At 33.4% G+C, this 110,160-nt stretch overlaps 3 protein-coding genes and 1 long non-coding RNA gene across 6 annotated transcripts in view; 1 reads left to right on the top strand and 3 right to left on the bottom strand.

The window, feature by feature from the left end:
* Positions 1 to 3,504: 3,504 nt before the first annotated feature.
* On the bottom strand, positions 3,505 to 7,443 carry LOC146998934 (uncharacterized). 2 transcript variants are annotated; one of them, XR_015039833.1, is made up of 4 exons: positions 7,394 to 7,443; positions 6,771 to 6,833; positions 5,999 to 6,157; positions 3,505 to 5,541 (listed from the first exon to the last, which is right to left on the bottom strand). XR_015039833.1 is itself a non-coding variant. In XM_085812009.1 (3 exons), exons 2-3 carry the CDS (start codon positions 6,801 to 6,803, stop codon positions 4,939 to 4,941), a joined length of 636 nt encoding a protein of 211 aa, XP_085668135.1. In that variant the 5' UTR covers positions 6,804 to 6,833; positions 7,394 to 7,430; the 3' UTR covers positions 3,505 to 4,938. The 2 variants fall into 2 exon arrangements, 1 of the variants encoding a protein (XP_085668135.1); XM_085812009.1 differs by lacking the exon at positions 5,999 to 6,157 and having other exon boundaries at positions 7,394 to 7,430.
* Positions 7,444 to 14,111: 6,668 nt separating this feature from the next.
* LOC146998933 (uncharacterized) lies at positions 14,112 to 21,290 on the bottom strand. Its single transcript, XR_015039832.1, has 4 exons — positions 21,153 to 21,290; positions 20,233 to 20,405; positions 18,557 to 18,672; positions 14,112 to 15,515 (listed from the first exon to the last, which is right to left on the bottom strand). It is a non-coding gene; the product is annotated as an uncharacterized LOC146998933 (long non-coding RNA).
* Positions 21,291 to 26,732: 5,442 nt separating this feature from the next.
* LOC118192515 (glutamate receptor 4-like) lies at positions 26,733 to 96,643 on the top strand. 2 transcript variants are annotated; one of them, XM_085812006.1, is made up of 15 exons: positions 26,733 to 26,890; positions 33,453 to 33,596; positions 35,935 to 36,174; positions 38,664 to 38,887; positions 50,143 to 50,298; positions 50,730 to 50,891; positions 56,703 to 56,816; positions 60,877 to 60,993; positions 61,686 to 61,865; positions 66,910 to 67,268; positions 70,797 to 70,950; positions 75,848 to 75,916; positions 83,883 to 84,127; positions 90,785 to 90,905; positions 96,291 to 96,643. In XM_085812006.1, exons 1-15 carry the CDS (start codon positions 26,812 to 26,814, stop codon positions 96,423 to 96,425), a joined length of 2,499 nt encoding a protein of 832 aa, XP_085668132.1. In that variant the 5' UTR covers positions 26,733 to 26,811; the 3' UTR covers positions 96,426 to 96,643. The 2 variants fall into 2 exon arrangements, with proteins under 2 accessions (XP_085668132.1, XP_085668133.1); XM_085812007.1 differs by lacking the exon at positions 35,935 to 36,174.
* Positions 96,644 to 105,451: 8,808 nt separating this feature from the next.
* Positions 105,452 to 110,160, bottom strand: part of Pfdn5 (prefoldin 5) — a 14,731-nt gene continuing 10,022 nt past the window's right edge. The window contains exon 5 of the mRNA XM_035363502.2: positions 105,452 to 105,704. Coding sequence (XP_035219393.1) covers positions 105,625 to 105,704 — 80 coding nt within the window. The 3' untranslated portion in view covers positions 105,452 to 105,624. The remainder of the gene's footprint in view (positions 105,705 to 110,160) is intronic.

The raw sequence follows: 110,160 nt of genomic DNA, 5'->3' as shown, positions 1-110,160 counted from the left end.
ATTTTTTTTGTACGGGACTCTTTGAAAATGTCAAACTGCAATTAATTTCATCATTCTTAATGGCCCATGAGAGTCCCAGAATTGGAATGATCTTTTGATTGGAAGTCATGATTCTGCTTCTGAATGGTGCTGCAATCCACTTTTTAAAGTAAAAAAGCCTCGTGAAAACATCAGAATTTGGGATTATTCTTCGAACATGAACATTTCTCTTCGGTTTCGAAACTAGCTATACAGTTGTCGACATAAAAGGATTATCTTGTGAAGCATTATGCAGATGGTGGGAAATCGTTACTCCCAACAGGAATAGACTCAAAGAAATGCCGAACATGGCACGACAGTGTCTGTAGGTAACAACTTCGGTTTGATTTGTATTTTTCCACCATAGAAATTTCAAGAAGTCTCTGTCCCCAGCAGATAAACTGATTTAGGAAGGCTTTCTTAATAGCGGTAGTAACACCAATTGCATGAAAAGTTTTGGAAGAATTTCTATTTAATTCGGCCCCTTTTCAACACAAGAATTCAAAGAATTCCCTTTTTCATCCTTCAACGATGCATCGAATATAGGTCGGATTTTGGTAGTCAGATTGGAGTCCTTGTTTACTTCTTGTTGAAATACAGGGTGATTATAATTAAAGTTGCGATTTCAAAACGTTCTAACTTTAAAACTACTTATCAGAATGACTTGATATTTTACTAGAACAGTCGTGAGGCAATGGAATTTTGTTTGTAGAAGGAAAAAAATAGTTTAAAAATATGCCGATAGATGGCGCTGTCAGGTTTCACATTGCTGTTGGTATGCAAATTACTAAGATGTAACATGCGCATTGCAGACATAGGTACGATAGAAATACAGAGCACTAACGACACACATAATATTTTGCCTGAGTGCTTCACCATGACTCGAAGAAGTATCGTGCTCTTCTCGTGGAATTTTATCAGAATGGTGACCGTGCGTTAACAGCTATCAGGAAGTTCCGGACATTAAACGGCATAAAATCCGGCCCAATGACAACATATGACATGCGGAAAATGATAGATAAATTCGAAGAGACCGGTTCATATGACGTGAAACTAGGTAGAGGACGAAAATCATTTTTAAGCGACGGCTATGAAAAATATGGCCATAGCATTACAAGAACAGACAAACAATGATTCAGGAATCAGTACACGGGGAATTGGCCGAATGTTGGCTATGCCTATCAGCACCGTGAGTAAAGTCCTACGGAACAACTTACTGTTATCCGTATAAGATATCTCACGTGCAGGAGTTGCTACCTGCGGACCTGGAGCAGTGCCTCCTAGATATAAAGCCGTCGAACTGGTCTGTGACGTCACGAGCACTAGGCCGTAGAATATGAAACGGCGGAACTTCCGATAGCGATTTCTCCGTGCATACGAGTATGAATTTGCGTTAAATAATGAACTCTCAGAATAATCCAGAAACTATATTTCCGCAATAAAAAATTTATTTTACTATCGGAATATCTTTGAACATTACAATGCAAGAGCAATAAAACTCATTAAAGATGCATTAAAATTTCATATGTAATGTAATAAGATTTGATACTTAGTCCAGCAAAACTTGATCTTGAATATCGAATTTGGCTTTATAAAACGATTAGTAGATGCTGAATTTTCAAATCATTCAATTAAAAATTAGTTCTGAAAACCAAAATTCCTCAATATCTTAAAAATTTCTGATATGTTGTTTTTATCTCATCTATAGACATAATATCATGTTTTCATAAAATCATATTCCTTGAAAATCAGAATTTAAAATTTCATCAAGGAAAATTTACATTTATTAGTCTTAAATATACTCTCAAATGTGTGGAAATTATAACATATATATATATATATATGATATAATTAAATACTCTGGCTATGTTAAGAAAGGATTGGTGGACAGACTTCTTGATTTTCAAGTAGAGGATCATAAGGCAATTTTCCATACATTAAATAAGATTGCGGGAATTTTGCAACACAATGAGGTGTATTATTACATTATTCAGTAACTTGAGGTAACAATTTTGTCCATGCAATATTAGCCTGATAAGAATTAATTTACAGTTTAATTATATTTGTTTGAGTAACTCGTTCAACTTTACCATTAGTTTGAGGCCCGTTAGTAGTTAATAATTGTTTTTCATTATGATTTCTTAAAAAGTGCTTAAATTTGGAAGAAGAAGCATTTCTATCACTTAAAATTTTCTTTGGTACTTGAATTTGAAAAATTTGTCTTAAACTATTTATGTAACTATCTGTAGTTACACTTTTAGAAGCAAAAAATCCATATTTAATGAGTAGCATGATCAATAATTAAGTGAATATACATTTTAATATAATTATAATAGTTTAAACCACCAACAGTATCAATAGATAATAATTCAAAAGGTTCACATTAAACCAAATCTCTTTTGTTTACTTTTCTTATTAAACTGACATACTTCGCAATGTTTACAAAAAATTTTAGCATCTTGGACAGACAATTCCTGACCAATAATATTGACAAGATTAATATGAGCCTTTTAAAGTAATTTAGTACAAAGAGAGATTGCTATTATGATTTTGTATAATACTTGCTTTTTAATAGTTAACACATCATTAATTTCTTTATACTTAGGATTATATACATTATCTAAATTTTGATGCTCTTTAATTTCTTCTAATGAGAATAAATTAACTTCCAAACTTAAATGTTGACAAATAGGATTTCTAGTTAACATATCAGCTTCAATATTAGTAGAACTATTTTCATATTTTATATCAAAATCATGCATAGATAATTTTAAAGACCATCTAAATAACCTACCTGTAAGATCTTTAATGTTCTTAAGCCAAACTAAAGCAGCGTGATCAGTGTGTACAGTAAAATAATTACTGAGTAAGTATTAATAAAATGTATCTGCATCACCAATACAAAACATTCTAATTCAGTAATTGCATAATTTTGCTCATAAGACCTTAATTTTCTAGAATGAAAACCAACTTGGATGTAGGTTCCCATCCTGGTGCTTCCAACAGCTTCTTCAGATGCATCTACAAACACATAATTACATATGTAAGATATAATAAAATATGATGGCTATGTTGAGAAATAATTGGCGACCTTAAAATTGACTATCCTAAATTTTATTTTCTCCCCCCTCCCCAAGTTCATCTGTTCTCCCAAATTCAAGATCTTTCCAAATTATTCAATTATATTTCCGAATTTCTGGGTTTACGCATCCATATTTCTAACCCTGTGATTAAAACATCATGCGTGTAAATATATACACATAGTACCTACTAAGTTTTCTCATTGTACAAACTTCTAATATATCACATATATATAATAATATACAAAGATTACTTAAAAGTAACATCCAAGCATACAGTTTATATTTTAAATGAAAAAATATTTTGATGTGAAAAACATTAATATAAATCTAAATTAATTGCTGGTATGTAATGGACAACTATTACTGTTACCTATATAAAATAATACAGTACAACAAATGAAGTCTTTAAAATTATTTATTTATATAACATATTTAAATACAATTCCATAATTTTTAATATTTTAATACAGAAACAAGAAATTAAATTACAAAAATAATAAAATTACACATATATTTACTAATGCATGTTTAGAGAGCAATTAAAATTAAAAAAGTGAAATGCACTAAAATTATTTTCAGGCCAAAAAATTATATTGGTACATTTCTAATATATTCTTTGTTTGTTATGCTTACATAGCAGGTGTTTTTAGTTTTCTTTTATCTGAATATTTAGAAAAGCTATCATTTTTGAATTTACAATAATTGTTTAAAAGAGTATTTGTGCATGAGTATATAAGCAGTTGCATAATTTTACGTCACAAATGGTTTTTACAGGAAATAATTTTAATTTCCTTACACATAAGAATTTCTAATGTCATAGTGGATATTAAATTACGTTGGTTACATACTTGGAGGAAACCATTTTCATATTCAGGGCTTATGAGCTTCTGTATGACAATAAAATTATGCAGTATTACATTAATAACATCAGCAGATGGGTACTTTAACCCACCTCTATCACAATTATGAATATGTTTGAAATTGGGAGGAATTATTAGTGGTTTTTCAATAACTAAATTACCTCCACAGTCATCACATTTTAGCCTATTCATAACTGAGTGGCAACAATATCCAGCCAAGTATGCAATTAAAGGTAATTTATGAACCATAGTTTCAAGATCATTATTTGTGACATTAATATGCTTGAAATTATGAAAATATTTTACAATAGATTCATGGGAAATATCATTAATCAAATCAAAAGAGTTAGAAAAGTCATCGATAACAATTGTCCCTTTACTTTTCGATATCATAGTTAGATTTAATACAGAACATGCACGTAGTTTGTTTTCTACTTCAAAAACCTGTCGAAGTGATATATGATAATTTGTTCCAGCCATCCTGTGATATAAACTAAAACGATGTTCCAATTCATCTGTCTGAATTTTACCGGGCAAAAAATACGACATGTTAAGTTCACCTAGACAATACCTACACATTTCTATCATACACGTTGTTGTTAATATAAGAGCAGAAAGTGTCTCTTTTGTCAACCTACCCGTATCACTCTTCATTTCTTTCCATTTCATCAACCAATCAAGAAAATTATTTAAAAATACAAACTTCTTGTCTGATTCATTCCATACTAATGGTTTACAGAAGTCATCACAAGAATGTACCCCCTTGTTTGGTGTTTTAACATTCATTATTGAAAACCACGACGAAAATATTTTAATATATGCAGATGTTTCGTGAAAATTTAACAAATTATGCTTTACTCCTAATTCTTTCAGGCCTTGTGATGTTTGATCGTTGAAAATTTGTAAAGCCAGTTTCACACTTTGACGTTCTAAATTTGTAGGCCACAGAGCTTTACGAGATATTGTATATCCATATTTTAACAAATTACCACTTTAACTTTCATTAAGTCTTTAGTTTCTAACATTTCAATATGATCAAGTATTTCATGAATTTCATTAATATTACTTACTTTTATAGGTAACTCATTATACTTACTACTGATATGAGTCAATAACTTATTTTGAAACGATACAGATAATAAAAGATCTGCAGTAATGTGGACTGCATAAAGCAATTTTACACATCCATCAGTGCATTTTAAATTCAAAAACATCAAGATATTGTCTTTGTGCACAACGTTCCAAAATGTAGAAAATTTATATTGCATACAACAGGTTAAAAGTTCATTAAAGTCTGAAAATGTCCTCGATTTATAATACTCAGCAGCTGATAATTTACTATGAGCAATAGCTTTCATCATGAGGTTTGCTTCTCGTTCCGTTTTTTTCTCATTCGGACTTTTTCTCGAACTACCAGCTTGTGAAGATAAATACGATGGACAGCCATCAAATATGCTAGGAAAAGCGCCTTCTTTTAGTTTTGGTCTCTGCAGTGAAGCTTTAATGATTTTCCCATTTTTTTCATCGAAAGCTGATGTTTCCCAGATGAGGTCATCAGGTTGAAAATGTTTATGGCACACCTATTAAGTAAAAGGAAGACATCATGTAACTAACTTCTTAAAACAACCAACTGTAAAGCAAGATTGAATCACTTTCCTTATAAATAAAAACATTCAAGCTTTGGCAATGCTTTGGGCAGGTTAAATTTTGAATGCATATATGCAAATTAAAATTTTCTTTCAAATATTTAAGGATCAGTTAACACTACATATAAAAAATCTGATCATGACAGCATACGACCTCCTGCCTATTCTATGGCTTATACGGCAACGAGCTTCGAAGTATCATTAGCCCTTGATTGTTTGTAAATTAAATGTAATTTGTTGATTCATCAAATAGAAAACTATACACTGAAACCTATTTATACATGTTGGCGGGAGGTAAAAATTATAGCTTGCAGAAAGTTTCCATAGCAGACTAAGAATATTCTACCAACAATTTATTGAATCTTAATAAATTAATTAGGATTACACCTACCCGAGAAATAAGGAGTTGCTGAGAAGTCCTTCCTAGGTATATTTCTTAGCCACCTCTCTCTAAGAGCATCATTTTTGGCAAAGGAAAATGTATGCACCTTTTCAGTACCTTTATAATTTCCCCGACAACCAGTTACACAGCATTTAAATGGCATAGTTTCTGTAAAAACAGTACAAAAATCAGTTATATAAATACTAAATGTTATAACAATTTAAATTTGCATAATTATACATTGAAATTCGATACACCATAAACCAACGGTGGAGAATTTCAAATGTCATTCAAACATTTGAATAAATGTGTGTGTGTGTGTGCGATTATGGCAAAGCTTCGAGGGCTATCTGCCTAAGGGAAGGGATGCCTTCGTGGAGGACTTTCTAAGGGAAACTGGCTCATATACACGTTACACATGGGGAAAACCACGAAAACGCCCATGCATCCAGCCCGTTCGCGGGATTCGAACCTCGGGCTGAACTACCAGTGTTCAGCGACTTTACCGCTCGGCCGCTGGTGGGCCCATTTGAATAAATGAGACTTCAAGAAATTCGTATCTGAAGAACACTTAAGCTTCTATTAAGATATCGGGAAATTTTCCGTAACCGGCCCTTGGCTATTTTTTGGCCGCCATCTTGGATTTCAAAAACGCGCCAAGAGGCGCGTTTTTGAAATCCAAGATGGCGGCCAAAATTGTTTTCCCTGTCCGAGGGAAATCGGGCAGGGAAAACAACTCTGACCTACCAAACCTGGAAAGAACAAGAAAAAACGAACTTACCGAATTTATGGTGCCATCCTGAAGGCTACTCATCGCTGTTCCTTCAGATATCTATCAGGATACCTGCAAATAATAAGAAAAACAAAATATAATATTTTTTTGCTGAGCACAAATTTAAGAAATATTAAATGAAATTGTTTAAATTACATTAAATACAACTGCTTAGCAGAAATGCAAATTATAAAAAATATATATATATAATATTTTTTTGCTGGGCAAAAGTTTAAGAAATAATAAACGAAATTGCTTAAATTACATTAAATACAACTGCTTAATATTTTCAAATATACGATTTGCAGAAATCAGCTTTACAAAATAGTTTCATGCTTTAAAACTAAAAGAAATATCTATCATAAAATTAATCAAGAAAGCTACTCTTTTATAAATACATAAACTATTTTTATAAATCTAGAAATACTTAAGAACGCTTAAAACATACAGTAAAAGCAAAAAAAAAATTCTCAGTATCGTAAGTAAGGGATAAGTTAAGTAATCGTTTTAAACTACGAATTTACTTTATTCTCGTTAGCATCCTCTGACAATATATGAAATTAAATTTAATTTATATCATAATATATATAAATAATAATATTAAATTGCATTAATAACAAATTAGCACTTACTTTGTACACGAGACATCCTTTCCGCGCGCGATCAATTTGGCGCCCAAAGTTACGGTTACTAGTTACGGTTGCAGTGAACGATGAACTCGGATCGTTAAGTTAATAATTTTGGCAAAATTTATTAAGAAGATCTGCAAGTTCTTGTAAATAGAATTATTGAAATTAGAACTGCTATTTATTGCCATTAAACAAATATAAAATTGTTATATAGTATAATTTTTCTTATATTCCTACTCTTATGTTTATTCACAATCTACATTTGATTATATTTAAGGTCTTGTTTTTACAGTTCAGAATGTATAATTAATAATACTGCTTTCTAATTTGATTAAAATAAAATACAGTAAATTATTTCAAACAGAATGGTATAGGTTATTTCGCTGCAAACAATTATACTAAATATACTTATTTATGTACATTTGAGAATTTAGCGCCGAGCAGTTATTAATCATCCATGATGCTCTTCTGTCTGCCTATTTACAATTCTAAATTACATTTTTGGAAAGAAAAATTAAATTCAAGATTAAAAAAACTTTTTTTTAATGAAAATGTAACTTTTTTAAAAGCTTCATTTATTAGCTAGAATGATTCCAGTTTACTTATCTGTATTATCACAGTGAATCAAATATTATTACTGGCTTATCAAACATTAATAACAGTATAAATAGAGCTTTGGCCCGATTGAATAAACGTAAGACCAGCTAACAAAACTTGTAGCCGCATAATAGGGTTTTAAAAACGATGTTTGAAATTTCAGCTAATTTCTGTAATGCATCCCCGTCATTAACTCCACATGGATTGCCAAATATTTACAAAGGCACCTTCAATTTCGTAGCTTAATAGTAGCTACTTTTGCAGTTATTCCAGCAAGCCCTAGATCAGAAACAACAGCCATTTAATGCACATTGGTCTCAAGTGTCTTTCCAGTGCAGGATTTACGTATAAGCTACACATATAAGCTACTATTATATATAGCTTAGGGCCCCCACTTTCTTCGCCCCCCTAAAATTAAAATATAGTATAACAGACTTATAAAGGGCCCTATATTTCAAACAGCCTAGAGCCTTATCAAGTCTAAATCTAGCTTTGTGTCTTTCTCAGAAAGGAATTCGTGCTAAATAATTCATGTGAATATGGGAACTTCGACAGAGGTTCATCATGCCCCAACCCATTGCTTTACAAAATTTCACTTAATACTCACATGCATGAATGACGTAATGGGCTGGAGCCACTCGGGTTGGAATCATAAACAGTGGCTCAGAGTCATGGGATTATCTTCAGAAATCATGTGAAATCTCGCCTACAAAAATCTTACTCTCCCATCTTGGGTAGTAGTAGGTATAGGCTCAGTAAACAGTTATCCACTTACATATTAAAAATGGCGAAGCGGTGTCACGCAACATGGGACTGAGTAGCAGTGAGTTCATCTGAATCCACAGTCTGCGCTGAGATCTAGAAGACCTCTTTATAAGAAAGGAGGAAAACTGAACTTACATAAGTGCATCCTTATGTAAGTTCAATTTTTGTTTTCATTACTGACTAATTAATTAAGCAAAGGATCAAATAAATCTTCGGCACCTTTATGCAAATTCACTTTACTGGACTTTATCATCTATAAATACAGCTTCTAAATTCTAGATCACAAGGGCTCTGTTAAAAGAATCAAGCAAGCCAACTAGATATCTAGTTTGCCTTGAATCAAGATGGTTTGATAAGGAGTACATCATAACTGGGCCTTTCCTAGGCCATTAGATGCCCGAGTACATTCGAGATTGCCGCCCCCAAATTTAAAACAAAATGCTCAATGATTAATAAAATTTATATTTCATACTCACTAAGTACTTACATATGACACATTGTATAACAAGTACTGACATAATATGACAAGTATTTACAATGAATTTGAAATATTTAGGTATCTAAATATTTCAAATTCTAAATATTTCCGGCCGCCCCTGATTTTAGAAGCCCGCTTACTTTTACGCTCTCCACCTTCACTAGGAACGGCCCTGCATCATAAAGATACTTGCACACCTGTGCAAATCGTTGTTGTTTGATAATCCTTGTTACCTAAAGAAATTGTTAGAAATGCGCCTGCCTTGAAGACGAGCGTCCCTGATGAGTATCATTTTCTAACTTCAGAAAAGCACTCTTCATAAAAGTGCATACTTATGTAAGTTCAATTTTTGTTTTCATTACTGACTAGCAGTGGAATAGCTAGGGTGGGGCAAGGGAGGACATCTATCCCCGGGCGCAGAATTCAGGGGGCGCGAAATTGATGTTACGAAATTTTAGAATGAAATGTTTTCCGTTCTTGACACAGAGAAAGGGGCGCAAAATCTTCGGTTGTCCCCGGGCGCCGAAAACCCCAGCTACGCCTCTTCTGACTAATTAATTAAGCGAAGGATCAAATAAATCTTCGGCACCTTTATGCAAATTCACTTCACTGGACTTTGTATAAATGTACCCTTTGAGAAATGTGTGACGAGCGTTTCCGTAGAAAGATCTTGTTTTTCACTAAAGTGCCGAAAATTAATTCCATCCACTGCATCATTAATTAATTAATCTGCAATGCAAATGAAAACCCCATTCGCATAAAGAGACCTGCCTTAAATTGTCCGTATCCTTACAGAGGTTTCATTTTTCAAAATTACAGATTGATTTTTTGTAAGGTTCACATGCCTTTATGCCAAGGCACCCTTACAAAGAATTTTATTTTTTCGAACAGCGATCGATCTTTATAAAGGTGTATTCACCATTATATCTGGGTGCTATTATGAAGGTGTCTCTAAGAACCACCGCAAAAAAATACCATACATCGCAGATTATCATCGCAATAACTGGGCACATTGCAGATAAAATTAAAGAAAGGCAAGGTGAGCTGCATAATATCCATTGATTCTAGATACTCCTGTTGGAGCCACAATTGCATATATGTTTGTGCATTTTAATTTTGGTATAAGCATATACACAGCTTCCATAACATGCGACCCATCCTCCTATATACCAGGTGTTTCGGTTGATCTTTGCCATTTGACATTCTATATTCTTACCCTGAAGAGACCATGTTCATTGAAACAGGTTCTGATGCAAATGTGCAAACATTAATATTATGATACACATGTGGTTGGGCACCTTTTCCCATACATTCTTACAGTGGCTCCTCCATTGCCGTCAGCTGTTTGATACACGAAGTGAATGTCTGCAAACTCTGAATTCGTAAAACGGTATATACTCTGTGGTTGGAATCAGAAAGCTCTCCAAGTGCCTACCAGGAGCACTGGTACTAAATACAGATTTATCTGTTTTTCCATTTCTGGCCTTGTTGCTCCATATAAATACGGTTTATTTCGTTTGATTTTTATTAAAGATGAGTCAGCCTGTATATATAACAGAAAGATGAATTGTATTTTGCGATGCATATGAGAGGTTATCTTTAAAGTGGGGGAACTTAACAAAGCAAGGTTATTCGTAATTATGTCATAACGAAAAAAAATTGTTTTTTATATTATATAATCCTAACTAATATTATAAATGCGAATGCGAGTTTGTTTATTACCCTTTCACTTTTTAATTACTTAACCGATCACCATGAAATTTTCAAGAAAGATGAGAAAAGGTTATAGGCTATATAATGTAACTTATCAGTTGAAACTTAAACTATACAATAAGTTTTATAGTTAAAATGATTGCCGTTGTATAAACATTAAATGTTAAACGATATACGTGGCTTAAACCACGCAAACATTTTATAGACAAGCCAAGCACCTGTGCGCGCAGACAAACTTTTATATCGTTTAACATTTAATGTTTATACAACGGCAATCATTTTAACTATAAAACTTATTGTATAGTTTAAGTTTCAACTGATAAGTTACATTATATAGCCTATAACCTTTTCTCGCTCTTTTTAACGCATGTTTGCGTGGTTTAAGCCACGCAAACATTTTATAGACAATAAATATTTAATAAACATTTTATTTATAACCTTTTCTAATATACAGGGGCATAGCTAGAGTTTCCAGCGCCTGGGGACAACTGAAGCATTTGCGCCCCATTCTATGTGCCAAAAATGGAAAACATTTCATTCAAAAATTTCGTAGCATCAATAAGGCGCCCCTTGGATGCTGGGCCCAGAGACAGATAGCCTCACCCTAGCTACGCCACTGCTAATATATCAAAAATATTTCTTGAAAATTTCATGATGATCCGTTAAGTAATTAAGGCGTGAAAGCGTAACATTTATAAATTTTTCCTTGTTTAATTTTATTATTTGAAATCCTTCAGGATTTACGGGTTTCGGGTCATCTTTCACAAAAATTTTTCAGTCATTAAGAAAATATACGTAGCAGTTTTACTAGATTTCATGGCGATACACTCCACGTAAATACAAAATATCCGCGGTCTATAGGTATAGAAGAAGGGCAGTATTTACTGAAATTTTACGCAGAGTGTATTTTTAAAATTCACGCGAAGTTGAAACTTATTTAAGGACATTAACGCGAGCGAAGCCGTGGGTAAAAGCTAGTAAAACTATAAAACATGAAGCCACATTAAATTAATTAACTGGAAAACAAGGGGCCAACCAGCGGCCGAGCGGTAACGTCGCCGAACACTGGTAGTTCGGTCCGAGGTTCGAATCCCGCGAACGGGTTGGCTGCATGGGTGTTTTCGTGGTTTTCCCCATGTGTGACGTGTATACGAGCCAGTTTCCCTTAAAAAGTCCTCCACGAAGGCATCCCTCCCTTAATGCAGATAGCCCTCGAGTGCTTTGCCGTAATTTAATAAGCCAAACGAAGTCTGAGAAAAACTAATCATTATTAATAGGAAGAGTTATAGGTATTTTTTCCTCTTTAAAGCGGTCTTTAATGGTATAATCGGAAGCCCGCCCGCCTAGAAATCATGAGGTTAGGAGTTCGAAACTCGGCGAGGGCAACGTATATTTTCCCTGCCTATTGGCGCCTGAAGTAAAATGTGGTAGCCTATAATATGTCACTATCAGGATTTAGCAACTGATCCTTACCTTCCTTGTCGCCCTAGAAGTGGGGGAGAATGCAAGGAATTTTCTCCTTTATTACCGCAATGGAAAATTTGGCTAGGGTATTGCACCTTTTTCATATTCTGGCTAGGCAGAAGAGTACCAGGGGGAGCAGAACAGCCAAGCCACTGATTAAGAGGAGAGGCCTCCGAAGAACCTTAAGTTTTTAAGTATATATTAAAAAAAAATGAAGCTAAAATGTGGTCTGTATTGGGAGAATCAATCCCTAACTCATAATTGGCACTAAAGATATCTTTGGGACGGTGTATGTTTCAGTTGCTCCATGCTAGAGAAGCTTTTTGAAGTTGAAGTGGATTAAAAGCTATCTTCGATCAACAAGGTGCCAAGATTTAATGGCTTGTCAGTCTTTTTGCATTGAACATACGGTAGCTAAACATGTTAATGAATTTTTGACAAAACTATAAACAAACTTTCGTAAGTCAAAATTCACTAAAAACAGTTATAGCTTTTTTATTTTTAGAAAAGTTAACAATATTTTTTAAATCATCAAAAATAGCTGATTAATAAGCATTTTTAAATATAAATTTGTTTTCTAAATGTAATTTTTCCCCTTAATCTTAAGACTTGCTTTTCAAATCAATTCAAATATTTAATTTTAATTAAATAAATGTTAATTTTATATTTGTGTTGACATTTTGTATGGTGATCATTCCGATATAGGGTGACCAAGTGAGATTTCCATCCTGAGCATCGATAATTAAGTCTTGCACTGCAGATAGAATTTTGCATATTTGCCCTATTTCTTACTTTGACAAATGTAATGATTTTACAAAATTACATGTTCTATTTGTACAACTTTTCCATCCTTAGATCAGTCAATATACTAAGCATAAAACCTATTTCAAACATTCTGCGTGTGTGTATTTATGTTTTATTTAAGCTAATAGAAAATATTTAATAATGGAAATTTCCTTCATCCAGAGTCAGTTTACAATCCATAAAAGATAATAAGATTAATACCAGTAATAATGTATAAATAATGTAAATAATGAGTAAAATGCATAATATATTTTAATAAATGAAGCTGGAAATTGCAGATGTGTGAATCTTGAAATAAATACTGATAACCAAAAAAACAGAATAGAAATTTGTGCTTATTTGAAAAGTGAATAATACAGGCAAAGTTAAAATAAAAATAAACATTATCAATGAACAGTAACATTACTTATACTACATTAAGGGGAAGCAAATGTGTATATGTAAATGTGTGCATTAGTGGTATTTATGACTTTACACTGAAATTCTGATTCCCCCATGAGGGGGGGGATCAGAATTTTTTTAATAGGTAAAGAAGCTAATGGGATAAATGAAACTAAGGGAATTATTGATATGTTGTCCTCTATTAAAGACATATGTGTTATTTTGTTCCATTGGCTAATTCATTTTCACATTGGACTTGTAATTGAATTTTAAATTAAGAATGAATCTGTGTGCTTTTTCAGGGAAGGGAAGTTATGCTTTACAAAATTATAAGTATGCAATATTTACAATTAAACAGAAAATGAGAGGTGTATGAAAAAATTACAAGAAAAAAAGGGAATTTTAAATTTTTTGACAGGATGAAATTTAAAATGCTTATCAGTCATGGTTAATAAAACTTAGCTGAATATTAAATATATGTATCAAATTTATTGAGAATAAAAATTGAAGCTAACAGAATGATAATAATAAATTAAAAAATTTATTTACATGCATACAATTTTATGTTAAATATACAGAAAATTTTCATACGAGAATACAAGAATAAAGAATTGTTTTATTAAAGAGTCTTGAAATAACTGTAGCTTTTTCTTTCACTTTTAAATTCAATAACTCTTAAAATTATAGTGATATTTATAAAAGCATAATAAAAATAATTTGATTAAACATTCCTTTTACATATTAGGCCAACTAATATTACATATTACAGCTCATGAAATGTTTCTGGTATGGAAAAAAGGATCCTTCTAAAAAATTTTCTTTACATATATATAACTAAAAATGTATCAGTTCATTTTTTCTATAATTATGTTTTATGAAAATATTCTTAAACTATTGAAAAGAATGAAATTTCCTTCATTTTCAAATGATTATGAGATGGATTTTAATGTAATGCTGATAAAGAAGATATTTTTAACATTAAAACAGAAAAATCTAAAATAGCTAAAACATATACACCTTGGATAAAAATTTGTGAGGAAAAAATTATAAATATTAATGAAAATAAAATTTTCATAGCACATAATTTTAGCATTTTAGTAAAAAATTATAAAAATTGCATCATTATACTTTACATACAGCCACTTTACTGAGATATTTATTTCAATATTAAATATATAAATTTCATGTTTCATTTCCTATTTATCTATTTCACTATCTTCTAATTTGACAAATTTTGTCTCAAATCTCAGATAATGCATTAATTCTAGATTCAGCAGCAATTACTTTCACAAAACATATATGAAATTAACAAGATGCTATTAATTTTGCACGAAGGCTTTCCATATAAAATTAACTTCTCAGATTTTCTACATATATATAGTTCTATATAAAAAGAGCATTTATTTTGGAACATAATGACCAATATGAAGTAATAATACATAATTTATAATTTTAATAGTCACAGCATACTGAGATATTACATTTGGCTCATTGTAGAACCATAGCCTGCATACCCAGCAATGCAATCATTACCATCCAATGATACAATCATTTTGCTTATCATATGATAAGCTTGCTTTAAATTGATTTCATTAAAGGGTACAATAGAATACCTGCCATAGCTTTTCAGTTTATTGCCATATAACTTTATCGCACTAAGCACAGCAACTGAAAAATTGGTCACAAGATTTGTGGCTTAATTGTCTGATTTTCCGAGATTTAGGTATTAAGTTTTTATTTTGACTGACATTCCTCTTTGGAATGTCACTGGGTTTGCTTGATGCAGCTACTTGCCCTGAAGATGGTTAGCTTGGCTGTTCACAGCTTTAATGAAGCTTGCCGCAGGGTGGTGAATTCTACTGCATAACTAAGCAAATAGCTCCTTCACATTTACAAGTCTGCTGCTTCTGCACACCTAATCAGCTGGAAGGGATAAAAATTATAAACATAAATAATTACAAAATCGATTCACAATAAATTTTATATTTTAGTTAATTTATTTATTGAATAAAATAAATGTGAAAGTAATTAGAAAGCAGCACTGAATTAAAATATTAGTAATACTCATAGTGTAACAACGCTGATACTGCAAATGCTAAATTAAACGAGTATTGGGACTTTAAAGCATTAGAAATGAGTGAGTGTTGCATACAAAGGTTAGCATTTTGGATGCATAAATTCATGTCACACATAGAGAAAATTATGAAAACTTCCATGCAGCCAGTCTATTTGGCAGGATACACAAGTAATAAACATGTTTAATAATGAAACATAATAAAAATATTAATAATTAATGAGGGAAAATTTATAGTTTTGTTCTTTTTATTTAAGTTAATATTTCTATTGTGAAAACTATTCACTTTCTCTTTGCCAGTACTAAACATTAATTCTGAATTATAATAAATTTTCCAACTGCTCTGTTATTCATTCACAATAGTAATGGCTTGAGTTAATTTCTTCTGCGTTTATTTCATTTATAACCTCCCAAAGTTTTCAACTACATTTTATCCATTAGTTCTAATCTGAGGTAATGTGCTGCAAATATCAAATGTTAAACTGTCATAATAATAATACTATAGACAACTGAAGTTAACAAGCACATATTGTAAAGCTTCAATCATATGCAGAAGTGATTTATATGCAAGTACAGTCAAAAGTCGTTAATCCGGACTCGTTGGGACTTCGGCGATTCTGGATTATAGATCATCAGTTTAAATCTGGTAAGATGGCATGCAGAAATTACAAAATTAAAAATATGAAACCATAATTTATGAAATAAAGAACAATCATGATCTAAAGCGTATTAAAATTTACAAAAAGAAAAAGCTTAATATTTATTTGTTTACTTTATTAAACATTTATTTCAATGTAAGTTGCTTCGTTTCATGTGATAACACTTTCTCTTTAATTCTATTAAACAGACATAATTTATCGTTTAGTTACAAAGTTCCGCTGTTCAAGTCCTATAATTGCTGTGTTGAGAATACCGACTAATTTGTCAATGGAAATGTTTTCGTTTTCAATAACCTCTGGGTCACTTTCTTCACTATCGAAAGCGAATTATAATGACGAGGAACTTGATTTAAATCATATCAAAGACGGAGTACATAGACATGAAATACTATACTTAGTAAGGAATTATAAGCCAAATAAAATAAAAACATCTGCCCAGAAGATAAGGATAGTGCTGACAGATCAACTTCCAATCCGCGGTGTGAAATTGATAAACAGATTTCGAATTTCAGAACATACTTTCGCTTTGTAGATATAAATTACATATTAGTAAATATATATCGGAAATTCTATTTGACATAATCGAAAGTTCAAGCTTACTTTTATGAAATTGTTCTAAAAGTCTGCAAAAAATAATAAGCAGGATCCAATTCAAAGATTAAGGAGCAACGCAATGTGCAACGTTAACTGAATCAGATAATTTTAGCTTAGCTTATACCTCCGTTACGCATTAAACGCGCATGTGCACAAACATATTCGCAGCCGTAAAGGTCTTACGCGCACTCTTAAACACCTGTGCGCATGCATGAACGCAACGCATGCGCAGAAAGTTTGTAGCTTTGAGGTCCGGATTATAGATCATTCCGGATTATGGGTGTCCGAATTAACGACTTTTGACTGTATATCTTTATCATTTGGCCAATTTGAATTCAACAAAATAATCTAATTTTCATAACTTTCTCAATTTTTATTGTCTGCAGATAATCAAAACCATTTTTAAAGAGGGACTACTGCACATTATTGTTAAGAAATATATCACATCGACATTCTTCAGCTTTATTACTTTTTAACTTTAACAAATTAATATTTAAGTACTAAAAATTAAATATAACACAGTTATAGCTCTGAAGCTATGTGACAGATGCGACGAGCGAAAGCTCTGAAGTCAGATTCCAATCAGTCTGGGTCGTATTTATTTTGCATATAAAACAATACATGTGAATTCTAGTTAAATAGAACCAATGACTAAAAAGCACTTGTTTTAAAAAATACATAATAAAAATGTATTTTTCATATTACATATCAATACATATTAAAATAAAGTCGTAGCTGCCCGGATGGTATAGTGATTAGGGAAGCCTGAGTACAATACTGAGGGACCCGGGTTCGAATAACGAACAAGGCATGGATGTAAATTATCTGTCCCTTCATAGGAGGCAAAGGTGGCCTGCCTATTAGGTGCCTCCATAATAGATCACCATATCTGATTTTAGGAGTGGCCAATGCCGGCATAGGCAAGCATCCACCATTGGAAACAAAAAGTACATGTGCAAGAAATGGAGTTATTCTGATGCTAATGGTTTCATAAAATTAATTATTCTTTTCTGATAACTCGATTCATAATTATAATGTGGGGAAAAAAGAAGAAATATAGAATATCAAATCCCATTTACTTTCCTGAACCAAAGTATGAAAGTAACAGCACAGTGTATAAAAATGTTGAACAACTGCATTGTCTGTTAACACAGTTATAACTGAAGTACTGTTTTGAAGAAGGGTATGGAGTTTTATGGCAATTAGCATATACTTTGATGCTTCTTATTTCATTAAAGCTAATTCTTATATATAGGCATAGTAATGTTTTGTTCATCAGCATTTTATGAATTATTGACAATTTCAAAACAACAAGTATAAATATGCAAAATAAAATAAGGAGCTGTACGACTTAAAGCTCATATAAATTGGAATACCTTATGTTGGAGCATTGCTGAACTCATACTTAAAACAGAATAAAATGATAAATGAAAATCAAAACACTACTATATATGCACTGTATGTTACTTCCTTATTAAAGCAGACAGTCTGGATATATTTAAAAGTTACAAGTTACAAATTTGGTGATTCAATCAGCTTATTTTGTTATGGTGTCTTTATTAAACAATAATCAAATGTCACCTATGGATATTCTAATATATTTTAAGAACATTAGGCTTAAATAAAAAAAACTTTACCTTTCTGGATTTTGGAAAGCCTAACAGATTTCAATTCACAAAATCCATTTCAGTCCCATTTATTGCTATTACAGGCCACACATCGAGCAAAAGCTTTCATTGAAGGGCAGTTCAACCTGAAAAAAGAAATTAAATCACCATTTAAAATTTCATGATCAGGGTAACAATACAAAGGTTTAGCACTTGGCTTATAAATAATCCTGCTCTTTCAGAAAAATTTAATTGCCATGACAATAGATTTAGGTTGGTAACTTATTTCTGTAAAAAAATGTTATGCCCTTTCCAGGAAAAACATGAGCACACATATTTACCATATAACATATTCCTCGAAGTATAACACAATGGCTTCAAATCACATTAATTAGAAAGTTTGATTTTATTTCTACTTTAACCAGGTTGCCTTCATGGCCATATGACATACAATATATTCTTTAAAATAAAGACTAATGTAACAGATTCAAATAACAAATTTAAAAGTTTTGCCCCATAAGTGAAAACATAACTTTGTGAAATAAATCTTGCATCCAATTTAAGGCCATGAGAACTGATGTTTGACAAATACTAAAGAAAGTTTATTTATATTTTTGATGCATTAGACATGAACCTGATTTAATCAAAAAAACTTTAATATGGGGAATAGGTTGGAATAGCTTTAACTTCTTTGATAAGCTGAAGCATGTTTAGAACAAAATGTTTTAATGACAAGTAAATTTCCATCATTTGCAAATCATTATATTATTAGAAAATACATTTTAATGAGATACTAACAACTATGACATTTTATGCATAAAAAGAGTAAAAATTAAGCCAGTTATCATTTGGCTTTGTGGTGTCATCGAAGCTTTGCTTCTTCTCCCAGCATAAATTCTTTGGTGGTACACTACTATACTGTCAACAATATTGTTTTCATATTAGTTCCACAACAGTAAATTAACATGTTCCAGTTCAGAGTTTGAATGCATCTGAAATGTTTTGTGCACAGTTTGAATTTAAGAAAAATCTCTTTCTTTCAGACTTATATTTTCAGCTTAATATTCTAATGATATATTTTTTTTGAAATCATATACTACAGCTATATCCATTTGACTTTGAAGGGAAGATTAATAATTTTTATCTTCTTATATCCTACCCATATATCTTTCTTTCTAAGTAGCTATGTGCAGAGTTAAAAAATGTATAGACATATAAAAATAATAAGGATAGCTTAATTATTTTTATTGAGAAAAATTAAATGTGCATAGCTATATATGTAAGAATACATAATTAAATTAGTCCAAATCATATTTAATGCATCTCCATATCTATTTTAATATTTTCATTTAATATGTATTTAAATGCACTAATCATTTTATCATTAGAATTCTAGTAAAAGTAAGAAAAAAGCTATAATAAATTAAATGCTGTTGTTGTTGGTATCATTTTAACTTTGCCCAGTTTGTCTTCATGGCAATAGCATTATTTATAACATATATAATACCTAAAAAAGGAACATTTTGTTATGTTAATAATAATAATTTGCTGCATTTTTTAACTCCCCAAACCCCATAAACGTTTTGCGAAAATATAAAAAACTTTATTTTCTTTTACCGTAATGTTCGAAAAATAAACCCCATAAACGTTTTGCGAAAATATGAAATAATAATGATTTGCGACTTTCAAACTTTATTTTCTCTTACCGTAATGTTCGAAAAGTAAACAGAAAATTTCCCTTTTCCTCCTTCAGGAAAATTCCCTGTGTGGGTTGCAACAATTATCAGGGTTACCATATTCTGGCGCACGTACGCTCACTTCCGATGTAAACAAATCCGCAATTTCGCCAAGTGCCGGTTATGGAAACATCCCCTGAAATCTGAAGACTTTGTTTGGTAAACTAAACACTATTTATGGAATTTTAAGATGAATTTACTGTATTAATATTTAAATACATTGTATGCAAATACACAGTATAAATTTAGAAACCACATAAAATACATCTTTCAATAGTGATAAGTTAATACATAATTAAACTCACAATAAAACAAACGTTTTTACTAGACTGTTCTTCAAATACTGAACGCTTTGATCACATAACTTTAAAAGTTTGCCATTCTCACTTATACTTACACTCATTATACAATGCACTCACATATTAGCTATACATATTAGCTATTATATTTATTCTACACACTCACATATTAGCGTACATACGTTTGTTAACTGATATACGTAATTATTAATTTAACTAGATTTATTGTATAGGTTTACTTTCAATTACATTTTTAAAAACTGTTAAGCTTTGTATAAATGATTAGGTTAAAAATTCGTAAAACAGTAATGAAATAATAAAAAAAAAACTTTTATAAAAGAAAATACGTAACATTAGATACTGCACACATAAAATTAAAACTTCGGTGATGCACTTAAACAAAATATATTAAGTAAATTCAGAAATAAGATTAATAATAATAATAATGGCTAATCAATATAAACATAATAAGTATACGTGTGTTACTAATAATTAAGCAATTAATACTTAATTTAATTCAACATTAGTAATAGCAAGCGTTTATTTCAATGAACAAAATATAAAGTTACATTTCAATAAATACGAACTTACCAAGTATTTCTTCTCCCCGACAGCACGTGCTAACATTCCAGTCTATGTACACCGCAAAGCAATGGCTTCCCAATTGAGAATCCAAACCTCGAGAACATCACGTGGGCCTACTAACTTTGACGTCACACTTGTTTCTACAACCTGTCCATTGGCTTTATAATCTAGGAGGCACTGCCTGGAGACACGTGAACCTTTGCACTACAATTTCTTGCGCGGATGGAAGTGGATAATGAATGGCCTTGAAACATTCTGTGGTATGACGAAGCTCATTTCCATGTGCAAAGTTCTGTAAATACGCAACATTGCAGGATATGGGCGACCGAGAATATGTTCCCACTACAGCCATTACCTTTTCACTCTGAAAAGGTCACTCTGTGGGGCGGAATAATGGCAACGTTTGTCGTCGGTTCGTTCTTCTTCGAGGAGATCACACCTGCGGATCCCGTTACCTGCAACGTTACTGGCGAAGCGGTATGAAGGACTTTTGCGTAACCATGTCCTTCCGGCACTTCAGCAATGTGTGGGTCAGTGTGGAGATTGCGCAGTATTCATGTTAGATGACGCTCCTCCGCAATATTGCTACTCGTGTGAAGCAGCTGCTGATCGCTCATTTCGGAGATAATAGAATCATAACCTGCCATTTTCCAACAGCGTGGCCGCCACGCTCTCCCGACTTAAGCCCGTATGACTTTTGGCTTTGGGGATATCTGAAGAATGTTGTTTACAGTGGGCGATTCTGGCCGACTTGAAGGCAAGCATCACGCACCACATTCATAGCATCAGTACAGATACCCTCAATCTGTTGTGGAACATGCAGTTTTGCGCTTCTAAGTAGCAGGGGAACAAGCAGGAGAGTTCGAACAACTTATGTGTTAATCATCCGTAAGCTGTTTGTTTCGTGGAGCTTTTCTTGTCATTATAATTGGTTTCTCTGTAAATACGTATTCTTCTCTTTTTACTAATAAGATTGCCGTAAACCCTTGGAGTCTAGGATTTTCTTTTGACTATACATCCGTAACAACAACGTGACAACTGACAGCGACATATAGTTTCACATTTTGGAACTAATTTTTTTACTTTCGCCAAACAAACTTCCATCCCTCAGAATTGTTCTGGTAAAATATCAAGTCATTCTGACCTGTAGTTTTAAAGTTAGAGAGTTTTGTAATTGCAACTTTAATTATAACCCCCTGTAGATAGTGACCAGTTTTACTATTATTTGGAGCTATTTCCACTATACCTTCCTCGTGCCAGCTTTCAATAATGCTATCGTATTCTTCAAAATATCCAATTTTCTGAAATTTTCATGTATTGGCGAAAAGTCTCTTTTCAACTTTATCATTTTTGGTTTCCGAAGAGTTAGGGAGTTGAACAGTAGTTATCTAATTGCTTTATGTAACTTCTGCAGCTGTCTCCGTTCCCTACAACGGGCAAGTAGCTCTCTTGAACTCGCGGGAGACACCTGCTGTACCATAATCCCTATTTGTTCCAGATTTATTTCGGCTGCAAGCTAGCTCGAATGCTTTTTTCAGTGTAGGTTACAGAAGCATTATGCATTTGAAGGGGGTCTTTTGGAGCCTGATTTTCTCTTCCTGAATTCAGATCCCAGGGGTGATTACTACTTGCGCAGTCTGGCCTTATAGTTTTGCAGATACCAGACCTTATTCAACAACTAATTGCCTAATGTTGGAGTCGCAGGAAGGAAGCTTATCGTAATCAGTGTTTGAGTATAGTGTATCGTGACGAGAATCAGAATATCATCACACTTGGTATTGATATGTTTGGACCTGTTGATCGTATTACTTGCGTCTTCCGTGAAAATGGAAATTATTGGAGAAGTTAGAGCTGTGGTAATGGAATAAGAAGATTTCTTCAGAGATACTGGATTATTTGTCATGCCGCATGCACTTAGAAGAGCTTTCGGAGTAGCATAAATGCCTAAAAACTAGAATTTTTCAGTCACTGGGAATTCATACAGAAACTGGAAACGTTTATTTAAGCTCTTTGCCGAAGTTATAAATTTTCAAACAGACGTAGCACAGCCACCGCTGCTAAAATTATGAAGTGGCTGTCCTTACCGATGGCGAACTCATCTACAGAAAATCAAACTCGTTTGAAAATCTGCGTTTTTTTCTTAAGAAGGTGATTAGGGAAAATTTCTGGCAGAATATATAGTATTGCCACTTAGTCTTTTCAGTAAGCCTTTTGCACAAATCCAGTGACATAAATGTATTTTGATCCAGTGAGATAAATGCACAACTACGCCTTGAATAATTCTTTTCTTTATATATATATATTTATTTATATGAAATGTAATTTCTCAACATTCAGAATATAACTGCGAGTATTGTTTTGTGCAGCCGGGGCAACAGGAATGAGACAAATTTTGGAATATAAAGTGGTAGATTTATTTTAGCATCCATCTCACAAGCGTTCTTTTCGTACCTTGAGCAGAAGCCCTATTTATACATATGATTGCGTCACGAGGCTCATCCAATCAGCGATATTAATTGAAATCACGAGGTGACGCTATCTTCTCATCAGGAAGTTCTTAAGGACTTTATGTAATATGACAGATTTATGAGTGTGGCGATTTGGCGGGCGCCAACAAGTTAATATATTTTATACTAAAGAAAGGATTTCGCCAAAATTTAGGAACAGGGATGCAATTTAGGTAGAGAATCGCCAACACATTATTAAGCAATATTATTAGAATTTAATTTAATCAATGGATTTAAAAATATCATTACACACACACACACACACATATATATATATATATATATATACCCATTTATGTCCAGTGGCTAAAATATGGTATGTTTGGAAATTACTGTGTAGGAAATCTTGTAGTACATATAACTTTTAACCAAAGCAATTTTTATGCACCTGAGGATTGTTCTTAATGTTAACAAAAGATGGAACCACTAGATGGACATATAAAATTATTTTAGAACGAGTCTTTTTAGAGGAAACATTCGAGCATCGACAAATGATGGGTAGCCACAGGAAGTAAGTATTTTTTGCAAACTTATTCATAAAACTAAAAAGCATTAAAATGTTTTCCTTAAAATAGAACATAAAAAACTTCTGCAAAGTTATTTTGCATCAATAACAATATCCTTTTTGTGTAATTACGTTTAATTTTTGGCGTCCACTGTAAACAACATTATGGGACACTGGCCATTTGGGAGTGCATTAAGCCTAAAAGTTTTACCGTCTTATAATCTAAACACATTTTTATTCGAAATATGCATGTTTTATGCGACAAAACTTCAAAATCTACTCTCTTATTACTATTATTGTATACAAAATACTTAAATTCTACAATATTTGCTAAAATATATTTGTGTGTACAAAAAATATATTCGTAAAATTGTGAAAAAATTCAAATTTTAATTTTTTTCTTGAAACGCATTTTTCAGATTACGCATATTATTGAAACGAAAATATGATTTATATTATTTTGTACATACAAAAAATTCTAATTGTTATTTACTGGAAAACTTTGATCAACTATTTCAGATACTTAACCTTAAATGAAGCAAAACATCCAATTACGATAGCAATAGACAATTACTTTACTTCCATAAAGCTCATTGAGTTGTCAAATTCTGGATTTGCGGTTGTAGGTAAACTAAGAGAAAACAGGGTTGGAAACTATCCGGTTGAAACCATTAAAAATCTGAGAGAAAAAAGAAAGTGCTATCGATTACCGGAAAGAATGTCATCTGATATAATAATTATACGTTCGGGGAAAGACAAGGGTGTTGTGAGAAGAGTTTCAAACTATACTGGAGTAAATCCATTAGGTTCAACTAAACACTGGTCGGCTTTTGAGAAACAGAAAATGCTAATTATTACATACAACTTGTTTATGGGAGGTACCGGATCGAATGGATGATAATACTTCAAAATAATCGCGTTGGATTCCGTGGAAAGAAATGGAGGTTTCCACTTGCCATGCTTTTTGATTTCCATGATGATTGTTTTAATACCATGTTTTTTTTATTGATGTTAAAGTTTTGAATACAGGTTTATTCAGTTCAAAATTCATGGCTCATCCATCGCATGTTTTGCAAGAAACAGGTCACAATGGATCAACTAGAATCTCGTGGCAGCATTTCACAGAACTATATCAAACAATTTGGAGTGCTTCCCAAACCAGGAAGAACAATCACTTCAACAATCACTTCAAAGATGAGTAAGCGTGCGACAATGAAATTTAATTAGACCAAATTGGCCATACACTTGTAAACACAACTACGTAAGTAAAACACAATTGCAATGTGCTCAGTGTTCAGGTGAGACCACAAAAAAATGTGAAAAATATAACGTTGAACTGCATGATGAACGCTTTCAACAATTTCAGGAAAAATAATCGTTTTTAATTTATTGTTTTTACATTTCCATTATTTATAGCATGTAAAATGAATGATAAAATGTTCTTAAAATTTATTTATATTAACCTTTACTTATTTTTATGATTTGCAACACTGAAAGATTCAATTACTAGTACAGGTGTATTTTGCTTACACGTATGCCCAGTGTCTCATAAACAAGACATTAACTAACTTAGCAAATATGGCAATCGTGATCATTTTGACGTCTAAAGTGTATTTATATCTTACATATTAAGCGATATAAGTTCATTAATATGAATAAAATTGCCAAAAAGAACTTAGGCATAAACGGGATAAGCACCTAAATCTTCACAAGGCAATAATTTACGATAAAATAATGTTATTGCAAGTTCACCCACCTGCCGTTTGGCATTGGTATTTTTAACAACTCTTTTAATTATAAGATATTTTGTTCTATGTCTTTAATTTCTGGGGGGGGGAGGACTAATTCTTAAACTTGTAGATGCCTTTCGTAACTGCTTAGATAAAATTGTTCAAGCTCTTCTAGATATTAAATCATAATATGACGTTTTCGGATTGCAGTTTTTATTTTATTTTACTTATTTATATGTTTATTTTTTTCTATTATTTACGAAATCGTGTGTAGAGAAATTAGGAAACATATTATTATATTTATTTATCTTAGAATATTAAGTATGTTTTTCATTAATTAATAGTATCTCAAAATATTTAATTAATACTATTTCAAAACATATTTGTAACTGTCAATCTAATTTATATCTCAAAGAAGTTAAATATTTCTGTTGTAGCTGTGTGTCGCACTGGCGAGAAAAATTGGGAAACATAAATTCAAATTTAGTGAATAAATTTAAATTCGATGAAAAATTTACTTGAAGTGAATTATAGGTTTGACAGTGGAATTGCAATTTTTTTACGAATTACCATTAATTTTTTACTAATTGTTACTTGCTTTGATGGACTGAAATGGTTTTAAATAAAAATTGAGTAATTTATTCTTTTTTTTTTTTTTTTTTTCCGTCTTTTTCTTTCGCTTTAATTCATTTCGAATCCCCATGTTCTTTTATGCGAACCATTCGAAGTCCGCTGCGCAACAAGTGCTGAGTGATGAATTATTTACGACACAGATTTGTAATCGCTGTAGCTGTTATCTGATGGGAGCGCTCAATGTATTTCTTGCCATTGCAAGCGATCACATTTCTTTTCAGTAAATTGCTTCCAAACGTAATCGCATGGTTAAGTTACTGCAGCAAAACTAGGAAATAATTTTGTAAGAAATGATGTATGTGCATTACTTGAAACTGACATTTATAACTCTCTTACCACTGTTAGTTTCTACCTACAAAGTAAAAATTGGTGAGTAGCTATCTGTTTACTTCAACATCAGCTGTAAGCTGAATGCAGTCCTTAATCAGAAACTTTTACCTCATTAGTGCTTCATATTATGTAAAGTCTTAAGGATAGTTTTTTATTATTTTATGCAATTGTGATATAAATTGTTTCGCACGAAGAGAATTATTTCAATATCTTACGTTAGTAAAAACTGGTAAAATGTAAACAGAAATTTTCATATTTTATGTGTAAAGAAACTTGTATAAGCTTAATGATGAGTTCGTCGACCAAACGATATAATTTCATTACCTAAAGAACTGAAATGAAATAAAAAATTCTGTTTGCGAACCAAATTAAAATAATTTTATTTATTTGTGGAAAACGCAATTATATTTACAAAAGAATATAGAAATCATTCAGCATAATTAATGATAAATAAGACATTTCTAAACGATATATGATGTTTAGTTTAACATAATTTCTGATCACTATATGTCAAGCTTTAAGAACTAAGAAACAGTTCACGTACATCTAGTATTTTAAATTCAATTAACGAATGCCAGTCACTGCAGCATTTATTGGCTATTACAACATTTATTCGTACTAGCTAAGTTTAAATAAATTTTGTTCATGAAATTTAGTTAAGTATATGAATTAAGATTGCTGACACTATTATTTAATTTTATGTAAAGAATTTTATTGGGAATATAAATATATATACAAATTAGTTTTAATTGAAACATCATGCAGAATTTATCAAGTATATACATTTTTTCAGAAAATACTTAAATAAAGCTAATATTAAACTTTAAATGAATAAAAATTGCCCATCTTTATAGAAATAAATTCAAAAGTAATTGTTCTTTCGCCTTTTTGTTTTTATTTTCCTGTTTTCGTCCTGTAACATCATTAATTCAGTTGTTTTATTTTGATATACCAACTCACACAAATTAATATTTGTTTATATATATATATATATATATATAAATAAAAAGAGAATTGCATGTTCTGTTTTAGGCTTCATGTAAATAATTTTTTTTATTTCATTCATTTAAAATAGAAAAGGATTGTAGTTTTAGAGAAATTAAAAAAAATATATCACAAAATATCACGGTGTAGTTTTATCGGTAAAAACGTATGTTTAGTATTTAGATGAAAAATAAAAAACGTGCGCAGAAATAAAAAACGTGTGTGTGAAAAGTCACGCGGTTGATGTGAAACTTCTACCCAATGGATATGAGATTTAAGAGGTTATAAGAAAATGGTGTTATAAAAGTAATTAATGAAAAATCATTTTATACATAATAGAAGACAATAGCTTTTATTTTGCTTCCATACCTTTAGAGTGCAAAAATGCCGCCCAAGCAGGATATTGGTTAGTTAGTGACTGACTGCCGTACCGAAGGGCCCGGGTTCTAATCTCGGGAAAGGCATAGATGTTTGTAAATGTATAGTGTCTATGCGGCATGGGGGCACTCTAAATATGCGGCGAGCCGAACGTCCTGTCGAGAAGTTGGTGGGAAGAGACCTTCGGACCCGTTCCCCCAGAGTCCTCTCCATCAAAATTGGGGGTGGAAATAAGTTGTACTCTGTCACTGTATGGTGCTCAGGGCTCTTGCTAAGGACTGGCGCAATCTGGCACTCCTTACCACGATGAATTTCGTGGACTTGTTCTGATGTTATTGTCAGATAACTGAGATAAGTCACAACAACAAGAAAATGCAAAAATGATATAATAGACTTATAAAACATGATATAAACACTGTAGACTGAATTTTCTCGAGTTTTCTTGAAAGTACAGCATCAGTTGTAATTTATAATTCTATAATGGTATAGTTAGGGGCGCAATTAATTTTGCATTTATTTTATCATGAAAGAGAACGAACGATTAATAGCTGTGCTTCTCGTGTAGCAAAGTTAATATTGCAGCGTGACGTCGCCGCCAAGAATCATAGAAATTTTTCCTAAAGCCTTACCCAAAAGTATAGCACCATCAACTGTGCCTATTCGTAATATTCTGTAGAGAAAACGTAAGGTCTCCTGAACGGAGTTTTTATTTCAGGAGAGTAACGGTTCAAGAAATGTAAATCGCTATGAATATTATTCGCAAATAAGTTCTATGATACTCTGCAGATCAAATTTATAATACCATTTAAATTTTTATAGGTATTCCAGCGGCTCTGATTCTTGAACGTTTAAGTTGAGTGTTACAATTAAAATTTGGAATTTATTTTAAGCTATCTTCATTATTGAGCCAATGATCAAAATGTTGGATTTTTAAAACAGTGAGAGCTTTGGCATGGTTTCTTCAACTTCGGCAGTTCGAAAATGTCATTGATAATCCTTTCTCTTTAGTACAAAGATCAGTGAATTATAGGTTTATAGTTTTTATATGGTTTACGATCGGATTGAAGAGGCATACCTTTCCCAATGAGTGGAGAAAGCTGCTGTCATCCCAAAGACTCGAAGAATCCCTACAACTATCCATCGGATTTACGAGTCGCATTTGCTATATATTTGAAAAATAGTAAATGGCTGTCAATTCTAGAGCGTGAAAATGAAAAACGTAATCTTGCAATGGCAGTATGGTTTCCGAAAAGAAGGTCTACCGGCGGAAAAGAATTGCTACCCATGTCCTGCCTATTCGTAGGACTACCTGCTACAAAGAGGTTTTATCAAAAGAAACCACTTAGTTTCTGTGTTTTTAAATGCAGGAAAAGCTTATGATAAGGCTAGAGATACATCATTTTGACCGATCTTCACGGCAATGGTTTGCTTGGCAAACTACCAATTTTTGCTTAAACTGTTTTGAAGTCATCTGACAATATATTTGGTTTTTACTTAAATACTCGTATATTGTCAGATAACTTCGAACAAGAATAATATATGCCTCAAGGCTAAATTTTCAGTGTTACTCTGTTCAGCTTGTAAATAAATTCTTTTTTAAGGAACTTCCTCCTGCTGTTTCAAGATCTTTATACGCTGATGACCTGCAGAAAAGTTGTCAAGCTGCAGATATGAGCAATGTGAAGATGCAGTTATACATCTTTCAAAACAGAATTTACAAACAGTCAATATGAGTTTATATTTCCATAACAAAAGACTCGTGTGAATGTATTTTTGCAGAAAGTCAAATTTACATCTGAGCTTCACCATCAGGTTTCTTTCATTCCACTTTGTACCTGAAGTTTCTAAGAGTGACGTTCGACCGAAAATTAAAATTTTCTTTCCACATGTTCTATATTTGGAATGAAATATTTCAGAGTACTAATTATTTTAAAACTCCAAGCGAACACCACTTGGTGCGTGTATCGCTGTTCTTTGCTTTGCAATTATATGTTCAAGAATATAAATCGGTAATGGTTAGATAATGGTTCATAATGGTTAGAGATTTATGGATAGGCAATGTGTTCCATTTAACTGGAACTAGATCATGTTCATCATCAGCCCCTACTGATTTGTTCTAAAGCATTCAGGATATTTCATGTCCAAGCAGGACATTTCATGTCCAGTCGTTTTACGAACCATCACTCCAGATAAGGCCTAAGTATATGTCTCTTTTTCACTATTTCAATATGTTATCGCAAGCTGACCATCCTTGTAAAATATCTTTGCTACGTGATAGTTGAGGTCTTCTATTTGAACCACTATCCTGTGTGCCTGCTTTCGCTTTAAGAGTTCGCTCATTGATCGAAGAAAAACCATTGTGAAACATTTATAAATTCTACCATAAATCCAGTTTGTTGATGCTTTCAACCATCTTAACTAAAGTCGTCTAACGGGATTATACGCAAACACCTTTTTCTTGAACACAGACATAAATGCATCAGGTACATTTCCGTCCATTTGTACTGTTTTGGGAAAAGAAAAAACTTAAAAAATAATCTGATTATCTCGAAATTTTGTATACGAGTTCCTTCTTATCAAGAATGCAAATGATTGAATTTTCAAGGCCAACGAGTGTTAACTTGGTCATTGCACGTGTTTCTACTCCGCAACTAACATTGTATAAAAGAGGTAAGAATTACAGACGGTTTACCTTTTCTTGTTGTCGGCGTTGCAGTTCCCTGGAGATACAACTAATAACGCCATTACAATGTTGTCGAACACAATAGATAATTGAATGGCTTTGAACGTGGTCGCATAATAGGGATGCGAGAAGCGGGATGGTTATACCGAGGAATAGACTACCACTTGCACCATACGGGCACGGTTGCGCAAAAGTGCTGGAACCAATGGTTGCTGCAAGGTATTCATCGGCGGAATCAAGCGCACGAATGCGAGGCAAGATCGGATGATTGTGTAACATCCCCAACATTCCCAACAGCACCTTTGTCCACTGTCCAACGTGCTTACTACCTGTGGCACCTTCCTCTATCTCACATAACGCTTGCCTGAGGCGGGGTTGCACTCGCAGTGGCCTAAGACGTTGGCCTTTAACCACATAACATGCATGAAGACTTATGGAAGTGATTTCGTAGCCGATTGAAATTGCATCGTGTTCAGCGGCAAACTTCGCTTCAGTCTTGAAGCAGATGATCTGTGCGTGGAGAACTCAAGGCTAGCTGTCCTAATCGGCTTTTTTCTTCACAGAAGCAAGCAGCCATTATCCCTAGTGTGGTGGTGTAGGGTGTTGTCTTTCACTACAGCATATCGAAACTTAGTCATCCTACATACAACTTTAACAGCGATATACTGATCACATCCTGCGGTCGTTTGCTTTATCCTACATGGCACGCCATCCCAGAGCCATTTTGCAACAAGATAATGTTAGACCCCATACAGCTCGCATATACTGTCTCCGAGCTGCTGATATTCTTTTTTTGGCTAGCAAGGTCACCGGACCTTTCGTCAGTCGAACATATAGGGATATGGTAGGCTGCCAAATTTGAGAGCCTCAATGTCTCAGATCTAGAGTGACAGTTGAGAAATACCTGACAGAATGTATCGCAGGATGAGATTAGGAAGCTTTATCGCTCCTTTCCTCATATACCTTCATTTATAAGCACGCCTCGTGGCCAGGGGGTTCATCTGTTACTGATTTGAACATTCAATGTGCATCTGCTAGCCACTGTGGGACCTGTGATTTGAATTTTTAATTATTTTATTACCTGTGTACGAGCTTTACGCGTATTTAATTTCAATAAAAACAGTCACTTTCTTCGTGGTTTTTATTTATTTATTTCGGCAAAAAAATGTAAATGAGTCGAAGGGGCTTGATCATGTTGAAACACAATTACGTTTGCTCAGTCTTCTCCTCTGAATTGACTGCTGTGTATTATGCATTTTTCTATGTATCTAAAATCATTCAATATATTTTATATCAGATATTTCAATATGTTTTACGCACTGAGGTTTTACTAGATTTCATACCTTATATTCATTTTTCATGTTTCCTTAGTTCCTTTATCACTGCATAAATAAATTATCACCATCGCATCATTTTAATTGCTTTTATCGCTTTATTCTGCCGACGAAATGTACTTAGCGTGTGTTTGGCATACATGACCTTCCAAGTTAGGCTTCAAAATATCCACGAATGCGCAAATCCTGGCAGGATGCCGCCAACCATTTGAATTTTTTATCAAATGCGATCGGCGCTGCAAGAGGAATGTGCCACAATAGTTCAAAAACTAGTCAATGATCCCATACTGAGCACGAATAAAAGAAATAATAGAATTTTAGGATGTTTAAAGGAGGAAAAAATTAAATTGAATAAAAAAATATAGAGATTAAAAATATAGAAAATTGAAAGAATAAAAGTGCACAAGGTGCGCAAGGGTAATTATACACCCCTCCCTTACACAGTTTGAGGAATGCATTTTCTTGCTTGCCGCCTATCATATGGGATTTTTATCTTCTCTCTTACATCTCGACTATATTATGGTGTACTTTGTAGCGATTAGAAGCACAGCTGTGCGAAGCTGCATAAAATCTATACCACCTTTAATTTTTGTATAACGAGTGTATAATGAAGCAACGCTGTGAATAATTCTTGTACCTTCTGTAAGCATATAGAGTGCCACTAGCCTTCAATACCCCTCGAGCTCAGTACTTATTACTAAGTGAATGCAGTTCTAAGGAACAAGGAGATTACGGCCTTATTTATAAATTAAAGTTTGAGAATGGGCGTAACTAGTGATGGCGCCTGAGAAAGTTTGTTCAGTGTAGGTGGTTACATGGCAAAATTTTAAATAAATAGCAGGAGAAAGTAAAATACAAAGTAGAGGCTTAAAGGTAATTAAAAATATCCCTTCACTTGATAGACTACAAAAAACACCAGACAGTAAGAGATCTTTTTCCGTGTGTGTGTTCTTTCAAGAATAAAAATTAAAATGAGGCGTAAGTTTAAACATTAAAATATATATTAGCTTCTTAAATTAATTAAAATTTGTATACATATAACTAAAAGTTGTGTATTGAAAAAAGTTTCTTTTCTTCTTTAAAAGAATTTTTCCGTTACGTTTACAGAAATTAAACGTGAAATAATTTTCACTGAACCCGAAACTTTCCTTCTTTAAATTTAATTGCAAGGATGTTTGACATGCGTATTTGAATTTAAGTTCCTTTTAACTCATGTTTTCAGGCATTGTAAACGGACCTGAAGGTGATATCCGGCAGAATAATGAAAAATTGTGGACATTAGCACAGAATTTTTCCCATCTCATCACCATAGAACCAGTGGTCCAAACAGTTCTTTGGTGGGATCCTTTGCAAGCAACAAGAGCAGGTAAAATTGAACCTCCAGAAAATAAGTAAACAAAACTATATAATTTATATATATATAATCGTTTACCTATTATACCCACTTATACACACCGTTAAATTATACTTAATTCTTTTAAGTAAAGTCCTAAAACGTATATCTGACCGCATACTATTTATTTTTACTAATTTATTTGAATATTCATGTAAAATAACACAAAACTTTGCAAAGTGCATCTATTTTCTATTTATGACGTGAATGTAAACGCAAAATAGTCCAAAATGCACTAAATATTTATATGCATCGTATTCATAGATAAATTAACCTCGAGTAAGGTCAAAAGAAAAAAAGTTATGCTACAACAGAAAGTGCTACAAAAGTCGTGTTGAAGGTTGAAAATAAATCCACAGTGAAGCATAACATATCGAAAAAAGAGAAAGAGACTGTTGCTAGAGAACCGTTTATTTTAAAGATTCACAAATCTACATTTTCACTTTTAAAATAGTTAGTTCCCTTTAGGGACTACACACTGCTGCAAATGTATTAGCTACGTCATAAGTGGGGTAGTATGATCACTTACAAATGGTATTGTTGCGTTCTACGGGTTCGTGGATTTGGAATAATTGATGACAGCACTTTGTGAAGAATTAAAACACAATTTATTCGTCAGCATTATACAATACACGTGTATTCGTCAGTATTACACAAGACACGTTTACAGTCGTCGAAAAACTACAATAAATACCCTGAAACAATCAGGAACACAGCCTTCAGACTATGACATTGAGGAGAGTTACACGGCAAAGCACTAAATTTCAGCTCCCGACTCGATCGATCGCTCTCAAGCTAATCTCTGAACTCAAGACACTACTACTCTACTCAAGATACTCAGAGCCGGATTTAGACTTGATAAGGCCCTAAACTATTTGCGATATGGGGCCCTTTATAATTCTGTTATAATATATTTTAATTTTTTGGGGGGCCTTGAGCTATAGCTCGTGTAGCTTATACGTAAATCCTGCACTGAAGATACTACACGCTCCCCGTACAGACAGAGTATATATAGCTTTAACCTACCTTCGGGAATATTCCCGAAAAAAAACCGCTAAGAATGCGTTCTAGAATGTTCTTGCTCCGTCTACGGCATATCGCCAGTTTTGTCGCCAAATGAGCGACCTCGCTCCAAATCTGGCAACCCTAACTGCGCTTTGTGGAGAAGCTATCTCGCCACAGCTGGGCATTTTTGCAAGACTACGTTACGGCTTTCCGAATATCGTCCACGTTGCCAAAATAATGGATTTTCAGGTATAAATTTACTTTAGGGTAAAGACATAAATTAGTGGGATTAAGTTCAGGTGAACAGAAAATTTAAGAATCATGGAAATGCTCTATGAATTTTAAAATGCAGTGACCGATTGTGCAATCTAATAAAAAGCATATACCAATCTGCATTGCGACTAATCTGCATTCTCATTATTTAGTGATGATAGAGCTTAACTCAGATCTGATTGTCAGTAACAGTTATGAATAAGTGTCACAATCTAGCCTGAAATGCAAATGAAATCAAAGAAATGCAAATACACGTGAGTTATATTTAAAGGATATTATATATAAATTATACAAAATGCATGCATATTTGTAACTTTATGAATAAAAGTCGGAAGATCTGCAGGAAAAGAATTATTTTCGAAGCACCTGCGTTCATAACGCTTGGATGAAATATTTGTATCAATTTCGCCACAGTTCTTATCGCAGCAACATTAACACTATTATGATATTTATTTGTTTTTAACATATGCATTTGTAGGGAGATTTACCATTGATGTAGGGTTTGTAGACACACTAGGTTTTTTTTTTTTTTTTTTTTTTAACAGGAGTTGGGAAAAATAAGCAATTCCTTCGCCGGGACTCGAACTCTGGACCTCTCGAAGACGTGTTGAGTATTAAATATTCCAGTTACACCACGAAGGCATGCTGGAGGGAGAGAGAAAATACCTTATATGTTCATATGCTTCTATTTCGTTCATATGTTTAAAACCGAAAGAAATACTTAAATTTATAGTTTTAATGATAGCTTTCCTCACAGAAATCTACAGTAAAACTATCCAGAAAATTATCTTTTTATGTTTCTGAGGTAGGATCTAATAATTTACTAGATTGGTCCTAATCTGTTATGTTTTGCTCAAGCATTTTGATATTCTTAAAATTCCAGTGAGTCCATTTGCAATCTTAAAATATTACTGACGTCACTCAAAAGTGAAATGACAGAACGTAATCACAAAATTTCAATATATCACGTATTTACGTATTTCCTTTTTTAGGCTCAAAGAAATTTACAACTATTTTTTTTTTCCAACTTCAGTGTGTGCTCTTGTCAAACAAGATGTAAGCTCATTAGTCTTACTGGGCCCACCACAGATCAATCCACTTCTAATATCCTATTCCGATTATATGGGACTTCCTTTAACAACTGAATTCGATACCAAAGATACTATTGGGAAGTTTCATGTGAGTATGTTGCCTGATACTACCCATGCTGTGGCTGACATATTGACTTATTATGGCTGGGAGTCTTTTATCTTCATTTACGATTTACATAACGGTAAGTAAAAATAAATTTGCAATAAAGACTATCTTACATTACTTGAAAGTTCTTGGAAACTGAGATATTATTAATAACAAAAAATAACGGTTTTTTTTTTCATTACAGAAATTTCAACTATTTTAATTATAATTAAAAGTTTAATTAATATAAAATTTTTTGTGCTGATTTCGAATTTGATTATAATATATATGTAATGAAGCAGACTTAGCAATGTTGATGACGCAGAAACAGTTGATGACGTAGATGGAGAAATATGGCATTTCATTCATTGTAACGAAGCAACAGACTCAAAAGTAATGATATTGTAGAAAAATTGATTTCACAGGTACGCAGAAGTATTGATGGCGTATTGTAGAACTATTGCATTTCGTAGATGTTGATCCTATATGAAGCACAGTCTGTGAGCTAAGGCAAGTTAAATATTCCTTTTTATTTCAGTAAACATTTGCAACCACAAACAATTTGGCATTCTTATTCGTGCTTGTTTTCAAAAACGTTTACATTTCTGATAGCTTTGCAATAAGAAGAGAGCAGCAGGCAGCTGGGCCGAATTGTAGAAAGCAAGTGCAGTTGTGTTCAGGGATAAAATCTGAATTCAAAATAAGTTAGTAGCTTTGGTTCTTAATTCATGATTGGATAACCAGAGTCATATGACATGGATTAGTCTCGAAATGACGCAGTACTGTTAAATGTTCATCTAAAGTGTTTTTCCTCGCTAGAGGGCGCTAGAAGTTTTATTAGTGAGAGAAATTAAAACTGTTTTTTTTTTAATTCTTTTTTGTAAATAGTAGATAGTTCGTTTTCAAATCCGTGTGATAGACGGATAAATTGTTTCGTACAGCCATAAGAGAAAAAGAGAGCCTGTACAAGTTAATGTATTTAAATATTAATTTTTTCCTTTTGAATGTTTTATGTAAATAAAATGTGATGTCCAGAAATAGAATTGTGGTTTTTCTGTAAAGAAGATTGCCTGTTGAAACATCACGTCAGATTCAACGATGCATCAGAAAAGGTAAAGGAATTTAGTTCTTGTTTTTTAAATCAGTTACATAAATAAAGCCTGCATACGTCAGTGGATTCTGACAACTTCGATCAACAGTAGTTGATTAATTACGTAATAGTGCAGAAAAATGTTACCATTTTTAGAATAGAAGGGAAATAACAAATTAAGTACTAAGGGCTATTTCTAATTTAAATTATAATTAACTTTTTACACATTTTTTTATATTACATATATCTATTCAATATTGTTTATTAGCATCTGAGTTTTTATTCTTACAAAAGTATTGTTATTTTTTGCATATGATTACCTACTGGCTCAGCGTGCTGGGCTGTCGTTCAGTTTAATTTTAATTTACATATTTGACGCAACGTAGCACACTGATCACCTATGGGTTGATCCACCATCAAGTTTCTAGTTTAACGACTTATCCATGCAAATGACCCACGCAAGGGGCTGACCTTCTACGACCCTCCTATAGGTAACACTATACAAGGTCACTTTCCGTTTAATTTAGTTTTATTAATTTACCGTTTGAAAGTTTTCATTAACATCTGTTGCATTATTTTATTCAATAACAATTTTCAGCTACTTACTCTGTACATAGTACGGAACTGTTAAAGAAAGGGTTGCCTAGGCTGTCATCTTCGTCCATGGAACTATATGAATAGGCTTTATCATTTTAGACATGACAACAACACAGTACGGAATCTTTTTTTTTTTTCCTCCCCATACATTTGCTCCCATACTGAACGAATAACGCTCTAAAATTTTGTAGATGAAAATTTTCTCTACCCCCTCCTTATATGTTCTTTCCCCCTCCTTATTTTCCTCTTTCCCCCTTTCCTTATTTTCCTCTTTTCCCCTTTCCTTATTTTCCTCTTTTCCCTTCTGAGATATAAATTCTAATTTCTTACCTTATTGCTAGAGGTACTGCATATATTTTCTTAAAACACTTTGTTCAAAAGTGAAAATTGTACGTAAAGAGGTTATCACACATGGCTACAGTCCCTGCTAGACAGGACTTTTCTGAGAAACGAAATTCTGGTAGCACTGGTTTAAATGGGAGGGTTCCTAGAAAAAAGAGCTCCGCTGGAAGAGAAGTCCCGCCTAGCTACGAAAAAATGTTGCGGCTACGCGGGATTTTTTTCAAATCTCACCGAAAATGTCTCGGGTCCCGGGTAGAGACAACCAATCAGACGAACGTTCTGCTTCTGAAGGATCACGTGATTCCAATTTGAGCGATAATCGATTACTGTTTGGCTTTCAAGTCTTTGTAGTAAGTGAGAATGGTAACATAGCTACGCGTGTTTCCTGGAATTGTGCGGGTTCTGAGAATTGTCCCTTTCGACATCAAGTCCTGCGTAGCCGAAACATAATGTGATTAGGACGTAAGGATTGAGAAGGGATCTATAATATATCTGAAAACAAGCAATTATATTTTACAAGAATATAAGATTAATAACTGTTTTTGTTGAATCTCTAGGAGCTGATCAGTTGCAGAAAATCCTTCGTTTTATGCCTACTACACCGCAGATAGAAGCTTTCTGGAGAGCAGATAATGCGGATTCTGCTTTTGGATATCTAACAGCTTCGGTACCTTCAAATTCAGGTAGGATTCTTTTGGCTACATCGGAGACACTAGCAGATGAATTGGTTGCTAAATACGTAGCGAGAGGAAGGAATTTTCATTTTATATTAATTCGACCGGTAAGTAAGTATTTTTGTTATAATGACGTTAAGAAATAATTTATTTTCCATAGAATAAAAGTGAAGAACTTTAAAACAGATTTATATAGCCTTTTAAAATTTCCAATAAAGCGGTCCAACCGGTATAGTGGTTAGCGCCGCTAACTGCCATGCCGAAGGGGCCGGTTTCAAATCCTGGTAAAGGCATGGATGTTTGTAAATGTATAATGTCCGTGCGGCATGAAAGCACTCCAAATATGTGGCGAGCCGAGAGGCTGATGGTAGGGGAAGAGGAGTGGGAGACACTCGTCCCCCCCCGACATGCTCTCCATTAAATTGGGTCGGAACTGAACTAACTTCTTACGTTGCTCAAGAATTCAATTATTTGAAAGTTGTTGCTTTTGGCAAGCATATTTCTCCTCCAGTTGAACACCACTACCATACAGTTCTTTTCCTTTTCTGAGTTATAAAATTTCTTGGGTTCAAGTTCGTTTCCAATTTCCATTTCACTCCACTGCCTTGTCACTTTATTCACTGCCTTGTCACTCAAGTTCATTTTTCAAGTTATTCTCTATTTTGTTAATAAAATTCATTGTTCAGCTCTTCAAAACCTAATTTCAGATTTTATTTATTGAGAAATTTTTAATAGTCCTTTTTAATGTCGTTTCACATACATCGACCAAACTTCAAGTTCGTTTCCTTCCAGTTTGAAAAGTTCTCATGAAAGAATAAAAACATCTGAAAAAAAGAAGAAATAAGTAAATCTTCTACAGCTCGTAGTTGGTACTTCATTCTTTTGACTTTAGTTCCATTAAAAGTATCCGAAACATTTCTGTAACTGGTGAATTAAATTTTATTGAAGTTCTTCGTATGTCAGCTTTACATAATAATGCTAATATCTGTTAAATTTTTCTTAAAGCCTTTATTCTAGTTTTAAATCCCTCTGTTTCTTATTTTGCTTCATAGATGGCTGGATCATATTTTTATGATGAGGAATGCTTTTTCTATTATTTGTTTTACCTTATTTAAATAACGTACTTACCTCTTAAGCGTAAACAGATGCTCTTTGAAGAAGAGTTATGTGTGCCAGTCTCTGTCAAAATGTGTAGAAAGTTCCAGTAAACGTAATATCAGAGTAAAAATGATTAAATACTAAATTTTATTTCCTCTACTTTTACTAGTGCATTATATGATGTGCTATAAAAATAAGTGTGAAACTGTACTTTTTCATTTGCTTGATTGCTTCATGCAATGTTAAATCTAAATTAATTTTATATAAGATTATATATAATTTTATATAAGAATCTTTATTATAAGATGTGATGTGGCAAAACGTACAAAGTGGCGAAAATGTTTGTATTTGTAATTTCAATCCCAAATGATTGTTGTTTTGTATTTCATTAAAATTTTTAGTCATGCGAGGTAGCATTGATCCACCTTAACTCTGGATGGTCGGAACTGTATTGTCATGTGAAATGTTTTACCTTGTAGGGTTTATATTTATTTTAACTAACATTTATTTTAAGCTTAAACTATCTTTCCTGTCAATCCTTACTTTCCCCTGGAACTGCCAATGCCAGAATATGTAAATTTGAGTAGAACGCGCAAGCATTCAAATTATCAGCGGAAGTAGTATGATTTAAATAGAAGGAAACGAGTTCGGTGAGAGAGTTATTCTTACTTAGCGAGCGCGGAGGTAGTTATCGAGAATTGAAGAACCCCGCGTTGCGGCCTATGTGCTTGGCGGGAAGTAGTTGCAATTGTTCCAGTGAGCTTCAAGTCTGCTGAATTAGCTGCGGCATTTGTAAAACGCGGTGAGTTAGTTATTTTAGAGAGCCTCGTAGTTAGAAGCTTGTCTTTACTTTCTTTTTCAGGTTATTATTTTTATTTGACTGCCTAGTGGGCACAGTCTGTAAGCGTCAAGAGGACGCCATTGTAATTTATTACGTTGAATAAAAAGGGACTTAAACCCTTTATAAGACTCTGTGGTTTATACAAGCTTTCACAGTCACCTCTAGGTTGCGTGCTAGTTAGAGGCGCGCAACGTTATATTGGCGCCCGAACACTTATCGAACTGAAATGGCCGAAAACTGGATGGAAGCCGCTGGACAACACCAAGAAATGACAACTCAGTTAGAAGGATTTGGATACCTGGTCCAGACTTTGAGAGCATCAATCAAGCCAAACGTCTATTTCGACGGAAAAAATTCGGTGTCCGTATTTTTAGAAGGTATAGAAAACCACTTTCAGCTTTACCCTGTGCCTGAAAGACAAAAAGTTGCCATCGCCACATCAGCACTAAGAGGACAGGCCGCGCTATGGTGGAAAATATAGGCAAATTTCTTCTAGGTGAATTTGGAAGCCCGACGTATACATTTGAAAATTTCAAAAAATCGTTAGTAAAGGCCTTCCCCATAGTGAAAGATCGCGCACGGCTGGAAGCCGAGCTATATAGTTTTTATCAACGGGATACAGCACAATTGACGGACTTTATTTTACGAAAAATCAAGCTAACGGACATGCTGTATGGGAAAAAACCCGATGCGGAGATAATTGAAATAATATTACCAAGATTGTTACCCGCTGTCCAAGACTACTTTGAAATTAGAAACCCAACCACATTGCAGGAACTTTTCGAATTGGCGGTGAAATTTCAAAATCGCAGAATAGCGGAAAGAGCGAGAGGGGAAACATATTCTCAAAGTACCAGAAGGAAGGAGGAAACAAGAAATGGAAATCGCTCATATGGGGGAAAGAACTATCAAGCTAACGCATCGAAACTCGAAGGTCAAGGCCCAAAAAGAAAATTTGAAAATAAGCATCCGCGTACCCAGAAGACACAGATTGAAAGGAAAGCTTTAAACGACTAGAGGGGCCTGTGAAAGGGAGGGTCCAGACCCCGGAAGTTTTAGAAAAACCCTCAAATAGACATCTAAATACAGTCATCGTAAAAAACTCACAGCTACCAATTATACAAGTCCTGGTTGGCGATGTACCAGTAGAAGCCCTCATCGATACAGGAGCAGAAGGAAATTTCATGAGTGAAAAGTTCTTCAAAAAGAATTTTTATAGGATACGACTCTTTAAAACCAGAAATACGGAAATTATAGCGGCGCAAGGAAAAACATGTCACTGCATCGGGAAAGTATCATTAAACTTACAGATAAAAGAGGAAAATCTCAAAGTATTAATTTTTGTGGTGAAAGACCTCCAACACTCTCTTATTTTAGGTATGGACTTTTTAAGGGCCGCGAGTGCCAAATTAAATTTTCAAGATAGTTCCGTGGTGCTGGAGATGGACCAGAGGGTGGTGGAACCGGTGGAGACACCTGAATTGGACCTTAGCCATTTGAATGACCAGGAAAGTAAAGCAATACAGCAAGTGGTGAGTAATTTTTCTCATTTGTTTTCAGAAAAACCGGGAAACTGTCAGATCGTGACTCACAAGATTCAATTAAATGCCGAAAACCCTTGTAGGACTAAACCGTATCGCTATGATAAACAGAAAGACTTAATCATCGAAGAACATATTCAGGAGATGTTAAAGAATAAAATAATAACGCCCATAAATAGTGAGTACGCGAGTCCAGTCGTACTATGTAGGAAAAAGAACGAGTTTCCTCCTTCGGATAAAAGGGCTTGGAGGTTTGCTATCGACTATAGAAAACTAAATAGCATAACTAAATTTCCAGTTTACCCTTTGCCGGTTATAGACGAGATCATTAGACAGATCAAATCGACGAGATATATGTCTACTTTGGACTTAACGTCTGGCTACTATCAAATAGCTATGAGACCCGAAGATATACATAAAACCGCGTTTATAACAAAATCGGGCACTTATGCATTTTTACGCATGCCTTTTGGGTTGTGTGGGGCCCCATCAACATTCCAGAAAGCTATGGACATTGTTCTAAAGCCTGTCCTAGGAAAATTAACTTTAATTTATCTAGATGATATAATTATAACGAGTAGTACGTTGGAACAACACATTAATGACCTCGAACAAGTTTTTAAATTATTAAAAGAGGCCGGTCTTACAATTAACGCCTCAAAATGCAAGTTCGCAACTAAAGAACTTAAATATCTCGGTTATAAAATTTCGCAAAAGGGTATAGAAACGCAAGATTCAAAAATAAAAGCTATTAAGAATTTCCCACCGCCCAACACCGCCAAGAAACTTTCGTCTTTCCTTGGACTATGTTCTTACTATCGATCTTTCATAAAAGATTTCGCTAATATTGTTGAACCACTCTTAGTAATCAAAAGAAAAAAGAGTAAATTTACGTGGACAGCTGAAGCTAACACAGCTTTTGAAAGATTAAAAGAAGCGCTTATTAATGCCCCTGTTTTAAAATTCCCTGAGGGGGACGAAAACCTGGAAATTGCGGCAGATGCATCAGACTATGCGGTGGGTGCGGTTCTTATGCAAAATAACCATCCGCTGGCATTTTTTAGTAAAACATTGAATCAAACACAAAGGAATTATACAGCTACAGAAAGAGAAACATTAGCCGTATTAATGGCTGTACACAAATTTCGAGTTTATTTCGGCAAATCGCCAGTAACAGTCTTTTCGGATCATGCGGCTGTTGGTAGACTTTACTCGGGAAAAAACCTAACGCCCAGGTTAATAAGATGGGCTTTAAAACTCCAAGAATATAATATCACAATAAAATATAAACCGGGTAAGGAAAACAATGTAGCTGACGCACTTTCTCGTATAAAACTGGATGATGAAGGTAATGAACTTAAATGCGCTGTGTTGACTTCAAAAATTTTAGATTCTAGAGATACGGTTATTACTGAACTGAAAGCTGATCCTGAATTTGGAAATATCTATGCTTATTTGAAAGACCCCGAAAGCTTAGAGCATACAGATATCGATGCGATAAGAAATAGAGCAAAAAACTATGAAATAATAGATAATTTATTATTCTATACGAAAACAACAAACGAAAATCTCGAGTACAAACCAGTCATCCCAGCCTCGCTTCGATTAAGCATTTTGAAGGAATTACATGACGCGAAAACAGCGGGTCATTTAGGGGTCAGAAAGACTTTAAAAAGGGTACGCGAGGCGGTATATTTCCCGCAATTATTAACTGCGTATGTCAGGTCCTGCAATCAATGTCAGTTAATAAATGATATTAATTACAGCCCGGCCGGGTACTTAAATAGCATTCGCGCTACATTTCCGAATGAAATTTTAGGCATACATCTCCTTGGTCCCTTCCCCCAGAGCGAGTTAAATAAAAATCGTTTTCTTTTAGTAATAGTAGATCATTTTTCAAAATGGATAGAAATTGTTCCACTTAAACGCGCGTCAGCCAAAACAGTCGCAGATGCATTCTTACACAGATACATTTTAAAATACGGTGCACCGATAAAAGTCATTAGCGATAACGGAAAACAATTCATTAGTCAAATATTTGAAAACATATGCAATGGACTTGGCATACGCCATATCAAAATGGTTCCGTATAGACCACAGGCTAACATAGCAGAAAGAGTTAATAAAAACATTGTAAAAATAATTCGCAGTTACGTTAGCACACATCACAAGCGCTGGGATGGCTACATAAATGAATTAGCTTATGCTTTAAGAACGGCACATCATGATACTACGGGAAAAACTCCAGCAGAATTATTTTTAGGCAGAAAGTTAATTACGCCTTTAGATAAATTATTCTTTGTGCAACAAAGAGAGCAGGAATTTAGACAACAAGACGTGCAAAAGTTGTTTGATCAGGCGCTTAAAACCTCGGATACGGCAAGAAATAGACAGAAGTTATATTATGATAGAAAACGCCGTGAAGCAGATTTTAAAGTTGGGGATAAAGTATTGAAACGGAAATTTTCTTTATCAAGTGCCCCAGACAATTTTACGGCAAAGCTAGCTCCAAAGTTTGAAGGCCCCTATGTAATTCAGGAAATCAAAGGAGTAGTCTTATATGTTAAAAACGAGAGAGGGGAAATCTGTAAAGCAAGTCCCGACCAGGTGAAAAAATACTATAATCCAAATGATTTTGAAATCCTTAAAAGTTTCTTGCAGGACTCAAGTCTAAGCGAAATAGAAGGGCCAGAGACTGCAACAACTATTCCACCACCCAAGAAACAAAGAACTGAAGAGAGACCTAGCACTTCTACAACCCGGACGTCGGTATCAAAAGAAAAAATGATTTTCAAACTCCGGCGTTTAAGAAAAACAAAAATACAGATGAACCGGGTAAAGAAACCGTAGTAAAGACGAAAACACCACCTACAAAAGATGGCAGGAGAAATTACACATCAAGGAGAACGCGCACACGGCCACAGAGTCAGGTGCCAGCAAGGCCGCCGTTCCGGAAACTGAAACGCCAACAGGAGGCACAGAAGTACGAGGAACAGAAGAAATTCAAGAAGGACTCCAGACCGGAGGACGTCAAGACCAGCCGTCCCAGGCAGAAACGCAAAGGCCAACAACCAGACGATTACTCCGCCAAGAGGCCAGCATGTAGAGGACGCAAAAGAAAGAGCAACGGGGACGACACTCGGAGATCAATAAGGAGAAGATTGACATCCATGACACCTCTAACTTGGGATCAATTTTGTCAAAAACGGATGACGGAGTTTCAAGCATCGAAAACTCAAAGATAAGTTAAAACCTTCTATAAATTTTTTTTCTCTTTTGTTCCGAAATGTTATGCATAAGTACGAAGTTCTATGTTTTGACGAAAGTCAATATGTCTCGGTTGAGACTTAGTTTTGTTTTACTTTATTTAGCTAAGGCAAAAGTATTATTTTCTTTAAGTGTAAAAGCTAAAAACAAGCATTTTCTGTTGGTCGAAAGACTAATTCTGTTATGTTAAAGCCAAAATTTGGCCGGAGATAAAAATAACTTCGTATTCTTGTACTAATAAGAATTTTAGTTTCAGTACCGCCAGCTTGGCGAAGAATGAGTAAAGTAAAAATTTATTTTCTCTTATTCATTTTATGGTAAATTGTAAAAAGCATATGTATTAAACTTTTGTAAATGTATGTAAATACTTGCATGTTATGTAAAAGTAGAATTTAGTCTAGAAGCATAAAATTGTAGATGCTAAAAGTGAATGCTTAAAAGCAATGAAGTCAAAATTTAAGTATTAAACTGTAAAGTCATGCTTTAGAGCGAAAGCCTGCATGTTTAAAGATGAATGAGGGGGAAGTTAGAATGAATGTGTTTTGTAGGGTTCTCCCCCTACATTTGAATTTTTAAGAATATTAAAGTAGCTCATTGAGTTGTAGAATGTCGAGTAAGGTGTGTCTATTTGGTCGTTGAATTCTAACAAATCATGGTGGTTAGGGGAAGTGTTGTAAGACTAAAACACGAATATTCCCGTTTGACACCACACACGGTGGAGAGCCAGGGTAAAGTTAAATTAATGCTTGAAAAATTGAATGAATGTGAAGTAAGCAATAACTAAGAAAAACGAATCGTTAAAAACAAAAATTTATTGTGTCAAGAAAGTGTAAATTATAATGTATGTAGAAAGATACTGATACTTATTCCTTCCAGATGCTGGAAGGAAAGACCAAGATTGATTGATGAAGTCCAGGAAAAGTTGCTGTAAGAAGAAAGCTTTGTAACGAATAACAGAATTTTAATATATAATTGTTACATAAGATTTTTTTTGTGTAAACGAGGCTTTCGCCAGTTAGTTCAGAATTAGATAAACTTACAACAGGTCGTTTGTAGGACCTGCTTCCAAGTTTTCCAAATTCTGGCAGCGGCAAATGTAGGGTTTCTATTTATTTTAACTAACATTTATTTTAAGTTTAAACTATTTTTCCTGTCAATCCTTACTTTCCCCTGGAACTGCCAATGCCAGAATATGTAAATTTGAGTAGAACGCGCAAGCATTCAAATTATCAGCGGAAGTAGTATGATTTAAATAGAAGGAAACGAGTTCGGTGAGAGAGTTATTCTTACTTAGCGAGCGCGGAGGTAGTTATCGAGAATTGAAGAACTCCGCGTTGCGGCCTATGTGCTTGGCGGGAAGTAGTTGCAATTGTTCCAGTGAGCTTCAAGTCTGCTGAATTAGCTGCGGCATTTGTAAAACGCGGTGAGTTAGTTATTTTAGAGAGCCTCGTAGTTAGAAGCTTGTCTTTACTTTCTTTTTCAGGTTATTATTTTTATTTGACTGCCTAGTGGGCACAGTCTGTAAGCGTCAAGAGGACGCCATTGTAATTTATTACGTTGAATAAAAAGGGACTTAAACCCTTTATAAGACTCTGTGGTTTATACAAGCTTTCACAGTCACCTCTAGGTTGCGTGCTAGTTAGAGGCGCGCAACGTTATAACCTAAATGAAGAAACCACGAGCTAGATTATAATCTCAATTTTTTCTAGCTTCAATTCTTCTAATCGTTCTTCTTTAACTAGCTGTAACCCGACATGCGTTGCAATGCTACTTAAAAGGCAGTGTTTGTCTTTTAATTCTGTTAATGAAATTTTTTTCATTACACATATTTTGCATATTTCGATTGACTTGTGTCACCTGATACCAAGGTTAAAAATAGTTCGGGCGATTTCACTTTTCCATTCATACAGCACATTCCTGGTGCTTCTTTGAGGGCTCTGCAATGCATGCATAATTTATCCATCTTTTCAACGACAACACTTGGACAAAGACTGTAATCATAATTAGCATCGTAATGGAATCCACTAAGATTTAAATCAGCGTCCAGTGTTCGCTCGGATCGAACAGTGCGTACTCGAACGTTTTCCAGTCTTGCTTCTCGTTGCTCGTCTGTTTCAGACAAATGAGCTTGAGCAGTGCGTAATCGAACGTTTTCCAGTCCTGCTTCCTGTTGCTCGTTTGTTTATGAAGTTCGTGGTGTCTTTTTTCTCTCGTGCTTGAGATGTAGATCGAGCAATCAATTTTCGTTTGGATGACATGATTGATTTTACAACGAAAGTAATGCTTTTTGCCTACTATTATAAATTCACGTTCAAAAAACAAAGAAAATGTGTGTGATGCAATAACGCGCATGTTAATGCATGAAAATTCAATTATTTTACGTTTTGCTGAACGACAACACACTTAATTTTATTTTTAAATATATTAATTTGGGCAGTGGGAATACATCTCTCTGAAATAGCCTAGTTTGTTTAGTAAGTAAAATTAGTAGAGTTTCCTTCAGTTCAACGAACGTATTATTCAAGTTTTTGTTATCTTTGTCAAACTCCTCAACTTCCCCTCCCCCCGCATTTCCTCGCCAAGATGTAAATTTATAGTTAAGTGAAGTTAGTATTTAAACGGGTGAATCTTGGAGCGTGTTTTCGCTAGCCAGTGTAAGTCACGATCTTGACCTCGTTGTTATGCGGAGTTACTGATACGCCTTTTGGCCATTTAGATAATTATCACGTCGGGTAGGCTGTCGAGTCAACCTAGTTAGCCTTAACTTAAAGTGCTTGTCCAGCACTACTCTTTAGACTTGAATTTATTGTGTTACGTTTCTTACGTTTCACCGGACGTTGTCGGTGTTATTGTAAAGTACGAAGTACGTGCCTTTCTGTTCATAGTTGAGAATAATAAAGGGTTATTTTCACTCTTCTTCTGTGTTGGTATTATTTCACGCCTGTGCGAGTCGCCAGGTTACTTAGTAGGATCTAGTAGAGTTTATGTGGCCAAAGAGAGTAAGATCCTATAAATTAATATAATTGCGTTTTTCCAAGTGTCAAAAAAATTTGTTATATCGCTGAGTTTTCTGATTTGAAATATATATATCTTATGCTTAGCAGAGTGGATAACGCAAAGATTTAAATAGCCGAGCTTTTAATCAGAAGTTCGTTAAATTAGCGTAAAATATATGTATATAAAAAGTGTGAGCCCATGGGCTGGTTTTTGAGAAATCTTATGTAAACAGTTACATTCCTCTTATTTTGAAGGTCCAGTGTGGCAAGTTTCAGAAAGATCAGAATTAAACTGTAGATTTGTATTAAAGACAAACAAACAAACAAAAGATTCATATATATATATAACTTGCCGCACTGGACCTTCAAAATAAGAGAGAGAGATTTTTAATTATAATGTGACAAAATTTTATTCGTTAAACGAAGCTAGCAATCTAAAAACTTATAGAAAACTTAATAACAGCGAAGTACTGTCTATATGTATGAAGCGGTTACAGCCGAAAACATCGCGGACGAAAACCTCCCGAAGAAACAACGCAAGGCGAAAACGTCGTGCTACAAAACGTCGCAAAGAGAAAACAACGCAGTTCTAAAACATCGTCGTCGAAAATAAAGCGGTTCAAAAACTTCGCAGTTTAAAAACATCGTCGTCGAAAATATCGTGGTAAAAAATAAAGTATCTACAAATCATCGCATGACGATAACATCGCAGACATGATTTTTTCAGGTTTTAATAATTGTAAATAGATATTCCCATAATGATTCGTGAGCGCAAGATGGAAAGAAGGATAATTTTTATTTTCATATTTTTTATTAGCTAATAAATTTTTGCTGAGAAAATAAGAAGAAAACTTAAGCATTGAAAATTAATGCAACTTATATCACTTAATTTTAAACCGACATAGTTAACTAACAAAGGCCATTAATAAATCATTTTTTATAAAGTTTTTACTGGTAATTTTTCATGGAAAGTGTAATCTATAAGTTGCATTGAATTTTCTATGCTTAAGTTTCCTTCTTACTTTTTCAGCAAAAAATTATTAGTTAATAAAAAAATGTGAAAGTAAAAATTATCCTTCTTTACATCTTGCGCTCACAAATCGTTATGGGAATAATCATTTACAATTATTAAAACCTGAAAAAAAGCTGTCTGCGATGTTATCGTCATGCGATGATTTGTAGATACTTTATTTTTTACCGCGATATTTTCGACGGCGATGCTTTTAAGCTGCGAAGTTTTTGAACCGCTTTATTTTCGACGACGATGTTTTGTACCACGATGTTTTGTAGCACGACGTTTTCGCCTTGCATTGTTTTCTCCGCGACGTTTTCGTCCGCGATGTTATCGGCGGACACCGTATGAAGCACATTGTGAAGTTTCTCACCCCCTATAGAATCAGTGTTTTATTCACTTACTTGCATAGAAGTTTCAGCTATTTATATTTACAGAGTCGCGCTGCGCTTTAAGTACTCATTTATTACGCTGATGTTTATAATATTATTGTCTGTTTGCTCTTTTTTATTTTTGGTTAACCATGAACAAGAGAACTGAAAGTTTATTCATCATTCTGCAAATGTAGTCTATCACTATAATAGATTATTATTCATTATTTTTATAGGTCGCTTTAACAGGCCAAAGTCCAAATGTTGGTTCATGTAAGCTAACCAAGTTTTCTGTTGTGGATCCCATGAATCCCGCTGTTAAACTTATTGCAAACCGATGGAAAACTCTCATGCCTTATGGCAGGCAAGAACCGAGAGATAAAGAACTACCAGTTAGTATATTTTTCTTTTTTATACTTTCATGCCACACAAAGAACTGTATGCTTTCGCTTTTGTCGTTTTGACCTAAAGTTTTATTAATTTACGAAGCTCTACTTAAAAAAAAAAAAAAAAAAAAAAAAAAAAAAAGAACCAAAATTAAGAGTAGTTGATAAAAAGATTAGCGGGAACGCTATCTACAATCTTAAACTTCTTCGAAAGGAAATCGGAGTTTTTGTTGCATTAATAAATTAGCAAAAACCTTATTCAGCAAGTTAGATCAAGATGAAATAGAATTAAGGACGGAAGTATCGTTCTGTATTCTACGTTTCGTTAGAGATGTCTTATATATCTCTATTGACATTATATGTTTCTATTTCTTTGCGCATAAAAATTAGGAATTTCTTTTGAGAAACTAATTTTTGCGTTTTATACCTCTATACAGGATACTGCAATTATAAGTTATGATACAAGCATCGTTCTCTATAACACCTTTGATCGCATAGCAAAAGAAAAACCTGACAGTCTCATGCCGCATAAAGGACAAGAGATTGACTGCATGAAAATAGAAGGCAAAATTCTTGAAACTGCGTCTTTCATTAAAGAAGTAAGAATTTTATTTTTCTTAAAATTATTTTCTTCTTATTATTATTATTGTATCTATTTTTTATCATAAAGATTTTCAATTTCTAATTTAATTTTTCGAAAATTGTAAATTTGCGTTTGGAAAATAATTTTTGCTAATTTTTTGGGGAATAAATGGTTAACAGAAATAGGAAAATGTTTTATTCATTGTTCATTTGCATTCACAAATATGTAGCTGGTAGAGACATTAGGATTTATAGGAAGCAGACAATATGCAAACGCATTCGCCGGTAATCGAACTACGGACCTCTGGAATAACGGTCCAGCGTGCAGAACCACTACACCACGAAGGTACGCTAGAAAGGCGAGAGAAATACCTTATAAGCCTTTTAGATTCATTTGAATTAGCATGAAATAATGAACAGTTTTCTGTAAATCATTTGGAAATATCGCGGGATAAAGTATGTGATAAAAATATCATTCGAGAAATGCACCCTTATATACTACACAGTTCTTGAAACAGAAATAGAAACACTGAAGCATTATTGTTATAATCGAACATACCAAGCCAAACTTGCGAGGACTATACTATATTAAGTAGAAGCAAACCTTAGCAAAGGACCTTTCTGAGGAAAACTGGTTTGTAATTGCATTGCGCTTAGAGGAGAACCACGAAAACATCTATTCAATCAGTCCGTTTGCGGGGATTCGAGCTCTTGTCGAATCCTAAAAAATTAGCTTTCAATTAATTGTCTTATCTACTCAGCCAATGGTAAGCCTGCGCTGAAAGAACTAATACTTCACTAAACTAGCTGGGTATCAGTATTTTAATGTAAAATAACGTTGGTGACCTGTGTGGGTATTCTGTGTATATATCCATTGTACTTAAATCTTTAATGCTCTATCTTCTGTTTTGTATTCTGTTAATACCTTTGTATACGTATTCCGCTCTGTATATCACATTTTTAGTGTTGTGTACTATTTCTAAAGTTGCATCATGTTTCATGTATTTTATCAATGTATTTCATGTCTCTTGTATTTTATCAATGTATTCCGTGTCTCATGTATTGTATCAATGCATTGCATGTATTTTGTCCTGTATTTTATCAAGTATCATGTTTTTACTAAGCTTTTGTTCACTGTCTGTACACCCTGTAGTAAGTATAGAATCTCTAGATACCTCAGTATTCCCAATATACAACACTATCATGCATTGGCAATATGCTTAAGTTTATGTATTGAGTGAAGAGTATTGGCATCTAATTACGCCTTATGTGTATGTGATTAATGTGTTGTTTTCTTTTTCTTTTCTTTTCTTTTTTTTTCTTTCTTTTTTTTTTTTTTAATTTATGACCCTTTCTCTTTATGTCTTGCACTTGACTATTTATGACATGCTAATGTAACCTGAACTGCAATGTAATACAATCACTCATCTGCTCTTGTTGCACTGTAAATACTTTTATTAATTTAAATAAAGTTGCTGCTTCTACACAGGTGAAGGCGTGGGACATATGCCTGTTTACCACTGTTAAACACCAGGCGTCCCCGTCTTCCGCAACCTGTCACCTGTGTGGGTATTAGTTTTAAACTGAATCCTGAATTAATTAAATGTTTGTCCTGTAGTTCAAAATACGGTTTCAGAAATAGTGTTGAACTGCACTATTTTTTTCATTTTCTTCCTCTAAAGAAGTGGTCCCAACGGGGCCAGTATTGATCCTTATAGGAATATGCAAGTTTAAAAGGGGCTGCTTGTGCGTATCAAGGGACTTGATACGCACAAGCAGTTGATCAGCATAATAAAGATACCATGGATTAAAAAAAGTTAATAAAATTACTAATTCATTATTTATCGATACAAAGCTGTATTAGTAAGAAATATGTAGCTGTATTCGGCAAGAAATCATGTAAAATAAATATGAAGGAAAATTTTTGTTTAAATATATCAATTTTTTAAACAATAACTGCGATATAAAAAAGTAAAGTGCAAAAATACAAGAAGACGTGATAAAAGAAGAATACAAAGAACGCAAAACTAGAATAGAAAATAAGAAAACAGGACTTAAGTAATTTAACGAGGTGATTTAAAAATTAAATTAAGCAAATTTATGCCAAATATTAAAAAAATATTAAATCAATGCATCAAGTGCAACTATCACATTAAAAATCGAACTTTCGTGCAATTAAAATCTTCGTGCTGCAAAACAAAAAAAATAATAATAATACAAAAAATAATTAAACATAAATCTTAAAAACCATTTTTCAAAATTTTTGTCCGTACACTAAATATAATTTACTTACACGCAATTATTTGTGCTATGATTATGTTGTATATTGTATTTTATAAAGAAAAGTGTAAGGGGGGATCCATGAAGGAAACGCAAGCAAAAGGTTGGAAATCCTTGTTCTAACATCAATAATCGTCAAATCGTAAATCCAAACTATCTAAATTGCAAAGTTTGCTGTTATATATATGCAAATTACAAAACAAATCCTTTTCAAAAAGATGTGTCCAATCAATCTATATATTCCTTTTCCAAACTAGGCCCACCAGGAGCCTAGTGGTTAAGTCTCTAAACACTGATAGTTGGGTCCGAGGTTCGAATTCCGCGAACGGGCTGGCTGCTTGGGCGTTTTAGCGATTTTTCCCATATGTAACGTGTATACGAACCAGTTTCACTTAGAAAGTCCTTCAAAAAGGCATCCCTCCTTCTAGGCAGATAGCCCTAGAGTGCTTTGCCATAATCAAATCGACAGAGGAAACTTATTTTTTAACTTACCTACGTAGTTTCTACCAGCTGTTAATAGCGGCTACGCATTCTTGCCGTTGAATGCAAGCATATTTCAGAAATGCTCAATGTGAAAACATTTACTAATGCGGTGACAGTAGACATCTACTATGTGATAAATCGTTTGGTTCGTTGTGTGCGCCAGCATTTAATGAAAAACTGATTACAATCATTTACACTATGTAGTGTGTGTCACACTGGTATAAAATTCTCATTGGTTATAAAAAAAAAACATCAATTGTAATATTTGTATATCCTAGAAATTACTTACTTTGTGTTGCTGTTCCGCCTGTTATATGACTTCAGCATTTGTACTCAGTTGGTGGAGCATTCTATTGTCGCTAGGCTTAGCCAAAAATTTCTATAGAATATTAAAATTTGCAGCGGAATTTATAAAGTTACTTCAGAAGATGAGTATTTGTGACCTGTGGTTATAAAAGAGACTCTGTGAAGACTTTGACTGTGCTGAATGAGGATTTTAGCAATGTTTTATTCATTGTGATTTTGAGTTTACAGAGAATGTTTACTCTAGAAGTCAGTCATAACTTGAATATAAGAAGTTATTCTAATGCGTTATACTGAACAATATCAACTGGGTATATTAATGTACATCACATGTAGTGCTGTTCACATATTTGCAGAGTTCCTGTGTAATATTTGCTTGTTACATTCATAGTAGTCACTTGTACTGCTTATTTACAGTTCGCTTACAATTCACTTGTGCATAGTGTGCCTGATAAGTGAAGGCCACGCTGAGAAATACAAAATAGTGTATAGTGTTTATTGAAAAACATGTGCGGTTCACTTATACACAGAGCAGCATTTTATATATGCCTGTCATTTAGCTTGCCATCCTAGAAATTAGGAGGAAGTGGAAGCACAAACACAATATCCTAAATAAACGCCCACAAAAAATAGAGACATGGGATTAAATCCGAAGACTGTTGTGGCCACTGCATTAGCACGTCATTCCATTGTCTTGTGCGTGCTATTCACCTTAGTGGCCAATTTTGGATCCAGTACTTCTGTAAATAGTTTTAGTAATGGGTTTGTGATAGCAAGTCGGATATCTGTCTTCTAAATTTAATCATTAGTGTTTTCATTCAGTTGCTCAGTTATAGTTTACCAAAGACGAATAGTGTTTGCCTCACCAGCAAAGGTTGACAAAGCGAGCTTTTATAAAATACGATATAAAAAATTAATAAGTTTGCATCAATACAATTCAATTTAGTACTAACTGCATACTTTATTTTTAATGAATTTTTAAAATGTTACATAACAAAAATCTCCATTTCTTTCATTTTAACTTTTCCTTTGTTTCTATATACATATTTACTATAATTTCCATTTCATTTGCCAACTAACATAAAGATGGTTTAGTGCTACAAAACTCCATTTTTTGTTCTTGCAGTCTAGAATACTTTATATGATCCCATACCGAAACATTAAGCTTTTCATGCGCATGTTAAATTTAAATAAACTATAATCGGATAATTTCAGACGTAAAGTTTTTAAGTAGCATATATTTGTGTACATTTTTAAAGCTCTAATTTAAAACGTTAGATGTGTTTATTGACTCATTCCTACAAAAAACGTTTTTAACATGCGAATTTATAAAGTTAAATATATAGGTACACAATTTTTAAAACGTAAATTTATGACGTACAAACTTAATCATTTGTTTACAAGCCGCATTATGAGAGAACGTATTCTTGGCACGTATTCTTTAAAGCAAATTTGCGGATCTACCATCTTTAACATGGGATTAATAATCGTAGGTATTTCTCCCGCCTTCTTAGCGAGCCTTCGCGGTGTAAGGGTCTGCACGCTCAGCGCGTAATTGAGAGTCAGCGGTTCGATTCCTGGCGAAGGCGTTGCATATTGATCTTTCCTGCTTCCAAAATACTATTACGAAATGTACAGGCGCGGTAAGATGGCTTCCCCGCGAAACAATTTTAGCGTTGCCATAAAATGGCAAGGGAAGACATGGTTGCCACATTTGGCGAGAAATCGCCCACTTGGCGACACTTGGCGATAAAATTGGCGATGTACCATGGACGGATGGAGAACCTTCTGTAACGAATTCTTACCGTAGAATTTTCTTACCTTAGAATATTCTTACCTTAGAATGTTCTCGAACACAAGCCAAAAGCTATATAAACCCTGCTGGTTCCGCAGTCAGTTAGTGTGTGCTTCGTCTAGCAAGCTGATAGTCAGTCATTGAGCGAGTGTCTCGAAGTCTAGCGCCGAGTGCATCGAGAGAGTCTCTTAGTGCATCGCGAATGAGTACATCGTCGAGTTTTGTCTTAGACTGTGCTGAGTCGAGATCTATACTCTTGTGTATCGTCGAATGCATCGCGTAGAGAGTCTCGAGAGTACGTGGAGTTCCGAGAACGACCAAACAGAGTTGGGAGCTGTACTCGGGTGCTTTGCAGTGAAGCTGTCTCCACCCTTATTCCCTGACAGTGTGAAGGCTGTGTCGTTGATTGCTCCAGCGTGTTTATAATAGATTTTCGACGACTGTAAAATGTGTTATTGGAGCTCTCCTGATTAATATTGGCTAAATAAAGTTTCGATACTTCATCAAGTGTCGTCGTTATTCACTCCAAATCTACAAACCCCGTATGAACGTGAAGGAAGAAAATAACGCAACAATACCTAATGTTTCTACAGTGGCACACGAACTAAAAGGGTGTTAGATGATGATTCTCCTCACCCATGATTTGGCGATTGGGTTCCCCCAAAACCCCAGTCGCCCTTTAAAAGGTGGAGTATATAAGGTATTTCTCCAGCCTTCTTAACGAGCCTTCTTGGTGTAGTGGTCTGCAAGCTCAGCGAAGGCAGTGCATATTTTTCATCTTTCCTGCTTCCAAAATTCCTAATGTTTCTACAACAATAGTTTAAATTTTTTATCGAGACTGCAACTACTTTTCAACGAAATCTTATTTTATTAAAGATTTTATATGTTCAAAGTTCATTCTTCCTAAAAAGTTTATTTATGTAATTTGTTCAGTAAATTAATAAATAAAATGTTTTCTTATTTTTAGGTAACAGTACAGCATGCAGCAACTGGAAAAATTAAATTTCGTGCAGATGGTCAGAGATCTGATTATGTGTTGAATATTTTGGAAGTTATGCCATCTTTTGAAGGTTTAAAAAAGGTAATTGCGTTTATTTTCATACCGTAATTCTACAAAAAGCCACGGAATCAATTCTAAATATACAAATAAAAGTAATAAAATATGTGCACAGAAAAGAGGATAATTTTTATAAACAATTTCACAATTTATTAGGCCAGTATTTTGAGATTAATTTATTATTTGTAGCTTGGTATTTCAGAATAATTTCGAAAATGCCTTCAAAATAGTATATTTCTAAACGAGCTTAGAATTAAATGAAATTTAATAAATAAATTGTTCTGAAATTTCATCTATATAGTTCCTAAAATTTATGATTTAACTCAGTACAAATAATAAAGCACTTCCTTTAACTTCTGTGAAATAAAAGACAGTGAAAATAGTTTCATTAAAGGGAGTTTAATTTTTCACAATGTTTAAGAACGTACACTGCGGGAAAAAAAAAGGAGGGGACAGTTCTATATCTCTTGTTCTACTTGGCGAATTGACGAAATTCAAATTATGTTCCCCATGTCTCGAAAGCGCGACTTAGGATATGCATTAGATATGTAACATTGTTCTAATATAGGTATTTTGACACAAAATCGGACTTTTCCTGAAAAGACATGCCAATTTTTTTTCCATATTTCAATTATATAACTCAAATTATGGCAAACTGCCAAGTTTTGTAAAAATCGCAAGAGTGGTTTTTAAAAAAATTAGCTTTCAAAATTTTAGGTCCTCAATGTTAATTCAAATTTGGTATGTATTTATTAATAGTTATTTTTTATTACATTTACTTGATTCATTCTTTAACAGTTGTAAATTTAGTTTCATTCCAAATAAAATTCACTCATTTTTTATGATTTATTTTTTAAATAATTTTTATAAATTTTTGGAAAAACATTTAGAATTGTAACCTACAAAAGTTTTACCATCTTCTTAAAGTAGATGTATTTCTAAGTATGCCTGCAAAAAGTTAAAGCTTTTTATTCAAAATTTTCGAAGATTGGCGAGTTTTGAAATTTGGCATATTTGTTGAAAGCGATAATAACGAAAATGGGGTTTACGCACTTTGTTAAAGTTATTTGAAAGTAGGAACGATGTGACTTTTTTCTGCTCCTGCAACAGTACAAAAGGGTAGGAACGGAGTGACTTTTTTCCCGTTTCTGATCAATGGAAGGGAAAGGAAAATAGGTTGCCATATATTAAGAAGTTCGCCAAGTGAATTATTAAAAAATTCGCCAAGATAAATTTTTAAATTTCTCACCAAAAATTACGAAATTTAATATCTAGACATAATTTGAGTCGTTGAATCGAAATGGATTCAGAAGAGATTTTTTTCCATGACATCTTTTACGCATAACTCAAAAACGAGTACTCGTAGAACGTTGAAATTCTATGTATAGGGTGATTCTAAACTGTTTTTACAAATTAAGAGGGTGATAGTACCCATTCAGACGAGCAAAAATGACCATAGAACGTAAGGTCTCATTCCACTCTGGGAGGCAGAAAAGAGGAAAGTTGAAACGCGTCGAGGAAGAACAAGAATCAAGAATTATAAGACTATCAAGAATTGTCTACTATTAAGTCTATTGTCTACTATACTATTATATTACTTATAAAACTATCAAGAATTAACCGTATCCAAATTTGCCCTGAGAAGAAGCAGAGTTTTGCTCTTAGTTGGTGCCCGAGAAAGCCAATCAGAGCAAACGGTGTCCTTGAAAACAGCACAACATTATCCCTTTAAGCATTACCTTATAACTTCATCCGAAACTTTTCGTAAATGCTATGGCGGAGTACACGTACGAAGAATTGTGCAGATACTCACCTCACATACGGTGAAGCAAAAGGAAATGCACGCGAAGCACGAAAAGCTTGTACGAACAGCGATTTGCAACTCTTCGGATTCCAAGTGATCCAACCTTTTCCACTGTTCATCGAAGACTGCAAGAAACACGCTCTTTTGCCATCTTCAAAAACCAATGCAGGACGTTCGCGAAATGCACGAATGCGAGAAATGGAAGAGCGAGTTTTGACTAGATTTGAAGTAGCTCCTTCCACAAGTACGCAAACAATGGCATACGAAATAATTATTTCTCAGCCAGTGGTGTGGCGTATTTTATATGAGGAGTGCATGCACTCCGACCACGTGCAAAAAGTGCAATCTTTGGACACAGATGGTTATCCCTGCCGGGCAGACTTTGTGCAGTGGATGCTTGAAATGAGGAATAATGATCCACGATTTTCTGCATTAATATTATTGTTATTTAGTGACGAGGCAACATTCAGCAGAGAAGGCATTTTCAACGTGCACAATAAACACGTTTGGTCTGATAGCACTCCTCACTGCACTGCCCCTTATTTTTTGCACCCGCAGAAATTTTCCGTGAACTTGTGGGAAAGTAACCTGAATGATTACCTGGTAGGCTCTTATATCATGCCAGACCGTTTAACAGGCGCAACATACCGTATCTTCTTCAAACAAGTGCTTTCCAATTTATTGCAGGCTGTTCCGTTTCCAATCCGGAGAGGCTTGGGTTTAGACCGTCGTGAGTGTCGCGGACAAAATTAACTCGACACTAGGAATCTTCTTCGAGAGTGTGCCAGTCGTTCCTTCGCCGATGTCAACTGTGCAACGACCCGCGTGGTCGGCACTTTGAACACTTTCTGTGAGTAACAATAAATCTGATTGTGCAACTTTTGGTCTCTTCATTCGCTTTCCCAACACTGTTTACGTAAGTTCAGGTTGGAATTATAATATTTCTCTTTTCTGCCTCTCACAGGAGAATGCGACCCTATGGTAATTATTATTCCTCTTTTCTGCACATCAGATATTTTCCCTTTAATAGTAAGAGATCTTACAAAAATTTCCAAAAATAGTTTTTGAAACTAGCTTCCCCAAACTAATTTTATCTTAATATGAACTGTTCTGTGACTGTTAACGTAAATGATAAAAGTGTCTTCCATATGTCCACTTACGGTTAAATCACCACAGTTAATTATGCGGATGTTATTTTAGTTATTTTGATATTTTTAGTTACTATTCGGTCTAGTTACTATTACTATTTTAGTCACCACAGTTATTTTAGTGTTTTTAGTTACTATTCGTATGAAAATTGTTTCATCTGGAAATAATGTAATAGATATTATTTAAGCCAGATAATAAAATTACGTATTTCTTGAAATGAGATGCTAAAACAGCTTTATTATGAAAGTGATATAGTATCTCAGTATTAAATTTAAAAGCATAATTTGTTCTGTTTCTTTAAGTATAATATGTTAAGCTCAAATTCAAATAATGTAAACACCATACACCAAACGAAGTTTTAAGAATTATTAAAAAATGTCGAGGGAGACTGAAATGAATCAAACTTCTTTTAGAAGTAAAAATATTTTGCTAGGTTTTCTTAAGTATATTTTGCTAGGCATAATGGTTGAATATACCTAGTAAAATATACTTAAAAAACAGAACAAATTATACTTTTAATACTGAGATATATCACTTTCATAAGAAAGCCGTTTTAGCGTCTCATTTTTAGAAATACGTAATTTTATTATTTGGCTTCAATAACGTCCATTATATTTTTTCCATATTAAGCAATTTTCATACGAATAGTAACTAAAAATACATTTCATCCACATAATAACTGTGGTGATTTAACCGAAAGTGGACATACGTAAGTTCCTTGCAGAAAAGGGATTTATATCAACATCGCTCAAAACGCGTAGAGAGTTTTTCTATAGTGGTAATGTCTATCTGAGATTAAATTTTGCTTAATTTTAAAAGAATAATAACATTTATTTCGAAGTTAAGTATAAAAGAGGTAGTATGTCTCTATTTCCAGCCTTAGAGAGTTTACACAGCATTTGTGAAGTCCATGTAGTATTTTTTCCTTAAGTCAAAATGTATTCAAGTTGTAAATGCATTTTAATGCTTTTGATTAATGTGCTGTAAGAGTTTATCTTTTTGATTACGTAATTTAAGAGAGCCGAAAAACGTTTAAAGCAGACTTTGTAAACATAAGACTCATTCACAGAATAAAATTTTCCATGTTCGGAACGCATAAGATAATTTTCTTAATAAATTTATATGTTACAGATAGGAACGTGGTCTGAGAGCTCAAAATTGCAATTAACCCAAGATTCTGGTTCGCCTATAAGACCTTCCTCTGCAGCTTACCGGGACTCACCACCTCTGCGAGTGACAAGTATTTTAGTGAGTACCACTATCAGCTTTTTCTTGTAAACTGTATCCCACTCCTGACGTACATCATTTCGCATACACATGTAACCTCACTCTGAATAATTAAAGTGAAAGAAAGATCGAGAGAAAATTTATCCTTTTTTAGACTTTATCTCGAGAAATCAAGATAAAAAAATCAAGGAGCAAAATATTAGATTTGATTTCGCGGAAGTAGTAATATAATGAGTATAACAATAAAATGAAGTGTTTTTTTAATAACAATCTCATAGCGTATTTTCTAATTATTGATTAGTCTGTGATAACAAAAAGGATAGCACTTCTAGATCCAAGGTATTTATATCTTCTGAGTTTTATTTTCGTTCACTTCGAAGCATCTACAATCTGCTTACAACTACTGTTCAGATATTCCTTACGTTTTGACAAGTTTTGAATGTCACAAATAACACTAAACACATCAAAATAATGACTTAACTTCTCAAAACTTTCTGTCATTGACATAAGATCAGTGCCTATTACAACATTAAAAAAGTTTAGCATAGTTCCTTTTATTTTTCTAAAACGTATTCGTTTCTGTTTTCATAAGAAAAGTGCATTTTTATTCTTTTACATCTGGCTAAATAGGTTTCGTTTCTGGTTGAACATCTGGTTTCGTTTTAAACTGTATTTGGTTTTACTGCCGTTTTAAATTTTGCTTTTTCCAACAGGTAGAACCTTTTCTAAAAATTCATGCGGATGGGAAGTATGAAGGATATGTCATAGACCTTTTGGAAGAACTCATGAAAGTAATTGGACGAAGTTATGTTCTTAATTTAGTGAAGGACGAAGCATATGGAGTTCTGTATGATGGAAGATGGAATGGAATGATAGGAGAACTTGTTAGAGGGGTAAGTATTGCAGCAATTTTTTCGTGCAGGATACACAGCTGGCAGCAGAGCCGTTGCATCCCAGGGGACCACACTAGGTCGCATGATTTAACGGGCAAAGTTTTTTACACTTTAGGATGGAAACGGGCAGCAAAATTTTGGAGTCTCAAAGTTTGCACAGGGCAGCAAAATGTCTAGCGCTAGTCCTGTGCTAGACATTCGAATCAAACAAAGATCTACTTCCCTTTGAAATTAATTCTATGAACTGAATTTTCGATCTCTCAATTGAGCACTTGATACAATATCAGTGACCCGCTTTGGATCAAAATATTTATCAATGTCCAGCGTATCTGTACTGCTGGTGTCTTTACGGGGCCTTTATATTCTCGCTTCATAGGTTAGAATGCACTGCTTCATCCTGATACATATATCTGAGTAGTTTAGTCTGATTTAATATGCAGAGTTCAAAATACAGAAGTACACCTTGCGAAAAAGAAATCTGAAAGGTTTCAGATTTTAAATTACGTCCAAAGGGGCCTTTTTTTAACGTTTTGTGTGTTACCTTTATTTATTAAATATCATGTTCTTTGCATTTAAACCATAAAATTCAGTTCAAGAGCAATATCGCAAAATAATTTTAAATTGAGCATATCTTTAGAATTTCCGATACACAGTTCCGCAAAAATTCAGTGTCGCCAATGCTCGCTTTGAAATCGTTGAGTTTGTTAATCAAAAATTCATTGAAGTTTTACAAAATATGAAATCGATAATAAAACAAATTCCAAATTTCAAATTTGGGCTTTCAGATGCCCATATTCGCAGTAGGATTACGTCATTCAAAATTGGATGGCTCTACGTACCGTTGTTTTATCACAATGCGAGAAACATACACACATGTATGCAGATTATTCATTATTTAATTTCTTGAAATATAATACAGGGCGATAGTATTTGGTGGCAATGATTTGAAAAGTGATACAGCCTTTTAAAGTTTTCAACGCAAAGTCGCAAAACGAAAAACAATAGTCCTTCAGGGGTTATGTGTGTTACCTTTATTTATTAAATATCATGTTCTACGTACTCAAACCATAAAATGAGTTCAACAGCAATATCGCAGAATATTTTTGAAATGAGCATATCTTTAGAATTTCCGATCCAGAGTCTCGCACGTTGGAGATAAAAAATGCTTTTTTTTTTTTTTTTTTTCTTTTTTTTTTTTTTTTTTTTTTCCCCGTACAGTGTTGCCATTACTCGCTTTGAAATCGTTAAGTTTGTTAATCAAAAATTCGTTGAAGTGTTACAAAATAAGAAATCGATAATAAAACAAATTTCAAACTTAAATTAGGGCTTCCACCTGCTCATATTCTATAGAAAATTACGTTATTCAAATTTTGATGGCTCTAAGTACCGTTGTTTTATCACATTGCGATAAACATACATACATTCAAGCACATTCTCCTTTATTTAATTTCTTTTGAAACAATACAGGGCGATGCTTTCGGCATACCAGACGTGAAAAATCATAAATCAAACAATGTTATACATATTAGTAAATTACAAATGAATGTCACTGAATGATATTAAATGGAAAAACAAATCAATCTCCGAATATATTAATTTATTTTGTAACCGATTCCTCAAGATAAAAATTATTATTATTAGTCCAAAGGGATTTGAATCCCGAAGGACTATTAGTTTCGTTTTGGCATTTTGCGTCGGACTCATAAATGTCGGTTCACTTTTCAAACTGTTGCCACAAAATGTTAGAGTCCTGCATTATATTTGAAGAAATTAAATAATGAAAAATCTGCATAAATGTATGTATATTTCTCGTATTGTGATAAAACAACGGTACATAGAGTCATCGAATTTTGAATAACGTAATCCTCCAACGAATATGAGCATGTGGAAGACCAAATTTGAAATTTGAAATTTGTTTTATGATCGATTTCCTATTTTTTAAAACTTTGACGAATTTTTGATTAACAAACTCAAGGATTTCAAAACGAGCAATGGCAACGTTGTGCAGAAAAAACATTTTTATCTCCAGTGCGTGAGTCTCTGTATCGGAAATTCTAAAGATATGCTTTAAAACTATTTTGCGATATTGCTGTTGCACTGGATCTTATGGTTTAAGTGCGAGGAACATGATATTTAATAAAGAAAGGTAACACACAAAATGTTAAAAAACGCCCCTTTGGACGTAATTTAAAATCTGAAACATTTCAGATTTTTTTTTTTTAATTATTTTTTGGATTGTAAAATTAAAATAAAATCCCAAACTTTCAAATTAGATATCTCGATGATTTTTTTCGTACAGGAGTCAAACGTTTTGTGTTTTATTTTTAAAAATGAACATAAACTTTTACTAAATGCGCTGGGACTGGGAGACTGTAAAAAATTAGATTCATAATTTGATATATGAAACTGTATGTGAGATCGACTCGTAATAACTAATTAAAGTTGAGCAAAATGAATAACAAATTAAAACTTCATTATCATAAATTGCCAAACTGCACAGAGTTTAACAATACCTGCGCTTTGCAAATCAAAGATACAACTAAACAAATTCTAATACAACAAATCTATTAGACCAGAATATAGGTACGTGGAATTATATTACATCCAAATATGGAATAATAACTTCCAAATGCAGAAATTATCATTAAACACTCAAAGACTTCTCTCAAAACTATTTTGCTTCGAGAGTGGGATTCAGTCACATAATTATTAGTTACATTCTACGCACTGTATTTATATCAGCCCCTAAACCTTTATACGCTTTAATTAATTTAATACTCCTTCTTCTACGTTACATCTACTATCGTTTCGCTACAAAATCAAAAGAGACAGGACTAAATAAGAAATCAAGGGTAACTTATAAGGAGCTTAGAATTAAATGTAACAATATTACCTAAAATAATAAGGCACGTTTCTCTTTCACATATTTCTAATTTCCCTCTAAAAGCTTATAGTAAGTGTTAACTTAAAATAAGTATATTTTGTTATTTTCCTATGGGATATAAATTTTATTAATTAAAAATCAAAGAAGTAAAAGAAAATCTGAAAGGTTTCAGATTTTAAATTACGTCCCAAGAGGCTTTTTTTTTTTTTTTTTTTTTAAACATTTTGCGAGTTACTTTATTTATGAAATATGTTCTTCGCACTGAAACCATAAAATTCAGTTCAAGAGCAATATCGCAAAATAATTTTAAATTGAGCATATCTTTAGAAATTCCGATACAGTCTCGCGCGCTGAAGATAAAAACGTTTATTTCTGTACAACGTTGCCATTGGTCATTTTGAAATCTTTGAGTTTGTTAATCAAAAATTCGTTAAAGATAAAAAATATATATATTTCCAAATTTCAAATTTGGGCATCCAGATGTCCATGTTCGCAGTAGGATTATGTCATTCAAAATTAGATGGTTCTAGGTACTGTTGTTTTATCACGATGCGAGAAACATACATAGATATATGCAGATTCTCCATTATTTAATTTCCTCAAATATAATATAGGGTGATAATATTTGGTGGCAACAGTTTGAAAAGTGAAACGGACATTTAGAATGATTCGACGCACAATGGCAAAACGGAAACGATAGTCCCTCAGGGACAAAGCCCCTTTGGACTAATAAGGAAATTAAAATAAATCTAATAACTCGTAGTACTTGAAGTACTAAGGCTCATTTCTCTTTCCCATATTACTAGTTTCCTTCTAAATGCTTATAGTGTAGGGTTCCTAATTCCTTTTGCTTAAGATGAACGTCGAGGAACATAGTGAACTATGTAGCTATTTATCGCTGAGAAGGGTTAAAATACCCTTTTATTCACTCAAATAAGAATAACAGTCAGCCCCTTCTCGGGCTTACAGGAAGCCTCTACTCGGGGTTTAACAAATAAGAAACTATCTATAATTAACTAAACGAGACTCAGCCTGTAAGGATTGTGTTAATTTTATTAACAGTTAAATTTTAGGTTAAAGTTCCTTTCTTGTCAAAATCTTAACTTCAACTTAACTACTTCCGGCCAGAACGTAGTTTTAGAATCCCTCTGAATACATAATGAGGAAGAGCGGTATTTAACCGCGAAGTTCTACTTGCTGAGTTAGAGAGAATCAGAGTTTCTGATTTGCGCGCGTCTGCCTTTTCGGCTACTCTCTCTCAAAGCTATTATTACGCTCGGCCGTACTCAGGCCCTTGACAGCTTTGCATTCAATTAGCGTTAAGGGGCCAACTCGGTTAGAATCTTGATCGGCTATATCTCTTTTTAGTTTAGATTAGTTTTAGTTTACTTCTTAGCCTCTTAAGTTCAAGCCTAAGTGTCGGCTTTTATTGTGCACTCCGAGACGGAGTTCTGTTAAATCTTATGTGAATAATAAAGGGTTAGTTACCCTTTCATCTTGTTGTTTCTTGTCACACGAACTCAAGCGATTATTCGCTTAACTGTTCTTAAGATTCTTCACGTTCAACAATAACTTAGCATTTACAAAGTGAGGAACCCTATAAGCCGAAGCTAGATACAATTATCTAACATAGTTGGCCCTTAAATTAAACTAGCCGGCGAATATCAATAGGCACGTATACTACGGCCCAGCATAACAGCTTTAAGAGAGACTTAGCCCCAAGGCAAACACGCGCTACTCAGGATTCCTAGCACTCTCTCTCGTAGTTGAACCTTCCTTAAATACTTCTTCTAACTCATTTGCATTCAACGCAATTCTAAAAACACATTCCGGTAGGAAGTTGTAAGTAAAAACAAGAATTGATAGGAAAGGGTTTCAAAATTAAACTGTTTATAAAATTAAAATATACCTTACAATAGTAAATATCAACTCACAATAATTATATTTTGCTATAAGTTATACTTTTATTAATTAAATAATTACTTTGCTATTTTATATCTTTTTATATAAATTCATGTTTTTTATTATTTTATACAATATTCTTTTCAACTTCCTTTGCAATTTTAAATTCTTTTATAAGTTTTGAAATGCATTTGGTTTTTTTACCACTTCTGTTTGGAAATTTTATGATTTTCTTTTTTTCTTCCTAACCGGCGAAAGGAAGCCGACCTGGCTGTGGCACCTCTGACAAAAACTAAAGAACGGGAGACGGCAATTGACTTCAGCAAAAGTTTTATGCTGCTAGGACTTAACATTCTGCTGAAGAAACCCCAAGAAGAAGAGGCGGTAGCTTTCCGACCATTTTCCTTCCTCACTATATGGCCTGTCGAACTATGGATGATAATTTTACTGGGTGTCGCAGTGTTTGCAGGAACTGGCTATGGAATAAGTCGTTTCATTGGTGCACCGGATCGAGTCCGAGCCCTCGAATCAAAAGGAACTGATAATTTATCCCCTTGCGGTAGCGTCTGGTTTACATGCGGATCACTTTTATTCAGAGATACAGGGATATATCCAAGGTTTGTAACTGAATGCATCGTATTTAGTTTTCAATTAATTTATTTAAATAATTTGTAGGAGATTAAATATGCTTCCAAATTTTCATCTTGGCAATTTGAGCATCCGAAATTTGACTATCTGAAATTTTAAATTCTCTCTCCATAAAGACAGCCAGGCAACTTATAGTCCCGTTCTAAACCTTTCAGCAAACAATTTATAAGATTATGTATACGCTGTTTGCCTTCCAGTAATGTATCACAAACTCGTGAGTAAGTTTAAACAAACTTTTTTAGTAATTATTCATTCTAACAAATTTTCACAGCTCATGTAATAAAATAAGACGTTCTCTGCTTGCTTGATTGCAAAATATAAGATTTAGAGTCAAATTTAATATGATATTCAGATGACAAACTATATCTATAAGTTTTGGCTCAGGCTCTCGACTCATGCGAGCAAATACGGCTAACAAAGGTTAAAGCCGATTCAATCATCGATAAGTTGAAACGATTGAAGAATTAAGGTTATGACTACTACATAAATTTGTAAAGACATTAGGTTATTTTGAAGCAGGAGATATGAAAAATGTGCATTGCCGTCGCCGGGACTCGAACCACGGACTTTTCCAATACGCGCCGAGTGTGCTGACCACTACACCACGAAGGTCTGCTAAAGAAGGTGGAAGAAATACCTTACATACTCGCCTTTTAAAGGGCCACTGGGGATATTCTGGTGGTGGAGAATCATCATCCACCACCCTTTTAGTTCGGACGCCACTGTAGAGACATAAGTTATTTCGAAGCAGGAGAGATGAAAAATGTGCAATGCCCTAGCCGGGACTCGAACCGTGGTCCTCTCGAATACGCGTCGAGTGTCCTGACCACTAACGACGAAGACATGCTAAGAAAGCGGGAGAAATACCTTATAAATTTTCTGACAATTCATATTATAAAAGACTGCTATGCAACTAAAATTATATGTGCGATTTAAATACTATTCTTAAAACTATTTGTATTTCCACAACTGTTAATTTTATTGATTAATCATCGGTAATTTAGATAATATTCGTTAGAAAAAAATCCCTTTTATTTCATTACATACGAAATGTGTATAATTATTTAAATCAATATCATCGATAAATTAAATAACATTCATTAGAAAAAATCTTTTTAATTTATTACATACCAAAAGTGTATAATTAGTTAAATAAATACATACCACTTTATTACATTCATAAAACAGTACCTGGTATTTACATAACTATGACATTTTTAATTTCCAGTAGCATTCACAACAAATGACCAGCCAGTCAATCAGTTAAATAGTTAATAGAGCTTACGTACTAAATTCTATTATAGTTTAACAATACAAATTATTTTCACAATCATTCCGGCTTACTTCAAAAATACCGATACTTCTTTAACGCTTTGTCTAGAAACTCAAATAAAATGATGCTAAGTATCTATTCCTATTATAACACTACAATACCTAAATTAATTTTTCCTGGTATTCCATTCTCAACTTCAGTATTATTAAATGAAAACTTTTACCACCTTAACCTAAAAAAAAATATAGGGTGTTTATAAAGTCTCTATACGTTTTGTTTAAACAGGCCTTATTCTGAAATATAAGTTATTTACAGGAAAATGCAACATAATACAACACTAAATTAGTACAATTCAATGTAGCCCTTTTGAGTGTCTAGGCACAATTGCCGCCATTCCACTACACTCTGGAACATCTTATGTAAAGTTATTGGTGTAATTTCAGCCATAATTCACTGTTTTAATTATTCAATGCTGTCAGTCTTTACTCGATACTCTTCGGACTTGATAAAACCCCATACGAAAATGTCTAAGGGAGTAGTTTGGTGACTGTGGAGCCTGGTGACTGATAGGTGGATTAGCCAAGACTAATCCACTTATCAGGAGAAGTTTCATTAAGATAATCACCCACAATAATGGGAAAAATGGGAAGGTACCCCATCCTGTCGGTAGACAAGTGTCAATAGTGCCATCTGATAGTAGCTGTAGCTCAAGATATTGTTGCAATATATCGAGAAAAATTTCTCCAGTGATGGTCCTTTCTGGAAACATGAAAGGTCCACAGAGCTTAGTTATTTCAATTCATACATTAACTTTAGGTGTGTCTTTCTGAGATTCGTATAACATGTTTGGTTGTTCATCAGTCCTCATTCGGCAATTAAGCCTACTAACATGGCCGCTGAGATGGAATGTGGCTTCTTCGTTAAAGAAAACATTCTTCATTAAGTTCTCATTGTCTACAGCTTCCAACAAATCAAAGCACATGGCTTGCCAAGGTGCATAGTCCTCGGCTTCAAGCTTATGCACAGTTTTAATGTGGTAGGCATTCTTGTTTAAAGGACAGCGTAGAGTTTTCCAAACCGTAGTATGCGAATACCGAGTCTCTGGCTGAGTCTTCGTCTGGATGCCTGCTGGCTACGTGTAATCGTTTCTTATACGCTTTGCTCATTTTGTGGCGTTATCGAAGGTCTTCCAGAACGGTCTTCATCTTTAACACTACCAGTTCGCTTGAGTTTGTTTATTAAGGTTTTTAATAGCTGCTCTGGTAGGGGCTTGTTTCCTGAATTTGAGCGCGAACTCCTCCTGCACGTGTTAATACGTTTATCTACGTGTACGGGCACAAACAATGGCTGTTCTTTCCTCTGTTGATAGCATTCTTTCAGATCGCCTCCAAAGAAACTCGAATTAAAAGATACTCGTATATTCAAAAATGTATAGAGACTTTATAAACACCTTGTATTGCATCCAGACCCATCACCACTAAAACTTACTTGCTTTTAAATAACTCTTACTATAAGGCAATTAACAAGCTGGGCGAAAGTTGTAGAAAGATAGTCAATGATCGATACCAGAAGTTTTCTTTAACATCTAGAACTCTGTTCTTGTATACATTACTAATTTAGATTCTGGTTGGAGCTGACGAAAAAGAAGTGAGAGTGCAGGCAATATAGTAAGGTAATAGATTAATAAATGTAAAACCTTACAAGTTATGATTCGAAAATTATGGTATGTTAAATATTATACAGTTTGGTATGTTTTGCAATCATCTAATAGTGTTCAGACTCTTGGTATACATTAAGCGAATTATCGCTATGTCTAAAATAGTAACTGAAACTTGTAAAATTAAATTTAAATAAGGTAATAGCCAAGGGCTACACACATCAATTTAGCGCGAATTTGCCTTACAAATCTAACCGTTATGGATATTCAATATCAGCAGTTATAATGCAAGGCCGAAGGCAGTTATACTGCAAATAATGTAAGGCAGTTACAAATCTTATCTGATGTAGTAACGTGGGCTATAGGGGCAGAGCACGCTCTCTCTTACAATATAAAAACCTCTAAAAATACTCGGACATTTACAACATAATTAACATAAAGGAACCTTACAACATAAACACTAATTAAGCATTTACAAGATAACTTGCAGCGACGTTCCGAATACCACTATATTTATGATTCTGATGTATAACTACAATTATTCAGAAAGAATTTTTTCTTTCACAGAATATTTACTCACCGAGTATGGGCTGTGATTTGGTGGCTTTTCTGCCTCTTTCTGTTGTTCGCTTACGTTTCTTGCTTGTCAGCTGCTCTTATCCGAGCAAGAACAACAGTAACGACTATCCACTCGAAGAAGACATCGCAAGAAATTTTAATGGTATATCATCCTTTATCGCCTTTTTTTTTAATATTTTTTAATTTGAATTTACATACGAATCTGAATTTGCAAACTTTTCTTAATGCTTGTACAGCCGTATCAAAATTCCGCCATTTTGCCTGCTTCATTATATTAAACAACCCTTTATTAAATTTTATAGAAAAATAGTGATACGAAGGTCTAAAATTGATGCAGTAGTGGCCAAAGTTATGGAAACCTTTTAAAAAAAGTATATTTTTTTTAGGTTTTGGTGATCTATAACAACGCCGTTTTTCAGAATAATACTATAGAATTCCATATTAGTGGAAAGATAATTTAATTAAGAATACAATGCGATAAAATTTATCTGGGATTACTTGTGATAGCAGCAAATACAAAGAAAAAAGCCGAAGAGCATCGAAAGAATTAAATAAGCAAAATTTCTCACTATGTCAGTTAATATTTAATTGGGTAACCTTTACCATTAATCACTATGTCGGTTAATATTTAATTGGGTAACCTTTACCATTAATAACTATGTCGGTTAATATTTAATTAGGTAACCTTTACCATTAATCACTATGTCGGTTAATATTTAATTGGGTAACCTTTACCATTAATCACTATGTCGGTTAATATTTAATTGGGTAACCTTTACCATTAATCACTATGTCGGTTAATATTTAATTAGGTAACCTTTACCATTAATCACTATGTCGGTTAATATTTAATTGGGTAACCTTTACCATTAATCACAGCTGTGCAACGCTTTCTCGTGGACTGAACGAAGTATTTTAGGTCTGCCCACATCGTCTAGTGCAGGGATAAGCAAATCGACCGCGGGTCAAAAATCGGAAAAAAAAAAAAAAAAAAAAATTGGCGGGCGAAGATAATTTTTTCTAAAATTTTAAAAACAATATACAAGCATTACTGTTTAAATATGTTGAGATGAATGAAATTGCGGTTTCATTTTAAAAATTTCTTTATATTGAGGTTCGAAGTGAGATGTACTGATTCTAAGGAAAGATGCTAAATGCTCATCTGTCAGTCTACTTCTGAAATAATTCTTTCTAAGGTTCATAGTTGAAAACAGTTATTCACATAAGATGAAGCAAACATAGCACTAATTTTCTGAGCGTGAGATATTAAATTTGGAAAACTTGCTTGGGTACTATAATGATTTGTAAAATATAATGATTTTGGTACTATAATGATTTGTAAAACTCTAACTTTGGCATATTTAGAAACAACTGTTTGAGATGAATGTTAGATTGCAACTCAATTAATTCAAGCTGCAAATCTGACCTCACTGCTTTACAATTTACGTTGCAAGGCATGGTAAAAATATCCAATTCTGTTTGAATGGCACTGAAATCTTGAAATCTGCGTTCGAACACAAAATACAGTTTTTTTTTTTCAAGCCATCTTCACAATTCTTAAGCTTCTCTACATTTACTGAGGGTATTGAATTTAACCTCGGGAAATGACATAAGTCGTTCTTAGCTAGCTGCCCAGCAAACAGATTAATTTTTAGTCTAAAAGCCTTCAGATGGGCTCAGATATCGTCAATAAATTGATCTTTCCCTTGCATCTTGACATTCAAGTTGCTCATATGACAAAGATCTGTGAAAAATGCAAAATCCGAAAGCCATTCTGTGTCTTCTAACATTTCGCACTCCGCAGAACACCGTCTCTCATGGAAGAACGACGCAATGTCGTCTTTCAGCTGCCAAACTGGCTCGAAAACACATCCTGAACTAAGCCGCCTTACTTTCGTGTAATACAGTACATCAGAGTATTCAGATTGCACGGACTGAAGAAAATCTCGAAAATGCCTGCGAGTAAGCACACGAGATCGAATAGTATTTACGTGCTTCACGACTGCATCAAGCACGGGTTTCGTATTCAATGCAGATTTACACAGAACATCTTGATGCATAACACAATGTAGAAAAACAACATTGTTTTCGGGATAGTTTTGATTAAAGCTTCCAAGAAATCCAGATTTTTTTCCTAGGCACTTCCAAAGTTAAAAGCTCTTCCTGAAATTCACGAAAAATATCTTTCTTTTAAATGACGCATGCACGCCAGTTCCGCGGTAATTTCAAAGTTCTCAGCAACACCTCTTATAAATAATACTAATTGAGCAGTATCATTTATATCTGTGCTTTCATCCTTAGCTATGGAGCAAAATTTAAACTAGTTAGTCTTTGACTCTAATTCTGATGTCAAATTTTTATCGATGTCTTCGATTCTAGAAGTTGCCGTTTTTCGAGATAAGCTGACAGTCTCAACATAAATTTTTCTTGTCTAGACATAAAACATCACAAACTTGGAGCATGCATTGTTTAACGAACTCCTCATCACTGAGAGCTTTATTATTTTTAGCAATGTTATACGCTACAATGCATCTTGCATGTGTAGCTGCTTCTTGGATATTGTTTACCTTCTTGAAAAAATTTTGTCGGCCTGATAATTTTTTTAGTCCAAAGGGATTTGAATCCCGAAGGACTATTAGTTTCGTTTTGGCATTTTGCGTCGGACTCATAAATGTCGGTTCACTTTTCAAACTGTTGCCACAAAATGTTAGAGTCCTGCATTATATTTGAAGAAATTAAATAATGAAAAATCTGCATAAATGTATGTATATTTCTCGTATTGTGATAAAACAACGGTACATAGAGTAATCGAATTTTGAATAACGTAATCCTCCAACGAATATGAGCATGTGGAAGACCAAATTTGAAATTTGAAATCTGTTTTATGATCGATTTCCTATTTTTTAAAACTTTGACGAATTTTTGATTAACAAACTCAAGGATTTCAAAGCGAGCAATGGCAACGTTGTGCAGAAAAAACATTTTTATCTCCAGCGCGTGAGTCTCTGTATCGGAAATTCTAAAGATAGGCTCGTTTTAAAACTATTTTGCGATATTGCTGTTGCACTGGATCTTATGGTTTAAGTGCGAGGAACATGATATTTAATAAAGGAAGGTAACACACAAAATGTTAAAAAACGCCCCTTTGGACGTAATTTAAAATCTGAAATATTTCAGATTTTTTTTTTTTTTTTTTTTTTTTTTTTAGAAAGACTTTCTGCATTTTGTTTTCTTTCATATTCGGACATTGCTTTCTAATTGGAATTCTTACGCTGTGAAATGACGGGAAATGTTATATTCTGTGAAGACTGCTACAGCTTAATTGCAGATGAGACGTACTGGTTTATTGTTTACAACTGTAAAAAAAATAATTCCAGGTCCGCTCCTCATTAAAAACGCTGCACTCTGAATCAACTTTACGTCTTTTAGTAGCCATTTTAGGGTTGAAATATTTTATGAATAACCCAAACAAGCTTGGGCCTGATAGAACCTTCCGGCGGTCCGTAGTTAGCCCGTGGGCGTAGTTTGCCCATCCCTGATTTAGGCTATTTTATGTAAATCAATCGAATTAGAAAAGAAAAATGTAATATTTTTTAACAACAAATATTGTTTTTAAATAACCTAGTCTGTTAATATGTTGCAGATTATGAATCAGTGCAAAATCGTCTTTCGAGACAAATAATCTCTTGAGCTAATATAATCTAGTATATGTATATATTTAAGGTAATTCTATACAAAATATTTAATATCTCTGTGGATCTTCCGCCAGATACCAATGATATTCTTTGTGGTATTTCTTCTGATTCTGTGCACGTTATCCATTCTGAATTTTTTGTCTGTTCTGCGGAATCACCTGTCGCTTCATTATCTACTACCTTAATTTTTCTCTTTCTACTTCATCGCTATCTTCATCACTGCTTTTCTTCTATCTGTTGTCAAGTAGTCTATAACCAAACGTAATTTCGTGTTTCATCAATAAAAAGTCGAACTCACTTTTACTTGAACTAATTCCTTCATCATATTCCATGCATATTGTGCTCCGTAACTTTGAAAATAATGTCCTTTCTGCCTCGACTTTCAAGTCCGAACTAACTTCGAAGAGGCATTTACGCACTCTGTCCCAAAAAGTTTATAGACTCAACTATATTTAATAGTTGAGTGAGTTTAATATAGTTTCATAGTTGAGGGAACTATATTTAATAATGATGTGTTTTAGAAAAATGGAAAGGAACACAAACATCAAATAAAAGTCTGTTTATGTTCGTCACATGGGACTTGCATTCCAGAAATTATTCCAATAAGATAGCAATTTGTATTTTAGAAAAAATAAAACACAGAAGACATGTGTACCAAATGTTTACAGAATATTAACATTTTAACAACGTGTGATCTATTTCAAATTACTTAATAATTCAAGTCGCCTCATTATTCCGTATGCCGTCGAATACACATTTCCCCATCGAGAGAACTAAGTTTTATAATAACTCTGCTTCCACATTGTACAATGCACTCTTGATGACTGCTTTTGAGGCACTTATAGAAGAGAACTGCTTTCCATTCTCCGAGAGGTGATACCTGTTTACAAACCCTAATTGTGAAAACTGTATTTTTTAACTGTATTTGGTGTTTTATACTTTTCTGCATTTTACAATTTTTTATCAAGATGTTTTAAATTTTTATGTATTCTTGTCTTGCCGCGAAATGAGAACTGAATTAATTGAATGAGAAATATATGCCTAATGAAATTTGAGGAAATAAGTTTAAATGAAATGAAGCAAAATATATGTATAATTTAATAGGCCGTACAAGGAAGTCATGTGGTGCACACATCAGATATTTTTCTACAAATATTTGATATGAAATAGTAAAAATTATTATACTATATGAAGTTTTCCATCTATTCTGTTTTTCTTCTTTCTTTCTTTCTCTCCCCCTTACAAATTTCGCCAGTAGCTTCTGTAAAGTTTTTTTTTATTATTATTTTATTTATTTATTTATTTATTATTATTATTATTATTATTATTATTGTATTATTTCAGGACTCGCTACAAAAGGGTTCTCCAACTATTGGTACTGTCGCTGCTGGCTCTACAGTGAAGTTTTTCTTGGTATGACGATTTCCGCAATTTTTTTTTAAATATAAATAATAAATACCTCTTCTTGTCTGAAATATTATGTAACTAGAATTATACTGTACAGACATTAGGATTTTTTTTAAAGCAAGAGAGATGAAAAATTAGCAACCGCCTTCGCCGAGAATCGAACCACAGACCTCTGAAACACCGGCTCAGTGTGCTGATCACTACACCACGAAGGCATGCTAGGAAGGCGGGAGAAATACCTTATATACTCCCCCCTTTAAAGGGCGAGTGGGGTTTTTAGGGGACCCAGTCGCCAAATCCTGGGTGTGGAGAATCCTCATCCAACACCCTTTTAGTTCGGGCGCCACTGTAGAGACATTAGATTATTTGGAAAAGCCGAAGAGATGAAAAATCAACAACGCCTTCGTCGGGAATCGAACCACGGACCTCTGGAATACCGGCCCAGCGTGCAGAACCACTACACCACGAAGATACGCTAGGAAGGTGGAAATACCTTATAATACTTTTTCAAAATTACCATTCAATGCCTTTCATTTCGACAAAACCAGCGGGAATGCCTGTGAGCATTATCTCGTCAGCTCTCATTTTTATATAGGATAATAATTGATGCTAGAAGGAAATTTAGAATACATGATGTTTCCTGCTATTTTTTATAACAATGCTATTTTCCGAATTTTAAATATCTTGTCTTTTGGTATGAGAATGATCCATCTTACACTCGTAATTTTTAAATAAAGTATTTTCTTATAAAATTTTACTGGTAATTTTTCATGAAATATGTAATCTAAAAAAGATTAAAAAAAAAGAAAATAAGTAACTGCATGAAGTTAATTACGAGACTATTTTCTTTACTTTTGTTAATCTTATGCAATAGTGAAAATTATTCATTTTTGCTTAAATTTCTTGTGTTGTTTTTATACATTTATTAGTTAATAAAAGATATGAAAGTAAAAATTATCCTTCTTTTCCTCTTCAATCATTATGCGAATATCCATTTATAATTATTAAAGGCTGAAAAACACAAGTCTACGACATTATCGTCATGCGATGACTTGTAGGTACTTACCATGATATTTTCGACGACGATGTTTTTAAACTGCGAAGCTTTTGAACCGCTTTATTTTCGATGACGATATTTTGTACTACAGTGTTTTAGAACTGTGATGTTTTCTCTTTGCTTTATTTTCTCCCACGATGTTTTCGCCTTGCGTTGTTTTCTCCACGACATTTTCATCCGCGATGTTTTCGGCTGTACTCTCCAGTACTTTTCATTTTTTGATACAAATCGTATTCAACCGGAGAACGCCGTATCGCTGAATAATAGAAGCTCTTGCAATTCTGTTATGAAACTGAACTCCAGTTCTAGCAGAAAATTTTTACGATCACGTAAGATTTTATTTTATTAATAAGCAAGTTTTAAAAATCGATTCTAACTTCTAAATACACGCCCGTGTTTTCTTCGGAAACAAGATTTTTAAGGAAAGAAATTCCCTCACCCATATATCAAAACCTTATTCTCTGTGATGTGTAATAAATGACAGCTCGTTTGACAAGGGGTAAATTTTTCTCTCCGAAAGTACTAGAAATGATTGCGCTTTCGTGTCCGCTGATCAGTATTGGAAGCTTCACTTACTCACGATTTACAGTAGAACGTGAAAGTGGTATCATTGTGATGTTTTCCCAAGTTACAACGGCCTTAACGTAGTAAAATATTGAGATAAATGGCTCAAACACAATCGACGCTAATGACCTCCCACGGAAAAGACACATGCAAACCTTTCACAACGATATAATCAAATATGGAGGCTGTAAATAGTATCTTGTGCAGAACCTTATGTTTATTCCAAGCTTACAGATAGATCATTTCCGAGATTCGCGAGAAATGTTTTTCTCTGTCACATTCTGCATGATCACTAGACTTACATCGGCTGAGAATTGTTAGTAAGCGTTGAACTCGCTAAACACTTTCTCTATTTTCTCTTTATTTTATAAATACTTACACTTTCTCCCCTTTTCTCTCATTCTCATTACTGACGCTTTAATCATTCTACCTTTTCCCATATGTATGCAGGAAAAATAATGAGCTTTGTTTTTAAACGTTTTTTGAAATAGTAAATTGTAATGTATATTCAGGAATTAAACTCAAACAGAGCCCGACGCCACTGTTTCTAATTTTTGAGTGAGGTTTTAATTTCAACTCGGAACCCCAAATAAGACGAATTCTAGTATTTAATTTTGTCACTTAACTATTCATCATTAATTTAATTTGATTTACTAAACTTTTGTATAGCTCTTTACATTTTATTGAATTTCATTTTTAATTAGTCCAAAGGGATTTGAGTCCCGAAGGACTATTACTTTCGTTTTGGCATTTTGCGTCGGACTCCTATAAATGTCGGTTCACTTTTCAAACTGTTGCCACAAAATGTTAGAGTCCTGTCTTATATTTGAAGAAATTAAATAATGAAAAATCTGCATAAATGTGTGTATATTTCTCTCATTGTGATAATATAACGGTATCTAGAGCCATCCAATTTTGAATGACGTTATCCTACTGCGAATATGGGCATCTGAAATCCCAAATTTGAAATTTGGAACTTGTTTTATTATCGATTTCATATTTTGTAAAACTTTAACGAATTTTTGAGTAACAAACTCAACGATTTAAAAGCGAGCAATGGCAACACTCTACGGGGGGGGGGACCTTTTTATCTCGAGCGCATCGAACCGTGTATCAGAAATTCTAAAGATAGGCTTATTTTAAAATTATTTTACGACATTGATATTGAACTAAATTTTATGGTTTAAGTGCAAAGAACATGATATTTAATAAATAAATGTAGCACACAAAACGTTAAAAAAACACCCCTTTGGACGTAATTTAAAATCTGAAACATTTCAGATGTTTTTTATTTAATTATTTTAATTACTTATTTTTTTATTTTATTTTCCTAACTGCTTTTCGTAAGGCTCCGAAACAAGTTTTAGAGATTAAGCCTTGCTCAATACGATAAGCATCTCCTAATACGAAGAGAGGAGGAGAGAAGGATTCTGTAGTTTAATTGTTCTTTCTCGTTTTTCTTGTTTATCTGAAGTTTTCATGTTTATTACTGTTACTGTTGATGTGCATCTGAAATCTCAAATTTGACTATTGCGAAGCTACTTTTGCGACTATTGTACTATTGCGAAGCTACTTTTGCAGAGGAATCGTTTTCTCATGTATATGATTCTGGATAGTAGCTCAATATAAATAATATTCCATAACGGTAATCTTTGCTAATATCTTCAAACTAGAATTCCTTTTCGAAACCGTTTACAGTAGTTGATATGGTCACTGCGGGGGGGGGATATGGTGGACAGTTCTATATCTCCCGTTAGAACGGGAGTACTGGACCGACTGACGAAATTCAAATTGCGTTTTTCATGTCTTGAAAGCGCGACTTAGGATATATATTAGATTTATATATAGCGTTGCTCTAATAAAGGTATTTTGACACAAAATCGGACCTTTTTCTGAAATAATATACCAACATTTTTCCGTATTTAAATTCTACAAATCAAATTACGCCAAACTACCAAGTTTTCTAAAAATCGCAGGAGTAGTTTTTAAAATATTAACTCTCAAAATTTTAGCTCCTCAATATGAATTGAGTTTGGTATATATTTATTAATCTCTCTTTTTTTTTTCAAACTTATTTGATTCTTCCTTTCACATTTCAAAACTCAGGTTCATTTCAAATAAAATTCAACCATTTTTTATGATTTATTTTTAAAATTTGTATTTTTAAATAACTTTTATAAATCTTTAAAAAAAATTGAATTATAATCTATAAAATTTTTACCATCATCTTAAAGTAGACGTATTTCTAAGCATACCTGCAGAAATTTACAGTTTTTTATTCAAAATTTCCGAATATATACATGAATTTATATATTGGCCCGTTTTGAAAATTTGGCATATTTCTTCAAAGCAATAAAACATCAAATATGGTTTAGGCACTTTGCTAAAATTACTTGAAAGTAGGAACGAAGTGACTTTTTCCGTTCATGCAACAATGTAAAAGGATAGGTACGAGGTTATTTTTTTTTTCTCTCCAGCATTATGGAAGGGAAAGGAAAATAGGTTGCTATATATTAAGAAGTTCGCCAAGTGAATTATTCTTGGCGCAACCTGAAAAAAATTGGGCCAAGATAAATTTTTGAATTTCTCTGTAAATTTCGCATCAAATTTTACAAAATTTATTATCTAGGCATCATTTGAGTCGTAAAATCGAAATATAGAAAAAAAATGGTATGTTATTTCAGAAAAAGTTCGATTTTGTGTCAAAATACCTATGTTAGAACGATGCTATATATAAATCTAATATATATAAGTCGCGCTTTCGAGACATGAAAAACGCAATTTCAATTTCGTTAGTCGGCCCAGTAGAACGGGAGATATAGAACTGCCCCATTTTTTTATTTGCTAAGAGTACTTACTTATAAACGATGTATTACTTTGCTGTTCTCATTATTGCATGCAGATAAAACAACATTTATTTGCCGTCAGTTTTATTTTAGCAGAAAATGCTTCGACAATTGAACACTCTTTCAGTTTTTTCAGCTGCTACTAAATGAAAGACGAGTGCCACAAACAGGCCTTAATTTCTTAAGTGCCGCAGCGTTATAATAAGGTCGTTAGGAAACATGAAAAAAAATTGAAATTAAAATAGGAAATAATTATTAATGATTTATGTTGTTAGAATACGGCAAACCCCAGGATTGCTAGTATATGCGTAAAGGAAGGGATATCTTCATGGTGAAATTTCTAAAGAAACCTTGCTCGTATTAATGTTTCACACGGGGAAAACCAACCAAACAGCCAGCCCGTTCTCTTGGCTTCGAACCCCAGTCTTGGGTTCTCTTGCATTTGACACGTAGTCAAGTGTAACGTAAGGTAAGTAAAGTAAGGTAATTTAATGCATCGTTGTATAAAATAACCATTTTCATTTCCCATATTTCATTACCTCGAAAATTCTACAAGGGCACTTTGTCACTACGTTTGGTGCTATACGAGCTGTTAAGTATAGTATACTATGCCCCTTGTCATTCGATGCGCATTAAGAGATATAAACGACAGTTTTTCTACACAGTTCTGTGAAGCTGCACTATATTTCTACGGCCAATGGTGAAATTCTGATGTCCCGCTCACTTCTACCTACACCTGTAAATGCGGATATGTGAAACTGCCAATACCTTGTAGAGACATTAGGTATTATTTGAAAGCAGAAGAGATGAAAAATGAGCAATGCCCTTGCCGGGACTCGATTCACAGACCTCTCGAATAACGCGCCGAGCGTGCTGGCCGCTACAACACGAAGGCATGCTAAGAAGGAGAGAGAAATACTTTATATATCCCCCTTTTAAAGGGTGGCTGTGGGTTAGGGTAACCCGTTGCCTAATCCTGGTTGCGGAGAATCATCATCCACCACATCATTTAGTTCGGGAGCCACTGTAGAATCATTAGGTATTTTTTGAAAGCAAGAGAGATGAAAAATAAGCAATGCCCTCGCCGGGACTCGAACCACGGTCCTCTCGAATACGCGCCAAGCCTGCTGACCACTACATCACGAAGACATGCTAGGAAGGCGGGAGAAATACCTTATGACCTAATGAACGGACACGACGGTACGACCAGGAAAACTACTAGAAATTTACTGGTACCCAATCGAGCTGTCTAAAATTTATTGCACTTCCCGGGGGGGGGAGGTTAAGGTACATGGCAGCTTTTTTTTCTCCGTAAGCCTCTCAGCTTCCATTGTTTATTTAGAAGTTAGAATCGATTTCCAGCTCTGAACTTATAGGGAACAAAAACTTTTACGAGTCAAGAGGACTTTCTGCTGAAATTGTGATTCAGTTTCCTAAAAAGTAGTGCCGAAGGTCATCTTATTTAGTGCTCTGGTACGCTCCTGTTGGAATTACGATTTACCTCAAAAAATTAGTAGTGTTAGAACTCACCACGATGCAGTTTACACACAAACCACAAACAAAAAGAGAGAGATCAATGAATATTCGAGAACTTACTAGTAGCTAACAACGACGCCCTCTGCAATGAAAGGAAAGAGAAATATAAGGAAAAGGGAAAAGGAAAGGGATAGAATCTATAGACAAAAATGGAACTAATGAAAAGCTGATTTTTTAATATATTCAAGGAAAATGCGAGTAAGAATTTAAGTTATTGACTAATTTTGGGGGAGAATTGTTAGGGGTGTATGGCATAAGGTATTTTACGTTAATTTAACAATTAATATGATTTAAACCTTTTCCATAACTTCTTTTCCGTAGGTTGCAAATTAAATGCTAGAGTATTTAAGTAAAGCGTTTTGAATGTTTTAGAGCTTCTGGCAGCGTCGCCTGCTGTTTCCATTTAATAGCCCAGTTCTGCCAGTGAATAAAATTTAGCCATTTCGCTAGCCGACTTTAAAACGCGCAATTAAAATACGGACTCTTGGGGGTCCGTATTTTAGGAGGAAGCCCAGCTTAGAAAGAACAATTTGCAATTCCTTGAATTTGAAATTTCAACATATGTTACTGTAAAGGCCTTTATTTTCGCGATTTTCGCGAGCCCGTCGTAATCGCGAAAATTTAAGCCTTGCGAAATACTTTTTTTTTTTTACGCCTCAAATAATAATAAAAAATCAGAAATTTTTTACTCATCCAAAATTTCATGATTTATTGCACAGTTACAAGCTGTTTCTTGACAACTTTCTTACTTATAACTATTTTTTGAATAATATACAACTATATTTCTCGAATATAAAACAATAAAATTAATAGAAGGTAGCTCATTCACTTAAAATACTATTTATACTAGCTTCTTTGAAGCTATTCAAAATTATCTCATTTTTGGCTTCAATACCGTTAAAAGAAGCGTGAATCGGTTTCAGTCGTCATGTTCGCAAGTCCACAGATTCTTTTTCCTCTAGAATTTGAAGCTTATTACAATACCACTCAATAAACTCATTCTTGAGCAAATGCTTGAACTCGCCATTTACAGTTAAGTCCAAAGGTTGGAGCTCTCCTGTGCAGGAAGCGGGCACAGAAACTGGAATAATATTCCTCTTCTCTAGTCAGTCAGAGAAAGAGGATCTTGGTGTGCCTTAAAAACGTCGAACAATTCAATCGAATTTTTCAACTTTCTCAACTTTACTTAGGTACTTTTGAAATTTTTCAACTTTCGGTTTTGTTCATATAAAATTCGCGAAATTTTCAACTCGTGAAATCACCGATATATTAATTTTCACGAAAATGACTGTCCGCGAAAATAAGGGCCTTTACAGTATTTATTGACTACCCCAAGCGCTGAACTTTCTGCTCATTTTAAAGATTTAATAAAAAGGTTACTTACACCTTTCTTAGGTTCTTTCTTTTTCATAATATTTTAGACTGAGCGATAACTTGCTTGTCAGTCTAATAAGATCAGAAGGACTTATGACAGAATTTCTACAGAACCAGGACTCTCTACATTTGAATTTCTGGTTTACAGCTCAACAGTATTCTGTAACACGTGTTTATCTTTCATTTCATTATAAGTGTTCAATAGCTAAGATCGTTTCTTATGATATTTTGCCATAAAACTTTAAATACCTGTACATAATAACCATATAAATTTAAGGCCATATAAAGTTATTTTTACTGGTACATCAGTTTTATTTGAGTGTCATTCTTTCTCACTGTTTCCATTAATTTCAAACGAAAATTTGAAAGCATCAGTTTTTGTTTAAAAATAAATGAAAAGTGATGTCAAGTATCGTTTCCATTTTATAGAATTAAACGTAGAGTTTGCAAATTTGTGATAATTAAATGCAAACATCATATCGGTTTATTAATTTCCCCCCCCCCCAGTTTATGAATAGAATTGTTGCTCTATAATAATTCGTTTACTTCATATGTGCAGATTTCTGATATATGACGTTTTCTTCTACGGTTTCAGAATACCGAAATAGGCATATATCAAGAGTTTGCCCGATACCTAAAGCAAAATCCAGATGTATTGACCGCCACCTACCGAGAAGGGGTAGAAAGAGTTAGGAATTCGGGTGGATATTATGCCTACATCATGGAATCCGCCTCTAGCGAAGCTGTAGCAAATTCTAAGCCTTGTGATACACTGGTATCAACAGGTTTTCTAAATACAAGGGCGTATGCTGTAGGACTTCCGAAACAGTCTCCTGTCAGGTGAGAATGTACTTGCTTTTATATTTTTATTAGTCCAAAGGGGCTTTGTCCCTGAAGGACTATTGTTTTCGTTTTGCAATTTTGCGTTGAATCACTATAAATGTCCGTTTCACTTTTCAAACTGTTGCCACCAAATGTTAGAGTCCTGCATTATATTTGAAGAAATTAAATAATGAAAAATCTGCATAAATGTATGTATATTTCTCGCACTGCGATAAAACAATGGTACATAGAGCCATCGAATTTTGAATGACGTAATCCTCCTATGAATATGGCCATGTGGAAGACCAAATTTGAAATTCGGAATTTGTTTTATTATCGATTTCATATTTTGTAAAACTTTAACGAATTTCTGAGTTACAAACTCAACGATTTAAAAGCAAGCAAAGGCAACACTCTACAGGGGAGAGAAACCATTTTATTTCCAGCGCGCGGAACTGTGTATCGGAAATTCTAAAGACATGCTCATTTTAAAATTATTTAGCGACATTGCTATTGAATTGAATTTTATGGTTGTAGAGACATTAGGTATTTTTTAAAAGCACGTAAGATGAAAAATTAGCAACCGCCTTCGCCGGGAATCGAACCACGGACCTCTGGAATACTGACCCAGCGTACAGAACCACTACGCCACGAAGGCACGTTAAGAAAGCGGGAGAAATACCTTATATGGTTTAAGTGCAAAGAACATGATATTTAATTAATAAAGGTAACACACAAAACGTTAAAAAAAAAAAAAAAAAAAAAAAAAAAAAAACCGCTCCTTTGGACGTAATTCAAAATCTGAAACCTTTCAGACTTTTTCCCCCAAGTGTTTTATCCCCCCCATGGCAGTAAAATGTTCTCGCACTCCAAGTGGAAACAACAGCGAAAAAGAACTCTTTTTATATTTGTGGGGGAAACTTGTTTAATAAATTAAATATTTGGATTGGATTACGATTTATAACAAAAATCGAATTATGGTTTGCAATAAAAATCATGCAAATATTTATTTATTTATTTAGGACTCACTCCGGGATCATGCAAATATTATCTCCTTATATGTTTGAAGCGTGCCTTCCCCAAAACTCGATGGCGGGTCTCGTACTCACTCCAGCAGTCCGTAGATATTGGTTAGCTGTCCTCTGAGAATTTGCGTCTTGCTTATCTTCGAACAAAGGGCAATGTAAAATTTGGCTCACACAATTGTTTTATTCAAAACTCGAAGGTGGGAGGGTACGGCTGTGATACTGATTATTCCTAACCTCTGTCTTGGTATTAAATAATTTCTGAAAAGAAAGTTAAGAAATTGTGTTAATATTGATTTGTACTTAGAAAAATTGTATAAATTATGATACGTAAAAAATACTTCCAGAAGCCAAAGAAATAGATTAGGTAATGCCATATTGCTCGAGGATTGTGCTTGAATAAATTTACCTCAGTGTTCGAAAAGCTAGCGGGAATTTTAGCGTTTCTGACAGTCCTGTAAGCACTGGCAGACTACTTTTTTTAATATTTGCTGTAGACAAGCGTGATGTCGTTTTGGATAATTTGAAGTGTTAGAATATATTGATCTTGAAACACCTTGGTAAAAGAAGACAGCCAGAAGTTACGGGATAAAAGAATTAGTGAGTAAGAGTTGCATGGTAGAGATTTTCCCTGTGTTAAGGATTTCTTCAACTGTAATTGACTTCAACTGCCCATGTAATTGAGAACGTTACTGCGACGGTCGACAGATGCTATTACGTCGTTTTACCTACAACATGAATTATGCTGTCTTCGAATGTTGTCACATTTTTCTTAAACAATGAGTACGTCATTTGTTGCTCAGCTTCAAGTATTGCAAATTTTATTACATGACATGATATCTTCCATTACATTAGGACTACTATCGAATATTCCACAGACAACACGAGGAAGCAGATTCCATTATATCTGAATTTAGCAATGCTAAGCATCTCAAGATTGTTGCCAAGGAAAATCGAATTCAGCGTTTGTACTGTCAAGAAACTCTCCGACGACAATAGAACTAAGAAATGGAATGAATGCATAGACCGACTTATTTCTAATAATAGGCTATCTCAGTGATCTAATGTGGCTCGAAACGTGTTGTTAGGAAAACCCATGTGTTTGTTAAGTTCAATAATTAATATTTATTAAATAGCTTACCTTGAATTTTCATCGACTTATAGTTACCTGGAAATACTTGAATTTGACACAATAAAAGGAGTCAAAGAATTCAGTAATATTTTGACTTTATCAGCTATCAGATTTGTTTACATGAGTTCTTCCTTTCTTAGCATCGAATACTAGTCGTTTGGTTTTATTTAATATGTTGCCACAAACACACGGCAAAATTAAAAATACATTACGAATTAAACATCTGGCGCGAGCGCAGCGCCATCTGTAGAGAAAGATAAAATAAGGCATAAACATTTTTAAAACTGAACACCATGTTTAATTGAAAATTTATGTTGATAGCAGTTACAAAAACTAAAACGATTTGCATGCTACGGACCTGCCATGGACAGAGGTTCTCAGGCCCATCAGAAGTTTTATCTACCACTTGAATGAAAGACTTTCCAAAACTTCGTGAAACTAGAAGTTAAGCTTCAAAATATTGCACAGATGTGAGGCTGTGTAGGAAAACTGGTATTAGCTTTAGTAATTAATTCCATATGATGGGACTCTTAATTGCAACCATAAAACCAAGAAGAAGTTCTATAGCTTGGTCTTTGTTTGCTTCTTGTCTTAAACAGCAGCTTTATCTATTCTGCAATATGCTGCACATCAGCAAAGGTTTTATCAGATTGTCCTAGCCTCAAGTTGCATCAGTGCCATCTTTTCTCTTTCTACGAACTTGTTGTTAATGGAATACTGCACCAATATAAAATTTTATAGTAATATTTCCTGCCTTTAGTCACCCTCCTTCGCTGACAGGAAGAAAAGCTTTCCTAGAGTTATGTCAAGCTGTATACTTCACTTTTTTACGTTGTTTGACTTCACAAAAACTGAATACGAATGCTGGAATAGACGCCAAATTCAATCTAGTCGAAGATTTACGACCAGCCTTTCGGAAAGAGGTGTAGAAACACACACGGGTCATCAGTAAAAAATCACTTGAAGATGATTTTAAAGACAGTGGGCTCATATTCCACGAGACCTTCACTGCGTTAACTTCAATTTGGTACTTAAGGGGCTAGTCAGTGTGTAAGCTAGGAACCACTAAATGATTCCTGTAAGGGCAAAGCTGGGTACATGCAAATTATTTGTCCTAAGTTTTTGGAAAAGTAATGCTTCCAAACATTAATCGAGATTCCACTTATACATTTGCATCGATTTTTGAGAACAGTTTCTAAAATTTAATAAAGCTTTACGTAAAAATGCAAAAGACCCGTTTATTTAAAGCTTACATAACAATCTTGCCTAGAGATATGTGTTTGTTTGCAATGATGAGGAAGCAGAGGACAAAGTATGAATGGCCCCGTCATGGCGAAATACATGCGGGTTGACTGTTTTTAAGAAGATAAGCATTGTAGGAGAAACTAAGACCATGAACTCATTTCCGAAACACATGGAGGGGGGGATCTCAGATGCAGATATTTTCTTCTACCTAGAATCAAGCAGTAACAATCAGTAATTTTACCCCATGAATCGAGAGTATTTGTAATTGATAGAACTGTGTACAAATGACACAGAGCTTTAGTATGTGCTCCTGCAGAGTGATAATAACACTTCCTCATAGTAAAACAAAACTAAATTAACATTATTTCGTCATTTTCAAAACCCCACCATCTCTAAGAAATCTTTTTAATGCAACAGTCCATAATTACTTTTCCTATAGACCATTTTAGACGTTTTCTTGCGGGACTTTGATAATTGTAATAAAAAGTTATTGCAGTTTAATCCTTTTTTGTTTGTAACAAAAAACCTTTTGTTTTCAGCATAATATTTTATAGCAATAAATGTTTCTCTTAATGAAATTCATAAATAAAGGCTTACATTTAAAGAGAAAAAGAACTAATATAGCCTAAAAAGTTGCCCATGTCTTTATAAAAGAACTGTTATATTCTGAATTACTAAATTTCTGCCTTAAGTAATTACTTTATTCTTATTAATTTCTTGTTTTTGACTTGTTTTCTTGTTTTCTATAATCTTCAGTATTCATTGTATACCATAACGACATCGTTGATTGGTTGGGTTCAACGTGCACTTCGCATTTATTGCACGCACACTGATGGTATATTCATACATAATTTTTCATGTGATATTTCATGTTGCAACTGACTTCTGAATACAAGAATGACCATTATGTCAGTGAACTGTACGGCCAGAATATTGAAAACAGCCGGTAGGTGAACACAGTCAATGCATGGTAGCATTCATTTCGTAGTGTTAAATATAAATAGATGAAATGTAAGTTAATAGGCAACATATGGGCTTCAAAAAGTGTATCACAGTCGATGAAAATGGGCAAAAATGGCCGCTTAGCACCTTTGATCACGATAGATTTGTTGGGTGTTCGCGTTAAATAGTTAGATTCAACTCCAACGCTAATAAAGCTAGAATTCTTCCGATGGCATCTGTATCAAAGATTTACCGCGGGTTAGTGCAGGGTTAAGGAACGTGTTACAAGAACTGTCCTTCACAATCGTTCAAGTAAACAGTTCAGGCTTCATGAAGAGCTGAATATACGAAACCATTTTATACGAAACCATTTAAATCGCCTTAATAAATAACTGGTGCTAAGATGTTTATAAGTTTCTTTAGAAAATTATATTAGAATTTAGTTGAATTTTTATTTTAATTTAACCGTTTGAATTTGTTATTTATTATACTATTAATTTATATGAACATGTATAAAATAAAGTATTCTTTTTACTTGACATTTTATTTCAAAAGCAGTGAGTTTTATACTACTATTCCATATATATATTCTTCAACTAAATAATCTATTCTCGCATTTTCTCATTCATAGACTATTATCCTAAATGAGTTTAGCTTGTTTATTGAGCATGGGTGCACACATTGGGTTTAATGCATGGGGTGAATATGGGTTTTACTGCAAAGCAAATGTGTGTTATCTGCTTAAGGAAAAGATGCCTATATATAGAGGACTTTCTAAAGGAAATTGTTTCCTATTGACTTACATATGGAGGGACCATGAAAACCCTATACAGTCGGCTCATTTGCTGGTAATCGAACTCGGTTCGAACTATCAGTGTTCAGTGGTCGTATTTATTTGGCCACACATAGGCTCAAATACACTTACCCGTTGACATACGAATAAAATTCCAGTTAATGTTTTTAAAAATATTAATTAATTTACTGTTAGATTTAGTTGCGACTATCGAAAATTGTATTTAAATTTTTCAAATGTAACGAAAAAAGGGAGAGTTTTATATAAAACTAATAACAATCTGTTCTGGCATTAATAATAAACGATACCTCTCAAACATCCTTTATTTCAAAAGTTTAAGCTAGCTAATTAAATTTTTGACAAATGAAATAAGGAATTTCTGTTGCTTTTATGGAATAAATTTAAGATAGTTATTTTTATGTGGGGAACTTTATTGTTCAAAAATGTACTTTAAAATAAATATTTGAAAAGTTGATTTCGTGTAAGATACCTTTATTATAAATGTGAATTTCTGACAGCTTTTTTCTTGAACAGCAACAACTTGAAGAATTAAATTCGAAATTTAAAAAGATAATGCCTGAACCGAGTTAAATTCTGTAATTGTATCCACGTCTCTGAACCGTGTTAATTTACGTTATGTTGATGGTCACCAGTGGCAGAGTAGTGAAGGACATTGGGCATTGATATTTTGACCAACAGCTCGAACCGTAGTGAATGGGAGTTTTCATACTTTTTTTTTAATGTGTAACATGAATAAGAACTGGTTTTTCTTAAAAAGCCCTCCCCCGGCAAAGCACACATTTCCTTAGCCTATCGTGCTTTATCGTACTTGACCAAACAACCAAATATATATATATATGTATATATATATATATATATATATAATTACATAATATACTAAGTAATTGCATTATATATATATATTTAATTACATAATATACTACGTAATTGCATTGTATATATTATTTTTTACTTTACATACTTATATAAAGTAAACAAAATAGTATGTAACATAAAAACAAGTAAAACAAAATACTAACTTTAATTTGCAATAGTCTCTTAACCCTTTTAATTTGGATATTTCCTCTTTTCAGACTAAAAATAGTAGCTCCTTAAATTTAAACTGCGCCATTTCAAAATTAAAGCCACAATTTGATTCTTGCATAAAGCTTAACGCAGAAAACTTGCACAAGGTTTCAGCCTACAATAACTTTAGTGAGTAATGAATTAGCCAATCAAAATGCATTGAAATCGAAACTAACTCACTTTAAACTAAGATTTCATCTCAAAAACAGAGCACTTGCTTTCTACTTCTCTTGCTACTGAAACCTGGGCATTTCAAATTTGTGAACTGTATCGATGTAGTTCTTCAAAACCAGGTTCCTTATTTTTGAACATGTTATACAAATTTTGACACAGCTTTAAAATGCGAAATCTACGACAGTTTACATAAATAGATTATTCATACTGGTATAACAACAAATTACTTTCTCATCCTGTTTCTGAAAATATGAAGCTAATTTATTATATATTTGTAGGGATCTCACAGATCATGGTATTCTGACCCTGACGGAAAGAGGAATTCTACGGATGTTGTACGAAAAATGGTGGTATAATGGCAGCACTCTGTGCGAGGATCCAAATCGAGATCTTTTACAGGCAAGTAATACGTTGTGTTAGCATTTATAATAATTATTTTGTATTTTGTTTTTACAGTATACTATTCAACAGCTGAATCTGCTTTGTTTAACTAATCATGCTATATTAAGTCAAACTTCAAATCCCTTATATTGTTGGTTAAAGTTTGAAACATGTTATATGATTACACGAATAGTTTTTACACACGTGAGAATGCAACTCCCTTATAACCGCAATTTTTTAAATACATTATTACTCACGACAAATGTGCGACTATTTTAATGCTTGGAAGCATGAGATGGAAAATTAATCTCACTGAGAGAGGCTATGCCAAAATTCTTAAAATTCTTTTCTGATACATATTAACGGACATTATAGCTATTTTACTTCCGTCACTTATGATACGCTTCTGTTGCAGTGTAAGAAGTTAGGATAACATAAGTCTCAGCATTATTCCCACAGCTAAAAAGCATTTACAGAGTTACTGTTATAGAATACTTTTTAACAGACAATATACATTTTTACTTTCGTCATCTATGATACGCTTCCATTGCAGTGTAAAAAGATGCTCCTAGTGAGTTCGGATAACATTAGTCCTACAACTAGAAAGAGTTTACGGAGTTACGATTACAGAATATTGATTAACAGGCATTATAGTTTTTTAAATCCTTCACTTATGATACGCTTCCACTGCAGAGCAAGAATGTAGTGAGTTAGAATAACATTAGTCTCAGCAACTATTCCCACAAACAGAAAGCGTTTACAGAGTCATCTTTTGCTATAGCATTCAATATCTCTTACGACTTTTCCTGCACTGATCACATAGTTTTAATTCTGATGAGTAAGGAGAACGAAAGACAAAGCTCGGCCAAAAACTAATTCATACTATACGTATTCATGGATCAAATTTGTGAGAAGTCTTTTCATGCGGTAAAATTAGCTGATATGAGCAGGAAAACAAGAAATCTTGCAGACATCATGAATCTTCTGTCTAGAGGCTTTTCAGAATGCTATGCTGTTTTGCTCCATCCTTTGGAGATGTGCTGGTTCAGAGCCATTCAGAACGATTATCATCTCAATCGACAATCAACCATTTTCGAAACAGTTAAGCCTAATTTTTCATTTAGCGAAAAGTGTTCTCGCTGAAACCTCATTAAACCAATTTGTATTTCATGAAGACCTTTTACCAAGTTTATAACAAAATCTAATACGCATTCACAGGGCTTAATTTCTAAAATCAGAAGTGCCGGAGCCCTATGGAAGAAGGGGGAAAAATAACTAAAAAAACAAAATGACTAATAATTAAATAATTAAATATGAATAAAACTTAATAAAAACTATGAAATGGCTTAGCTGGCTTTGAATATACGGTATAACGTACTATTTCAAGAGATGGGATGAAAGAAACAAAATCCATTCTTTTTCCACCACACCAATGGAAAACATAAAACCATTAAAGGGGCACTAATGAGAACAGAGAGAATGGCAGAAACAATATGGAGAGTATGGAAAGGAATTTTAATAGAGAAACTTAGCTTCGAAAAGATGACGGAAGAGTCCTAAGCTTTCTGACTGCGATGTCCAACCCGTATAAATTTAGCTTTTAAGCCATGGAGGTAGGAAAGGCCATGAAGGTTACTTCCTACCTCCATGTTTTAAGCAGAATGCGATTCAGCAAAAAAATTGCCTCCAAGTCGTATCTGATAGCAAAATGAGAAGAAATGCAAGGTCTGCACAAGTGAAAATTTTTATCCCTCGTATTCGGTTGCATATTTCAGGTCTGCCCGAGCTCTGCAGTGACAGTTCACTGGTGCTGGAAGTGCACAAGCAAGGTAATCATTTTTAGTACTTTCGGGAACAAAACATTTTACCCGCTCTTGAAAATTCATTGCACTATGGAGAGAATAAGCCTTTGACAGGCCGATAGAGGACTGTCTCTCCTTAAAAGCGTTAACACCTCCGTCCATTTTTACCCTAGAGAAAATCAGGCATGTATTCGGAAGTTATAATCGACTTTTAACGCATATTTATTTTTAAAATAAAATTTTTCCCGCTGAAAGTACGTTCCATTTTACATAAAAAAAGTGCCGAAGATCTTTTATTAGGACTCTGGTGAGCTCCAGCTAGAATCAACATTTACCGCAGAAATTGAGAAGTACCGACACAATTTAAGCTCTGCAGAGTCATTATTTTTCGTTAACATTTCCAAGAATGACAAAATCGTAGAATGAACTAATCGCAGCCATGAAAACAACCACGCAACCTGATCGAATTACCATTGTTAATCACCGTCCACTTGTTGGCAGATGTATCGACTAAGGTTTACAAGAAGTTAATTTAATCAACAATTTAATTTAATCATCATATTGTTGGTGATGTTTGTTTGTAAGGTTTACAACAATTAATTAATTTTATTAAATTATCGTATGGTTTACAGTAATTCAATCTTCATATTGCTTATGATTTAATCATTGTATTGTGCATGATGTTTATCGTTTATGATTGTTATCATTGACTAAGGTTTAAGACCATTTAATTTAATCATTACAGCACAATTTAATCATCATATTCATTGCAAGTCTTCTACACAAATTTATGCTGTCATCGAAAATACAACCCCAGAAAGCTCCAGTTGTTTAACAGTATTCCAAATAGAATCTTATATACTCTTTCAAACAAATAATTTATTATTGATTAACATCTTTAATATCTGTTTTAGAATCAGTAATTTCGAGGATCCTCCGCAAGTTCGGATTTGTGGGTTCATCAATGAGATTCACTACTAAATGGTATTTTTTGGATAGCGTTTATTGAAGAAATTTTATTTTCAGCGACGGGGAAGGAAGTTACATAATATTTATGTATCTTTTGCTACCACAACAAAAAAGAAAACACAATGAATAAAATATTTCTATTTATTAACAAACGTATTATAGAATGAGTAAAATTTGTACTAAATAACCAATAACAACAATAATTAAATTCCACCCTTAGACTACGATTACACGAAAAGAAATTGACAGAAGCCATTCATACAGTACTTCATTAGTAATTCTTATCATTAATCTTTTCTGCATCTACTTTCGTTCAATAGAATTCTCCTCTCCTCTTTTTCACCGACACGACCATTCTGCTTCTCTGAAAGACGTGAAGTCAGAATTGGCATAGCTGTAGAGCAGTATTTGGTTGCACGTAACACTTACTCTGTACTTTCAATGATTATGCATATTCCATCGTACAAAAAATTGGCTAAGAGATAGCTGAAGTTTTCAAGAATATATATATACATACATTAATGGATTATTTAGTATAATATCTCCTTTGATAAAGGTAGTTAGAATTCTATTAAAATAAAGTAACTTAGGTGAAGGGCTTTTAATGATGCAGAAAGTCTATATTAATATCATGAACATTTTAAAATATGCTATTCCAGATATTAACGTATTTCAGAAGGAAAAATATGTGGCATTATCTCACACATATAAAATTTTCTATGTAAACTTTTTTTTTTTTACATATTCTTATGTGCGTACGGGTTCTTAATGGAATAAATGCACACAAAACTCATGATAGCGTCATAAAATTTCTTTTCCCCAAAGAAACCTTTTACAGTTCTGGAAATTTCTACAAAAATACTGTTACAGCTGTTCTCAGTATCACAGAGTACAATTAGTACAGTCAAAAGTCGTTAATACGGAGTCGTCGGGACTTCGACGATTCCGGATTATAGATCATCAGTTTAAATCGAGTAAGATGGCATGCAGAAATTCTAAAATTAAAAATATGAAACCGTAATTTATGAAATAAAGAACAATTATGATCTAAAGAGTATCAAAATTTACAAAAAAAAAAAAAAAAAGCATAATATTAATTTGTTTACTTTATTAAACATTTCTTTTAATGTAAGTTGTTTAAGTTGCTTCGTTTTATGTGATAATACTTTCTCCTTAATTCTATAAACAGACATAATTTTTTGTTCACTTACAAAGTTCCGCTGTTCAAGTCCCGTTTATTGCTGTGCCGAGAATACCGACTAACTTGTCAGTCGAAATTTTTTCGTTTTCACTAACCTCTCTGTCACATAATTATGTCTTTATCCATTTTTTGCAGCAATTCCATTTTTTGTTTGTTGGACATCGAAACATACTTTCGTTTTGTACGATCCTTTGGGAGCTCCAGAATCAAAAATTCTATTTGATATAATCGAAAGTTCAAGTTTACTTTTATAGTATTGCTCTTACAGTCTGCAAAAAATAATAAGCCGGATCCAATTCGAAAATTAAGGAACAACGCAATCATCAACATTAACTGAAATAGATAATTAGATAATTTTAGCTTACACCGTCCGTTATACATAAAACGCGCACGCGAAAACGTATTCTGCGCTTGCGCACACGCAAATGCGCAGTCGTAAGAGGTCTTACGCGCACGCGTAATCGCCTATGCGTATGTGTCAACGCGGCGCATGCGCAGAAAGTTTTTAGCTTTGAGGTCCGGATTATAGATCATTCCGAATTATGGGTGTCCGAATTAACGACTTTTGACTGTAGTTACAATTCAAACTACTAAGAACGTTAAACACAGTGCAATGCAAAGCGCATCTAAATAGCGAAGATGTGATCTCTCAATACATCGAACTCAACAACAGAGAAATGATACTCTCCCAGATCTTATTTACTTTTCCCCCAGCCATCATGTAATCTCCAGTACCTTCTATTTCTCGAAATTAATTATAGGGTTAAATTTACATATAAGGGGCAGATGCGGTTTACATACAGGGATCAACTGACAGTATCAGCTCTACAGTTATACAGTAACCGCACCAAAATGTCGCCAAAGGATCGCTATATTTGGAGACAAAAATTAGTCGCCAAAAGCATCGCCAATTTAGCCAGAATCATTTACCTAAATGTTAAATAGTAAAACTCTGTAATCTTAATTTTCCGGCAGCACTTCATTTCTTCAGGCATTTCACATTACATTATACAAAATGTAATACAGTTTTGCATATAATTTGACAAATTATTTAATGTGTACAAAATTCGTAACAGTATATTCAATCAAATGCTGGTGAATTCGCAGCGTAACTGGAGACAGGATAGCATTCCATCTCACTACTTATGAAACTTCTCTCCCTTCACTTTATTTCACATTTATCACCTGTTCCTATATTATTATTACGAGGGGGGGGAAGAGAAGTGCTGACTTCGATATAAAAAGAGCACGTAGTTTTAAAGTCAAAATTTCAAACCTTTAATAAAAGAACATGAAAAACATATGAACTTTGAGAGAAATTCTTCCTGTATATTTGATGTATACAAGAAAAATTTTAGAGTAAAAATGTATTGACAGCAAATAATTTAGAAATAAAATATTAATAAATGCTTTTCTTTCTTCTCCCTACAGAAAGTTTACAGCAATTCTATGACTCTGCATGAAGTGTCTGGAGTGTTTTACTTATTTATAATACTTTTACTAGTGTCTGTAGCAGCTGCTACAGTTGAATATTACGTAAGAACAAGACGAATTTCAATGGAATGAAAGACCATATTTTTATTTAGAACTTTCAGGTTGTAGTATGACTGTGCTAATCATATGGAACTTCAAAACAGAGTGCAGCAGGCAGAAACTAACACTGTATAAAACAAATATATTTCAATATCACCAGTCAAGTGGTTAAATAATGATTCTGGATTTTAATTTGTTGTCACGTTTGTACATATATATATGCAATAAAAAATTATTTTTGAAAAGTTTAATGGAAAAAAAAAGTTTATTACTTTAAATTTGCCAGTTCATTTATTTATATGAGAAATGCTGTAGAGCTTGTTATCCAGATTTTATTCTTCAATATTTGGCTAAGTAAATTTAATGATCTTACACTAAACATTTATTAAAAATTGTAGGTCAGTCTTCATGATGTATGCTGACATTCATCTAAATTAATTTAATAGCTTCAGAAATACTTAAAAGTGTAGTATACACAGTATTGTTGATATGATTAAAATCCATGAAAAAAGTTATTTAAGTAAATAAATTCATACTAAACTTAAAACAAAAACATACTGTGCATAGACATATTGCTCTGTGTTTATTTGTGAATAATCCTGTAACAAGTTGAGAGGTGGAGCACCAACTACACACCCTCAAATATTACCTTTCTTGTGATGGCGAGTTATCATTCTTGGCTATAACTGGCTGTGGAAGCAACAAACACACAAATTGTAAAACCTTAACTTTATTTTCTTACCACTTGTATGTAGCATTAAAACAATAGAAACACAGAAATTAAGTCTTCCTGACTGACTGACTGCTTTCAACCTAATAGCAGTTTCTGCAGAAATAACAGTAACAAACAAGTCCAGTGGCACAGCTAAACAGGAGGACGCAGGGACAGCATGCACTAGGTGGCACATTTTTAGCATGAAGCATTATTTTATAGGGGTTAATTAGGTGGATGGTCAAGGCAGGTGAAGAATAATTAGATTCTAAACTGCCACATGAAATTAAATTGAGAAGAAAATGGCATACTTTTAGAAGCAGCCTTTTTAAGTGAAACATTTGAAACAGGTGAAGAATAATTAGATTCTAAACTATCATATGGAATTAAATTGAGAAGAAATGATATTTTACATGTTTTTGAAGTATTGAAAGAAATCACCATATGATATTAGCAGCTTTTTACATGCTCTTGTTGTACCTGTTTTATTCCATCGAAGCTTTTGAATGCAAGTTATGAATATCATCTTATAACAGAAAGGTTTATTTTCTTACTCCAAATAAATGCTTGACAGAATGATCTTTAAAATACTTTATTTTAAACATAATATAAAAAGAATTACAAGCATACTGTTTACAGCTCAAAGTGGTTTATAGGTTGTTATTGAATGTTTGATTTGTTGCAAACTAAATTATGGTCACGGTGACTTTCATAACAAAAAAATTCTTGTTAAGAATAGGAATTATTTCCATTTTATTTTTGTTATTGCAAGGCAAATAGAAACAAGAACATGGTAGAACAATCCTTTTAACTTTTAGTTTGTTTTGAAATATAATTCCAGAACATTCTTCCAGATACTGTAATACTGGTGTGAATTTTTTTTTGCACTGATGAAAGTATACTTGTGAGAAGTAAAGTGTCTAAATGTAAATAAAGTAAAATGTCTATTTCTAAATGGAAATCATTTTAGAAGTATATATATATAAAAAAAAATTATATTTTGCATTTAGAAATCTTTCTCTACTGTCTATGTAACAGCAAGAACAATCAAATAGATCTCTACAATATCACTGATGGTTTTATGAATAAAAAAACTAGCAAAATAATAGTATAATTTTAAATTTCTTCAGAAACAAATGTAAAATCTTAATTTATTTTCCTACATGCCATTATTTTTTTGCATATCAGCAAATAATGTGACAAATCAGGGATCACCCTAAGCTGCAAAATCTCTAGCTATGCCACTACCAAAGTTTTTACTACAAGACATGCTAGTTACAGTTGTTCTCAGTTTAAATAATGCAGCGTGCCCTAAAATCTCCATACACCTCTCAAAGTACATGTGACTAAACAAAACATAAATGAAATCCTTAAAAAAAAAATCTGAAAGATCTTTCAGATTTTACATTACACCCAAAGGGACTTTTTTTAAACCTTTTGTGTGTTACCTTTATTTATTAAATGTTCTTTGCGCTTAAACCATAAAATTCAATTCAACAGCAATATCGCAGAATAATTTTAAAATGAGCATATCTTTAGAATTTCTGATACAGTCTCACGTGCTTGAGATAATTTTTTTTTTTCCTGTACAGTGTTGCCATTGCTTGCTTTGAAATTGTTGAGTTTGTTAATAAAAAATTCGTTGAAGCGTTACAAAATATGAAATCGATAATAAAACAAATGTCAAATTCCAAATTAGGGCTTCCAGATGTGCATATTTGGTGGAAGATTACATTATTCAAAATTTGATGTCTGTAGGTACCCTGGTTTTATCACAACATGAAAAACATACATACATTTATGCAGATTCTTATTTAATTTCTTTTTATATAAGAAGACAGGGCAATAATATTTGGTGGCGACAATTTGAAAAGTGAAATTTAATGTTTTGGACGCAAAATGCCAAATCGAATAGCCCTTCTGGACCAACACCCTTGCTCTAAAAAAACTATTTGTTAAATGAAATTTCAGAATTGTTTAACTAAATTGACACTGTGGTGACATTATACCTATTTTTCATTATGCAAGAAAGTCTTACCTAAAACAGTAGTTAGTTAATTTCTTCTAGTAAACAGTTGTAAGCAGGTATAACATCTATATATTTTAAGATCTATTTTTAGTATATGTCAAATTGTTTCTGCATATAGGTATTTATCATTAAGGATCAAGTGACACTTTTCATTGTAAAGAATAATATTTTGCATTATTGCGGCATTACGTTACTCACTTGCAATATCATAAATATATGTCTGGCATTCACATAACAGACAACTCAGTTTACTGATGAGCTGTGATCCCAATTAGTTTGGATAATAGAAGTTCTATTGCATTGGCTTTTGGTTAAGTGTCATTGTTTCAATGCAATTATGTATGTCACCTTAGATTTAGTTGATCTGTCCATTACAGAGTAGAACATCTTCAAGACAGCGAAGAAAACAAACTAATTTTTCAAGACAGACCATAAAATTAATTGAATTCATTTCTCTTCACATAAGAATTCCATGGATTATGTAAGTCATAGTTTAAAATATATGCAATGAAATATGAATTCTGACAAAGGCTGTGGAGTCGGGCAGATTTTGGGATAAAAAGAGTCAGAGCTGGAGTTGCTAAAAACAGGTCGACCTCCAGTTTTTGTTGGTACAGTTTGAATTTGAAATATAATTAAAATGAATTGAAAAAAAAAAAAAAAAATTAATGACAACCTTAGTTATTATTTTTATTTATGAACTAGATACATTAATAAATAGTTATTTTCTATTATATTGACATATTAATAAATATATATAAGGGAAGAGGATGGATGTGATATTTGCTATTACTGATTAGACTGATTCATTTAGTTACAAATCTCACTGGTAAATTTAGGTAAGCAGCAGTAGCAGCAAGAACTCCCAAAATTGATGCCATTCTTAGGAAGTGAGCAATTATTGATCAAGCAACACGATAAGGAAGTACATATTTGATGATAAAGAGGTTGTTAGAATCAAGAACGTTTTCAGATGTAGATAACCCTAATGTTTCATTAACAGAAAGACTGTGGATGATTTTACAGAATTGGAAACTCGTCTTTCTACACCATATATAGCCATAAAAGAGCTGCAATCTGAAGAATTGACAAGAGGTGAGAATGGAAGAATGTGAAGTTTGTTCTTTCTGAAATGGAGGGTTTATTGCAGAAAGAATCATTTCTTCAATGAAAAGAGAAAATAGTTTGCTAGACAATCAGATCTTGCTGGGTTCAATATATGTAGATCCAAAACGCCCAATTTTCTTGGATGGGAAACAAATTAAAAAGGCAAAGAAAGCCACCTATGAACTTTCATTAAGAATGAGATTATTCTTAGAACTGGAGAATTCGAATCAAGACAGTCAAACTGCAGACGTTGCAAATGAGTCTCTATCATCCTCTTCCAGTTATGAATTAGATTTTGAGAAATATTTTTGGATAATATTGAAAAGGCTAACGCAAAGCAAATGAAAATAAAGAACCAAGAGCCTTTCGATATAAAAATGAAAAAAATACAAACAAGATTTCTACAGGGCCTTTGAAGAAATAGAGAAATATGATTGCGCTTGCAAGATACCTCTTTTAGAACTTATAAAAATCTATCCTGAAAAGTTAAAAGAAGTAGCCCTAACAGTAACAGCACTTCCCCCTACTCAAGTTAGTGTGGAAAGACTCTTCTCAGCTCTGGAGTTTATCAAATCGGATCTTTGACCCTCCAACAAAGAAGATCTTGCCGAAGCTATCTGTTTCTTAGAAATAACTATTGCCAGTTTTTCCATTTCATAATAAATGCTAATTAATATAAATAATTTGCTATGCCATCATTTTTTTTCTTTTCTGTAGCATCTATTACTTCTTTTACATTAAAAAAATAAGCTGTAACCCATGTTATATTGTAAATGTATATATGAGGGAGTCGGTCATTTTCCCTACCGACTCCACAGCCCTTATTCTGACACACACACACAAAATATTAATTTAGCAACTAGCCATTTTACCATGCAGTCTCATTCAGTACTGATTATATGATGGAAACAAGCGAATGAAAAGATAAGACTTACTTGATACACCACACACTAATACTTCATCTTACTGAAGCACTTCCTTTTGTACGTACGCACATCTCTAAATTATGCACCTCTTGCATTTTTTTACTGAATTGGGCATGAAATACCTATTTCAATTTCATATAATTGGTAAAAAATATTCTTATAATAAACTTTATGGTTGTGAACACCTTTCATTGAAAATAGATCTTTACAAGGCCACCATTAAATATTAAAGGAGCATAATAAAAGCAAACCATAAACTGCATACAACATAATTTACACAGGTATTTATTGCATGTTTTTAGTTTCAATATAAATATAACATCCTTTAGAAAGGGCCATTTCACAGCAGCAGAATAGAATCTACATTTCTGTGATAATTTGCATTCTTTTAACAGGTGAAAATATACTATTAAAATTCAATTTCCTGAATATCAGTTTTATTAAATATAAAGAAGTTACAATCAGTTTTTCAATCTTCGAATTATTGTAACTTAATTAACTGATCCCTAAAAGCAAGCTGAAAAATGACATCAAAAACAACAAATTATGAAATTAAATATCCTGATCAGTTTCACATACTTGCCAACCTACGACACTAAAAAATCAGGAGATTTTTTTAAGAAATCGGGAGATTTTTCACAATGTTAAAAAGACTTTTTAAATGATGAAAATATAGTTTTTAATAATGAATTAACTTTAAATAGTAACTAATTCTTAAATGCAAGCAACACAAAAATACTTTACACATAAAAAAACATTTTTATTACTTGCATCGTTTAAGAAAACGAAAAAAAAAAAAAAAAAAAAAAAAAAAAAAAAAAAAACTTTAATCAGTTTTCGTACAAATGTTATAAACAGTGGCAGATTTTGCTTTCTTTAAGAAAGAAACTTCATAAGTTTGTTCATAGCAATTGCCACGTAGGCCTGCTTTTGCTAATAAAAGTTTTTCTAATGTGTCATCACTAATTTTAGATCTAAATTTAGTCCTCATTTTCGCAACAACACTAAAAATCCTCTCACACTCTGCATTAATATGGAGAACTGTCAAGATGGCCAACATAATTCTAGACAGTTCACTATATTTTAAAATTCCATCAGCATCTTTCAGTTTTCCAATTAAACTCCACTGGGTGCCAATCCTAGCTGATTTTATAACTTCATCCAAGTTTTCTAATTGTAACCTGCTGTTGAAAATGTTTCAATTTTCCCTTCCTTTTAGAACTCCTTTCAAGATAATAGTAAATATCAACAATGTGTTCATTCACATTTATTGGTAAAGAAGCTGCCCCTTTTTCAGCTGCTAAATTTAAGAGGTGACAGGTGCACCTCATAATCTGAAAATCTGAATTTTCCTTTCTTAAGATGCCTGCAACACCAGTCTTCAAGCCTACCAATACTGGTGCATTATCGGCACCAAGTGCTAAGCGATTATCCAGAGGGACTACATTTTCTGTTAAAGTTTTAATAATTAGCTGTGCTATAGTAAAGCCTGTCAAATGTCTTTCTAAAGTGGGGACAGAAAGTAAACTGCACTCATTTTCTGAATACTCTGGATTAAAAAAAGAAACACTAATTGGATACAGTTTTGAATCGGTATTATTGCTTCCATCCGTAGAGAGGCAGAACGGAGCTGTTTTAATGCGATCAATAACTGAAGATTTATTTTTCAAATCTATTTCTTTAACAATTGCGCCTGTTTCGGTTCTTGCACTTGAGTATTTCTTAGCGATTTCATTATCGGGAAACATTTTTCTAAATAAAGCTGCAGTGTAATCCAATGCATTCAGTGGCAGGTTGTGCTCCAGTAAAAAGGCAGAGAACAGATATTCTGCATCAATAACTTTTTGGTCCTTCGCTTCCCAATAAAAATTACATTTTTCGTTTTTTTCAAAACAACTCATTTTGTCCTTGTGTTTTTGTGTACGCACATGTTTGAGAACATCCGCCCTTCTACCATGCGAAATCGAAAAATCGCAATGACAGGCGGTACACATTGCAAATTTATTACATTTCCTTGAGGAAATAATGGAAGGAAAGCCAACTGTGTACAATTTTTGAAACGTACACGAGTATTTCACCTTTCTCGCAGGACATAAGAAAAGATGATAATTTCTAAAACTATTTTCCGAAGGCACGTGTACTCACACAACTCAGGACAAAATGACCGAAATAACTATAGAACATCCAAATAACAGCTTGCTTTGTCCTCATTGGTTAATATATGCCAGGTGACACGCAATGGAGCAAGATGCCCATTGGAGAACTGGAGAACGACGTTTCTGGATACGTATATGCTCTCACTCACAAAGCAGAAGTTATCTAATTCGCAAAGTTTTGTTTTGGATATAATCTAGAAAAAATTCAATTGCTTTCAGATGTCCAAAATCACTTTTTGTTCATATAACAAAGTATTAAGCCAAGTTCCATAAAATACGTGAGAAATTTTAAGAATAAGAAAAAGTCGGGAGAAATATATTGTAAATCGGGTTGGCAGGAGAGCGGTCGAAAATCGGAAGAGTTGGCAACTCTGGTTTCATTATTTATTGCAAAAATAAAGGCCAGATAAGAGGGTATGTATGTATGCATATATATAATTACAAAACAATTATATATACAGTCAAAAGTTGTTAATTCGGACACCCATAATCCGGACCTTAAAGCTAAAAACTTTCTGTGCATGCGCCGCGTCGGCACATGCCTGCAGGCGTTTTATGCATGCGCGTAAGACCTTGACTACTGCGCATATGCGTGTGCGCAAGTGCAGAATACGTTTTTGCCTGTGCGTTTAATGTATAACGGACGGTGTAAGCTAAAATTATCTAATTATCTATTTCAGTTAATGTTAATGATTGCGTTGTTCCTTAATCTTCGAATTGGATCCCACTTATTATTTTTTGCAGACTGTAAGAGCAATTTTATAAAAGTAAACTTGAACTTTCGATTATGTCAAATAGAATTTCCGATGCTGGATTTTCCAAAGGATCTACAAAACGAAAGTATGTTTCGATGTCCAACAAACAAAAAATGGATAAAGACATGAAGAATGTGACAGAGAGGTTAGTAAAAACGAAAAAATTTCGATTGACAAGTTAGTCGGTATTCTCGGCACAGCAATTAACGGGACTTGAACAGCGGAACTTTGTAACTGAACAAGAAATTATGTCTTTTTATAGAATTAAAGAGAAAGTATTATCACATAAAATGAAGCAACTTAAACAACTTACATTGAAAGAAATGTTTAATAAAGTAAAAACAAATAAATATTAAGCTTTTTCTTTTCTTTTCTTTTTTTTTTTTTTTTTGTAAATTTTGATACCCTTTAGATCATAATTGTTCTTTATTTCATAAATTACGGTTTCATATTTTTAATTTTAGAATTTCTGCATGCCATCTTACGAGATTCAAACTGATGATCTATAATCCGGAAAAATCGATAATTCGGAATTGCCGAAGTCCCGACGAGTCCGGATTAACGACTTTTGACTGTATATAGGTAGCAATCAGATGTTATAGCACCCCCAAATACAAAATTTTGAGGTTCTATATGACTAATAATTTTTTAGTTATGCGAGGTACTTACATCATAAGAAAATTCGTTTTGAATCCATTTTACAATCTGTTTTGGAAAAAAAAAAGAGTCCTTTATACTTTCCATACCTAGATGTCACACAAAAAAGTTGTTGGAATGGAATCAGAAGCAGTCAAAATGGAAATTTCTGTTGAAATATGATACTTGAAATTTTTCACGATTCTGTCTATGTCCCCATGGTTGAAAAAAACCTTTACAGATGTTCAATTGAGAGTTTAACCATATCGAAACACCAGAAGAGTTCTTTGAGGAAGGCTTAAAAATTTAGTTTTTCACTGCAATACATGTATTCAATTAAGTGGGGATTGTACTTTGAAAAACTGTATTGTTAATACTGATCAAAATTGATAAAATACAAAAATTGTACTTAAATTCCTAAAACTTTGGAAACATCCCTCATAGATTCAACACCACTTTCAAAGTGTGATGTTTTCAAAAATACCATACTTTGAAATATATATATATATAAATAGAGAACCTAGAAAGTATCAGTACTTCTTGCAAATTCTGTGGTTTTCAATAATGGTGAACCGAGATACAATGTCACTACATTTTCATATGAAATTTAAATGTTCTAATTAAAATATTCAGAAACTAGAAATGAGGGAGAACTAAGTCTGGTACACAGGGTATTAAAATCATAAAACAATGTCACCATGTGGGAGATTTACACTACAATGTGAAATTCTGATGACATTTTAATTAGCACTTATAATAAATTTATTGCATGTTATAGAGATATACAAGACAGTCTTTTTTTTTACAAATGTGAGTACATAGCAAACATCTGAAACAGACACTTAGCAAAACGAAGAAACACTGAAATATCATGACTTTTCTCCCTCAGTTAAATCATGATAACTCCTTTCTCAAGACTTTGCCGTTGCTGCAGTAGCCTGCTGCGCTGCAAGTGCAGCTTGTATTTTATTCTCCATAGTTTCTATAACCACTAAAATAAATAAATAAAAAATGCAATAAGTGCATTAGCGAGAAAATACAATACTGTGCAATGATTGAAAATTACAGTGTCTATTTTAATTATTCAGATATAAATTTAAAACCAAAAAACAATATAACATGTTAACAGATACTATATAAATAATTAAATAACAAACTTTTAATACATGTTTTAAATGCTTAAAATGCATACATTAACTTGATGAAAATAACATTTTTAGAATTTTGAGATAAAAATAAAATAATACTAATAATAAAAAGTTATGTGACTGTATCGGTCGTCAAGAAATTTTTCATTATACATGGGGATGTGTCTAATATATGATGGGGATGTGACTGTATTGGTTGTCCCCCATTATATTGATTCCATCCACAATTTAGTATAACACAGAAGAGAAAAATTTCCCAAAGTTTTGTATGTTATAAATTTTGAAAGACAAAGTGACAGTAGTCAGTATCACAGTTGAAGTACAACAATTAAGATATAGCTCATATTGTCTTCCCAAGCATCTGCATTGACAGTGGGAGCTGATGTAACTGATAATAAGGAGAATGGAAATGTTTACGGCAGAAAATAGCTGTATCCTCTTACAGAAGATTCTTAGCTCACATTGATTTGATGATCATAAATACACTAGTAAATAATTTCAGCTATCACTGTTCAGAGAATATCTAAATTATCTTGGTTTTTGTATAAATACTTCTCTTTAGACTTTTCTCAGCAGTACATTATGGTATTTTAACACTAAAATACCATAATGTACTGCAGTACAAAGAATGATTTACTATTGCATTATTTAAAGTTTGTAATGTCTTACTTGTATAATTTATCAATTAAACTTAACTGCAGTTATGCATGTCACATAAATATTGTCTATTATATAACATTTATTATTATATGCAGCTTCATGTATCTACAGAAAGTGTTGGAACATTACCCATGAATGTGGGATACTACTACACTTGAAATCATATTATCATAAAATGCTTTTGGAATAGCCTTTACTTTCTATGCATCATAATGACATTGCAACATAAATCCACTTTCAGCTTTCAATGATTGGTGCATTGCACAAGATGCTGTTAAACTTGCAGCATTAGTTTGCCAATAGCTCCATTACACCACATCCTGTACACCAGGGATGTCAAACTCGTAGGTACACTTGGGCCAAACATACAAGGTTTAACTTTAGGCGGGCCGCAAAAAAAAAAAAAAAAAAAAAAAAAAAAAATCAATATTCATAGAAACATAGATTTATTTAGAATAATACAATAATAAACATATATATATATATATATATAGAAAAGAACAAGAAAAATTTAATGTTTACGTCCTGATACTTGACAGCTCTTCTCTGCTATTATCTTTCCTATTTCGGGAGAAATTTTGTTTGCAGTGATAACTTTCAACGCTGACCCAAGGTGAGCATCATTAATACGGTTTCTAATAGGAGACTTATTAACCTTTCATGACTGAAAATAACTGCTTTCACCGATAAGTGCTACCAAACATGGAAATAATTTCATATGCGAATTTTCGAGTATTTTCAAACCTGGCTGGTAAATATTTGTAAAAGTCAGGCACGCCCACTTCAATGAATTTTGCTTTCAAATTTGAGTTGCATTGAATCTCGATCACCTCCATTTGCATATGGCTGAGTACTGAGTCAATACTTATTGAGAAAAATCGAAGAAGAAAAAAAAAAAAAAAAAAAAAAAAAAAAAATTTGTCTTTGAGGGAACTAAAATCATTAAACCTTGTTTCAAATTCAGTTGTTAAATTTGCAATTTTTTCTGCGTATTTTTGATACGAACAAGTATCATCTAAACTTGATTTGTTCATGCTGCACGTCGGGAAGTGCGTCAAATCTTCATTTTTAAGTTGTTTTTCCCAAAGAACTAGTTGACATTTGAATGCTTTAATTATGTCAAATATGTTCGTAATGATATGATCTTTTCCTTGTAACAATAAATTTAAATCGGTTAAATGTTTGGTTATATCAACCAAGAAAGATCGTAAAACAAACTTACGTCTTGATTTTTCGTTTTTAAAAACTGACATATTTCTTCTTTCAAATCCCAGAATTGTTTGAGAATCTTGGAGCAAGATAACCAACGTACCTTGGTATGGTAGGACAAACATGAATATTCACTATCTAACTCCCTTAAGAAAGCAGTGAATTGACGCTGATTTAAACCTCGAGATCTTTTAAAATTTATAACTTTTTTTATATATGACAAAACATTCTCCATATTTATTACTTTCGTGCATAGAACTTCTTGATGTATAATACAATGCATATGATGAATGTTTGAACCGTGAATTTCACCAAGTTTTTTTCTTAGTAATGCTACGAAGCCCTTGTTTTTTCCGGTCGTTGATGGAGCACCATCTGTAGCTACAGAATTTAATTTTGTCAAAGGTAGATTGTATTTCTGCAGAAGTCCAAAAACACAAGTAAATATATCTTCTCCTGTGGTAGTACCAGGCATTGGTATTAGTTCCAATAATTCCTCAAAAATGTTAAAATTCTTGTCACAAGAACGAAGAAACAGCTAATTGAGCTTTGCCACTAATGTCCGTGCTCTCGTCACAAGCAATAGAGAAACTTTTGAAACTAGATGATTTTGCTTTGATCTGATCACTTAAATTCGTGGCTAAATCAATAACTCTTTCCGCAACTGTATTTCGAGACAATGAAATTGATTGAAAAGCCTTCACATTTCCAGGACAAACAATTTCTCCAGCTTTCATTAGGCATTCCTTGATGAAATCACCGTCAGTATAAGGCTTCGAATGTTTAGCTATCAACTCGGACAAGACGTAGCTTGCATGTACCGCCGCTTCACTTTCTTGCAATACTTTGCTAAACATGGACTGTTGCTTTTTCACTCCTAACTTGAGCTCTTTCAACTTTTCTTCTCTCATTAATCCTTCGTAATTGTTATATTTCGATTTGTGTTGTTCGTAATGACGTTTAATATTATATAACTTTGGTATATTAATAGTATTATTACATATCAAGCAGATTATTTTATCTTTTATTTCACAGCAAAAATATTCTAATTCCCATTTTACTTGGAATCTTCTATGTTCGTCAGCGATTTTTTGTTTAATTTTACTACCACTTGGTTTTGATATAGACATACTGAATACAAAGGGCTGGAATAAACACAGTTAACGTTAAAAAGTTTACAAAAATTTATTCTTTCCACAAGAGATAAATCAAAATGTAAAGAAAATTAAGTAAACAAACAGTTCGCTAGAACTACAGCTACTACTGAGATGAGTTGTTAGTTCTCGGCTTTTATAAGCTTTATAATTAATTTCTCGAATATACTGGAAACATCTATAAATATCTGGATTTTTGTGGATGGCAACAGCAATTACGAGATATTTATTTATTAGGTATTAAATGCACACGCTGTTCTATTTTTAACCTTCCAACGCAGCCGTCTTTTCAAAAATCATCTGCGTTGCTAAGGCAACATGAAGCAAATCGAATTACAATTCTAAATAAAAAACTAACTAAATAAATAACTATGAAATCCGTAACAATATGAATTAAGTAATAATTAATAATAAAGCAAAGTGCATGCATGTGCAATGCAATACCAATATATCGTACAAAACTATGATTGGAAAACTGAGACCATGAGTTCGGCCACATTCGGCTATCGGGGGATGCGTACAAGTTCTGAGTGCACGTGTCCCCCAAAAGTCGAAGGTAGTTGAACGCAAGCTACTCACACGCATTTGTAATTTAAGTAGTGTGTGTGTCAGCTCGCTGTGAGTAATCTAACAACACTGAATAAATTATCGTTAATTACTTAGCAGTAAACATTTCATTTTTTTCTTCGTCGATATGTTATTTTATTATTATATATTATTATTTGCCGATATATTGGCCGGGCCGCAAAAATATTTGTTGTGGGCTGCATGCGGCCCGCGGGCCACGAGTTTGACAGCCTTGCTGTACACTGATCAATGCACCACTTCTATGGATTAAACAAAACATTGGAAGCAAAACATTTCAAGTGAAAACCTTCCATTCACATATAATCCCTCAATTAACAATGCACTGTAAGTTTATGAACAATTAAATAATAAAGAAATAGATGAACTTTTCTAATCACTTTAAGTTCAAATTGACAAGTATACATTGTATTTTCATTAATGAGGCTATGGTAGCATAAACAAAAGTTAAATACTTTCACATATAACAAAACACAATATTTTTTGTTTACTACTACACCACTTTTTAACTTTTTCCTCTACTACATCTGGTATCAAATTTGAAAAGAAGCATGAAAATTTAAATTTTAAATCAGGCCAATATGCAGCAGTTTTGAAATAATTTCTACTGATTTCAAAGGCCTTTGTTCGTCATGAGCGAAAACAATTTTTGCAAAAACTTTTTTGCCTCTAAAGGAGCCATGTTTGTTTG

This window comes from Stegodyphus dumicola, chromosome 2 (genome assembly GCF_044657685.1).
Source record: "Stegodyphus dumicola isolate Sdum_Otavi_A_Nest chromosome 2, ASM4465768v1".
In the NCBI taxonomy this organism is placed as follows: domain Eukaryota; kingdom Metazoa; phylum Arthropoda; class Arachnida; order Araneae; family Eresidae; genus Stegodyphus; species Stegodyphus dumicola.
The sequence above is the reverse complement of the archived record's forward strand: the minus strand, read 5'-3'. Positions and strand labels throughout refer to the sequence as shown.

Bases quoted from the DNA above. Each gene is read 5' to 3' on its own strand.
- LOC146998934 (XM_085812009.1), bottom strand. From the start codon at position 6,803: ATGAGTAGCCTTCAGGATGGCACCATAAATTCG. The intron at 5,542-6,770 runs GTAAGTTCGTTT...TTTACTTAATAG, and splicing joins AGGATGGCACCATAAATTCG to GTGTGCCATAAACATTTTCA.
- LOC118192515 (XM_085812006.1), top strand. From the start codon at position 26,812: ATGATGTATGTGCATTACTTGAAACTGACATTTATAACTCTCTTACCA. The intron at 33,597-35,934 runs GTAAAATTGAAC...TTCCAACTTCAG, and splicing joins TTTGCAAGCAACAAGAGCAG to TGTGTGCTCTTGTCAAACAA. The intron at 50,892-56,702 runs GTAAGAATTTTA...TCTTATTTTTAG, and splicing joins CTGCGTCTTTCATTAAAGAA to GTAACAGTACAGCATGCAGC.